The sequence below is a fragment of the Hibiscus syriacus genome, unplaced genomic scaffold (assembly GCF_006381635.1).
Source record: "Hibiscus syriacus cultivar Baekdansim isolate YM2019G1 unplaced genomic scaffold, ASM638163v2 tig00111095_pilon, whole genome shotgun sequence".
Lineage (NCBI taxonomy): Eukaryota > Viridiplantae > Streptophyta > Magnoliopsida > Malvales > Malvaceae > Hibiscus > Hibiscus syriacus.
In genome coordinates, this window is record NW_024062980.1 from 2,229,747 (window position 1) to 2,373,925 (window position 144,179).

The 144,179-nt window shown below is 34.9% G+C and overlaps 6 protein-coding genes, 1 long non-coding RNA gene and 2 pseudogenes across 10 annotated transcripts; 6 read left to right on the plus strand and 3 right to left on the minus strand.

The window, feature by feature from the left end:
- The first annotated feature begins 17,329 nt into the window (after window positions 1-17,329).
- On the plus strand, window positions 17,330-28,856 carry LOC120152775 (eukaryotic translation initiation factor 3 subunit A-like). Its single transcript, XM_039164913.1, has 13 exons — window positions 17,330-17,616; window positions 18,358-18,505; window positions 18,900-18,995; window positions 19,393-19,469; window positions 19,572-19,651; window positions 20,176-20,236; window positions 20,851-20,918; window positions 21,017-21,098; window positions 21,477-21,564; window positions 24,697-24,764; window positions 24,820-25,089; window positions 27,941-28,060; window positions 28,670-28,856. Exons 1-13 carry the CDS (start codon window positions 17,449-17,451, stop codon window positions 28,844-28,846), a joined length of 1,503 nt encoding a protein of 500 aa, XP_039020844.1. The 5' UTR covers window positions 17,330-17,448; the 3' UTR covers window positions 28,847-28,856.
- Window positions 28,857-33,532: 4,676 nt separating this feature from the next.
- LOC120152835 (protein TRM32-like) lies at window positions 33,533-38,302 on the plus strand. The gene is made up of 2 exons (XM_039164956.1): window positions 33,533-33,542; window positions 37,522-38,302. Exon 2 carries the CDS (start codon window positions 37,609-37,611, stop codon window positions 38,134-38,136), a length of 528 nt encoding a protein of 175 aa, XP_039020887.1. The 5' UTR covers window positions 33,533-33,542; window positions 37,522-37,608; the 3' UTR covers window positions 38,137-38,302.
- LOC120152834 lies at window positions 35,720-37,508 on the plus strand. The gene is made up of 4 exons (XM_039164955.1): window positions 35,720-35,946; window positions 36,189-36,253; window positions 36,368-37,329; window positions 37,415-37,508. Exons 1-3 carry the CDS (start codon window positions 35,796-35,798, stop codon window positions 36,941-36,943), a joined length of 792 nt encoding a protein of 263 aa, XP_039020886.1. The 5' UTR covers window positions 35,720-35,795; the 3' UTR covers window positions 36,944-37,329; window positions 37,415-37,508.
- A 1,307-nt stretch (window positions 38,303-39,609) lies between the features above and the next one.
- Window positions 39,610-42,317, plus strand: LOC120152833 (zinc finger CCCH domain-containing protein 1-like). Its single transcript, XM_039164954.1, has 4 exons — window positions 39,610-39,755; window positions 40,540-40,682; window positions 41,013-41,842; window positions 42,086-42,317. The coding sequence occupies exons 2-4, from the start codon at window positions 40,625-40,627 to the stop codon at window positions 42,200-42,202; spliced, it is 1,005 nt and encodes a 334-aa protein (XP_039020885.1). The 5' UTR covers window positions 39,610-39,755; window positions 40,540-40,624; the 3' UTR covers window positions 42,203-42,317.
- A 16,035-nt stretch (window positions 42,318-58,352) lies between these two features.
- Window positions 58,353-60,260, plus strand: LOC120152668. 4 transcript variants are annotated; one of them, XR_005518698.1, is made up of 5 exons: window positions 58,353-58,425; window positions 58,527-58,590; window positions 58,709-58,827; window positions 59,303-59,853; window positions 59,933-60,260. It is a non-coding gene; the product is annotated as an uncharacterized LOC120152668 (long non-coding RNA). The 4 variants fall into 4 exon arrangements; XR_005518699.1 differs by having other exon boundaries at window positions 58,714-58,827; XR_005518697.1 differs by having other exon boundaries at window positions 58,388-58,590.
- A 13,911-nt stretch (window positions 60,261-74,171) lies between these two features.
- Window positions 74,172-75,879, minus strand: LOC120152654 (annotated as a pseudogene).
- A 5,002-nt stretch (window positions 75,880-80,881) lies between these two features.
- LOC120152665 lies at window positions 80,882-88,984 on the plus strand (annotated as a pseudogene).
- A 379-nt stretch (window positions 88,985-89,363) lies between these two features.
- On the minus strand, window positions 89,364-94,412 carry LOC120152812 (uncharacterized WD repeat-containing protein C2A9.03-like). Its single transcript, XM_039164936.1, has 10 exons — window positions 94,385-94,412; window positions 93,718-93,840; window positions 93,436-93,606; window positions 93,256-93,342; window positions 92,670-92,804; window positions 92,422-92,532; window positions 90,997-91,088; window positions 90,807-90,912; window positions 90,436-90,522; window positions 89,364-90,034 (listed from the first exon to the last, which is right to left on the minus strand). Exons 2-10 carry the CDS (start codon window positions 93,832-93,834, stop codon window positions 89,621-89,623), a joined length of 1,320 nt encoding a protein of 439 aa, XP_039020867.1. The 5' UTR covers window positions 93,835-93,840; window positions 94,385-94,412; the 3' UTR covers window positions 89,364-89,620.
- Window positions 94,413-135,337: 40,925 nt separating this feature from the next.
- Window positions 135,338-141,428, minus strand: LOC120152693 (prolyl 4-hydroxylase 1-like). Its single transcript, XM_039164865.1, has 12 exons — window positions 141,254-141,428; window positions 140,742-140,789; window positions 140,018-140,086; window positions 139,475-139,527; window positions 139,002-139,067; window positions 138,081-138,155; window positions 137,534-137,608; window positions 137,259-137,329; window positions 137,129-137,180; window positions 136,554-136,640; window positions 135,896-135,988; window positions 135,338-135,499 (listed from the first exon to the last, which is right to left on the minus strand). Exons 1-12 carry the CDS (start codon window positions 141,303-141,305, stop codon window positions 135,392-135,394), a joined length of 849 nt encoding a protein of 282 aa, XP_039020796.1. The 5' UTR covers window positions 141,306-141,428; the 3' UTR covers window positions 135,338-135,391.
- Window positions 141,429-144,179: the final 2,751 nt, after the last annotated feature.

Here is a 144,179-nt window from a genome sequence, read left to right on the forward strand (position 1 = left end):
TAGTACTTAGGGTGCAAATCGGAATCCACTTCAACTTCAACCCATCAATAGGTCTCACAAAAACTTGTCTCTAAACTCATTTAAAAAAAATTAATCCCAATAAGAACGTTAGTTTAACACTTGAATTGCGCAAGCTTTGGCGACTCCTCAAGTCCTTCCAAGGACCTTTACTAATCGCATTCTATTGCATTCGAAATATATCATTACAAATCATTACACCTCTAAAGGATTAAAAGGTATCTGACCATAATGAACTCAGTATTGGCTATCCAACCAGATTCTCGTTCGAGACTCCCAGACAAAAAGATAAATCTTTCAGGGAATATACGTTTAAACGAAATAATTCTGAGTATTTAGCAGATCAACCAAGAAATACAATGACAGAGTTAACTTACTTTAACGAATTTTCTCTTACACCATGAATTTACGAACGTATGAAGTTTCAACATACTGACCGAATTTTATCGTTTTGAGACAACGAAATCTTTGGTTCACGAACATCCCTTTAACAAGTTTTACGATACTAAAGCTCCGATAAAGTCATCGTAAAGGTGATAAGGATGAAGCAATTGAATGCAATATCAATCATAGGCTGAACAAATCTCTAACAACAGGGTAGAGCCCAAAACGATCAGAGGTCTTATAATACTCGAATTATATAGAGTGTAACATGGAAATGACACGAACTTACAAATATTTATTTTTCTATTAAGGAATTCTTACGACATTTTAAAGAACTTGCTAAGAATGATCATTGAATGAAACATCAGAATATGATAGAATATTCGAGGCTTAATAAAAGAAAGTCGATGCAACACGTGGAGAATGAGAGGTAATTAAAAGAAAAATCTGGAGACTTGATACAACTATATTCTTCTTCTCTTCCCGTGACTCCATTGGTAAGGTGAGTTTGTCTCAAGTTGATTGTTCCTTTTATTTTTAAGTTGGTTATGATTATTGGAGTGTTAGGAAAGCTTGAGAAAGCTTAAAGAGAAGTAGAAACTAAAAGAATTTCAAGTTATGGGTGATTAAGTAAAAAGGGTGTTTGAGTGAATTATTGGGAAAAAGTTAGTAAATAAATTTTGAAGTGAAATTTGACTTGTCATAAGCTGAAAAAAGAAATCTAAAGTGTTAGAAAGGGTTAAGAACAATATTGATTAATTGGTATAATTTTTGGTTTCAAGTATGCTAGTGAGATATTGGATGTTTAGATGTGTTAAAGTGATATAAGTTGATTTGGATAAGTGTAGTTGAGTTTAAAGGCTTAAAAGGAGAGTAAAGTGATGAATTTAGCAAATTTTTGGAAAATTTTTGGGTTAAATGAGTAAGTTTTAGGCAAGGGGTATCGGTACTGGATGAACAATATCGATACTTCAAAGCAAAAATAGGTGACATCTGAGTTTGGGTATCGATACTGGAAGAACAATATTGATAACATATGGTGAAACTGTACGAATCAATAGTATAGTATCGATACCAAATGTGTAGCATTAATACCAAGGGTATTAATACTAATGGAAAAGTATCGATACCATTTTTAGAGATGTAATTCCATAATCTAGAAAGTGTATCGATACTGAAATAAAGTATTGATACCATAGTAAGGAAGTATCGGTATTGTACCTTGGATACCGATACTATTCATATTGACATTGTGAATTAAGTGTTTCATTTAACTTATGTTATTAAGGATTGATTATAGTGATATGAATTCCCATATTTAAACCAATCGTATTGTTGTGTAGATATCAAACGAAGGCAAGTTCAGGACGATTCTAAGACATAAGATCAATCAAGAGTGCTAAGTGTTTTGCTTGACTAAGTGAGGCTAAGGTGAGTGCATATTACTATAATATATGATTATATGGAAATAAGACTTGCGATGAGTGTATTTCCAATGTTTTGATTTCATGATTTCATGAATACTAGTATATTGTTGAAATGGTTTATATGTGTACATGAATACAAGCATATGTCTAAGTGTTATATGCATTGTTCTACATGATCTATGTGTTACATGTCAACCTACACGTTACATGAATTATGTGATTACATGAAAATATGATATAAGGTATATGACTATAATCTATGTGATTGTAAGTCTATGTGATATAAGCATATGTCTAAGTGTTATATGCATTGTTCTACATGATCTATGTGTTACATGTCAACCTACACGTTACATGAATTATGTGATTACATGAAAATGTGATATAAGGTATATGACTATAATCTATGTGATTGTAAGTCTATGTGATACAAGCTATGTGAAATGTGTAAATGGTAAAGCCCATAAGTATTTGATATGAGAGCTAAAGGTATAGTTGACATGCCAAGAGTCGAGGGCTCTACGTGGTCCTTCGGGATAATTCTACGTGGTCCTTCGGGACATTCTACGCGATCATTTGAGACAATATTATATGGTTCTCTGGGATAATTCTATATGGCACTTCGGTGTAATTCCTACGCTGTACTTCGGTGCAATTTATACGAGTTGTGCTGACAACATTAGTGCACAACCTCAATGCACTCACATTCCTTAAGTACTCAATGATGTACCATGTGCTATTAAAAGAAAAGATATAAATGAATAGTGCATGATAATTATGGTATATATATATGTATGTATGCATATGTTATATGATATGTTCTATGATTTATGTATTATATGATTGTATGAAATGCTCAAATTATGTTAAGTGTTTAAGGTTTTATTTTACACTTTATATACCTCACTAAGTCCATGACTTAGCATCTGAGTGTTTCATACGTAGGTGCAACGAAGCAGGAAGAGCAAAGCTAGGATCTGTTAAGACAACATATCTCTACCAAGGATCAGATCAAAAATGATTTAAACAATAGGTTCTTTTGTTATGTTGAATTGTGTTGGCATGTAATTAAATGTTTAAATCGTGTATGCTCTAAACAGATTTTGTAAACAAACTTGTTGGATTTGTGTAAATTATTAGTTTTTATTTTCAAATTGAGTTTGAATTTTCATATTTACTTTTGGATTCAGGGCTCCACCAATTTTATAAAAATGTATGTTTAAATTTCAACTATTCTTTAAAGTAAATGTTTTAAAAAGTCAATGTCACACATCAGATTTGTATCCGTGTCGGATACGGGTTGGGGTTGTTACACCACTTGTATTCATAGGATATCCAACTGCGAAATTATATTAGGAACGTCTGAGCATCTGGTTAGCAAGGCTGAAAAGGCATTCGAATTATCAAAGAAGGGAAAATACTTGTTTGTCTGTGTACATATTCTTCTCAAAGACCATAGGTAGGAAATCCTTAAAATTAAGGAGGCTTCCACTTAATTCATTAGCAAATAGTTTATTCGATGGCTCTTGACTTAGGTATAATACAAAAGAACACCATCAAGAGATTTAACCAACGAAATGATGCGATCATAATAAGGAGTATAATTTTGAAAGCTTGTTCAGACATATATCATATGGATCCTCTTTTAAGATAAAAATCAAGGATCTACAATCTATAGGAATCGAACAAAAGATTTCTTCCGAAGATATACAAATTTTGTAAAATTTGCTTCACACGGTTATTGACTTAGAGGAATAAATGTACATTGTCACATAGGGGTTCGATCAACCAAATAAGATTTTCATAAGAGTTTAACACAAATCCGTCAGAATAAGGTACAACCTTTCTTCACTAAATGATATTTGAACCAAAAATGGTATCTTATAAATAAAAAATATTCATTTAACAAGAATGAGAAGTCATTCAGTTAACAAGGTAGCGAAAAATATTTATCGAACCACATATGAGCCTTTAAGAATCAATGGTAAAGATAATTTATCAAATTGAGAAGATTTAATCTTATTTAGAAAGGTGATTTTATCTACCCAAACATTGTATATTAGAGTGACTACCCGACATCATCGATGGGATCAACCCTCAGAAAATGAGATTACATCAGAGTCTTAATATATACAAAAGTTCACAGACATGAATCATGATGATCGTCTTCGAGAGCACGATCAAGAACCTTCAATCGATCGAGGTCAAATAAGAAAACAAGTTCTTAATAAGAAGAATGTTCTAACAAATTTTTTTTACGAATCGACAACCCGAGGAAGTGATAACTCACTTCTTCCATATGATTATTTCGACCAACTGTGGATCATACATACAATTTATTATTATTACATATATTATATTTTCCATAATATGGCTAGCAAGAAAGTTTATTTTTCACTGTGTACTCTGGTATCAAAGAAACTCGAGGAAGGATATTAACTCTACTTACATCCATAGAATTACCCAATGGAAGATAGTCTAATCGACACTTGGCCTACTAAATCGCGCATCACTCTGATGAGATTACCCTACCCCACACATATAAGTATCGTTGAAGCACAACACTTTTCCTTTTAGTCTTACAAAAATGTTTTACACACTTTATTCGAGTACCTTTATACATAGATTCATAAATTACTTTCTTAGCTATATTCACCGTGAGAGACTAGGTTTCTTACTCGAACCCTTTTCTACCATATTTTAACACTTGATATGCCAATTCCACTAGGTTTCAGATTCTTAATTTAGTCATCTTAGTATATATTTTCTGTAATTTTATCTCAATTATCCATTTATTAGTGGGACTATCACATTAACTTACTGATCAACGATGAACAAATGCCATCGGAGTCTCAATCTGCGAGTACACTTTGCAACTTTTAAGGCATGTAAGACTTGATTAGGTTAACCTAGAACCGACTAAACTCTAGCTCTGATACCACTAAATGCAACTGTAACACCCCCAACTCGTACCCGACCCGGATATGAGTCAGAGATACTACATTGACTTTAAAATACAACTTTTAACAAATAATAGCAAAATATTTGAACTTATATTAAGAAAATACGATAATATACATATTGTAATATAAGTTTACCAAAATATTCAGAGCATACATAACTTAACCCTTTAATTACATGCCAACTACCATTTACATAACAAAATGACCTACTGATTAAGTTGCTTCTGATCTGGTGGTTGCAGGAGTAATGCTGTCAAGCTGCTTAACCTGTCTCGTCTACTTTCTCGGATCCTACGTGTGAAACACTCATACGCTAAGTCATCGACTTAGTGAGGCAATGTAATAATAATAACAAAGCAATGTAATGACCATGTCATAATGATATGAAATGAGATGCAAACATGTACTTAATCAATGTAGTCTACATCATCAATATCCATACCTGTAAGCATATTACTTTAGCATTCATGAATTTGTATGAATAAGTTTATTGGCCCATGATAGCATATTGAGAACCTAAGGTATCTGAGTAATGTGAGGTTGTGCACTATGCTGTCACCACAGCTCGTATAAATGCACCGAAGTGCCGCGTAGAATTGCACCGTAGTGCCATATAATGATGTCCATAAGGACCACGTAGAATTCCTTAAGAATCATATACATATACTAGGGATCAAGTATGTGTCTTTCCAAGACTTCACACATGTTCCATAGAATATATATATATATCCCGAAGGACCGCGTAGAATTGCACCGTAGTGCCATATAATGATGTCCATAAGGACCACATAAAATTCCTTAAGAATCATATACATATACTAGGGATCAAGTATGTGTCTTTCAAGACTTCACACATGTTCCAAAGAATATACATATGTCCCGAAGGACCGCGTAGACCCTTTACCCTTGGCATGCCAACTATACCTATAGTTCTCATCTACATAACATGGGCTTTTACATTTCACTTAGTCTATATCGCGTAGACATGTAAATTCTTACCTTTTCACATAGCTCATAACTTTTCCCACATAGTCATGTCATATAATGTATTTTATATGAACTCATGTCATGTCTCATAATACAGAATATGCTCATGTACCAAGATATAAAATCTAGACTTATCACAAGTCTAGAATGGAGTATATTTCTATAATTATGTTATGCATATGCACTCACCTATATTTCTTTACCTTTTCCTCGATCGATCCTACTTGTAGATTGTTCCCGAACTCGTGTAGGCTCAGTATCTACATAATAATTCAATGATACTTATCAGTATACTAATTAATATATTCTAAACTATCATTCCTTAGACTCATAGAAAAGCCAATGTCATCCTTTAATGAAGGTATGCATCGATGCACTACTGATGCATCGGTGCATAAAATGCATTCGATGTTGTATTATTACTGGGATGCATCGATGCATGACGTATGCATCGATGCACTAATTGCATTCGATGTTTCTATTTTAAAAGAGTGCATCGATGCATTACCAATGCATCGATACACCTTCAAATAATTTCTGGGTTTTAAACTTTATGCATCGATGCACTATGAATATGCATCGATGCACTCTGCCCAGAATCCTCTTTTATGCCCGAAAATCCACTCTTTTCAGCTTAATACTTCATATATCATCCTCTTTCTTATTTCCTAACTTGCATACTATTACTTAAGCTAATTATTATCCATTAAATATTTCTAAAACTTAGAAATCTAATTCTCCATGTAGAATTTAAAAATCTAACCCAAATTCCAACATGTTCTAATTTGAATTCTAACACCTCATACTTCTTAGTTAGCTTATTGACAAGTCAAAAATCTTATTCAAACTTCAAAACTCATCCATATCAAAATTTCATCTAAAAACTCATTTTCCAAATCTATCTCTAAAACATTTATCTTGTTGTCTTAATGTCATATAAGCTTTTCTTTAGCTTATATAACATCCAAACTTTAATTTCCAAGCTAAACATCAAAGAAACTACCAAGGTTCAAATTCTTACCTTAAACTTGGGTCTTCACGTTTGGAAGAAGAGAAGAGTGAAGATAAGAAAGAAGGAAGAAGAAATGAGAGGATTCTGGAAACATTTGTTTCCTCCACAAGCCCCACGTGGGTTATAATATAACCCCATAACATTTTTTTTAATTATATTTTTTCCTTACAAATGATCATTTTGTCCTTACATTCATTTCATATTTACTAACCATTATTTTTAAACTATATAATTATTCTACTTTAATCACCAAATGTTGAAACTTTGCAAATTAATCACTAACCCGGCATGGAGGATGTTACAAATCTCCCTCCCTTAAGAAAATTCGTTCTCGAATTTTTAATAAGAAAAGAGATGGGGATATTGATTCCTCATATCCTCCTCACGCTCCCATGTTGCTTCCTCTACTTTGTGATTCTTCCATAAAACTTTAACCAATGGAATAGTCTTATTCCTCAATTGCTTAACCTCATGAGCTAAAATTTGAATCGGTTCTTCCTCATAAGTCAAGTCAGGTCGAACCTCAATCTCTTTTGGTGTCACGATATGAGAGGGATCAGATCTATATCTTCGAAGCATTGAAACGTGAAAGACATCATGTATCTTTTCCATCTCAGGTGGTAAAGCTAGCTGATATGCTACAGGTCCTACTCTCTTTACAATCTCATATGGTCCAATAAACCGAGGACTCAATTTTCCTTTTCGACCAAATCTCAACACCTTCTTCCATGGGGACACTTTTAAAAACACTTTATCTCCAACTTGAAATTCAATTTCTTTCCTTTTAATATCGGAATAGGACTTTTGCCGATCAGAGGCCACTTTGAGGTTATGCTGAATTTCTCGAACTTTCTGTTCTACATCTTGAATTAAATCCGGACCAAGAACACTTCGGTCTTTGAGTTCATACCAATTTAATGGAGTACGACATTTTCTTCCATATAATGCTTCATATGGGGCCATCTTTATACTAGACTGATAACTATTGTTGTAAGCGAACTCTGCCAGCGATAAATACTTTTCCCATGATCCTTTAAATTCCATTACGCATGCTCTCAACATATCTTCCAATATCTGAATAGTTCTCTCTGATTGCCCATCAGTCTGAGGATGAAAAGCCGTACTAAAGTTTAAACGAGTCCCCAACGCTCCATGCAAAGATTTCCAGAATCTAGAAGTGAATCGAGGGTCTCGATCAGAGACTATGGAAACAGGTACTCCATACAATCTAATAACTTCTCTAATATACAGCTCTGCATACTTTTCCATAGAGAAATCCGTTCTAACCAGAAGAAAATGCGCTGACTTAGTTAATCGATCAACAATTACCCAGATTGATTCTCTTTTGTTCGGGGTCAAGGGTAACCCCGAAACAAAATCCATCGTAACATTTTCCCATTTCCATTGAGGAATGAAAAGCGGTTGCAATAATCCTGATGGAACTTGATGCTCAGCTTTGACTTGTTGACATATCAAACACTTAGACACAAATTCGGTGATGCTTCGTTTCATCCCTGACCACCAAAATCGATTCTTCAAATCCATATACATCTTGGTTCCACCCGGGTGCATCGTTAACGGACTGCAATGAGCCTCTGTTAATATTTCTTTCTTCAAGTCGTCATTGTCGGGTATTACAATTCTTCCTTTACAATATAGATTTACATCTGACTTAATCTCAAAGTCTTTAATCTCTTTGTTCTTTACTTGTTCAATTCTTTTCAAACACATTTCATCTTTACCTTGCAATTCTCCTATTCGTTCCAACCATGTTGGTTTAAGGGTTAATTTTGCACAAAGACCACCGTCTCCCGTTAAAGATAATCTTGCATCCATAGCTCGTAAAGCTGCAAACGTCTTTCTGCTCAGAGCATCTGCTACCACATTAGCCTTTCCGGGATGATAGTCAATTATCACATCATAATCCTTTAAGAACTATACCCATCTACGTTGCCTAAAATTCAATTCTTTTTGAGTCATCAGATACTTCAGGCTCTTATGATCCGTATATAAGTAACAACACTCCCCATAAAGATAATGACGCCAAATCCTGAGAGCGAATACTACAGCAGCCATTTCTAAATCATGAGTGGGGTAATTCCTTTCATGTGGTTTCAACTGTCTCGATGCATACGCTACCACATTTCCTTCTTGCATTAATACACACCCCAACCCGTTATGGGATGCGTCACTATATACTACAAAATTCTTGCCAGATTCAGGTTGAACCAATATCGGAGTTTCCGTCAGAATTCTCTTTAAAGCTTCGAAGCTTTCTTGACATTCAGAAGTCCAAACAAATGGTACGTTCTTTCTCATTAGCTTTGTTAGAGGCAGCACAATCATCGAAAAATTCTTAACGAATCTTCGATAGTAACCGGCAAGTCCAAGAAAACTCCGAACTTCAGACACATTCTTAGGAACTTCCCAATCCATTATAGCTTTAACCTTCTGAGGGTCTACTCTAATCCCAACTGCCGAGATCACATGCCCCAAGAAAATTACTTCCTTTAACCAAAATTCACATTTGGACAATTTCGCATAGAGATTTTTATCCCTGAGAATTTGCAATACTAGCCTCAGATGTGTGCTGTGCTCTTCAATGGACTTCGAGTAAACCAGTATGTCATCAATAAAGACAACAACAAACTGGTCCAGATAGGGCTGAAAAATCCTGTTCATGAGATCCATGAAAGCAGCAGGTGCATTCGTTACTCCGAATGGCATTACGATGAATTCATAATGACCATATCTCGTTCTGAAAGCCGTCTTCGGAATATCTTTCTCCTGGATCTTCAATTGATGATAACCCGAACGTAGATCGATCTTCGAAAATACCGAAGCTCCTTTTAGTTGATCAAACAAGTCATCAATGTGCGTAAGGGGATACTTGTTCTTGATGGTCACCTTATTAAGCTGTCGATAATCAATACAGAGACGCATTGATCCATCATTCTTCTTAACAAATAACACCAGAGCTCCCCAAGGTGACACACTTGGTCGAATAAATCCTTTTTCTAACAATTCTCGCAATTGATTCTTTAACTCTTGCAATTCCTTCGGAGCCATCCGATAAGGTGCCATTGCAATTGGAGCGGTTCCTGGCATTACTTCAATTTGAAATTCTACCTCTCTATCCGGAGGTAATCCTGGCAGTTCAGCAGGAAAAACATCAGGGAACTCTCGAACTATTGGAATCTCCTCTAACCTTTTCTCTTGAGCTCTTGAATCAATCACATTTACAAGAAAACCCTGACATCCTTGTAGCAATAATTTCTTGGCAGACATCACTGATATTACATTTGCTAAAGGATTACACATTTCACTGATCACATTAACTTCTATTCCTTCTGGACTCTTCAGGGTTACCTTTTTCAATCTACAGTCGATATTCCCATAATAATGAAACAACCAATCCATTCCCAGAATCACTTCAAACTCGTCAAAGGGTAATTCCATCAGATTAGCAGGGAATTCAATTCCCTTAACCTTTATGGGGCACCCCTTACAGACTTTGTCCACCTGAGTACTATGCCCTAACGGATTAGTTACTATCATCACATTACTCGTAGCTTCTATAGGAATCCTCAACTCCTTTACTAACTTACTTGTAATATAAGAATAATTAGAACCCGGATCAATCAGCACCAATACTAATTTATTATACAACTGAAAAGTACCTGCTATAATATCAGGGTCATCACGGTCTTCACTTGTCTTTAGATTGTATACCTGAGCAGTAGATCGAACTTCAGGTTGAGCAGAGAATTCAGACGGGTTCCTTCCTATGCCTCTTCCTCGTCCTCTTTATGAGGAAGAACCAACTCTTCCAGATAGTGTAGGCTCACCAACAATCAATGGACAATCTCGGATAAAATGTCCGGCATCTCCGCATCGAAAACAAGTCCCAGCAGCCATACGACAAGCCTCATAATGGTTTTTCCCACAGTGCTGACACTGTCTCCCTTGACTCGGAGTAGATCTCCCAGTACCAGATTCCACTGACTACGTCTGTCTAGGTCTTGCCTGACTTGCTCCCCTAGCAGACGATGCAACTGATTCTGATCTAGCTTGTGATCGAAATCCCGAGTCTCTTCCCCTTTTTGTTGGTACTGAGCTAGAGGAAGTAGTCGTCCTCTTTGATGTATGAACTCTTGAGTCCCCAAATCTTTCATTCTGAGCCCTTTCAAGAGCTTTTGCACGATTGATCACCTCCTGGAACGAGGAAAAGTTTAATACTATCAACATTTCTTTAAGTCTAGGGCGCAAGCCCTCCACGAACCATTCGCAAGCATCTTTTTCAGTAGGCACAAGCTCAGCTGCAAACCTGCTCAGCTTATTAAACTCACATTCGTACTCATATACAGAGCGGCTCATCTGCTTCAAATTCATAAACTCCTGCTTCATTTGTCGGATAAACTGATCTCCAATATATTTGTTTTTAAATTCTTCTAAAAACAAAGACCAAGTCAACTGGTCGGTTGACATCCTCATGGTGACGTTCGTCCACCATATCCTCGCCTGACCCCTCAATAAAGATACAACTCCATCTAATTTCTCCACTTTGGAACAGTGGAGGCCATCTAACATGATTTTCAAATCATTCAACCAAAGATCCGCTGACACTGGACCTTCTTCAGCTTCTCCCTTAAATTCGAGAGCTCCTAAACCTCTCAACTCTTTTGCTATATTTATTCTTTGAGTTAGTGGAGCAGAAGGTTGAAGACGCGTCAAAATAGCGTCTAACGTTCTGAAGAACGTATCTTGATCTTGCACAGGCACTCCTTGATATGCATGTTCTTCACCTTGCCTGGCCAGGGCAGGTGAATTACTGCTTTCAGCATGCCTATCTTCTCCCGCTTCACTTCGGGAGCTATTATATCCGGACATCTAATAAGAATAAACACATTGTTCTATTAGCAAAACAACATACTCATACTATACCAGATCAGAAGTTCTCACTATTTATTGGCATGTATTCCATTTAAAGACTCTATAAACTCTGGTTCATGCCTAGAATCGGCTAAACCATAGCTCTGATACCATTAAATGTAACACCCCCAACCCGTACCCGACCCGGATATGAGTCATAGATACTACATTGACTTTAAAACACAACTTTTAACAAATAATAGCAAAATATTTGAACTTATATTAAGAAAATACGATAATATACATATTGTAATATAAGTTTACCAAAATATTCAGAGCATACACAACTTAACCCTTTAATTACATACCAACTGCCATTTACATAACAAAATGGCCTACTGATTAAGTTGCTTCTGATCTGGTGGTTGCAGGAGTAATGCTGTCAAGCTGCTTAACCTGTCTCGTCTACTTTCTCAGATCCTACGTGTGAAACACTCACACGCTAAGTCATCGACTTAGTGAGGCAATGTAATAATAATAACAAAGCAATGTAATGACCATGTCATAATGATATGAAATGAGATGCAAACATGTACTTAATCAATGTAGTCTACATCATCAATATCCATACCTGTAAGCATATTACTTTAGCATTCATGAATTTGTATGAATAAGTTTATTGGCCCATGATAGCATATTGAGAACCTAAGGTATCTGAGTAATGTGAGGTTGTGCACTATGTCACCACTCGTATAAATGCACCGAAGTGCCGCGTAGAATTGCACCGTAGTGCCATATAATGATGTCCATAAGGACCACATAGAATTCCTTAAGAATCATATACATATACTAGGGATCAAGTATGTGTCTTTCCAAGACTTCACACATGTTCTACAGAATATATATGTATCCCGAAGGACCGCGTAGAATTGCACCGTAGTGCCATATAATGATGTCCATAAGGACCACATAGAATTCCTTAAGAATCATATACATATACTAGGGATCAAGTATTTGTCTTTCAAGACTTCACACATGTTCCAAAGAATATACATATGTCCCGAAGGACCGCGTAGACCCTCTACCCTTGGCATGCCAACTATACCTATAGTTCTCATCTACATAACATGGGCTTTTACATTTCACGTAGTCTATATCGCGTAGACATGTAAATTCTTACCTTTTCACATAGCTCATAACTTTTCCCACATAGTCATGTCATATAATGCATTTTATATGAACTCATGTCATGTCTCATAATAGAATATGCTCATGTACCAAGATAAAAATCTAGACTTATCACAAGTCTAGAATGGAGTATATTTCTATAATTATGCTATGCATATGCACTCACCTATATTTCTTTGCCTTTTCCTCGATCGATCCTACTTGTAGATTGTTCCCGAACTCGTGTAGGCTCAGTATCTACATAATAATTCAATGATACTTATCAGTATACTAATTAATATATTCTAAACTATCATTCCTTAGACTCATAGAAAAGTCAATTTCATCCTTTAATGAAGGTATGCATCGATGCACTACTGATGCATCGGTGCATAAAATGCATTCGATGTTGTATTATTACTGGGATGCATCGATGCATGACTTATGCATCGATGCACTAATTGCATTTGATGTTTCTATTTTAAAAGAGTGCATCGATGCATTATCAATGCATCGATACACCTTCAAATAATTTCTGGGTTTTAAACTTTATGCATCGATGCACTATGAATATGCATCGATGCACTCTGCCCAGAATCCTCTTTATGCCCGAAAATCCACTCTTTTAGCTTAATACTTCATATATCATCCTCTTTTATTTCCTAACTTGCATACTCTTACTTAAGCTAATTATTATCCATTAATATTTCTAAAACTTAGAAATCTAATTCTCCATGTAGAATTTAAGAATCTAACCCAAATTCCAACATGTTCTAATTTGAATTCTAACACCTCATACTTCTTAGTTAGCTTATTGACAAGTCAAAAATCTTATTCAAACTTCAAAAACTCATCCATATCAAAATTTCATCTAAAAACTCATTTTCCAAATCTATCTCTAAAACATTTATCTTGTTATCTTAATGTCATATAAGCTTTCCTTTAGCTTATATAACATCCAAACTTCAATTTCCAAGCTAAACATCAAAGAAACTACCAAGGTTCAAATTCTTACCTTAAACTTGGGTCTTCACGTTTGGAAGAAGAGAAGAGTGAAGATAAGAAAGAAGGAAGAAGAAATGAGAGGATTCTGGAAACATTTGTTTCCTCCACAAGCCCCACGTGGGTTATAATATAACCCCATAACATTTTTTTTAATTATAATTTTTCCTTACAAATGACCATTTTGTCCTTACATTCATTTCATATTTACTAACCATTATTTTTAAACTATATAATTATTCTACTTTAATCACCAAATGTTGAAACTTTGCAAATTAATCACTAACCCGGCATGGAGGATGTTACAGCAACACTCAAATCACACAGATTCGAATGTCACACAAAAATTTTAAAAGTGAAGACCCAAAGATTTTCCTCATAACTCATATTTGCTTCAAAGTATTTATATACAATATAAATCGTAACAACTTATAAAAACGGGGCCCTCAATTTAGAAACTCAAAAAATTAAATAAATAACCCATATGTATATATATACACACACACACAAAATGACTTCTTTCAAACCATGACCTCTACATGCTCATTAAGCATATATCATCATTCTCTGGTACTCTGCTGAGACTCCTTTGATGATCTCGTTATCCCATCGCGATCCACAAAACCTAAAATCTACGAACGAAAACACATTTCGAACGCTGAGTTCATAAGCCCTATGTCACACAATACGTCTACCATACTACATGCATTCATCAAATGATCATGTTGGCGAATGAAAATATATGCATGCAAATACACTTAAACATCTTGAGGTAAGTCTAGTGGTGTGGTCGGAGGAATTTACATGTATCTCAGGACGACACCCCTAGCTTACCTAACATCTCATGAATATGCAGAAAATATCAACAAATATAAAATAGGTCCAGAAATGTGGTCGGAGGAATTTGCATGTATCTCGAACAACATACTAGCTTATTTAAAATACAATAACTTTAGGGTAAGAACCAGAATTTACGTGCATCAGAACTTGTAGCCCTTAGTCTACCGAAGATACTCGACATGTCGGGGGAGATCTGAAATTTACGTGCATTGAAATCTCACATCCCGTACCTAATTCCATAATTTACGTGCATCAAAATTCGTATCGGTACGATCCAAATTTTACGTGCATCGGATGTGTACCAGAACAAAAGATATTAGGATATCAACATAACATAACATAACATAACATAACATAACATGATAAACATCATAATACTAGAGTAACTCAGGTATTCTAGTTGTTTCCCGAGTATCAAACAAAGACTAGTTTTATATCACTTTATTTCATAACGTTATTAGTCGAGTTGATCATTATCAATGATATCCAAATTAAGGGTTTAAGTATTTAAGTAAACCAATTAATAGACAAAAATAAACTCACTTAAACATGCTGAGGTCAAGATAACATTTCTCAATAATTCAGAACCCTAAAGAATGAAATTTCACCATTTTTCATCTAGCAAAATAACGACGGGATTGATCATTTCTTTCGAGGGATCGATCATTTTCCCCGAGGGATCGATCTTATGCACAACAGAAAGTTTGGGATCGATCTTTTTTGTCGAGGGATCGATTTTTTGTCCCAATAGATTGATCCTTTTGAAAAGGGATTGATCATTTACTGGATAGAAAATTTGAGATCAATATCTTTAGTCGAGGGATTGATCATTTTTTTTCTGAGTACGACTTGCTTAAGCTTGGAAAACACCCAAAAATCAACCCAACAATTCCCATAAGACTAGAAAACATGTTTAACATCTTATTTGATGTCTTAGAGGTCAAAATGTATTAATTTTCATGCTTGTAACACACAAATACGAATCTTGCCATGAAAATTACTCTAGCATGCTTCATGAACTAAACAAACCCCCACATCATTTTTATTCCCCATACATGCAAACATATTCATTTAAAGGACATTACAAGTGGTAAGGAAGAGTTATAGTGTGTTACCTCATCTCCTAGCAACTCAAAAATGTCTATTGCTTGCCTAAGGATTAATATTTTCTTGACTAAAGGGGGTGCTTGCTTCACTTTCCATCACTCAAGAGCCACCAACCGGGTCTAACATGAAAATGGAGGATACTAGTTTTTAAACGATAACTATATCACATGAAAATTGAATGGGAACATTGGAGGAAGCTCTTGGAGTTTAAATCCTCCTAAAACCCCATGAATGCTCAAGAACACCATTTGTGGAAATGGTGAGCTTTTCATGAAGCTCAAGAACTCTAGGTTATGAATCTTACCTCTAGATTTCAAATTAAGGAAGGGGGTGAAGAAAGGTGAAACCTTTTTCTTTGTTCTTGCTTGAGTAGAGAGAAAAAGAAGAAAGAAGGTGAAGGAAGAAGAGAAGATAAAATGGAAGAAGCTTTTGGGGAAGAGAAAGAGAAAAATCTTTCCCCAAGTCACGTGAAAATCAACTAAAAATCCTCCTAAATCAGCCATGTTTTTCTTCAATGGTATAATTACATTACTAGTCATTCCATCTTCTTCTTAAGCTTAAAAAAAAAATCCCATTTTAACTTCTACATGGCTAATTTCTCATTCGATTAAACTCAAATTGAAACAAGAGGACCTCGTAATATAATAAATTTATTAAATAAATTATCTATTGAAATGAAACTACTAGGTCAGTATTTGGGGCGTTAAAATAATATTAAACTAATTATCTTTTTATGTTTTTGATTTTACTCACAGAAATTAGTGATTAGTGATGTGATTTATAATGTTCTAAGAGGTCACCAAATAGTGAAATTGTAATGAAATTTTTGTGTAGTGAGTTAATGTTATGCAAAGATATATTTAAATTATGTTGGATTAAGTTCTAAACATCAGTAAAGTATAGGGATGATCCCCCCACAGTGAGATTGAACAAGCTTATGGACCTCAATTATAAAGGTAAAAAGTAAGATTAAAAAAATTAGGGACCTTAATTATAAAGGTAGAAAGTGAAGTTGAAAAAACTAAGGGGTCTCAATTATAAAGTTTAAAAATGAGATTAAAAAAATTAGGGGACTCAATTATTAAGGTAAAAAATGTGACTGGAATAATTAGAGACTTCAATTATAAAGTTAAAAATTGAGATTAAAAAAATTAGAACCTCAATTATAAAGGTAAAAAAATAAGATTTAAAAAATTAGGGGCCCTAGTTACAAATATGAAAAAAATGAGAGCCCTAATTATAAAAATAAGAAAATGGGGCCCTGAGCAATCACTCAGTGCACTCCCCTAATAGTCGGCTATAGGTTTAAAAAAGAAGACTAAACTAATAAAAACTGCAAATGTTGAGCGGCTAAATTTATGATTTTACACAGTTTTTAAACAAAGCAAACAAAAAAAGTCCCAAAGGACTGAAAATAATTTGAAAAGTTGATGACTAATTTTGCGCAAATAAAAGTACAGAGACTAAATCGACACAAATCGATAAATTGAGGAACTATCCGAAAAACTTGGGTAGATTTTCCTGACCTAGGGCACCCGTACCCCTGACCAACAAAGGCAATTCAACGATCCCAAACACTTTACGTTTTCGTTTTCTTTCCTATATTTTCATCTATAGATTTGGGGAAGAGTCAAGAATCTGAAGAGCTTTGATCCCTCAAAACCCATCAATGGCGGGTGTATCTTTGAAGTGCGGGGACTGTGGGGCACTGTTGAAATCGGTGGAGGAAGCCCAGGAACACGCCGAACTCACTTTCCATTCCAACTTCTCCGAGTCCACTGAAGCCGTTCTCAATCTTGTTTGCTCTGCTTGTGGCAAACCATGCCGATCCAAAACAGTATAGCATCCGCTTTTACTTCAATTCCATTAGGGTTTTTCAAAATTTCGATTGGGTTATAGGACTTCTGTGCTGATTTGAGTTGGAATTGCAAGTTTGCTTTGAATTGGGTTTAAATTGATTTTTTTATTAGAATCTAAGTTGAAAATTAAAGCTTTTGTACTGGCTTGATTTGATTTAAGGGCTTTCTTATCCGATACATACATGCGTGGGTTAACGATTATTTATTATGTTATTTTTACGGAATTTATGAAAAATAATATGTTAATTGCACTTTCCTTTCATTTATATCACCTCAGCCAATGCCATTAGACACTGGGTAACATCTCTCTTGATTTAATTTATAAGTTTTTGTGCTGGATTTGTTTTAGTTTGGAAAGTTGGGATTTCTTGGATTCGGGAAAAGTTGAAAGTTTGATATCAGAAAGTGGATGTTTATATAAAGGATTTGGTGAAAATTTGGGGCTTTGGTTGTGGAGAAGCTGACATCATTGTGAAGTATTTGTGTGTTTATTTGGTTTTAAACATGAAAGGTTGTTCTTGCTTCCATGAACATGATTGTGCGGGATTTTTGGTTAAATCAACATTTTATCTTTTAAAGTCAATTTTATGTTTTGAAAACGAAAATCTGAAATGGATTAGAACTCTGATGCCTTTCTTTTTCTTTCCTGGCAAATAAAGTAGTGCACTTGGTTTTACATATGATGATAATTGGAGCTTTACTCTTATTTCATCTTGAAGGAAAGCGATTTGCATACAAAAAGAACAGGGCATACCGAGTTTGTAGATAAGACTTTGGAGACAGCAAAACCAATTAGTTTGGAGGTCCCAAAGGTAGCTATGGACTCAGAGGAGACTGTTGATGCAGGTAGCACCAGCCAATCTGAAGGTACATTTGCAATGGTTATTTTAGTTAAAATTTTAATGAATGATCTCTTGTATAAAATACTTCTTTGAGTAGTGTTCTCTCCATTTCATGTTTGTACTGATTTGTTATTGCAATTTGATATGCCTTTCTCATATCTATGACAGCTAGAGCTTTGTTTGCCAAGCTTTGGTTTGATGACATAATTCCTTTTTCCTCTTTCCCAACCCTCTTCTGGTGGTTTGGAAGTAATTGTTGAAGATGTTATTCTAAATTATTTGGGGGTGATTTTTCTGTATGCCAAGTGTTGCTGGACAATAAGTGCTTTCTTAGCTGTTGTATATGTTATAAATGCGAGTATATTTAAATTTGTATGCATCATTATGAATAATTGTTTTGTTTTCCTTTGTTTTGATAGAGATGGTTGTGCCAGAGGTTGACAAAAAACTGCTTGAAGAACTGGAAGCGATGGGTTTCCCTACCGCACGAGCAACACGTGCTCTCCATTTTTCTGGTATGGTCATTTACATTCCGGAAGTGCTTTAGTTTACACTTTTTCCTTTATTCTCTTTTTCCTGCTAGGTTGTAGATATTATTACTTTGTCTTGGAAGTAAATGCCAGGTGGTGAAATTTGCCATTGCTTCATCTCAATTTTAAAAATTAACGCCATAATACATGTTTCTTTGCATAAAATTAGTTTTTAAAATTGACTCTCTTTTTCTCTCTCTGAGTTTCAAAAGATGAATACGAGCAACTTTACTTTTTGCTTTTTTTCTTTTCGGTGATTCACAGTCTTGATTTTGATGCTAAAAATACAAATATGTTCATAAAATGTTTCAGACAATACTGATAAAGGTGCAAGCTTATGAGATATTTGCTATTGTGTAAACGTCGGGTTTCCCTTCTGCAGGTAATACAAGTCTTGAGGCTGCCGTGAACTGGGTAGTTGAACATGAGGCTGATACAGACATCGATGAGATGCCCATGGTATATTATCTTTGAACCCTAAAACCTGCCTATAGTCATCCTGATATGTGCAAGAGATTCCCTAGTAATTATATGGATTTACAGGTGCATTTGTCTTTTCAGGTATCTGTCAATAAAAATGGTGAGGCGCCTAAACCTTCTCTTACACCGGAAGAGATGAAACTCAAAGCACAAGAGCTAAGGTATAGCTTATAAAGTTGCATTCTTCAGTACTAAAATCGAATGCATAGTGCAGTCATTGGCGATTGAAGCATTTGCCGTTGTCTTTTCCACCTATATTACTATCGGGACTTGGGTGTGAGTGTCCAACAAGGGTGTGTTTATGTGTTTTACTAAGTTTTTCCATGTATTTTGAGGATTCTTAGCGGGAAATATCCTTGTACCCATGTCTAGATGTGCGTCGGATGCAAATACTTAAATAAATATGAAGAGTTGGAGCTATATAGTTTCCACTTTTGGTAAAAACCTTAACCATTCTGCCCTAGCTCCTGATGTCTGTCTTATACGTGGTGAAAGGTTTATTTTTGGGTCTCTCTCTCTCTCTCTCTCTCTCTATCTCTCTTATATTGTGAAAAGTTTGAAAGTTCTAGCCAGTATTCTGGTGGACTGTGACACATTTCAGATATATTTCACGATGTTATGCTGACTTGCATGTTTGTGTGACATTGGTCTCCTGTTTTATATTCATCTTTTTTGTAAATAATAGGGAGCGAGCTCGGAAAAAGAAAGAAGAAGAGGAGAAGAGGATGGAAAGAGAAAGAGAAAAGGTGCTTATCATTTTGATGACCATGCATACATGCATGCCATATATTATTCTATAACTAGTTTCTTAAAGTTGTTTCCTGTAACCATCACACATGATGTTCTGCATTGTGAAAAATTGATTTAGTCCCATTTTATATGACTCATTGTGACGTGGACCAGCGATAATTTCATTGTAAGTGTAAAATGTAATTGAAGGCCATGGAAATACATAAATATTTCTTTTGACCTACTTTCTATTGAAAAATACATTAATGGAATCGGTCAGATATTGTTTCGTTGTGATTGTTGGCTAGGTAGAAATGTTCCACTCTGCTAAAATAGACGGCATTTATTCTTCTGAACTAGAACACAGACAACACCCAAACTATCCATAAGCCTTTCCCACCACGTCAGATTTTTCGGGGTCCAGGGGGGATTAGTTGACGATCATCGTAAAAGTGAGGTCCTTTTTGTAGTTATCCTTCTCTTCTTTGGCCTCCCTTTCACCCTGTTGATCACATTTGTTCATGGAGTATTTGTAGAATTTGTCACAATTTTTTACCTGAAGCTATCTGTAACATGATTTTGCTTCATAGGTCATTTTCCATTTGTGTGACAACATTAACCATTGTTTCAGGAGAGGATTCGAGTGGGCAAGGAGTTGTTGGAAGCAAAACGTATTGAAGAAGAAAATGAGAGAAAACGGTTGGTCTTCTAGCTTATATTATGTATTCTTTTCTCTCTTGTTTCAAGGATTTGACTAGATGATAACAGTCATTTTTCATTTATTTTTGCTTTCACAGTTTGATGGCCCTGCGGAAAGCTGAAAAAGAGGAAGAGAAACGAGCACTGGAAAAGATTCGCCAGAAATTGGAAGAAGACAAGGTTCTAATTTTTTCTTTCCACGTTTCCTTTTTGTCTAACTCTATTATTAATCATTTTATCCACTATGTTACTCTCGAAATGAGCATGTCCAGAATGGATATGGTCCCTTTTTTATAAGTTTTATGTATTTGAAAGGTCTTTTGATGGTCATATCCTCGTATCTATGTTTGGATATGTATTGGAGACAGTTGTTTGACATAGTTACTTCAAGAGAAATCAAGAGTTGAAGTAACATAAATTATCCAATGACGTTAACAACTACATCACATTAAGCAACTACCAGAAAAAATGTCTATGTTGCTATCTTAATTTTGTGGCATTATCATTACTTCCCTCCACCATCGTGGTGCGGTAAACAAAGTTAAATATGTCTCATAGGCAGAGAGAAGGCGGAGACTAGGGCTGCCACCAGAAGAGCCTTCAGCAGCACCAAAACCTTCTGCGTCTGTTTTTTTTTATAGGAATAGTAGGCCTCACTAAAAACCCCCTTCATGATTAACGGAACTTGAAAATAGTTCCTTAATCAGCGGAAGGAGGAAAAGAGTGCCCTAGGAGTTCATTAATCTTAAAACATTACAAAGTAATACAATGTCTAATCTCCCTCCAGAGATAAAAAGCCAAAAAGAACCAGCCCTTAATAGAACATAATACTCAACCAATACCAGACTTAGCTAGAACATCCGCCTCTATATTGGCTGTTCTACTAACCCATCTAATAAGACCTTCATAAACACTAAGCTTTTGAATAATTTCCTTAACAACTTGAACATAAACGACAGGACAAGAACCAACATCCTTGACCCAACCAATTGCCACCTTACTATCACTCTCGATAATCAATCTCTCTTTAAATTTGTGGCGAATAGATTCATAATAAAATAACCCCTTTAGGATAGCTTTCAATTCCATCAAAGTTGGAGGTCCCGGACCAGCAGGGTCTTGAAGGAGCCGAGAATCGAACCAGAACTATCTTTCAGAAACGCCACCTAAACCACTCCTCTTCCAATCACTAGAAGTAGCCGCATCCACATTAAGTTTAATAAAACCTTCTGGAGGAGGGGACCAAGGAACCTTAGATGAAATCCGATTAGTATAAGACGAGCAAGAATCCACTAAGGACGGGTCGGCAATAAGAGCATCCTTGGAAATAGAAATCTGAGTTTCCCTAGCTAGAAACCATGAAGCAAGCCTGCACCTAGCTAGATAGAATATTTCTGCTCGATCAAACTTCCCTCCTTCAAACACTATATAATTCCTAGTTTTCCATATTGTCCATAAGACCACTCCAGGGATAAATGACCACATCAGAGAGTTGGTCTTTAGGTTAGTCCATGCTACTAGGAATTTTTTTGCATCTTCATGAAAAACAGACTGAAAATTCCAATAACCCATGAATTAGTCCATATTGGCCAAACAACCGAACATGAAAAAAATAGATGAGATGAAGACTCTTCTTCTAGATTACAAAAGGACACATAGAATCATTTATGCCCTGAACACCTCTCTTAACCAGAGCTGTCTTCACTGCCAGCTTCTTTAAGATAACTTGCCAAAGAAAAGTCTCCACTCTTGGAGGCAGCATGCCCCTCCAAACAATAGATTTCCAAAAATTAGCTCCTCCAAATCAGAAATACCCGAATAATATAGATTGGCACATGATTTAACATTGAAAACCCCTTCTCCATTCCCCTTCCACAACAGTCCATCAACCGCATCAGTAGAAACAGAAAATTCTGAAATAACAGCCATCAAGTTTAACCATTGTTCAAATTCCCAGTCATTCAACTCCCTTCTCAACTGGACGTTCCAAAACCAGCCCCAGAACTGTAATCCCCAAACTGAAATAATCTTCCAGTTTTGTTCACTGCAATAGAGAATAGTCTAGGGAACATGACCCTCAAAGGATGATCCAATGCCCAATTGTCTTGCCAAAACCGAATATTCCTCCCATTGCCAATTTTGTAGCTATAATTGCTTCTGATACTACAGCCCATCGAATCAGCTTTAAAATGATTATTCACCAAAGATCTCCATATCCAAGAAGATTTAGGAGAAACCTTACTATCAAGCTGCATCAATGAAGAATCCAATTTGTATTTAGTGCAAATCATTTCCCTCCAAACTGCCTTCCTCTCCTAGCAAACCTCCAAGCCCACTTTTCCAATAAAGCCCTATTCATCGTATTTAAATTAGGAACTCCCAAGCCTCCTTCAATTTTTGGTTTACAAACGTTGGACCAGCTTACCCAATGGATTTTCTTTCTCCCACCTCCTCCACCCCATAAAAAATTTGACATAATAGAGTTTAGGGTCTTGTATACTGAAGCTGTACCTTAAATAATGACAAATAGTATATAGGAAGTGAACATAGGATTGATTTAATCAAAACCAGCCTGCCCGCCAGTGACAAAGAAGAGCCTTTCCAGCCTGCTAACCTCTTATTGAAGCTTTGAACCACTGGATCCCACAGAATGTTAGAGTTCCTGTGTGGACCAAGAGGGAGTCCCAAATATTCAGAGGGAAAATAACCCACTGAACATCCAATCGTAGCTGCCCAATCCTTAATTTCCTCTTCCCTTAAATTCACCCCAAACAATTTGCACTTCTTCAAGTTCAACTGAAGTCCAGAAATAATCTCAAACACTCGAAGCACCCTCTTCACATTCAAGATCTGTTTTTTCGACGCACCACAGAATATTATAAGGTCGTCAGCAAATTGTAGATGTGTTAAATTAAAATTCTTCTCCCCATTTGTAATCATCAAACTCGAAAAGAGACCCCCTGAAACAGCTTTAAGTATCAATAAATTCAATAGTTCCCCAACTATATTAAACAACAACGGAGACAACGAACAGCCTTGACGAAGACCCTTAGCCATTGGGATTTCCTCGGTTGGAACCCCATTCACCAAGACTGAAACAGTTGCTGAAGTGATGCACTTCGAAATCCACCCTATCCATCTAGAACCAAATCCCATTTCCTTCATAATTCTGAACAAAATAGGCCAGTCAAGAGTATCATATGCCTTCTTGAAATCAGCTTTAAAACACATCCTTTTAAACCATTCTTCTTCCAAAAGTCAATCCCTTCATTGGCTATAAGGGAACAATCCAAGATTTGTCGACCGGGAATAAAAGCGAATTGACATGGACTGATCAAATCTGAAATGCAGCTCCTAAGTCTCCTTGACAGACATTTAGAGAGGATCTTGTACAAACCACCCACTAAGCTAATAGGTCTAAAATCGTCCAAACCACCAATGTTTGAAATTTTCGGAATAAGAGTGATGAAAGTGTGATTTATTCCATGTTCCCAATCCTTTCCCAAGTAAAACTTCTTAAAGAAGGTCATAATATCTTCCTTAAGTACCTGCCAAAACCTCTTGAAAAAACCCATATTAAAGCCATCGGGACCCGGAGCTTTGTTACTTCCACAAGACTTCACAACATCCCAAACTTCCTCCTCTGAAAATTCCTGCTCTAAGAACTGATTCTGCTCCAAAGAAATTCTGGAAAAATCCAGATTTAATTCATCAATTTCTAGAGTAGATCGGTTATTGTAGATCTTAAAAAAATAATCCTTCACAATGTCCTTAATAGCAATTGGGTCTTCAACTATTTCTCCTCTAAAATTAAGTGCCACCAGTGCATTCCTCTTCTTCCTAACCGTAGCACAGGAATGGAAGTATTTAGTGTTGCGATCCCCGTCTTCAATCCATTTAGATCTCGAATACTGAAACCAAATCTGCTCTTGGATCTTGTGCAGCTTCCACAATTCTGCTCTACAATTATTCAACTCAGTTAATACCTCACTATCGACAGCACCCTGCTTTTGTTGAATATCAGACCCCCTTTCTGAATGGTAACTATTGTTGTAATCCTAGACTTCAGTACAACTCTGTTTCTGTATTGCAGAGTGCATTGCCAGTTAGGCCTGCCACAAAGGCAGAGCAAATGCGCGAATGTTTGCGATCTCTCAAGCAAAATCACAAGGTAAATAAAATTTTTATCTTGATCGCTACTTGTTATCATCTTACGTAGAAAGCATAGACATGAGTATAACACGAAACGCACGTGGAAACACCTTTTTTTTTTAAATTAGGAGATGATGGATATGGCAAAACAACAAAATTAAAAAGAAAATATACTCTTTAAAATTGATTCTTTCTAATTAAACATCAACATGCAAATAGTTTTTTATGTTTTTAAAATAATCGAATTTGAAAACTTGAACCTAAAATTCAATTAGAATCAAATTGCTGTTTGTTAACTCCATATTTGGGAATAATGCAAAAAAGAAAACCGAAACACCATCATGTGTCTGGGTGTGTTCAGCCATATTCAAATGTTTCTACTCGTGCCTTGCATGCATTCTGTCATCCATGTCAAAAACACTGCCCTGATATGATAGAAGTGTCTGTGCTTTAAAGCATCTTATGGTATCCCAAAAATCTTCAATATTATATTTTAGATTGATGATTTTCAAGCACTATGCACCTCCGTCATTCTGGTAGTAGAATAGCATGGTGTCTCCCTTACAAGGCAAAATTCCTAGTAGAAATGCATAGAGGTTTAGTTTTCAACCCCTAGATGGTCATATTCTCTTATCCATTAGGCAAGATATTCTCCAATACTAGTACTTTTCTATATTTTGCTCAAACTCAGGTGTGAGCTTTATATACAATTATGCATCTAATATGGGTATGTTTAACTCTCTTAAGTTTTTTCATGTATTTGGAAGATCTTATATGCATCAGATATGAGTTCTTTAAGAGAGAGAGAGAGAGAGAGAGAGAGAGAGAAATAAAAGAAAAAGGTGGAGCCATATAGCTTTTTTGTTCCACTAAACATAGCCTTTTTTTGCTTTTCTTGGTCTAGGTTTCAATCTTTGTATATCAACTTAAGATCAACTTATGTTGTCATCTTGTAATTACCTATGCTGTTCTTCAATTTTTCTTGAAGTACTTGTATCCGATATTCATGCGCGTCACATATTCAAACATGAGTACGGGTGAGCAAAACACGATTCAACTAAAAAAAATGTTTCTTGAAATTCAAGTTGTTCGAGTTATTTGTAAACTTGAATTTCGAGTTTGGATTTTCAAAGTTTAAATAACCGAGAAATAAAAAATTAAAGGCTTAAATCCAAACTATAGCTCTTTTCACGAATAACTGTTTAAAGTATTTTTTTTGACTCATCCCGGTACCTAAGGTTACAAATATTACCATGTTAGTTTTTAACTCTTTTCACGATTACCATTTTTATTTTTTTCTTTAAAATTGAAAAATTAAAATTATATAAAAATTTGAAATAATTCCAAAACTTTGAAAACATTTATTTCAACCCCTAAATTCACGTCGCTCGTCGCCTTTTGCCGTTGACGAAGCTCTACCTAGCCTCATCTCCACCCGTCGACCAAAATCTTATGAAATAGTGATTGATCGACGACGAATTGATGTTTTATACCCCATAAACCCTATAATGAAAATTTGTGATTCCAACGGCCAATAGGCAGCAACTACAATGGCGTATGACTACGAGGATTGAAGGGATTACGTCGTGGCCGGATAAGACGACGGTGGCAATTTAAGGTAAGAGTTTGGGGGTTTTATGGAGTTTGGGGCTTTTTATAATTTAAGAGAAATTAGTGTTTTTTATAATATAATAATATTTTTAATTTTTTTTAAAATAAATTTCAAAATCACTAGTTTGTAATACGCATCACTTAATGGAAGAAATTAACGTCGTTGACAGCCCGAGCACCTAAAATAGTAACGTCTATAAAGTTAGACATCGAGATGAGTCAAAACATACTTTAAGCACCTATTCATTAAAAGCGGTATAGTTTGGGCACTTATTTTATATTTAAGCCAAAATTAAAACGATGTCGTTTTGGTCTTTAGCCAAATAATTTGACTTTTGTGATTTGATCCCTGATTTTCTTGTCTCTTCAATTCCTCTTTCATTTTAATGTTTCAGTCCATTTTGACCAAATTTGAATCACAAGCTTCTAAACCAATGTAGAATACAAATGTAGGTTTAATTCATGTTTTTGACAATAAATATCATCTTTCTTAAATTCCTCCTCCATTTTCTATTTTGATCAAATTTGAATCACATGTTGCTCTACCACTATAGAATACATCTACAACTCCATTCCTTTTTCAACAAGTTTCATCTGTTTTCAATTTAGTCCTTCATCTTTGCATTTTATTCAACTTGATCCTTCGAGTACAAATTTTTGCAAATTCTTTCTTCCCATCAGTTCATTGATTGTTTTAGACTCCCATCAGCATTTTGTACTCAAAAGACTTTTCTTTAAAAAAAATAACAGTATAAATATATCTTAAATAACATTATAAATCTTATTTACACTTGTGGAAAAATATATATGTATATCATATTTGGTTAGAAAAAGTCGTTTAAATTGGAATCAATTTGTATCATCCAATTTGAATAGAAACTCCTTACCAATGTTTAAAACCCTGAACCTAAGATGGAACGGTTGGACCTCCAATTCTTGATCCAACTAGTTTCATTTTGGTTTGTCTTCAATATAAAACTAAAAGATTAAAGGTTTATATCTCTATAATTACAAATAAACTTGAAAACTAAAAATACCTAGGAACTTGATTTCTTTACTGGTTCAGTATATTTATTACTGGCTTTTCTGTTTACTGTTTGGACTGGTTCTCAACGGGTTCAATGTTCATATAGTTTCTTATCGGTCTGGATTTTTATTCTATGGTCCCATCCAATAAGATGATATCACATATATAGCACATTTGAGCCGCAGATCATTGTTTTGGTCTTACATTTTCTTTTCTTTCTTAATTTGTTAAGGATGATGATGCCAAAGTGAAGAAAGCATTCCAGACTCTTCTCACGTATATCGGAAACGTGGCCAGGAATCCTGACGAGGAGAAGTTCCGAAGAATTAGACTCAATAATCAAACTTTCCAGGTATTAAATTCGACCTTAATATTTCAGCATCGATGTTTAAGAGTATGCATATGATTATTCTTATATATAGTATTGATTTTACGGAAGTTTTTTTTATTAGCCAAAAATGAGCTAGGCTTTAACTCCTATATTCATGGTTTGTGGCTGGCTTAGCCAATTTTGTAATTATAATAAATATATTAAGTCACCCATGCTTAATAAATTTAGAAAAGAAAAAAATGTAAAGTTACTAAAGATAATATAAACAGGCTTGGATTATCAATTTATACATATGGATGGACTGACATAGGATTTGAGTTGAATATTGCTGAATTGGACTTGTACAAGTGTATATCAGTAGTGTATTATGTAGTTAGTGTTGATACTATGCCGAACACGACCCGGGAATACATTCAGACCCTGGTTAACATTTCCCTATATGATTAAAACTTCCCTGAAACTATACGAACATGATAGGAATACACAAATGCCTTAAAAGTTTATGTACTATTACGGATCATCAATGCATCTATATTATACGTTCTTAAACACGGCATGACACAATATAATACACAAACACGACACGGTATCTAGCCACATTTCATGATTCAAGTTTTATTTGTGTAACAGGATAGAGTTGGATCTCTGAAAGGAGGAGTGGAGTTCTTGGAGCTTTGTGGATTCGAGAAAGTCGAAGGAGATGAATTCTTGTTTCTCTCCAGAAACAAGGTTGGCATGCAAGTTCTCAACTCAGCTGGATCCGAGCTCAACTCTGCTATCAATAATCCCTTTTTCGGGATTCTTTAACTTTGAAAATTATATGATCTTGTTTTTATAATATATATATATATATATATATATATATATATAATTATCTTCTTTGGCTTGTTTGTCATTGGTTTTTGTCTTAAGAACATGGGATTTTATCTGTGTATTTAAGTATGTAGAAACCTTGTTTTGTCAACTCATAACTTTCACCGAACCTCTTTCAATTACCTAATGCACATGCTATCCTTAAACCTTATATGCTTTATTTCTTGGGGTAAATATACATTTTTACGAACCTTGAATTTATTGAATTTCATCACTGGAAGATATCTTATAAAATATTAATTCTAATAAACGATAAATTCATGCATAAAACACGTGGACGTAAAGGAAAAATCTTGCTAGGATAATATAATAACACAAAATACTAGTTAAGAAAAGTGCAACACATGTAACGTCCTACTCCGATATGACTTGATTGATGGATCCGATATGAATTGATTGACGGATCAAGACATCACATGTGACCACAGAGGTGGTTAACTCAAAAAAAAACTTAAACAATTAAATCATAAATTTAATAAGCATAATGTTTGAGTTTACAAATACGTGAACCCCTAAACATACATCCCAAATAAGTTTGACAGATATTTCAAAATACAGTTACTACTCGAATACAAAAAGTTCCATAAACAATATATGTACTCAAAAAAATATTTAATACGTACTCAAAAGCTTGTGTCGGTCTGCAATGCGGACAACGCGACAAGCTCCTTGAATGATGTGCTCACTTGCTCAGTGCCGCATTAATAATAAACTACACTACATGCGTCCACTACATGATTCGTGATAACAAACATAAAGGCTACCATATGAGGATGCTAAGCTAAACATACACATAGAGATAGGCATCATGGTGTGACCGGAGGGTTTTTCTACATCTCATAGACACATATATGTAGCCTACCTAGGTGGGATTCGAAATTTCTACATCGGAAATATCCACCCGTGAGAAATTTAGGGTTTGAGTGTAAACTTTAATATTTTTAAATTTATTGTTATTATAACCTTATATAATATTAAAATATTGATAAAAATATGACATGTCATATAAAAAATAATATAACAAACCATGTCATCATTGAGTGATTAAAAAATTTAATCTATAAAGTTTAGTGAGTAAATTGAAAAAATTGAAAGTACAGCGAGTGAAATAGGAGAGATAATAAAATGCAGTGATGAACATTGTAGTTTATTAAAACATTCACTATTTAATAATTCAAATTAATCTGCCTTAAATCGTTTATATTTTAACTAAAAAAATTAACCTAATCAAACCAACTTTAAAAAACCATTAGCATGGCCTTTAAACAAATCTAATCATTTTTCGTATTAAGTTAAAGTGATTACATAATAGTAAATTTTTTTTTATATTTGGTCTATAATATATGTTCAAGTTCGTGACTATCCCTATTATTAGTATTATTAAAATAAATTTTCCAACATTATTATGCCTTCTAGACATAATATAATGCAACAAGATACATTCTTTAGTAAAAGTTAAAGAATGAATTGTGGGCGTTAAATACGTTATAAGAAAAGTAAACCAAACCCTTGTTGGCAGATTAAATTGCTTCCTTTGGATTGTGTACGCACTGATAATCTCTAAAAGAATTATCATATATGAACTTAAACATTATTAGGAGCATATTAGCACTGATAACTCTATAAAAGATGACAAATGGCTTAAACGAAATGAATAGAAATTTCTTGAAACTTGTTCATCTTTTTATCCCATTGCCTTGAGTCTCCAAAGGTAAGAAGAAGGAAAAATTATTTTGATTTTTCAAGTCATTTGGTTAGGAATTTTGATGAAAACATGAAATACAAAGTTGATCTACATGAAATTCTCTGTCTTTTGATACAATTATTTCATTTTTTTTTCATTCTTAAAACCCTAAATTCTTGATTAGGGTGAATGAATGGGATGATAAGATTTGATGTTCTAAGGCTTGATTATGAGTATTGGATGTTGTTGAATCATTTTCATGTCTGAAAGATGATGAAAACCCATTAGAAATGGTATATGTATTGTTTGGCAAATTAAGGTTTTCATGAACTTGGAAGCTTGAATTGGTTGCTGATATTAGAATGATTTATAATTCTTAGATATGATTTTGAAAGAAGAATTCATGCTTGAATCAAGTTGGAAGTCATGCCTAAGGTACTACATAGTATTCAGTCATGGTGAGAAAAACTGGGAAAAAATATTCAATGTTGTTTTAAGACTTGACGTGACGAATGTATGATTATACAAGCTTTAGAATGTTGTTTGGATGAAATTGGAAGTGTGAAAATTTTAAGGGACTAATTCAGCATATATAGAAATAATAGGTTTAATGAGGAAATTGATTAGAAATCGATGTAGAATGCTTAAATGAATTATTGGAAGCTTCAACTCTAGGTTAAATGGCAAGGAACATATTGAAAATTATTGAAATATTGGTATGAATTTTGAAAGAATTCGTTTTGATGATTAAATTGTGAAATTTAGAATGGTTTTATGAATTATCTTTTGATTTTTATATTAAGGTTGAAATGGATCATATGAAATAGATTTAGTATCGAATAAGTAGAGAAAGAACTTTTAGAAAATTCTTTCTTATTATGTGCCTATTTATGGTGAGGTACTAATATGTACTTTCCATTGTATGTGTTTTGCAAATGATGTATGTGTAGATCCTGAATTAAACCGAGATCGAAGTAAGATTAAAGCTAAGGAAAAAGTTAAAGAGTAAAGCTTATATTTCTATTTAAAGTTTTCTAGTAAAGTATATCAGGTTAGTGCATTCTTATCTTATACTATTATATATGATATAAGGAAGGCTTGCGATAAGTCAACCTGAATGTTTTGGAAAGGAAAATGATTTGATTTGTATTATGATATTATCATAATATTTTATTAAATAGAATTTGAATGATTTCGGGTATGAACTGCCCAGTGCACTATTACATGATACTTTTGATATATCTATATTTATGGATATCTTCATAAATGAATGATATGTAATTTTTAATGGAAATGTCCATTGCATATACATTGAGAGTCCTTTGTATAGTTGGCATGCCATAGAGGTGGAGTATTAACAATTGCATTGAGTACATAGTAGAGTGTTTATGGTACTATTGTATGCAGTTACATTGAGTACATAGTAGAGTGTTTATGGTACTATTGTAATATCAAGAATACAAGACATAGTAGAGTGTTTATGATACTATGATATTCTTGATTATTGGTACACTGATACAATATTGATGATATCTGTACAAGTGACTGACACTAAAAGTGTAAATTGTGCATACTCAGTGACTCGCATACCTTGCATCCTTATTTATTTACTTCGGGCTATGATTGGAATGAAATTGAAAAGTGCAAGATTGATTAATTTATTTGAAAGTAAATGCTCAATACATGTGTGTTCATGCTAGTGTTCATGTTTTTTTTGAATTAATCATTGGTATCTGATCTGTTGACCGACTAATCCAGATCTGATACTGCAAAGGCGAGGGCGACTCTCCCAACCCAGTTTGCTCTATTCACAAACTCCAGGATTCGAACCCCTGACCTTGCTTAAGGGACCTAATGTCTCATCCTACTAGACCAACTGAATGTTGGCAGTGTTCATGTTTTTTTAAACATGTATTTTAAATAAATTTTCAGTATGATTTAACTTCAATATGTTTGTCAACACTTTAAGGAGAGCTTTCTAGTTCTCCTCTTCGTTTTATCTTTTCGGATATTATTGGACTGTAAGTTTTAGACTTGGTGTTTGGAGGATCAGCCATTTCTAGTTTTGAACTTCTATATCCCTCGTGTTTTTTAGGTGGCATGAAACTTTGCGACTAATTATGCATTTACGTATTATTTCATGTATATATGATATTTTATACACGTGATATTTTATATGATTTTTTGTATTGGTATATACATATATGTAATCATTTTACATACTTTATTCAGTAGCATCTGAGTATTATACTATATTATATAGTAGATAAATAAGTATTTATACTTGATTTATCTATAAAATTAATGTTAAAATCTCTGAAAATTTTCTTGGATAAAAATGAGATTGATAAAATATTGTTAGATCATTTATTTCTTTTAATAGTTTAGGGTAATTACAAGATATTATATGTTCAGCTATTGATAACGCACATATACCGGCAAGACGTAATTGTTTGAATCTGACTTTTAAAAAAAATAACACTCCTTTTAACTACTGAGATCACTTAATATGTTGTTAGATTATTTATTCATGAATGTGGTAATTTGAATGCTGGAGTATGGCATTGACAAATCCCACTTGAAGTGAGTATTGCATGTGTTTCCTATGGCCGCAGGATGAATTTATAGAATTTTAGAAAATAAAAAAAATATATTATCAACAAAAAAATATTAAGAATTATTTAATATATAAATATTTAAAATTTTCAGAAAGAATTATCCTCACCCACCGTCCCCAATCCATTTATAGTGGTTCCTTACTTATATCATCTCATAATAGCATGTAGCATGTCATGATTCTTGGTGTTTATATTAAAGTTAAAATTTAAATTTTAATGTTAAAATTAAAATAAATTAGAATTTAATTAGAAAATTGATATAGATTATAAATTTTGAAAGTATTTGAGGTAATTTATTTATTATTGTTCATTTACATTATCTTAATCCGTAAAAATAAATTAAATTTTTTATAAATATTTAGATTAATGTTGACTAATTATTAAATAACCCAAGGCTGTACACGTGTAATTGATAACAAAGTGGGGTCCAAATCCTTCAAAACACAAGCCCCAACTGTTGCGTATTGTTTCCCAACTGTAAGACTTATTCTTCTTCTATGCTCCTCTTCATGCTCTGTAAGCTTAAGCTTATATACTTTCCCATTTTTCTTCCATTTTCCACGCCTTTAATCCCCTTTTCTCCATTTTTTTTTGCAGTCTCTAATGCCTTCTCCTTTGAGTTTTCTTCATAAAGAATCATGGGTCGGTGCCAGATAAAGCATGATCTTTGCTCCTCATCTTCTTTTTGTCATTGTCAAAAGATACTATCCCCATTAAAATCCTTTATTTTTGAAGCTTTTCCCTTTGTTTTCTTCATGGCGAGAGCTTGAAAATAGGATCTCCCTTCTTCCCTTGTCTTGATTTATTTTTCATTTTTTTTGAAGAGAAAAACTGATTTCGGTGTGTTTTTTTTTATAGAAAAACTTGATTCTTTGTTGTGTCATCCATGGAAGAAAAGGGAATTTTTTTTGTTTCACGGAGTTTAAGATATGGCATTCATGGACTGCCTTTTACTGAAAATGGTTAAAGCAAAATGTTCTGTCATTTCAGGACTTTGAGTTCTGTACTTTTGTTATACTTATATATGTGTATATATATAATTTTATATTATATAATGTTTACTTTGTGTTTGTTGATATTCCGAGTCCAACTTTAGGCCATGCAAAGGTACATCTTCGAGGAGTTTCAAGGGAAAAAGCATGTTGTTTTCTGACTTGAGAGCTGGGAAGTGAGAATTATTGAGGGGTAATCAATCTGAAATCTTCAAATGCAATTGTTCTTTTAGTTGAAGTGAAGATCCAAATAAGAAAAAGCCATTCCTCTGAGTTTTTTGTTCAGGAATCTGAGCCGCTAGTTAAGGCTTGTGGGAGAAAAAAGAAAGGTTTGATTCCTTTGGCATCCCAAGAAAGCTTTTGACTATGGAACTTGTGGTTCACGTTGCTCGAGTAAACTTGAATTGTTGATATTGGAATGTTTTTATGCCTTCATTTGTAACATAATCCAGTTACATTTCGACTGCATCTAGTTTTTAAGAAACTCTTTGTTTCAGGTACATGCATTTCTGCTTCTTCTTCCTTCATCCAATCATCTTTCTAACTATAGATGGAGTTTTTAATCTATTGATGTTCTTTTTAAAAAATGATTGCCAGAAACCCTTGTTCAAATAAAACTTGCTTTAAGGTACATGGGATGTTCTTATGTAGGGATAAGAGAAGGATTATAGATGTAGGAATTATAACTTTAGAGATGTTGGATTGAGTTTCAGATTTCAGGTAAGAGGTTATATGACACTGCTGGACTAAGAGGCGATGAATAAGGGAGATGAGAGCCATATGTGTCTCAGAAAGGCTTAAGCAGTGTGTTATAGGAAAATTAAGAGTTGATGATATCTAGAAGCTGATCTGTCAAAGGAAAATGTATGGTCCTGCATCATCATCTTTAATGTCCATAGTCTCTCATGACTGTATCAAATTCGGACTAGGCTAAGCCTTTGTTCGTCATGGGGAAAGAACGGGATCAGTTGCAGATGCAGGACTTGAGTCTTAAATAAACCCTTAGTTGTTAGCCGGGAAAAAAGTGAACCAGTTGCAGATGCAGGACTTGAGTCTTAAATAAGCCCTTAGTTGTAAACCGGGAAATAAGTGAACCAGTTGCAGATGCTGGTATTTGAGTCTCGAACGCATTAGATGTTGATTCTTAATAATGATTGTATGGTTAAACACTAGTCCCTTCATGGGAAATAAGAAACAAGTGATTGTGGTCTTTGCGGATGCTGGTATTCAAGTGAATGCTAAATAAGGGAACGACTAAGTTTCTACCTATTTTCCTTATTCTTCATCTGTGTTTGAATCAGTGAATATCAAATGCTTGTGCAAATTCAGGATTTCTGACATAATCTATTAATATTCACTTCTGGTATCAACATATCAATGCCTTTTGTATTTTCTTCAAAACAGCTCTTAGCAATTCTATGATGAAGATGGCTTTTGTCTCTCCTGCTCGTATCTTTTGTTTTATAAAATAGGTGAAGATTTAACAACTTATGTGTCTCTTCTATGATTTTTATCAGATTCCAGGCCACCTTTCAACCGGAATTCGGATTATCGAAGAGTCATATTCTCAAACAAAAAGCACATTAATCATGGCCAAAAGATCAAATGGATGTCCTCTGAGGCATGGAAAGGATCAGTCAGGCTGTATGTGGGGCTTGATTAGTATGCTTGACTTCCGCCATAGTCGTTCAACTCAGAGACTGCTCTCCATTAGAAGGCGCGGGAACGGAAATGCCGTTGGTAAGTTCTTTAAGTTACTTTTTGAAGCATTTGTGTGGTGATGGATCAAACTCTATTTGAAGTTGTGAAGTGTTTATAAATGGTCTTTTGAATTGTCCTTTTAGCACTAAGAGACAAGTTCTCTTGTTTGTATCATTAAATCGGGATTCTTTTATGTCGTAATATCGGTTCTAAGCAATATACTTCATTTATACAAACGAGAGTATCCCTTAATGCTCTGCATTTTCTCTTCAAATTTTCAGGTGTGGGAAATGCAGGAGAAAAACTTATGTTGACTGTCTCTGTCGAAACTTGTCCCAGACTTCTAGTAAGCTTCGGAAACTCGAAAGTATCGTTGTTGTTGTTAATTAGATGGGAAGATGAGTATAAGATAATCATCAATGGATAAAAATGTTCATTTGTATATTACTTTTATTTTCAGGATGGTGAAGAGGAAACAGCAGCAATTGATGAATGTAAGCTGAGAGAGAAAAGACTCCTAGAAGAAGAAATGACTGGAGGGAAGGTGGAAAATAATACTGAAGTTGAAGCAAAACAGTTCGATTCTGAAGAAGGAGATGATGGAAGGAAGAATCGGAAAAGAAAAAACAGAACTTGCAAGAAAAGTTCTGGTAACAATCTTGATATGGATGCTGCCGAGAAAGTGGTTTCTGAAGGATCTCGTCAGCACAAATCAGAGCAACAAACAACAATCAATCTCGATATCGACAATCTAATGAAAGAGTGTTTTGGGAAAGTCCATCAGAAAAACATCAATTGTGGGAACCATGTCCAGCTTGAGGGACACTCGAAGAGCTATGGTTTAGAAGAAAGATTGAGCGAGGCAATCAAGTTCTTAGTGAGTCGCAAGCTTCTTAATGGGGTCCAACTTACAGAAGATGGGAAAGTCCAAGCCTCGAAAGAAGTCATGGATGCACTAATGATTTCGAGTTTAGATGAGGAACTGTTTTTGAAACTTTTACAAGATCTATATCGAGGGAATGAATCATCTTTCTGAGCTGCTAGCAAATGGGGATGAAAATGTGGATCTTTCAAGTACACAGGTTCCGAAAACCTTAGATGGGATTCATTCTCTTCCCGACTATAACTCATCCCCTGTTGGCGGCCCTGGCCAGTACTTGGAGCCTAGTTTTATGACTGCACAGACGATATTTGCAGGTTCGGAAAAATCTCAGAAGGCAAGTGAAAACAATCAAGTCAACCTTGTCAGCAATCCAAGTCCAATGGAAGAGAACACTAATAGCCGGCTTTGCCATTGTAACAACAAAACTTGTAATGAAGTCAAAGGTGATAATGCAATTCCAGAACACCTTGACACTAGTGAGAATAATGAGAAAGAGGATCCGGTTTTTTGTTCTATGAAAGATGAAATGAGTTCCGAAGGTACAATTTTTCATTTGTTTAATCTATGATGACAATCATGAATATCGAGCTTTATTCGTATCTAACCCTCATAAAATTTATGCAGATTCTGCGAGTGTTGAAGCAACTGAAATGATGGTTCACGAAGAAAGCAAGATCTTGGATGCTTCTTCTCCATTAGCGTCTCCATCGAACACATCGATCATGAAAAAGGTTGAAACATCCATACAACCTCCAAGAATTCGATTTGAAGGACATAACTCTTTGGCCACAAATCAGAGTAATCGTATTTAAGCTTGTATGGATGATAAGGAATCGATATTTGAGAACATAAAGGCTGTGCTGGTAGCCTCGAGTTTCAACTGGGACGAACTCTACATCCGTTCACTTTCTTCTGGCGTGCTTATCAACCCATTGTTGCTTGATGAGGTCGAATACTTGCCTAACCAGCTTTGTCAGGACCAAACTCTGCTCTTCGATTGCATTAACGAAGTTCTTGTTGAATTTTGTGAGCACTATTTCGGTTCCCCGGGGATTTCATTTGTTAAACCCAATATCCGTTCTCTCCCAAACATGAATAATACCATTCAAGAGGTCACGAAAGGAGTTTATGAGCATTTGCTCACGGTGCCGGTGCCTTGTACTTTGGATCTGATAATCAGAAAAGACTTGGCTAAGTCAGGAACATGGATGGATCTTCAACTTGACACTGGTTGTATTAGTGTTGAGATTGGTGAAGCCATCTTTGAAGATTTAGTGGGAGACACCATAACAAGCTGCTTAAATGGACGTCGGGATGCGAATGTAATGTGCTTCCGGCTTAGCTGAAGGAACTACGGCAGTTAGATTTACTCATGAAAGGCAACTGAGTTTTACAACTTGAGTTTGAGTTTGAGTTGGAGTTTGGATTGGATTGGATTGATTACTTACACCATAGATGGTGTCTATTAAACTATCCAGCAAGCATTGTTGTTGGTAACAAAAACATAAGTTGACATGAAATCACGGTTTCAAAGCACCATTTACCATTCAATTCTGAAGCTTAGTCGACAAGGCAATGGCGACCCAATCCGGCTGAGGCGACGACCATTGCAACTGCTCGATTTCAGCCCCAACGGTGTATGCAAGAATCGGGTAAGTCAACCTCCAGTAGGCTGACCCATGGACTACAAATCCCAGATCAACTCTCGAGAATCATCGCGGCAGTGCATCTATGGGAAGAGCTAGGGTGAGTAGGGATGGGCATGGTTCAGGTCGAGTCGGGTTTTCGGTCAATCCGATTCGACCCGAAAATATATATCCTTCACTAACCCGAGTTAAGTCGTTCATCCGACCCAATTTTTGAGATAAAAACATGAATCTGATCTGAAATAAATATATTTATGAAAAAAATATCATTTTTATTCAATAAAAGTAGATATTTAATTCAACATAGGGTTATTATTATAATATTCTTAAATATATAGTATAAACTTACATTATTTTTCGAGTCAAGTCGGATCAAATATTTTTCACTCTAAATCCGAACCTAATCCTACACCAATATATTTTCTAAAAAGACCCGACCCGACCTGTACTCCGATCAAATCGGGCCAGCTCGAGTCTTGTGACCATCCCTAAATTGGTGAGTCAATATAAATATAATTAAAATTTCATCTAATGTAATTTTTATATATTTTGATTTAAAAATATAATAAAATTATATATATATATATATATATATATATATATATATATATATATATTGATTAAATCTAGAAAAAATATATAAATCGGAGCAATCTACTTTTTTTAATATAATTCATACATATATTTATTTAGGGTAAGTTATCTATTTGGTCACTCACCTATATTTAATTATGTTTGTCATTTAACTATTATTTTTTTAAAATCATACTAACGTTACGTTTTAGTTCTTTCTTGGTCACCCATCATTAAAAAAATTAACAATGATACTAACGTGATATTTTTAATTATTTTAATCTTGATGTGGAATTATCTTATGATGACTAATCAATATCATCATTAATTTTTTAAAGACGGGTGACTAAAACAGAACTAAAATGTAACATTAGATATGATTTAAAATAAATAATAGTTGGATGACTAAAATAAAACTAAATAATGAGTAGATGACTAGCTAAGTAATTTACCCTTTTATGGATTGGGTGGGCCAGGATAAGACCTAGATACGCACCTGTATAAATCAAATTTTAAACGTACAAATATAATATAAATTTTTTCTTTCTCAAACTATATAAAATAATAGTTTTGATACGATCTCTAATCCACGATATAATAGACACCGCGAACTCCGCCCTCTGTCACCGCTGATAATACTTTTTCTCCCTTTTCACCTCCGCCGTGTCGTTCCAATCTCTTCTCACCAGGGCCGCTTATCAACGCCGGCATCTTAATTGGTTTCCTTGTCCTTTCCATTAAAAAAGGTGAGTATAAATTGAGCTCTTTCGGTGCGAACCCTTCGTCTCTTAATCTCAAATTTAGGTTTTCTAGTTTTTAATTATTGTTTGATATCACTTTAGGTTGGTGCACTTTCGTAGATTTTTTTTTTGCTTATTTTTTCGATTTCGATATTTAGGTTTAAAATTATACGTTTCATTTGTTTCTTTTCATAAGTTGTTTTTTGCTTTTGTTTTTTTTTTTTAGTTTATGCGTTGTAAGTTTTATGTTGATAAAGTTCACACTTGCAATCATTGTTCATGTTATTGATGTTATAATCTTGAATGGGTTCGTAACATTTTAAAAAGTGCTATGATCTTTTGAGTATCCAATGTATGTATTGATTTTAATATCTTTTTGAAGAATTGCTGAAATTTTCTTGAATAGGTTCAAGTTTTTGGTGTTAAAATAAATCAAAACCTTTTGATTAAAATTAATACTTGGAATGATATGTTTTGGCGTTCTGTAGGTTTAAGTTTGACAAAAACCAAATAAGAAAACAAAATTGAAAGCTTTGCAAAACGAGTTGGGATTTTTGGTTTTTCCTTAATTACATTGTTTAGATCCTTGCTTCTCAATTTATAACCCATTTCAATTCGTGTCCAATTGGATCCTAAATTGAGCATTTGGTATTTCCATGAAAGAAAACTTTATCATATATATAGAAATTTGGTTGCTGCATCAGTTCGTTTGTCGATCATCTGTGATTCTTTGGTTTTCATTAAGTGTGATAAACATTTTGACCGACTTTTTTTAAATCCTTCTTTCAAGTTATTGAAGCAGCATTCTGGGCGTGTTAAACTTCATCTTGGTTGAGACACGAAACCTATAAACCTTTGCTCTTTTTTCTGTTAAGATGGCAGATTCAAGTGAGCCCCAGCTTACCGGAAAAGAACCTCAACAATCTGAACAAGGTAAATTGTGTCCCTTCTTTTATCATGTCTAAAGCTGTAAATGGATAATTACTTATAATTGCAATACCTATCAAAGTTGTCGTTCCCCATCCAGGGGTTAGTTTACCATATTCTGAACACAATGGTTTCAAAAGATCCCTGAAGCAGTTCATCTTGAACCGGATCTTGAGCTATGCTCAAAGGTTTGCGTAGCCATAATTTTTTTTTTTTTGAAAAATTGTAGCCATAAATTTTATTTTGTATTCAATGTGATCTGTTCACTCTGTATATCATACCCCTTAAACAAACAATCTTACCATAGACCCATTAGCTAACTCGTTGATTTTTCAGTCTGCAATTTCTTTAGGAAGCCAACAAAGGGAAAAAACATAAGGAAAAGGACAATAAACGAGGATGAAGATGAAGACTCCAGAAATGGCTCATCTCTGTTGCAAAATCAAAGAAAGACCTCAAAGGCTGACAATAAGTTATACTTCTCAACTGCATCCTCCAGGACTTCTGCTGCTGAATCAAATACAGAACCTGACAAACCAATTTTTCAATTTGAATCCTCGAAGGATATACAAGTTCAAAATGATAGCAGAGCCACAGCAATATTAGAAACCGAGACGGAGTTCACAAAAGATGCTCGAGCTATACGTGAGAGAGTTCTTAAAAGAGCAGAGGAGGCTTTGAAGGGGAAAACCACAAGCTCCGGGGGAGAAAAATTGTACACTGGAATGCATGGCTATGTGGATCATAAAGCTGGGTTTCGAAGAGAACAAACTGTTGCTAGTGAGAAAGCTGGTGGCTCACATGGACCTCTTAGGGCTTCTGCCCACATCAGGGTTTCAGCAAGGTTTGATTATCAACCCGACATCTGTAAAGACTACAAAGAAACCGGTTACTGTGGTTATGGAGATTCATGTAAGTTCATGCATGACCGTGGAGATTACAAGTCCGGATGGCAGTTAGAGAAGGATTGGGAAGAAGCAGAGAAAGCAAGGAAAAGAAAACTCGCGTTGGGGGGAGATGATGATGATGATGAGGAGGGGGCAGCTCAGAGTGATGACAATGATGAGGATTCGTTGCCCTTCGCATGTTTTATTTGCCGGCAGCCATTTGTCGATCCTGTTGTTACTAAATGCAAGCACTACTTCTGCGAGCACTGTGCTTTAAAGGTACCACCATATTTCCTTCTATGTAGATCTTTTTTTTCCTTTTCTTAAATGTCTTATTCTTGTTATGTGGCTCAACTTTTTTGAGGTATAGAATATAGATTTTGGACAATCACTTTAAATCATTAATTTTTGGTACCTAATGTCATTATGGTTTGATTTCCTAATCTGGTTTGGTCTAACATTTTTTAGTTCTTTCAAAAGAAAACTAACCAAAATGAATCTTCTGTTGTCTGGTTTATTCAGCATCATGCGAAGAATAAGAAGTGCTTTGTATGCAACCAACCCACCCTTGGCATTTTCAATACTGCTCATGAGATACGTCGAAGGACGGCGGAAGAGGGTAAACAAAAAGCCCATTGATTCTTTGCTTCAAATCCTGCTCTCTTGAATGTTTTTACTTGATTTTTAGTATTGTAGTTGACTAGCTATTCGGACTCGATTGTGAGACTTGGACGTGGGTGTGTATTCAACGTAGGGGGGGTTTTTTGAGTTGAAGATTTTCATGTATTTGACTAGTCCTTGTAAGGATCATATTTAAGCTACTCAATTTCTTTTCAAATACGAGATAATCTACTCAATTCTTTCCTCCGTTGCATGCTTACATCGGATGTTGTCATGTTGATGAAGTTTTCCACCATCTTTACCAGGGCTATCTGGTTAAAAAGAAAACAGATAAATGATGTATTGAAGCCAGAAATAATTTGTGAAGAAAAAAATGCTATAGATCCATCTGCGGTGTCTTGATGTCCAATATCTATCAAAAGCATTGAAGGCTTGTATCATTCTTCGGATATCTGTAAATCTTTCGAGCAAGCACGATTTCGACGAGCAAACTTTGGTGGGTCAATCTGTTAACTGTGGTTATATGTCAGCAAACCTATTTTTCACTGATGTTTTCTGCTGTATTTGAAGCAAAATCGTTAGGGATCTGCATGTCTCGGACATGTTCAAGGAGTCTAATAAGTGGTCGAAAAGTTCTTGTGTAAACAGTGATTCAGTTAACAGAGTTGTAGCTAAAGAATGAAAGGCATCACTGTTACATTGGTCACTTCGATCTTCCACGGGGACCGATGAACTCTCCGGTTTCCTTCAGAACAGGACATATTTCTCTGGAATTTCAAAGTAGTTTTTCACTGTAAGTGGTCGAAGACAATGCCTGTACAAAATTCCAGAATGTTCGAATTCCTCACACGAGCAATGAATTTGCTCATCTTGTAAATCACAAGACAAGATATTGACTATCCATTTTCTTGTAGTGTGGCACAAGATACCATCCATTCGATTGTTGCATACTGCATGGACAGCTGAATTTCATGCTGTAATGCATTGAATGCATATATGGCGTAAGAATACTTGTTGGCATTTTCTTCAATCGGTCTTGATATGCATGTATCGCAACGATTCTCGGCTTTGGTTTCCTAAATCAGCGGCAATCCCAACCGGCCAAAAGAAAATGGTTAAAATGCAGTTGGGAACATACAAGATGTAATGAACAGGGACAACTTTTCTTACACTCCAAACCAACCTGCTCGACTACATAATTGTAAACATGTCTGTCCCCTCGGGATTCGTTTGAAAAATGCATCCAAAGCAACCTCGGATGTAAGATAGTGACCGCGAAGCTCGGTACGAAATAACAAATATGAGCTTATCAGAGGCAAGTCCAAACCAAATGATTCCACCGACGTTCAAACTCAGCTTTGAAGCAATCCATATGTGATAGAACGGTAAGTGGTGTCAAAGGCAACCACATCGCCAAAAGCTTTAAGAATTTTTGCTATCAAAGCAAACAGAGACATGCCAAGTAATCATTGTTTTGTTCTCACCGTAATTTGACCCCATCATGGATGGATGGGAACATTGTTTCCCTTCTGTTGGATATATGAACTGCAAAACTACATAGTTAGCACTGACTGGAAATATAAACAGTAATTAAAAGGAACAGATTCGTAAACCATGTCGTGGTAAAAACCACTGCCTTAGAAACGAATTCGCCTCGATGTGTGTAATCGCTGCAGTAGGCGGACCGTCCCCCGAGGTTAACACGGTCGCTCCGAATTTCGTACACCCGAAACCGGAGTGGACTGCTGGTAGTATTGCTTTTCTGATCGGAAAGCACACAGAGAGAATATTTAGAAAACACTTGGAGAGTGAGTTGAGAAGCTGAATATAGCTCTCTATTTATAGGCTAGAAATAGGGTTAAAATCGTCCATAAAATTTCAGGATTAAATCTCTTCTTTTGTAACAGCTGAAACGTCTAGATGAACCTAACTCAAAAATAGTTCAAGTTCATTGCATCATAATTCAGCTATTATAACTCTCGAAATTATATCATGTAACCCCTGAAATTAAAGCAAATAACTCATGTAACTCTTGATATTAACAGCTTGTCTCCTCTGTACAAAGCTGGAAATCAGTCCAGATACATCTTAACGTTCTTTGATTTAATTTAGGAAAAAACTGTTTAATTTCTGATAACTCATAAATCAGCTGTTATCATTTTGAAATTAAAACATCTTTCACATTTTCCATTTGTTTCTTTCAAAGAAAAATTCCTCAAGAATTTTCTCTAAAAAGACAGTATCCGCGCGGACGTGTCGAAGAAACTTATTACCACGACCACGACCACGAGCCGTGCCGAGACGAACAGCAGCGGCGGCGGTGCGCGAGAGTCCCCCTTGTTCTCTATCACTCAACAAGGAAGTGGGAAATCTAAACCTTAAATACCCATTCTCAATAGTGTTTCCAATACTTTGTGGGATTGAGCATTACCAACATTCCCCACTAATACGAAAGAATTCTTCTGAAACTCAAAAACAAACTTTCCAGAAGAGCAATAGCGAGATTAGTTGTTTAAGCACTAATGAACATATCTGGAACTAGTACATAGTGATGATAAGTAATCATTCTCTTAGATAAGTGAAACTAGTTTGGAACTTTATAAGATTGGGGTAAACTCATAACACACAACTAACCCTTTCATCCACCTGAGTCCTCGATGTGTAAGATATATATATATATATATATATATACACAAAAGTATATATTTGGCCATCTTACCTCAGGATTCTAGTAAGTGTGCTAGAAAAATGGCCCAACATTTTCATAGAAGGCGGCTAACCCTTCTCACTTACATAGGTTATTTCATCAAGTTTATCTCAACATAAACCACCCTTTAAAAAGGGATATGGAATAATTAAGAGCTTTTATAATAGCTCAACCTCACAAAGGGTATGGTGACTTTCTTCAAGTTCATTATTAATGAACCACCCAAACTCTGGGCTAAGAGGTCATTAAGAATAAATATTCAACCTCATTTATCGGTAAATTAAATAAGTACTTCTCACTAGAACCATCCAAATTCTTGGATTTGAATTTATTAACAGTTTAACAAACTCAACCTTTCTGTCGGTAAGTTCATCATTTCCTACCCACTCACTCTTGGTTATGAACTTATTAAGAATAGATATTCAGCCAAAATCGGTAAATTCATCAAGTCTTTCTCACTAAGACCACCCAAAGCCTGGGCTATGAATTTATTAAGAACAATTAAGCTCATCTTGGGAATGTACATTATTCATCATAGGGATAGGCAGTAGGAATGTGCACTATGAGTCTTTCCATGGTTTCGTTTGACCCCATGGAACTTAGATAACTAAGTTGGATATCCACCATGAATTCCTCAACCAATGGGCTTTAGACCCATCCCCCTCGACGAATCTAGGACCAGCTTCCGACTTAACCCTTTGGTAAGTGGATCTTCTAAATTCCTTTCCGACTTCACATACTCTAAAGAGAGCACTTTATTCTTTATTAAGTGTCTAACAGATTCATGTCTTATGCGAATGTATCTTTACTTACCATTGTAAACTTGGTTCTTAGCCACACATATCACAGCTTTTGAATCACATAATAATGAAACCAGATGAGTCGATCTTCCCCACAACGGAATATCTGCTAACAAGCTTCTGAGCCACTCGGCTTCTTGCCCAACTAGGTCAAGAGCTATAAACTCTGACTCCATAGTAGAACGAGCAATACAAGTCTGCTTTGATGATTTCCACGAGATTGTTGCTCCACCCAAAGTAAAAACATATCCGCTCGTAGAGCTTACCTCATCATTATCAGAAACCCAGTTGGCATCACAATATCCTTCTAGTAACGCAGGAAAGCCAACAAACTCAAGTTTCCAATCCAAAGTACCCTTAAGATACTTCAGTAAGCGTTTAAGAGAAATAAAGTGCTCACCACTCGGATTATGAGTATATCTACTTAGTCTACTCACAGCATAAGCAATATTAGACCGAGTATAGTTCATTAAGAACATTAAGCTCCCAATTAATTTAGCATATTCAGTTTGGGAAACACTACTTCCTTTATTCTTAACTAGATGTATACTATGGTCATAAGGAGTTCGAACAGGAGCGACATCAAAACTGTCAAATTTCTTTAGCACTTTCTCTATATAATGTGCTTGACATAAAGAAAATCCCTTCTCAGTTTTGGTAACTTTGACTCCTAAGATTACATCTACTTCTCCCAAATCTGTCATCTCAAACTTAGTGGACAAGAAATTTTTAACTTTGTTAATAGACTCAATGTTAGAACTGAAAATCAACATAAAGGCTTATGATAACACATTCAGTGTCAAACATATTCGAATACACACAAGCATCCGAACCATTCATAACAAAACCAAAACTAAGAATAGTTTTATGAAATTTATCATACCACTGTTTAGGAGCCTGCTTAAGTCCATAGAGTGACTTTTTGAGTCTACAGACTTTGCCTTCCATACCAGGTGCTTCAAAACCTAGTGGTTGCTCCATGTAAATCTCCATTCAAGAAAGCAGTCTTAACATCCATTTGATGTACCTGCAACTTATGAATAGAGGCTAGTGCAAATAATGCACGAATCGTTGAGATTTTTGTAACGAGAGAGTGTGTATCAAAGTAGTCTAAACCAAACCTTTGAGTGAACCCTTTGATGACTAACCTTGCCTTGTACCGCTGAATCGAACCATCTGGCCTTAGTTTCTTCTGGAAGACTCATTTGTTGGTGATTGGTTTGAATCCCTTAGGCAAGTCAACTAATTCTCAAGTATGATTAGACATTATCGATTCTAGTTCATCATGAACAGCGCTTTTCCAAAAACTAGCATCGATAAATCTTATAGCTTCTTCAAAAGTTTTAGGATCCTCATCTAACAGAAAAATTTGAGCTATATGATCTATAATGGAGTCTAAATCATTTATCTCAGAAATAAAGGAAGTAATAAAGTGTGGTCCAAAAGAGGTTTCAACTCTTTGCCTTTTACTTCTTCTAGGCTCAAAATCAATTTGTTCAGAAGACCTAGCAAGATTACTAGAAGAAGGTGATGGAATATATTCTATTTGTGTTTCAATATTTATTCTCGGTTCCTTTAAAGGAAAAGTATTTTCAAAGAAAATAGCATCCTTTGACTCACAACTAGAATAATCTTGTAAAAGCATGAATCTGTATGCAACACTATTCGTAGCATACCCTATAAACATTGCATCAACGGTTTTAGGTCTGATGGTGGACTTCTTAAAGTCTGGCAAACCCACTTTAGCCAGACACCCCCACACTTTCAGGTATTGTAAATTATGAGTGTATCCTTTCCACAATTCATATGGGGTAAAATCTAATTTCTTATGAGGAACTCAGTTCAAGATATGAGTTGACGATAGAATGGCTTCCCCCCACATGTTATCAGATAACCCTGAACTTATTAGTAAAGAATTCATCATCTCTTTTAAAGTTCTATTTTTCTTTTCGGCTATACCATTCTGTTGAGGAAAATAGGGGGCTAAAGTTTCATGAATTATGTCATTCTTTTCACAAATATCTTTTAAGAAATTAGATCCATATTCACCACCTCTATCAGATCTAACCCGTTTGATTCTCCTATCTAACTGATTTTCAACTTCTGCCTTATAAATAAGAAAGAAGTTTTCAGCTTCATCTTTAGTCCTTAAGAGATAAACTTTTGTATATATTGAATAATCATCTACAAAAGTTATGTAGTAGTGTTTTCCTTCTTTACTTTCAGTGTTTCTAAAATCTGCTAGATCAGTATGAATAAGTTCTAACAGCTCAGTCTTTCTATTAGAAACAATCTTAAAGTGAGGTCTAGTATGCTTAGCTTCTACACAAATTTCATATTTGTTAAAGCTAGTTGTGTCTAGTTTAGGCAGAACATTCATATTTATCAATTTCTTTAAAAAATGAATATTCACGTGTCCTAATCTAGCATGCCACATATCAATGGATTCAACAATATAAACAAAAGTAGTAGCTTTATTTTCATTAAATTGAGTTTCTATGACAAATAAACCATTGCTTAAAAACCCTTTCCTAATATAATCACCATTTCGGGAAAGTACAAGTTTATCTACCTCAAAAACTAACTTAATGCCTGCCTTATTCAGAAGCCCACCACTTATCAAATTTCTACGCAAGGCAGGTACATATAGAACATTATTTAAAGCCAGAGTTTTACCAGAGGTCAGCTTGAGTAAAACCTTGCCTTTGCCTAGCACTTCAGAGCTGCTAGAGTTCCCCATGTACATACGTTCACCTACGTTCCCATCCTCGAATTCGATGAAAACTCATTCCTTGTGTAGAAATGCTTTGAAGCGCCAGTGTCAACAACCCATTCCAAACTGTTTTCCACTAGATTGACTTCTGAGACCACCGCAACAATGATCTCATCATCTTCTTCTACAACGTGTATATGTGGCTTGTTGTCATTCTGGCGGTCTGAGTGATGTTGGCATTGGTAAGCTTTGTGGCCGGGTAAACCGCATATATAACACTTGAGCGTCTTTCCTTCAGGTTTGGCCTTTCCTGACTTCTTGAAGTTGGTAGCCTTCTGAGGTTTCGTCTTCTTGTCTTGATTGCTACGTTTCATGATCTTCTTAAATTTAGACTCAACCAAGTTAGCTCTAAAAGATAAATTACTCATAGAATTAGTAAGCTTATCTTTTAAACGGTTGGCTTCTTCAATCTTCATATGGCCCACGAGCTCTTCAAGCGAAATTTCTCTCTTCTTATGCTTAAGAGAGTTGCGGTAGTTGGACCAGAACTTGGGCAACTTCTCAATGAGAACATTAGCTTGTAACACCTCACACATTTGCATCCCTTCGGCGATGATGTCAGCGACTAGGTTCTCATAGCCATAGACTTGATCCATTATCGGCTTGTCATCAGTCATCTGGAATTTGAGCCATTCGCCGACAACGTACTTCTTGATGCCAGCATCGTCCGCACCATACTTTTTATCGAAAGTATCCCATATTGCCTTGGCACTCCTTTCTCTAAGGAACATATCAAATAATTTATTTGGCACCGTTTTGTTGTCTTTCTCGTACTTCTCGTAGGTAGCGAGTGCAACAGCGGCTGTTGCTAAGGCATCATCATTGAGAACCGCATCAACATCACTACCGGTAGCTGGGGTTGGCGGCATGGTAGGCGGTGGCTTGAGCAGCACGTAGTCAAGATCAAGTTGCTCGAAGAATATCAGGATTCTTTGGGACCACCTTCTATAATTCTTTTCATCAAGTGCATCAAGCTTGGAAAGATCGGGTATTAGTTTGCTCAAAGGTGTTGACATGATTGCAGTATATTGATTTCGTTTCTAAATTGTTGGATATATGAACTGCAAAACTACACTGTTAGCACTGACTGGAAATATAAACAGTAATTAAAATGAGCAGATTCGTGAATCGTGTCGTGGTAAAAACCACTGACTTAGAAACGAATTTGCCCCGATGTGAGTAATCGCTGCAGTAGGCGGATCGTCCCCCGAGGTTAACACGGTCGCTCCGAATTTTGTACATCCGAAACTGGAGTGGATTGTTGGTAGTATTGCTTTTCTGATCGGAAAGCACATAGAGAGAATATTTAGAAAACACTTGGAGACTGAATTCTTAATGTTGAGAGTGAGTTGAGAAGCTGAATATAGCTCTCTATTTATAGGCTAGAAATAGGGTTAAAATCGTCCATAAAATTTCATGATTAAATCTCTTCTTTTGTAACAGCTGAAACGTCTAGATGAACCTGACTCAAAACCTGACTAAAAAATAGTCCAGGTTCATTGCATCATAATTCAGCTATTATAACTCCCGAAATTATATCATGTAACCCCTGGAATTAAATCAAATAACTCCTGTAACTCCTGATATTAACAGTTTGTCTCCTCTGTCCATATACATCTTAACGTTCTTTGATTTAATTTAGGAAAAAACTGTTTAATTTCTGATAACTCATAAATCAGCTGTTATCATTTTGAAATTAAAACAGTCCTCAGCAGCCTATAAATATCAGTTGAAATCTTTCACATTTTCCATTTGTTTCTTTCAAAGAGCCGAGCCGAGCCGAGACGAGCCGAGACGGACGGCGGCGGCGGCGGTGCGCGAGAGTTTGTCTTGTTCTCTATCACTCAACAAGGAAGTGGGAAACCCAAACCTTAAATACTCATTCCCAATAGTATTTCCAATACTATGTGGGATTGAGCATTACCAACACCTTCCACTCAGCCAATTCAACACATGGATTATGAAAAATGCATGTATTACAAGGTAACACTTCCCAACCATATGTTTCATTTCTCTTTTCCTTCTACCCTTCCATTCTTCCCTATACTAACAAGACATGTGAAACCACAAAATAGATAAAATAACATCAAAAATACGCAAGACTCGCTTTATTACGTGCATTGCATAATGCAATGTGATGACAAACATAAGTATTTACACCTAAACAACATAAGTCCAACACAATTTCATAAGTAAAAAGACATAAAACAGTTTATCAATGTCATATTGAGTAGAATTTATCTTTGGATAATACTTATCAACATCATTGTGGGTAATGTGAAATGTGTCATGTCGTCCTCATTTTTGGTGACATGATATATTTCATGTCATTATTTTAATGATCTAATTTGTATCATATCATCAATTAAACGCATGTAGAAATATCATATTAATAATATGCTTAAACGTTAGTCAATTAACGATTTTCATTTAATATGAACTTTTTAATTAAATTTTAAACGTTAAACTGAATTTATCATTGTTGATTTTATTATTAATTGTAAATATGCTAACAATAAAAAAATAAAATGATATTTTTGGGTTTTTTTTACTTTTTTTTAATTTTCTTTTAAAAACTACAAGATTTAATTAAAAAATAAATATTCAAATCATACTCCTCTTTTACTTTAAGTTTCAAACTATAGTTAAAAATTCATTATCCAATCAAATACTTGACACATAGCATTTTTGTTAATCTCCTTTAATTTTATTTTTTTAAATCATAAAATAATTAATTTTCTAGAAAAAATCTCTAAATTACCTTAAACCCTAAATTTCTAATCCCAAATCTATAAACCTCATATGCCACCACTAAATTAGCCACAATTGATCACTCCTTCCATCATCGAACTCTTATTGATCAGTCGTCGTCTAAAGTAACACATCGTTTTTAAATCTCATCGCATAATATCATTTTTTATTTCATATATTCTTCACCATTAATGAAATTACACCATTACTCGAACCTCTTACCATCACTCGTAGCCTAATCTTAAACGTTTAAGGAAATTTGAAAATTTTAAGGATGTGAAGATTAAAGATTTTAAGGGTTTGAGAAATTAGAAAATTTAATATTTTTTAGAAAAAAAATAAATTTAATATTTAAAAAAAATAACATTTATGAAAAATGAAGATAGAAAATGAACATTAAACTAGGATAAGTCTCGTATATATGTAATAAAATATAAAGATATTAAAGCCATATTTATACTAAATAATGTTAAAATAAAATATATTAATTTTTCATTACAGTAAAAGTAAATTATTAGAAATAACTATCGATCAACTGGTGTAATAAGAGTGAACATTAAATCCCTCAAGCAATATCAGGCTGAAAATATCACCAAGTAATGATAAACCTCTACAATATTCCATCTAAATCAATCAACCAATAAACCAGATATTAATAAGTAAATAAAAATATGTAATTTACAGTGCGCTATAAAATGTAACGGTTACACCAGTTTACGGTTACGGTTTAATTTGAACACCCCTAATAAAATATATGAACATTTATTTTATTAAATAATAATCAAAATAAATGTCATCCATATAAAAAAACATTAATATCATTTGTAGTAAATAATGATTAAAATCATATTTACACCAGATAGTAAGATAATTCTCTTGAAAGATATGAGGGGTGAAAATGAAACTTACCAACTCATTTGGAGATTCAGTGGAAAAATGCAGTAAAGGAAAAATGCAGGTACATAATATCTATGCCCTTTACATGTACCTAAGATGGGTGATACTGGTAGTGAGGGAAAAGCATAGCTCAGCTCCAGACAGCGATAACATATAGTAATATATTTGCACAACACAATCCATATTCCAAGAAAATAAAATTAAAAACTTGGAGGATCATGGTAGAGATGAATAGAACAGTGATCACATCATAGCAGGGAGAAAAGTTATCAAAGCTGAACCCACAGAAGAATTTGGTGCGCACAGTTCACAGATGTACTTTAGAAAGTGTACCTGACTTTCTTAAAGATTGATATGCAGTAGTTCAGCATAATTCAGATATTCAAGAATTAGTGACACTTTATAGCAGCATCTATTTGCTCACCTGGGTATATTAAGGATACATTTACCTATACAAACTGTGACCGCCGTAGATTAAATATAAATTGAGGAAACAAAGAAAAGAAAGGGCTCAATGTGAAAGATGATGGATCGTCCTTCCGGTAGTTGTGGCGCAAAGACGAATGAGATTCCGATCTAACCACCTTGTTGCATAAAATCCCTCCTAAGCGAAACAAAATCCATAATAATCAATAAGAAAATAGTCACAAGCAACAATTAAAAGTGTTATTAAATTGAAAAGGAGCCAACAAACAACAGATAGAAAATATAACCAGGGGAGAGGTCAGGAGCTAGGAGAAAAGCAAGTAGAGACAACCACTAAACACTAGGCCAAATAATGAAACATACTGATATAATGCAGAACGGGGTATACTTGGTTGTTCTAGACAATTAGTTAAACAAGTGTTCAAATGGTGTGATTTACGGAGAAACAACAAACGAAACAAGGATATAGACTAAAATAATATATTAAAATATTACTAGTAGATCCTGCAACAACAAAAATGAGAGAATCTGCGGTAACCTCAGAACTAATAGCACTGTCTAGTGTCTACCCATCTTCTTGTCACAGTCGTGACTCGAAGCATTGTTTTACCTGCAGGATCTTGATAACTGCATTTAAATAAACATCACAATCAAACTCATTGTAGTCAAGCGAGCGGGGGAGAATAGGCGCATGAATATTGCCCGAGGAGCAACGCACGAAAAAACTCTCATGTCTCATCTAAGAGAAATATGCCATGATAAGTCTTCCTACATGTGTGTATTGTGTAAAACAAGCTTACGATATATAATTCTCATAATTAAACTCTAGAGGAAGTCCAATTTATATAACAAAACATGCAACGTTTCCCTTTATTTGGTAATAAGCATGATTTCCCTTTTATATATATATATATAAATCCTATGTTTGTTGTTGAATACTAAAACATTGGGATGTAGAAAGTTCAAAATTGACCCCTTTTTTTAACAATAAACGGTGAAGTTAATGAAAAAAATTAAAAATAGAGAGAACTTCAATCATGAAAGCTGTTTTACTTTTATTTGCACCTACCACCCTATAAAACGTATGCCTAGACAAACCAAGTGCATGTTTGATCAGATGTGTCTTGTCTAAACGGTCCTAAGTTGCTTCCATTGTCTAGCACTGATGAGACACCTAGGTGAACACCTTAAAAAGGCTCACCAAATTACAGAAGGAACAAATTAAAGAAATAAATCAAGCATATCAATGTTAATGTGAATAAAACACAGCCTTTTGAGGAGTTTATGCATAAGAAACTGCAAATACAGTTGTGGATTCACAGTTCCAGGAACATTTGGATTCATCGGTTGATAAAAGATCAAATATAACTATCAAGCAAGTACTCTTGTCAAGGCCACACATTTTCCATGTAAGGATGTGTTACCCTCCCCAATGACCGTGTCAGAGACATTAGTTCCTTTCTGCAACAACCATCTTAACCAGCTTAAATATCCATAAATATAAGTAGATTCAATTTACAAATGAGTAAGTGGAATTGCTAGACGGTTAAATGGCCCAACCTTCTGCAAAGATGAGCAAGGTCCAATGATCATCTGAACCTTGATGTCTTTCGAACAATTGATCTCAAGCATGCCACTAAAAAACAAACATTATAGCAAAACAGGATTTTAGTGGAGTTTTTTCTGTCATATAGCGGCGTTTTAAAGCGCTACTAAAAACTTTTGTGGTGCAAAAACAAACGCCGCAAAAAGCGCCGTTGAAACAAACGCCGCAAAATGTAGCGGTATTTGTTGTTCACAAACAACCCTAAAGGTTATGTTTTTTAGCGGTGTTTTTTACAAACACCGCTAAAGGTAATGATATATAGCGGCTTTTTTACAAACGCTGCTAAAGGTATGACATTTAGCGGTGTTTTTTCCAAACGTCGCTATTTATCTTTTCTTTTGTGGCGTTTTGTCCCAAAAACGCTGCTAAATGTTCTGACATATAGTGGCATTTGTTCCCAAAAACGCCGCAAAATGTAATGTCATATAGTGGCGTTTGTTAATGTAAAACGCTATTGACTACGTATATAGTTGTGTTTTCTGTATAAACGTCGCACAATATCTTTAACTTTAGTGGCGTTTTTCAAAAACGCCGGTATTGATTAGGTATTTAGTGTCATTTTTTTATACAAACGCCGTGAAATAAAATTAATTTTTAAAATGCTATTTTCTACTCTTTTGTTACCCAAATTTAACTTGTAACATTATCCAATAAACTTAACATCCATAACAACAAACTTGAAATCCATAATAATAAATCAAAGTTTACATTAACGTAAAATATAATGTAGTTCAACATTGTTAACTATAATAAACAATAATTTAGTTTACATTACGAAACCTGCCTTTCAAGTCCATCTAAAGTTTCTTCATTCAAATCATTACTAGCAGTAATGCTAGTTTTTCCAAAATCAGGAACCCCAAATTTCTTCTCAGTTGTATGAAAGATATTTCGTGCTTCACTGGACAAGTATGCTAGGTCACCAGAGTCCAATGTAGTGCCAACAGCTTTGTACCTGCATTTTTGCATATTCAACTTATCAATGGAATTAAAAATGACCCACTGCTTACTGGTATGGATGAAATCCACAACAACACTAGTCCTTCAAAAGTTATTTCAACAAAAGTATGACCTGCAGACTATATGATCCATCATGAATGAAGAAGATAAAAGCCTTTAATACAAGTATCATGCTACACATAAAATTAAAAACGAAAGCAGTAGAGGCAGTATTTGTTGACACGTGATGATACTACATCTTAATTACCTGTTTAAAATGCCCATGAACTAAAGTTATTGTCCAAATGGTGTTTCTACATCTTGAACGTATGGCTTGGGTTAAATAGGCATTCCAGACAAATATGTTATCATATGGCATCCTTTCTTCGCCCATGGATAAAACATTCTTTTGCGAACTTTGCATTATAGGATATGTATAGCTGTAGAAAAAATCTTTGGTCAAGTCCACTCTAGAAAGCAGCTTCTTGTACCTGAATCCGAAAAAGAAAAGAAAAAGAATAGTTAAAAGGCTACTAAACTTAGACCCTAAAATGCCAGTAGAAAGTGAGAGAAAAAACGACGAATAGCAAAATACAAACCAAAGGAATAAGCTGAAGACTACAACATAATATACATGCCCTATTGCTTAAAGGTATTAAATTGGTGACTATTATTGATAATAAAGTAACAAGGATAGATTTCCATGGCAGCATTTACAATTACTTAAAGGTATTAAATGAAAGCAAAATCTATTTAAAATATATAAAAAAATCCAAACAGGTCGGTGTTCAAAAGTTAAAAATTAAAGATCTTTAAACTTGGGAGACTGTAGTTCCCTTAACAAAATCACTCCACGTTCTTATAAAGCAAATAAAACAAGGCCTGGGGGATTCTTGCTTATTGGAGAAGACGATGTCACTCATCTGCCTTCAAATTAAAGTAGATTAGCAGAAACCAAAAATAGCAAGGGGAGACAATGCATTTCCCTGATTCTAATGTCTCACTGCTTACAAGTTACAACATAATAGCAACAAATTATTTAGTTTTCACATTTTTTACGTTGTAGTTACTGAGAGAAACCATACATCAAAATGGTGACTATCATTGCTGATATATAAAAAAGGATAAATTTCCATGAGCAATTATAATTACTAGAACGTGTTACAGAAAGCAAGATCTTATTAAAAGAGGGAACTGAAGCTAGAGTGGCTTTGATTTGATCTGGGATAGTGGCTCTGTATTATAGAATCTTCACCATTTTATTCACATCAGATTCCAGCTCCTCCAAGTCTTCTTCGGAGTCAAGCTCCGGTTCAGGTCGTCGATTGTCAATGGCAGTCTCGAGGGATTTCTGTTTGTTGTTTAGAGTCATGGAGTAAACGGGGAAGATTTTAAGATTTTTTTTTCACTTTTGGGAGGAGATTAAGGTTTTGAAATTTGAAAACTCGAGCTTAAACGGCAAATAATCTGCTGTCGAATATATTTCCTTGGTGTTTTGAAAAAAATGAAAAATGGTTAAAGGGGCGCGACACTTAAAAACTCTAAACATGCGGCGTTTGTAAACAAAAATGTCACTAGTATGAGTCTTTAGCGGCGTTTGTAAACAAAAACGTCACTAAAATACGAGTCTAGTGATGTATGTAAAAACGCCGCTAAAGTACTACTCTGTTGTGGCGTTTGTTGAGAAAATGTCAGTATAGATGAACCCTATTATGGCATTTGTATAAACGATGCTAAAGTACTACTTTGCGGCGTTTGTTAAAAAACGCCACTATAGATGACCCTATTGTGGCGTTTATATAAAAACACCGCTAAAGTACTACTATGTCGAGGCATTTGTTAAAAAACGCCACTATGGATAAATCTATTGTAACGTTTGTATAAAAATGCCGTTAAAGTACTACTCTATCGCGGTGTTTTGTATAAAAACAATGCTAAAATTACCATTTTATGGTGTTTAGAATGTAAACGAGTTATATATTTAAAATTAGTGACGTTTACTCTAAAAACGCCGCTGTAGAATAATTTTACTACGGTCGAAAAGCTTACAATGAGTTTAAAATTCATAACCAAACCAACATGCCTCAATCCCAATACTTTTGGGGTCGGTTGCGAAACCCAAGACAGAGAATCATTTGCATTGTATGCATGAATGTTCCTCCAATCAATCCTATCTACCAGGCACCATCTCCTCTTTAGGTTCTAATAGCTTCAAATAATTATTTATCAACTACAATCATGAGCTTTTTCAGGCCAATCAGCATTAAATTGAAAGTCAGGAATTTAACATAAAACAGCAAGGACGTTCCCATTGCCGCATCATAATACTTACACAGCTACACTGCTTTGAGCAATGTAAGCATTCACATTTGCAACAATTAGGAAAACCTATTAAGCCAAAAGAACAAAACCACCAAAGAACACCAGTTAAATAATTTGATAAATTAGTTCTGTTTCTAGCAGAACAACAAGGTCAGCAAGCTAGGTCAAAACTTTATATCCTCTAACAGTAGCAACACCCAGTGCAGAATTATGTGAAAAATAAGCTATGAGAAGTTGGCATGTGTAGAATTCAAAGAACATGACAATGACAACTTGAAATGGAATAAATTTGTAAATTCACCAATTAAGAACATAACTATATAGTTATTATCAGCACCATAGATATGAGAAGAGAAAAGTACACTTAAAAAGTTGAACATGAACAAGAAGCCTAGATGTGGTACAAGAAGTAACTTAAAACATAGGCCAAGAGACTGTTCCCCGCCCTCAAAGACAACCTTGAAAGAGTCTTTGAATACAGAATGACCAAAACTTTCGGATAGAACAACAAGGCCACCTGTCCTTTCGATTGCAACTTTCATTTCAGCAACCCCAACCTAAGAACAAAAAGAAAAAAAATACATCTTTAATAATATACATTTTGAAGAACGTCAATGCCTGAAATCATTGTCATTCACTTAAACTAAAAGGTCTGTATCAATGGTAAATGTACTGACTATTAGATTCCACAATTTTCTACAAAATAAAACTATACATCACAAGCCACCAATTATGGAAACATCACAAAATCAAGGTTTAGCATCTTCATGTTTTCACAGCATCTTAATGAATAAATTTCAAATGCAAGAAACAGAGAGTGATACAAATTCTAGGCAGAATGGACAGAAGCTGAAACTGGCCCATTACAAATATTACTTTAGTGTATTTAAGCCTATAAATAAAGTTCTTACCAGTCCATTAGAATAAGATTATTTGTATATTTTATCCGTAATTATCCTCCAAGTATGGCACATTGGCACTGGAGGTGCCCGCCGCCTAGCTTACGAGGAAGCTACCGAGGTAGGGTTTCAAATTAATGGTGAGCTTGCGAATGATGAGAGGTGTAGTTTATCTTAAACCACTCTGCTGCAAATACTAACTGGAAGAGAAAGTTTGTACAGATTGATGGGCAAACGCCGTTGTTTCTTTGTCAGCCTTCAATCTATTCTCTCTTCGCCAATCCAGGTAACTCTCCCCCCTCGCTTTTGTTGATTTCCTTGTTTATCTTTTGGAAAGTTAAAATTGAAGTTGATTTTACATTTCTCCATAGTTATTTGAATCTATTGTCTGATTGAAATGGAAGGGTAGGTGAAACTGAATGTTCCAAAGGCGAGGCTGAAATATGAAGCTCCGATCTGGTAGCCTTCCCTTTTTGTGGGAACAAAGTCCGTGGTGAAGTTTACACTATTAATTCTCATATGGGTATTTTTCTTTTCTCTTGTTTTTAATACTATTGATTTGTTATATATATTGCTATTGAGTCTCCTCCAACCCTTTTTCGGACATTTATTCTTTGATATGGGGATAGTGATGTAGCCTTCGTAATTTGTTATCAGAGTCCATTTGATATATTCAGATAATGATATAGAGTTATGGCCTTCATACTTTCATTTTTGCGCATGTATCCGCATCCGGCATACATGATGACATATATTTGAATATGGACAAGAGGATATCAGGATATGACCTTCCAATAATCATTCAAATACACCAGAGGACTTGAAAAAAATGACAATACTAGTTTTTGAAACTCAAATCCGAGTTCAAGTAACATAGTTAGTTATTTCTACTTCCTATTTGTTTTGTTTTGGGGGGTAAAAGTCGTTACTTTCTTGGTTCTTATTTGATTTTACATCTTTCAATGTGAACTAATGGAGTCAGATGGGTGTCTTTCTAGAAGAACCAAGCAGAAGTTGATGCAGCGGATGCTTCTTGGAGTAAACTTCGGTTGTTCTCAATCAGAACTTCAAATTTCTTCAGGTGAATCAGAACAGTTACTGAGTCGTGACCTTATTAAGATTCATTGCGACTATGAAGAGAATGTCACTGGTGGCTTCTCGGAAATCAGTCCAAGTGAAGAAAAAGGCCATGATCTATCTGTGTGGACAATTTCCGCAAACTGAGTGTTAAACAAATTGATGTGGCTAGATCAACGGGAAACCCTAGCAGTCATGGAAAGCAAACATCATGGTTGAGTTTCCTGAACTGTCCAATGATAATGAGGAGTCTAGACTTCGTATGGATGAAAATGTGGACAGCATATCTGGGAAGCCTTTTGATACAACTATGTGGTTAATCTACTAATTTAAATTCTCCAGAACTTATTTGTTTCCATGGACAATAAATTTTATTGTCATGCTATTTTTAATTCAGGAACTTGGTTTCGATTGTAAACAATTATGTATCCTGAAATATGTGATGCTCAACAAGCTGCCAAGGAGCTATCTGGTAATTTAAGTTTGCAAAAATATTTCTTATTTCTACACCAAATTATTTACTAATAGCAAAATTTTATGTGACACTGCAGCAACTGTTTATCTGTATCTCTTTGAAGAAACAACTAAGCTACATGATGATGACATGAAGGACCTTTTGAGTCTGCTCACGGTTTCTGAACTCCTTGACATTGTACACTTAAAAAGGTTTTTTTTTATGTCTACTTCCTTTTGTTCTATGGCACTATAGTATTCCTGTACCCTTTAAAAGCATTCCTTGTGATCCTTGGTGTAGTGTTTCAGGCTTCGGATGCAATTATTATAAAGCTAGTGTCATGTTCCGTTGGCCAAATTATTTGTCAATGTGATCATCTAACAATTCATTGGAATTTCTAGCTTAAGTTATTTTCTTTATCACTTTTAGCTGTTGTTGAGCAATGGCCACGGAATATTTGCTAGTTTTTTATTTAGAAAATAAGAAAATTGAGCTCTTCGTTGCCCCCTGAAAAAAGAACAAATGGATTAAAAAAGAGAGAGAACTGGTCTACAGTGACGAGGTATATTTGTTATTGAGCTAGTAGTGAATTATCTAGCTAACCTATATGATATCAAAATTGTTACATATTATTGTCTTCTCTTCATGTAAATCAATCAAATTGGTGATCTTATTCAAACAACTAGGCTTTTCTTAAATACACTTTCTGATTTCTGTTAAGCAACTCTTATGCAAGATTTCCATTTTATTGCACATATTTATCACTGTTTACGCACCCAAAAAAAATTCTTTTTTTTTTACTGTTCGCCATTATTTACAAGCATGGATTGAGGTCAACATGTGGCTAAAGCACATTTAAGTATAATTTATAATAGTAGTAAACGGAGCATTTTGGTTGGGTCTTCCTAATTTTGGTTGGTTCCATAGTTTTTGCTCCTAAACTAAGATTGGCCTCTGATGACTGCACATTAAGAGATCTATTGTGTGGACAGATACGGGTCAAACATTTTATATCTTTTTTAGTACAGTAACAAATTTGATTGGCCAATAGTGTGTAGATGGGGTTGTTAAGGACTGAATGCATTGCTTGTAAAGCTTAGTTTCCATTCGCACAGCTAACAGTTCCATGGCTTGGCCCTAGAATTGGTCCTTCCCTCAACAGAACTTTTTGACATGTGATTTGGAAGGAGTGAAGAAACGAATTTAGATCAAACAATGGTAGTAGCCTCATTTATTTAGTTAAATCACAAGTTTAAGGATTGCGAAAGATGTTGCCTTTTCAATCCAAAATTGGCTTTCTTTTTTTTTATAGGAATTGAAGGCCTCATTAAAAACCTCCTTGATTAGAGGGACTTATAGATAAGTTCCTTAATCAGCGGAAGGAGGAAAAGAGTGCCTTAGGATTTCATTAAACATAAAAAACCAGTATACATCCAGAGATCGACCCCCTACATAAAACATAACACTATAAAACAACCGAAAACACCCCCACAGCAGCAACAAAACTCAACCTAATCCAACATATCAACCGCAACAGCCTCAAAAGGACTGACCCGACTGAAAGCCTAACTCTTGGCTCGAAGGGCACCAGAAAACAAAACTCCTAAAATAAAGACCAAAAAGTATAGCTGACTCAAACCAAAGAAGCCAAAATAAAACACAACATCCAGGAGCTTCCACACGAAGAGGGCAGAAAACCCAGCTGTAGACCCTTTCTCCAAAGCTGGAAAAACCGGAAACATATTATGGCTCCAAGAACAGACAAAACACCCTCACATTGAACCTTCTTCTGTTTCCTGGTTCAGCAGTATCTAGCCTTTATTTGGGGACCCGAATCTCTCTCTTCAAAGGATTGGGAAGAGTTAAATTCCCCTCCAATACTCTAAGAATCTGTTCCAAATTCTTATCTACAAACCCCGATTTAGCTCTTCCATCCAAATTGCCAACCACATCCCCATCCTGTTGGGCCTCCACACCCTTGGAATTACTAATAGCACGCTTTTTGATAATGTTAATCACGTTCTTCATCACCTTTGCCTTTAACCGACCATCCAAGTTGGACGAATCAAAAAAATCCATTATTCCCTCTATATCACGTGCAGACTTACAACTTTCGCTTCTTTCAAAAACTGACTCTCTCGCCGCTTGTTCCAACACAATCTCGTGCTCCACCACATCCTCGAATTCCGAAGGAATCTTCCCCATACCAACAACATTATTCCTTAAACCCATAATATAATCCTCCCCTATGTTCCTCTCCACTACTTCCCCACCTGACAAGATGCAGCCATTAAATCTTTCCCCCATACAACATAATAGACTTTCTTCGTCCACAGAACATCGCTAAGAAATCTTCTCCACCGAACAGTCCACGTTTCTACCAGCTGAACAGTCCACGTTTCTACTAGCTCCCTCAAGACATACCTCCACCACGGGAGAAATAACTGGCGAGACACCGACGAGCTCCCCCACTAAAGAGAACGGGGAGGCAACTGCCTCATCCATCAGGAACGAGTCTGCCCAGACCGAAACAGGACTGAAACAAGGCTCAAACTCAGAAATAAAAACTGTAAAAAACAAATCCCCAGCTTTCAAAACAACGGATTCTTCCACACGTGTTTGGCAGTTTGTAATAATTTGAAACAAAGCCCTATCAAAAGAGCCTGGATTCACAGATCCTTCCTCAATGGAGATAAGTTCTCCCCATTTGTCTGCAATGCTTCTGAAGGTGGAAGGATTCCACAAAAACGGTGGGATCCCTTTGCACGAAAGCCACGCCCGGCGACTGCTGCAATGAAAGTTTTCCGACCACACTTCTACTTTGCCAAAACATTTATTCAATGCCCCCATCTGATTGTTCAGCGAGAAATCCCTACTCTCTTCATCCTCAAAATGATTAGAACTGCTAGCCCGCTTAACCTCAAAATTTTCAGGCCTAATATGCCTTCCTTGTGCATAATAGCAGCCAACTCTTTCATCTTAAAAAAATTTCTGCACCACCCTACCAAGCTGCCTCTGCAAGTTAAAAGCTTGACCTCGTCAACAGAACCCACAATGGGAACCTCTAAACGCCCAACATCCTCCCTTTTACTCTTGCTCACGGCTGGTTTTAAACCAGAAAACTTCTTTCTCCAAAAAGCTGCCCGAGGTTGAAATCTGGCCAAGAAAACTCTAACTTCATTACCACGAATCCTAGATCTGTCAACACAGCTGATAGCCTTCCTTGCGTCCTCCAAACTGGTGAAACGAACAAAGCCAAACCTACTTCCTCCCTTGCTTCTTTTGTTAGGGATGAAAGAATCGACCACCTCTCCATATTTATCGAATAACAGCCAAAGACCTTTATGATGAAAAAGCTCTGGAATGTTGAAAATGATCACCGTAAAACAATTCTTCCCAGCAGAACTAATCACCTTACTTGCCATCATAAGACAAAAAGAGAGATCAAAGAAAGAGCTGTAAAAAAAACGTCTTAAAATCTAGAGAGAAGCAGGAGCTTCTCTCACTTCATTAGGAGATATATGTGCTTTTTTCCATACAATCTCATATATTTGACAGGAAAAGTGATGTTATTTTTTACAAACAATTCCACAAGCAGCAAACCTGAAGAAAAAGATCAGTAATGGGCTTCTAATACAATAAAATTGTCTTAAAAGTTATTTAATCATTCAAATAATTCTGTATTATGTTCAGATTACTAAGAAAGCACAATCTTTATTTCCTGCTTATGAAGGTAATATAATTTCAGAACAAGAATCCGTAAATTCTATGTATTTTGCAAGTCCAATTGTATTTATTATTGTTGGTTTATAAATTTTAGTCCTAGGATTTTTGGAGATTTGTATTAGGATATCATTAGAAGCTGAGGTGCTCAATTGAATACTTTGCTTCTTCCTTCTAATTTGATGTTTAACAATTCAATATTTTGTACTGTTGCATGGTGTTGTGGTGTAGTTGTTATCACTTCAGTCTAACACACTGATGGTCTTTGGTTCATGTCGTCAGTCTAACACACTAAAGGTCTTTGGTTCATGTCGTCAGTCTAACACACTAAAGGTCTTTGGTTCATGTCCGGGTGACGCCATTGTTAATTCAGTTTTAGTTTTTACTGCCTTTTCTTTACACTGAAATTAGAAGTGGTCACCAGGGATCAAACCCAAGTTACCAATGTGATAAGCTGGAATACTCACCGCTATACTACAACGACTTTGTTGTTAATAGATTTATTATTCGCTCTCAGACATATTAGTATTTGAAGATAGTTGTTTAGTAATTATGATTTAAAGATGCCTATCACCTGGAATTCAATTCTTCAATTCATTCTCATGTAAAAGATTGATTTTATTGAACTTTTTATTCATGTGATGCTTGTATTACGTTGAGATTACTAAGAAAGAACAATCTCTTTTTTTCCTGCTTATAAAGGTAATATAATTTCAGAACAAGAATCCATCAATTCTATGTATTTTTCAAGCATGGGCGGACCTTTGTGGGAATCAAGAGGAGCCTTGGTCCCTGACAATTATTTTATAAGTATCAATTAATATTGAAAAATATATATTTTTGAAAAATAAATAAAGAAAACCTTACGAGGCTCCTCTCAATTAAAAAAAATTGTATTTCTTAAAAATAGAAAATTCTTCAACTTACAAGGCCCAATTCTATTTCTTATTGTTGGTTTTATAAATTATAGTCATGGGATTTTTAGAGATTTATATTAGGATATCATTAGAAACTGAGATGCTCAATTTTATCTATGTATTTTATTATATTTGTCCATCTGATTTCTTATTGCTGGTTTATAAATTGTAGTCTTATTCTACCACAGGATTTTTAAGAAAACTGAGATTTTTATTTGGATATTATGAAGTTGAGGTGCTCATATTCTGATTTCCCTTCAATACCTCAATGATATCTTATATGGTGTCTAGTAATTAAATATAATGTCTCGTTTTATACTACAACGATTGTTTCCTTGATACTTTATTTTTGGTCATTAGTAATTATGTATGTTCATGTGTATTCCTTTTGAAATTTTTATAGGAGAAGGAAAATATTAACATCTTGATTTATAAGAACATTTATTAGCTGACCCTATTCCCATATGTAATGGGGTAAGGGGGAGGTAGGGTAGTAAGCTGCCCCCAACGCTAGGTTGATAGCAACTTCCGTAGAAGAACTCCAGCAATTATGAATTGCCCACCGTGGGACTCGATCCCACGACCACAAGGTTAAGAGCCTTGCGCTCTTTGATTTATAAGAACATCACTATGCAATAAGGCAAGAAACTTATCTTTCTCAAGTACATTGCATTCTCTTAAAGATCTCCATGGTGATTGTGTTTTCAAACGGTTGATTGTTCCTCAATAACAAGTTTCACAAGTTGTTCAATAGTTGGTTCAATGACATGTGATTGATTTCGGATTTTTTCAAGTTCAATATTTCTATCACCTCCTTTTCTAGAGATAAATTCTATCTCGGAGAAGACTGTAGTTCGAACGACAAACATTTTACTTTCGGTAGGAATAATATCATTTAATTTCTTAGTATATGTCACAAAGATACACTTTTGAGATTCGAGTTTTTCAGTTATCCGATGTTAACCATTAGTTTTATAGCCCAAATCTTGATGAAAAAAAAAGATAGAAAGATCAATGTACTTATATGATGTATTTTAAATCAATTTAGATGGTACACGATTCAGTGTGAAAACAATTGTTTCAAGTACATGTCTCCAAAATAAGATAGAAAGATCAACATAATTCATCATCGATCGAACTATGTTCAACAGTATTCAATTTCTCCTCTCTAAAGTTATTCCATTGTGGAAATCCAGAAAATTGATCTTACTGGTATAACTTGCACAAAGAAGCAAAGACTTATCGAGGGAATGCATAAAAATATCGTCATCTTCATGTAAGAAGAAGCACACTGCCAAACTATAAGTTCTAGATTCAGTCATCAATGACACTCCAAACCTTGTAAATTCCAAGCATCGCCATTACAATTTATTTAACCTAAAAGTTGAGAGAAAAAACACAAGAGAAAAAACAAATTACAATAGCAAACAATACACAAGCAATGTGTCTTGTCAGTTTTCCTTTCCGGTTTTAACATATCCATTGGACATGAACAGAAATATCACAGGTTGCACAATGATAAAACCAACATTTTAGATCCCGTCGTCCTTCGCAAATATCACAATAATGACGTTTTGAATAAGATGTTTATCGCATTTGTGTCGAGCTGTAGTCAGTAGCCAAAAACATTTATGATCTAAAACAAAACAGGTTTTGCAAATCTTACAACGGAACACCCCCGGTCCAACCAAGACCACAAGCACTACATTGCCCTTTGTAGTCTTTGTAGAAAAAGAGAGGGTGTTTGTTGACGAAAACGGGTAAAGAAAACGAAAGAACACGAGAATTTTACGAGGTTCGGCAATGTGCTTACGTCCTCGGTGCCTAGGCGGCGCTAGAAGTTTTATTCAATGATGTTTTAGGTCTAGGTTACATCTCTATTTATAATAGAAAACCCTGGTACATAATTACAAAATTAACCCTGTACCGTACCGCGGGGGCTACGCCCCCGCACCCTCAACCCACATAATTTGTAACCCCACAACGAGACTTTCTTTGTAAAGACAGTTGATGTTCGCTTCGCTCCATCTCATGTCCTCTTTACTGGTATATTTATGAGCCATACCTAACAAATCTCCACCTTGGCGAATATCCTACCCCTTGGAAACTTCAATGTGGGTTGGGTTACCTTGTTTCTTTAACAACTCGAAACATTCAACAAGTCCAAGCAATGCTTGAACTTGTATGTCGTAACTGGCTTGGTGAACATATCAGCGGCATTCTCATCAGTATGTACCTTCTGAAACAAAACCTCTCCAGATGCAACCAACTCTCTGATCTTGTGGAACCTTACATCAATATGTTTAGTTCTAGCACGATACACCTGATTCTTAGCCAAGTGAATAGCACTTTGATTATCACAAAGCAACTGAACTCCACCTTGTTGAACACCCAACTCCTTCACTAAACCAATAAGCCATAAAGCTTCTTTTGCAGCTTCAGCCGCTGCCATGTATTCAGCTTCAGTTGTAGATAGTGCAACGACAGATTGAACAGTAGACTTCCAGCAAATAGGCCCTCCACCAAGAGTAAACACATACCCTGTCGTAGATCTTCTATTATCCAAGTCACCTGCATAATCTGAATCCACATATCCTACAACCAAAGGATTATCCCGCTGACTCCCAAAAACAATTCCATGTCCCACAGTACCCTTTAAGTACCGAAAGATCCACTTGACTGCATCCCAATGTTGCTTACCAGGTTTAGACATGTACTTACAAACTTGACTAACAGCATGAGCTAAATCAGGACGAGTACATACCATCGCATACATCAAGCAGCCAACAGCATTAGAATACGGAACCTTTGCCATATTTTCAGCTTCCTTATCTGTCTTAGGGCACTGTTCTGATGAGAGCTTAAAGTGATTCGCCAATGGAGTGCTAACTGGTTTCGCGCTGCTCATCGCAAACCTTTCTAGCATTTTCTCAACATAACCCCGTTGAGATAGCCGCAGTTTCCTTGAGTCTCTGTCCCTGCAAATTTCCATTCCAAGAATTTTCTTTGCAGCACCTAAATCTTTCATATCAAATTCCTGACTCAATAAAGTTTTCAAACCGATAACATCATCCATGTTCTTCGCAGCAATCAACATATCATCAACATACAGTAATAGAAAAATAAAAGAACCATCATCAAGGCTCTTAACATAGACACAACAATCATACTCACATCGGTTGTAGCCAATCTTGATCATATAGGAGTCAAACCGTTTATACCACTGTCTCGGAGACTGTTTTAACCCGTACAAAGATTTCTTCAATCTGCAAACTAAATGCTCGTTTCCAGGTTGAGTGAAACCTTCAGGTTGCCGCATGTAGATCTGCTCCTCTAAATCACCATGCAAAAAAGCTGTTTTAACATCCATCTGCTCTAAATGCAAATCCCAACTAGCCACCAATGCAAGTACTGCTCGGATTGAAGTGTGCCTGACCACAGGAGAAAAGATTTCATCATAATCAACTCCTTTCTGCTGTGAAAAACCCTTCGCTACCAAACGAGCCTTGAACTTCTCCCCCTCTTTTTCTGTTACTGCTGGTTTCTTCTTATACACCCATTTGCAACCAATCGGCTTCTTACCCTCAGGAAGGGGAACTAACTCCCATGTGCGATTGTGATTCAAAGACTCCATCTCCTCAACCATGGCTGCCATCCACTTGTCGTTTTCCTGACTAGTAACGGCATCATGAAAAGTAACTGGATCATCACTGCTAACAGTAAGTGCAAAAGATACTAAGTCTTCAAAACCCAATCTGTTCGGAGGCTTTATATTCGTCCGTCTCACCCTGTCTCTGGCGAGACTATAATCCTGCAAATCATCCGTAGTGGAACCACCAGAAGTCGGTTGAGAAGTTTCTGGTTTCTCAACTGGAAACTGCTCGAAATCTACCACTGTCGTGTCTTGCTTATGCTGCAACATAGACTGTTCATAAAAAACGACATCTCTACTAATCACAACTTTCTTCGCAACTGGATCCCAGAACTTGAATCCTTTGACACCTTTCTTGTAACCCAGAAAAATACACTCCTTCGATTTTGCATCAAGTTTGGATCTCTCATCAGCAGGTACATGCACATAAGCAGGACAACCAAAAATCCGTAAGTTATCAAAACTAACATCATGACCAGTCCATACCTCTTCTGCAACTTTCCCAGCCAGCGATGCCCTTGGCGATCTGTTGATAAGGTAACACGCCATGTTAGCAGCCTCAGCCCAGAAGTGTTTGGGAAGCCCCGCATTCAACCGCAAACATCTGGCTCTTTCATTCAACGACCTGTTCATTCCCGCAACACCATTCTGTTGTGGTGTCTTGCGCACTGTAAAATGCCTCTGAATCCCATGCTCCTTACAGAATTGTAGGAACTGTGAATCTGTGTACTCCGTACCATTGTCAGACCGCAAACACTTGATTTTTCGTCCTGTTTGGTTTTCTACCTCAGCTTTCCACAGCTTGAACTTCTCAAAAACTTCAGATTTCTGTTTCAAAAAATACACCCAAACTTTCCGTGAAAAATCATCAATAAAAGTAACATAGTACCTAGATCCACCCAAAGACGATGTCGTGGAAGGCCCCCATACATCAGAATGCACATAATCAAGAATCCCTTGAGTTGTGTGCTTCGCAGTCTTGAAACGGACTTTAGTCTGTTTACCAAGAACACAATACTTGCAAAAATCGAGCTTACAGCATTTGACACCATGCAACAAGTTTCTCTTGTGTAATTCTGCCATACCACGTTCACTAAGATGAGCAAGGCGCATATGCCACAATTTTGTCGTATCATCACAGGACTCAACAGAGTGAACTCCACCTGCAACGGTACTCCCTAACAATCTGTAGATATTCCCTGCAGTCATCTTGCCTTTCATCACAGTCAATGCTCCTTTAACAATCCGAATGGTTTCCCTATCCTCGTCAGCCTTAGGGATAAAACCATTCTTGTGCAAAGTGCCCAAGGAAATCAAATTCTTCTTCAAGTCTGGGATATGTCGAACACCACTCAACGTCCGAACGAAGCCATCGTGCATCTTAATTCTGACATCACCAATACCAACAATATTGCAACATCGATCATCACCCAAATAAACCGAACCAGAATTAACCGGCCTGTATGTCGAAAACCATTCCCTATTTGGCGTGATGTGATAAGAACATCCAGAATCAAGAATCCAAGCATCCGTCAATTGTGTCGTTGAAATAGAAAGCATATCACCCTCACTGCAATCAGAAGTATCATCCTCGACCACGTTCACAGACTTGGATGAGCCATCACGCTTCTCATCGGTCTGCTTTTTCAACTTCGGACAGTCTCGCTTCATATGTCCCGCCTCCTTGCACTTGTAACAGTGAATCGTCTTCTTATCCCTGGATTTGGATCTGGAATTTCGCTTCCCGGACCCTGTCTTCTCTGGCTTCCGTCCACGATCTCGATTACCCTTGACATATAAGCTATCGGCTTGAGAGTTTTCCCCTGCATTCTGCTTCCGCTGGTTGTGAGCCAACAAGGCTGCAGTAATCTCCTCAACGTTGATAGTCTCTTTCCCATATGTAAGAGTAGTCACCATGTGTTCGTAAGAGGAAGGCAATGAACACAACAGAATCATCGCTCTGTCTTCATCCTCAATTTTCACATCAAGCCGAGCCAGATCAGAAACGATTTGATTGAAGACATTCACGTGTTGCGCCAAATCGTGATCGTCCTGCATCTTCAGCCCATACAACCGCTGCTTCAGATACAGTTTTGTCGTTAAGGATTTGGACATAAACTGACTTTCCAACTTCCTCCAAATTTCGTCTGGAGACGATAGATGCATGACGTGATACATGACCTCGTCCGCCAAGCATAATCGTATGGTTCCTGCCGCTCGCTGCTGCAATTCTTCCCAATCTTCCTCATCCATCGACGCCGGCTTTGTAGGTCGCAAAGCCTTCAAGATCCCTTGCTGCGCCAATAGATCCTTCACCCTCGTTTGCCATAATCCGAAGTTACCCTGACCATCGAATTTCGCGACTTCGAATTTTGCTCCTGACATCTGATACCAATTGTTGACGAAAACGGGTAAAGAAAACGAAAGAACACGAGAATTTTACGAGGTTCGGCAATGTGCTTACGTCCTCGGTGCCTAGGCGGCGCTAGAAGTTTTATTCAATGATGTTTTAGGTCTAGGTTACATCTCTATTTATAATAGAAAACCCTGGTACATAATTACAAAATTAACCCTGTACCGTACCGCGGGGGCTACGCCCCCGCACCCTCAACTCACATAATTTGTAACCCCACAACGAGACTTTCTTTGTAAAGACAGTTGATGTTCGCTTCGCTCCATCTCATGTCCTCTTTACTGGTATATTTATGAGCCATACCTAACAGTGTTGGTGTATTGAACTTGTTACTTCACCTGGAGTCAGAGCAATCACACAACGAATGTGTTTCTTGCACTCATTACACTTGTAGGAGAAGGCATTAGACCAGAAACTACAACACTCACAAAGGATAAATGAGCCTGAAGTAAGCTTGAGAGGTTATGATGCCAAACATGCTTCACCCTAGGTAACATGGCACAAACTTTATGAAGAAAAAAATCGCACTAGAGACAACAGTAAAAATGAATCCGAAAAAGGTAACATGCACCCATCACAACTTTTATCATACTCCATAATCTTGTCACTTAACATTAGGTTATGCATATGCTTTACTTCTATAGCATTCCCAACATTGTTCCTCTGAAAAACACAAGTGATTGACTCAACAGATTTATCTAGCAACTTCAATCTTTCACTAGATTTCTGATCATCGTTTTCGAATGAAACCAAAAAATATGAACTTTCATACTTATCACACAATTCACATGGAATATAGTTTTGCAATCCAAACACAAGTAATTACCGAGCTCCTCATTGACCTTATCATGACAAATTATGCAATCCGAACTTTTAAAGTCTTCTTCTACTTCAAGGGGATAGTGGTGAAAAATGAGATGATCGTGCCACTTGCTTTTGATCACGCGTGGCAATGAAATGCATTTATTATGGACTACAATGTTGCATGTATAACATATATAGCCAACATAATTTCCTTCATCACCACATGCATCACAAAAAAAAAAGGGGCTTGTCTTTGAATCAGAGTGAACTGATGTCGAAAACTCCTATCTTCAACAACAGGAGGTAGTAATGAACTAAGCAACAAACACTCAATGTGAATAAAGAACTTACAAAGTGAACAACGATAAACAAATCTTCTTCTCGGGATTATTTGACTACAGCATATCTCGCAAGGACAATATTCACAATCAAATTGTAGAAAAAGAGGATGTCTGCGGCGAAACATATGATTGATTTTAAAGGTAGCTCGGCCCATTTTTATGTAAATTAAACCCACAATCTAGAGAAAAGTATGGATACTTTGCTAATGATTCCTAACACCCAAAGCACTTGTTAGCATCTTCAAGTTTTTTACCATCAATTTGAGTGGAAATCAATGGATCTTCAACATGTTGAAGCTCTTTCAAATTCTTTTCAGCAATACTAAATGTAAATAGAGCACATTTAATATGAAAGTCAAATTTGCAAGAGCAATGATAAAGGAACTTCGTACCAGCTTTAATGCAAAAATCGCAAACATAAGACCCCGATTGATAAGGTGGTGTTCGCAATGAAAAGGATGATCGCAATGAACAGGATGATCAATCTGGGGAGGTGCTTCGGCACATCACGTGTGGAGGTAAAAGCAGCGACATTCCTCTCAGCCGAAACATGGAGCCAATGCCTTCTCCCCGCACATCCAACACTCGGCTTTTTCACTTAGTTTGCTGATTTGCATTTCATTCAACAGAAGCAGTAGATGTTGATGCCCAGAATGTTTATACTCTTCCATTGCTCCTCCTTCTCTGTCTCTTCCAAAGGAACACAAAATTAATCAAAACCCCAAAGATTCAGAGCAAAGTGAATGCAAAAAAGGAACTAAAATAGAGCAGCTGAAATGGTGGTTTTACCTCATAAGGAATCAAATGTCAACGCTTTTCTAGTAAGGTGAGTAGGTAGATTTCACACTGTTTTGAAAAGTAACTTCATTTGTTTTGCGTGTTACCACAGGGAACTATGAATCAGATGGATCAAGTTTTTCTTGATTAAACAAAATTCAGCTTGAATGGTGCGTTGTACTATTAAAATTTTTAAATACATCAAGTGGATGATGAAGATGTTTAATCATACGTTAAACCAATATAGAAATCAATTGAAACAGGGAAACATAATAAAATTCAAAATATGAATCATGATTAAATTATTATAAGAGTACCAACTGTGTTTTGCAAAATGTCCTTTTAAGAAGAGAGGCTGGACTATGACTTAAAATAACATCCTTGTTCTCCTCCCTGGTTGTCTTATCTCTGACTAGCAACGGTTGCTGTTGTACAGATTTTGAATCCAACAGGCACCAATGTTTTCTGTTGCTTTCGCACATTGTGAGGTTCCAGTTAATTCAAGAAGGGTGATGAATAGGGCCAGTCCAATGAGTTTTAATGCCCTGGGTAAGATAATAATTTTATGCCCCTATACTTGATAATAGTCAAAACATAAGTAATTTTTTAAAACAAAAATGTAATATGTAGCCCATAAACAATCAAAATTCAAACAATCAATATAAAACTAATTTACAAAAAGGCACCTAAGTCTTGGGGACTATAAACTAATTTACCCTTCAGCTTCAGTGACTACAATTTAATTTACCCAAAAAAATTAATATAAAACCTAAATTTAACAGCAAAAAAAAAAAAAGAAGCATGTAAATATTAAAATATATACTAAATATAATGATTTTCATTTACACAAAAAGAGAAGAGATTGTAGCAGTCTACCTAAAAGCAACAAAATTGGTTTTGGATTAGACACTACTTGATAACATTTGCATAGATGATTGACGCACCTGTACACAGAACCATCGGCCAAATAAGCCCCATAGCGTCCTACAGACGCTGCAACTAAATATACTAGACCTAAACTAAACTCACGCAAAGAACCCTTAGCCGCTCGGCCCCTCTCCCTTCTCTCCAGTCCACTCACTTCGTCTTCTCCGATCGAAAGCCCTAAGGGCTTCAACTCACGCCAGCCTCTCGAAAGAAATCCAAAGCTTCGGTCTTGGACTCTGATGACTCAAATAACCTCGGTAAACATCTAACCTTATTTTACTTTTTTTATATTGATTCGAGAACAATAAAAAACAGAAAATGGTTGCATGGTATTATTTAAGGAAAATCCATACCTTTGTAAATGATCTTTTATTTTTATTGTTGAATTCTCGCAAATACAACTGAGTTTTTTGCTGTTACCAAACGTTTTTCATTCGAAAAACGCTCCTTTCAAAGAAAAAATAAACCCTCCCCTCTCTGTTACAAGTGTTTCGAATAGGATGAGGATTTTTAATCAAATAGTTTACTTTGCTCATTCCCTTTTCGTGTATTTTGCTTGCTAATGGTCCGAATGGTTTTTTCAAATCCTCTTTCTTCCCCCTTTTTTTTTGCTCGAAATGGTTCCCATTTTCTATTTTTTCCATCGAATCCTGCTTGTCCTATTGTTGATTTTTCTTCGTTATTTGGTGAATTGAAATCCCAAAAATTTAGGGATTTAGATTGCTTTTTCTTCTTTGACTTTGGGATGATTTGCCGTAGAATTTTGATGATTTGGGTTACTGCTTGCAGATTTGGTGATGACGAATGGCTTGCCTTGAGCTGGTGTGCGGCGCTGACAGCTTGCTTCACTTGGTTTTGGGCTAATTTTTTTTGGGTCAAACATGTTGCCCTGGACTAAGGTCTATCCGACACATGTATCGGGCCGGCCTTGGTGATGAATCGAGTCATCAGAATCATATTCAGAAAATAAATTATAATCTGACTCCAATTCAGAATCAAAACCGTCTCCAAAGCCTTTATGACCACGTACAATCTTTGATGGGTCCTTGCGACTGACATCAGCGGTTTTCTTGTATAAGCCCCTGCTTCGGTCCAAAAATCCATTTCGCACCATGCTTGCAAATCTTTCCCTAACATCAACAATGGGGTGTCTCTGAATAAGCTGTTGACATTCATAAGCTTCCCTAAGAACAACAGTTTGAGTATCTGACATCTTGGAAATATAAAAGATGCCAGGATGGCGCTCAAACACCTTAGTGAACTTCTGAGGTAGTGACAATGGTTTCCGTAGATTACTCACATTCTGACGCAGTGATTTCTTAAGGTGAAGAAGCTCGTGAAACACGCCCACAATTCTCTTCTCCGACACATCTGTACGTGGATCCAAGTGAGAGGCATCGGCATAAGGTGAAGTATATGTATATGGTAGTTTCTGCCATTCTCTTAGCCATTCCATGCACTTTCTCTTGAGTCCAAAACCCCTAGTGAACCATATGGGAAAGGCTAAACAGCTATTCTTCAAATTATCTTCTGTTTGCAGGTTCTCTAATTGGGAGACAACAAGTGTATCATTCCATGATAAAAGCTTCAAACCAAAGCGATCATCAGGAAGGCGAAACAAAGAAAAAATATCAGCATACTTCGGGATCAAGCTATTGCAGTAATCGTAAGGCAACCCCAAATCCCATTTCAGTTGGTCAATAGTCTGTAAAGGAAGGGCCCTATCCTTGGAGAGCATCAGCAGTTTGCGAAGCCTGTTAATCAAATCCATCACATTTTCCCTGATGATACCAAGTTCTTCGTGGTGAAGATTTAAGGCTTCGAGGGTCAACTCGAAGCAAGGAACACGAGTGCCAGCACTGTCAAACACATAAGATTCATGAAAAATGGTAGGATATCTCCTGATAAATGTGGATAGCTTAAGATCATGGGGCAAGCCCAATTGACCGCGATGTCGGGAAAGATGGTAAATGGGGAGACAACCATTTGGGGCAGAGGAAAGTATGGAGACAAGATTGCAGGCAGCTCTCAAGTCTCTTTCACAAGCAATAACAGCATCTAAGACTTTATCTTTAACCCATTTGAACTTAACATAACTAAACTGAAACTCTGCTGGTAATTAAATCCCTTCCTCAACCCACATGAAAAGCCAAACCCTTTACCTTTTTCACACAAAAACCAGAAACTCATTTCTTTATTAAAAAAAAAACTACAGGCTCCCAAGTTCATCAATCAGCAGCATCTAAAGAAACAAAGGGAAAGTCCCAGATTAAGATTTTTGTTAATTGCAACTAAATAGGGGGGGGGGGATGGAAAAGAAAGAAGGGTAATCCATTGAGGCAATATATCGAACACGTTAAGTGCAAAACTGCTGGAATCTGAGAACGCCTTACTCTAACATAGATGAGCTGAATTCGAACAAGGACTCCACCGCGACTCTGGCTAGATTAACTTGTGAAGCAAATCCATTTTCAAACATTACACCGAGTCTACAATTCTATGCAGATTACCCAACTATATAGACCGGTTGCGTTTTTACATTAACGAACTATATATATATAGTTAGGGTAAATTAACTTATTTAGCTATCCAATTATTATCCTATTTTCACTTTAGTCGTTGTATTTTTATAATAATATTTTTAAATTTTTAATTAAACTAAAAATTTATATATACTAATACTTTAACTTAGTTCTAAAAGGATTTAATAAATATAATCTTTATTTTAAATATTAATTATTCTTCATTGCTTCTCTTTTTCCCTTTGCGAGAAAGGTGGCATAGGTGATAAGAAAATATGAGATTAAAGAAAAATTATCATTGAAACTGTAGGTTTATATAACCCACACTACTAACTAAAATTAAAATTGGACATTCGTCCTTGTTTTTGCATTATTCGATTCGGATTAGTCGATTAATAGATCAAGTACTAATAGTAATACTAAAAAATGAAAATTGTCCAATAAACTAAAGCCCAACTAACTAACTAAAACAAACCAAGCCAACTTATTTTTAACATTCTTCATGTTTCTTCAACTTTCTTAATCTTCTTCAAGGTATTGATTATTGAGCAAGAAAACATAAACACTTGAGTTGTTTTTTAGAATACTTAAGTTGGTTATCAAATGAAAAATACTTCTTTCATGCTTTCCGGTGTGTATCATTTTTCTTGTCTTTCATCACCTATTCGAGCATTCTTTTTATTGGAAGCAAGATGATTAAACTACAAACTTTCGAGTGTAATCAAGGTTGTTACACTCTTAAACCTTTTCCAAAGAATTTTATGCCATAGATACTTGACTATTAAACATTCAAGTTCCATGCTACACACAGAGCCCTATCTAGGCTGGGCAGATTCTGCCCAGGGGTCCAGAATTTTTCATAATTTATTATACTTGCAAAAAAAATAGTTTTATATTAGTTATAGTATCAAATCATTTTTAATATTTGTTATTAGGGGTTCAATTTGTTCATAATATTTATTATTATGGGCTTAGTTTCTTCGAATATTTATTATTAGGGGCCTACTCTTTTTTTTATAGAAGCAGTTAGTTTTATTAAAAATAGAAACTATTCAGAATTAGAATGAAGATTTAAAATTATAATGTAAACGCAAACAAAATTATAATTAGGATATTTTCCTATAACATTTGACACAAAAACTGGCCACCTAGATCACACAGGGACCAAATAAGGAAAAGGTTAAAAAACTTAACCAAAAAGTTTGAAGAAAACAAAGATACGAACAAATTTGATTACATCGACAAATGAACCACAAAAGTGAATGAAGCTACTGAAGGGTGCCAACAAATCGTAAATTAGAGACAAACGACGTGAAAAAACTATTCACAAACGTAAAACACATATCCAAATCAATCCGAAAGTCCAAAGCAGGGAAGATCATCATGATAACAAAAAAACGTCATCTTGATCAGTCGTGACGATGCCAACTCTAACCCTGAGAAAAAAGATAAACGAAAACAAAGACAAAAACCGTAAACTACCAAAAGGCATAAAAAATCTACCACAAAGACAGAGATAAAAGAGTCATAAAGGTAGGAAAAAAGTCACAAAGACATAATATTTTGCCAGTATTTTTTTTCTAGCATTTGTTATCAAAGGCATAATTTTTCAATACTTGTTATCAAGGCTCTAATTTTTCAATATTTGTTATTAGAGATATGCTTTTTAAAATTCATTTTTTAATATTTTTGTTGTTGTTAGGATTCTAATTTTTCAATACTTTTTATTAGGGTCTAACTTTTTTAATACTTTTTATTAGGGGCATACTCTTAAAATTTAATTTTTTAATATTTGTTATTAGGGACTCATTTTTTAAATATTTGTTATTATGGAGCTATCCTTAAATACTATTTTTTTTCAGCACTTGTTATTATGAACAATTACTTAAATAACGATTTGTAAACGTAACAATGACTATTATGCAACGCGACATCATTCAAAACTGTGATATCCACAATCGTTATGTCCACAAAAACATACGTTATTAAAAATCCACAACCATGATATTTGTAGTGACTGCAATATCATATGTTATATCTACAATAGCGATAAATGCAATAAGACCAGAGACACAAATACAAATTGTAATTTGAAATCTCTAATTAAGAACATGATTTTGTTTCGCCCAGAGATACCAAAATCTCAAAAACAGGCCTGACTACACATTCATCATAAATATCTTTCTTATCACTTATTCAACATTCTTTTTTGTGAAAGTAAAGTGGTTAGTCTTTCTTGAATAAAAAGCACCATATTTTATATGGATAAAGAGAACAAGATTTTGAAACACTTGGCTTTAATTCCCTAGAAAATATGAATACTTATCTGTTGAGCATCAAATCCTATGTTACATTAGAGAAGAAACAATAGACAATGAACGAGTCAAATGTATACTAATTGAGCAACACACCATCCAACATTGAAGTGAAGAGCAACCTACCGACAAGTGCAGTTTCAATGTAACAAAATATCCTCAAAGCATCCAACACAGTAGTACGTAATCCTTGCACATTACTCAGATATGTACGAGTATCATTATAACGAGCTTGACTCGGGCTGAATCAACTCAAAATCTTAACGAGTTAAATTGAATAAAATTCAACTCAAGCGAGCAACTCGTTAATCTTTTATAACTTCTAATAGTTATCTTGAAAACTTAATTAATTTAAAAAAATTACTGATAAATAATAAAAAAGATGATAAATTACTAATCTATTAATTTTCTAATAAATAGTTAAAAATAATAAATAAATAATTAATAATTATTATATTACTACACCCAAAACTCAAACCCTAATTATTATTTTAATAAATTTATGGATTGTTATTTTGGTGTTTAGACTTTGAATTTGTTTCTTACATTTTTTTTGAATTTTTTTGGTTAAGTTTATTAATTTTTGTTTATATGAAGTTTTATATAGTATTAATAGATTTTACTTATAGTTAGAAAAATAAAATAAAAATTTTTGTGAACTTAAGGAGAAACTAGGTGGGAAATAAGCTTAAGAGCAACGAATCGAGCAACAATTTTTTTTAACGATCATGAGTCGAGTGAAAATTTAACAAGCTTAGCGAGTAACGAGGCGAGCAACAAATTTTCTTAACGAACATGAGTTGAGAAAAAGTTTTAACGAGCTTAACGAGCAACGAGTCGAGTACTGCCCAACTCGCGATCGACTCGCTCGCTAATTACTCCTACTTCTTAACAACATTAAATAATTTGATCGTGGGTAACATATTTTGGAGGTGTTCAATCAGTTAATTTGGTTAATCGATGAACAGAACTACTCAAAATTTATTAATCGAAATTTTGTTCTCCTAAACTGTTAATTGAATCAAAAATTTTCAAGAATTTGTAACCGGACCGAATAAAGACGAGTGCAGAATAGGCATCGTCGTGATGCATATGCGCATCAACAACCAGAACAAACAAGGCTTGGGTCTTTGATGAATTGACCGAATCACTCTCAAAAAGACGAATCAGAAATGACAATCCGATGGCAGAAGTAACGAAGACGGAACTGATTTGGACCGGCGACAGTAGATGCCTGCAACCGATTGAGAAGAAATGAGGCAACCAACCCACGTAGGTAGGAGATATTTTGACGGAACTAAGATCGCCGGTGAATTGATCACCGTCTCACCCTCGCTGTCGATCACGCTCAGCAGCAACAAGCTCATCCCCATTCTTCACCCACTTATCGTTATTAACATTTCTGAGCTGTTTATGTTTACACAAAATAATTAGTATTTTCACACTAGAAGTATTCATATTTCTTACAAGCTCTCCATAGTACAACGTTGTGGAAGTAAATATAATTTCACCAAAATTATTTTATATTTATAATCACTCATTTTTATCCACCTCTACCCTTATTATTAAATAAATATGAAAATCAAAATGTCGAAGCCCATTATTAAATAAAAGAACAAAATCAAATTGTTCGATTGATAAAACCATGTAACATTATAGCCTTATAGGTTGTAATTAGGATTATTACCAATTATGTAACTTTTAAGAGTGAACGTGGTAACATTTTTGTTTAAAACAGAAAATATTATATCGTCTGTACTAAATCATGCACGTCAAGTTAATTTTTTAGGTTAAAAGGTAAAAAGATACTATTAGTTGTAAGTTTTATTCAATTAATAAACTAATGTAACATTGTAGATTGTAACGGAATAATTATCAATTTTATAACTTTTTTTATAGTGGACATGGGAATATTGTTCAATTGAAATTGATAATACTACGTTGCCCATACTGAATCATGTAAGTCAAATAAATTTCAAGTTAAAACGTCAAAAGATACCTTTAGTTGTAGGTTTTATTCAATTGATAAGTTCATGTAACGTAACCGAAATTATTTTTGTAACTTTTGTAGTGAACATGATAATATTTTCGGTTGAAACCAAAAATACTAAGATGATCATACTAAATCATGTAAATCAAATAAATTTTAAGTTGAAACATTAAAAGATACCTTCAGTTGTAGCTTTTATTCAATTGATAAACTCTCGTAGCATTATATATTATAGATGAAACAATATCCAATTTTACAACTTTTTATTCAATTTATAACTTTTTATATGGATATAAAAACATTTTCACTTAAAAACCGAAATACTATATTTTTTTATACTAAATCATTTAAACCAAATATTTTCAGATATTAATTGTTTAGGATTTTCTTAAATTATCGATAAAATATACACATCATACAAAAATAATAATTATTGAACTCAAAATTTTTAAAAAAAATAATATTTTTTTTATTACGGACTTGATGAGGTTACCCTGTAAATTAACTTTATATTTCTTGTGTCACACCAAAACTATTCAGTATTCAATATTTACCCAAAATTAATTTATTATAATTTTGAATATGGTCCCACAGATTTGGGAGGTGGTATAAGATGATCCCTTGATGAATATTGTCAAGTGAAACAACTGTGCTGGCTGCGCCTCCCTTCTCCGCTCATCAATGGCTTCCTCTATCATTTCCTCCTCCAAGTTCTGCCCTTACCCTTCTCCCTCTCTCAAATCCTCTCTTCTCCGTCGATCCACTTCCCTCACTCTCCCTTCTTCCAGCCCACCCTTCACTCTCCCTTCATTACCTTCCAAACCATTCCCCAAAACCCTCATCGTTTCCTCCTCTCTAAACCCTAACCCTCCCGCCCCCACCGCCGCCCTCCTTACATCCCCAACCATATTCCCGATACCAACTACGTTCGTATCTTCGACACCACCCTCCGCGACGGCGAACAATCCCCCGGCGCCACCTTGATTTTCAAGGAAAAACTCGACATTGCCCGCCAGCACTCCAAGCTCGGCGTCGATATAATCGAAGCTGGGTTCCCGGCCGCCTCCAAAGACGATTTTGAAGCTGTTATGACTATTGCTAAAGAGGTTGGAAATGGGGTCTATGAGAGTGGGTACGTGCCTGTTATTTGTGGGCTTTCTAGGTGTAATGAGAAGGACATCAAGACAGTTTGGGAGGCGGTTAAGTATGCCAAAAGACCTAGGATTCATACGTTTATTGCGACGAGTGGGATTCATTTGGAGTATAAGTTGAGGAAGACTAAAGAGGAGGTGTTGGATATTGCTAGGAATATGGTTCGGTTTGCTCGGAGTTTGGGTTGCGATGATGTGGAGTTTGGGTTGCGATGATGTGGAGTTCAGCCCCGAAGACGCTGGCAGGTTTGAGTCCTTATCCAAATTTTCTCTTTTATTTTCTTGACTGGGGTTGTTCTAAGATAAGATCTTATTCAATGATTACTTGTTTTGAAGAATGCGATGTTGGTTTTGTTTGGATTGTTAGATTAGAGGAAGTGAGAAGATTAAATGTTAAAACCGAAGAAAGGGAATTAATTTATGGTTTGAAAATTTTTCCTTGATTAAATTTTAAAATCATTTTGGTGAAAGCTATAAGCTTGATTAGTGGTGTCCTCTCCTTGTAATCTGCTTGGATTCGACTCGGATGAAGAAAATACCTTGAATTTGGCTTTGTTATTTGTGAGTCAAGCTCGAGCGGCTAGAGTGAGCCAAATTCAAGTATCCTAATGTTTGATTCAAGTATTTTGTGAACCTAGTTGCATATATTTATATTATCTAGTATTAAAATTTTTCAAATCGAATTCAAGCTTGAGTTCTAGTACAAGTAATAGAGCTTGAAGTCGGGCATGGGAATTGAGCTTATTTTTCTTTTACTAATAGAGCCTACAAAGTTTAATTGAGAAATTTCTAGCAATTTGATATTTAAGTTGAATGGAGTTGAAGTGCTAGAAAGTGAAACTCAATCAAACTCTAGTTGAGCTTAGTGCCTCAAATTTCGAGTCGAGCTTGAGCTTTTGACAGGTTGAGCTCAGCTTGATTGCACCCCTAGGCTTGTTCAGATATTGCTGCAAAAGGTGCATGCTTCTTTATGTATGCGATGGAAAAATTATTTTCAGGGCTTTAAATAATTGCAAATTTGCAGTAGCATTAGTGTATGAATCTTCTGTATGCTGCTTTTGGGATAAATAAATATCAAAGGGTTTTTTTTCCTTCATTTCATTGATATGATAGTGTTGTTTCTTTGAGTTGGTACCAGATCTGAACGAGAGTTTCTGTATGAGATTTTGGGTGAAGTAATCAAGGCTGGAGCGACAACTCTCAACATACCTGATACTATTGGCATAACTATGCCTAGTGAGTTTGGACAATTGATTGCTGATATAAAAGCCAATACCCCAGGAATTGAAAATGTTATTATTTCAACACATTGCAAAAATGACCTTGGGCTGTCTACTGCCAACTCTATAGCGGTAGGCCACTGCTTTACTTTGCACAGTGAGACTCTGATGTACTTGGGTTGCATTTACATCTTTGCTCTTATGAATTTAGGGAGCTTGTGCCGGTGTAAGGCAAGTGGAAGTAACAATCAATGGCATTGGGGAAAGAGCTGGAAATGCTTCCATGGAAGAAGTGAGCTTTTGAGTTTTACCATATTGCAATGATTATGTAGTTGGATTGTTGGAATGTTTCAGGTAGTAATAGATGAAAAATTCATCACATGTCCAGGTGTGTCCAATGGTGTCCTGACCATGTTTTTATCTTGTCCGATTTCTTTTTTACTTCTTTTGATGTGTCATTGTCCTTGATATCCTTTCTGTCATGTAAAAGTTGTATCCATGTTAGGCATGTATCCAACACGTGTACACTCCCCTGCATTGAATTGACACACTTCACTGCATGTCAAAAGTTGTATTGTTGGTTAGATACATAGTTTTTGGTAATCTTGGTTAGCTAGTTCTACAAATATCAGTTGCATTTTCTAGTGTTAAATTTCATGGTAAGAACTATTATTTTGGTTGCAGTTGACGTTTTGCATCTCCACTAATGGTTCCTGTAATATTCTATGACCTGTAGTTTGTTCTACTGTTTTGACTCAGTTGAATTTTTTACTTTTTCTTATATAGGTTGTGATGGCCTTAGAATGTCGTGGTGAGCATGTGTTAGGAGGCCTTTATACAGGAATCAATACTCGACACATTGTGATGGCAAGCAAAATGGTATTCTTTTGTCAACTTCAGTTACAACTGAATTGCTTCTCTTGAATTAATTATTTCTGGAGTTTGTTATTGACTTGAAATGGTTGTTTAGTTAGAAGAATACACGGGTTTACATGTTCAGCCGCATAAGGCCATTGTCGGAGCCAATGCTTTTGCTCACGAAAGTGGTATTCACCAGGTTGGGTTTCTATTGTTTGATCACGTATATTTCTCAACCTCCAATCAAGTTTCTGGTTGTTTCTGATTTCTTGATTGATGATGGAAGTTTATTTCTCATCATATTTTAAAAACAACTGATTTTTGAACGTTGAATTCTATCTACTCAGTCTCACGTAGACCTTTAGTTTAAGCGAGATAATTTTAGAGAACTCTTCCAAAAACATGCTTATATGATGTCGTGCGGAGAGTGCTTAGGTTGCTATCGATAGATGATAATACAAAGTCATGCCTGTATTCAGCCAGACTATATTTTATCCATTATTTTGTCCCCTTGAGCAGCAATCTTTATTCTTTATTTGACCTGTCAATTTTCTTGTTTTACTTTTTCTCCAGTAATTGTTATATGCATTTATATATTCAAATTCTTTATTGTCGACTATGCACTAATATTCGATCTCATGTTAATTCTTTAATTGTTATATGTATTTATATATGCAAATTCTTTATTGTTGATTGTGCACCAATTTTCGGTTTCATGTTAATCTGATGAGTGAAACAATGATGACAGAGAACCTATATCACATAGTTCTTATTTATCATGTCAACTATAGGTTTAATAAATCAGAATCCGATGTAATAAAAATGTGATGCTGGTATAAATCAACCACAATTTTATTATTTTAGCCCCACTTATCATTATCATGTTGTGGTACAGTGCTTTTCATTTTTAATGTCGGACTTCCCAATTTGTTTGACCTACAATTTTTTTGTAAGAGTTTAACTACTTTTCCTTCTACACACACAAGCATGTATGTGTGTATGTACTTACAGGAGATATATATTTATCTGAAAGATGTTGGCTTGTTTAGATCTTCCACATGCGTACACAAAAACACATGCACACACACATCTATGTACTTACAGAAGTGTTAAAACCTATTAGATATATATTCTGAAATGCTTTTCATTTTGAAGGATGGAATGCTCAAGCACAAAGGTACATATGAAATTATATCTCCTGAAGATATTGGGCTTGAGCGTCCAATGAAGCTGGTATTGTCCTTGGGAAACTTAGGTGGTACTCAAGTTTTGAAAATATTTTCCTCTGTGTACTTTCTTTTTAATATGTTTTAACTAGAGTTTAAAGGGAAGTAGTTGAAAATTGTTTAGCGTAGCAAGAGTTATAAAAAGCACAAATACTTCTATTTTGTAGGGGGGGATGCAACATCACAATGTCTTACAGAAATAGTTGAAAATTTAACATAAAAAGCAGCACATTTTTTACCATTACAAAGAATTCTGTATTTAGCTTTGTGAATATATCTTATATCCAATGTTTATGAGTATTTTAAACTTTTTTGTATTGTTATTTGGGGATATTGGAATCACTGCAGTAGTGTTGTGGTGATATGTTCGTATCAAAGAGGCTGTTGGATGATGTCAAGGGAGGCAAAGGGAAACAAAAGTGGTAATGTCACCTGAGTTGCTAGGCACCAATGAAATTCTTGCAAAAGCAAAAATGAACTGCACTTTCTATTCTAGAACACCTGGACAACTCATCAGAAATCTTTGTGAAGCATAAAGATTCAGTCCATTTATTAGAATTTCTGGCAAGTTTCTTTGGGTGTAAATATATAGAATTTTAACTTTCTCCAATTTCATGAATCAATTTCCATGGTGCTGTTACTTAGAGTTGGATATGAATGTTGGACATGATTACATGTTGTGGCTTGGGATTTGTGGAATAGGTTCGCTAGGATTTGGGAGCTGTCTTTTGTTTTGCCTAATGATCCCAGGTCGTTATTAGCCTCTTGGTCCTCTCTACGGCCATTTTCTACTATTTGGAATTTTATCCCGGGAGTGGTGTTGTGGTCGGTTTGGAAGGCGAGGAATTCAGTGGTGTTTGATAACGGGACTGTGGATAGTTCTTTGTTGTTCTTCATTTGTAGGTTCAGGCTGGCCAAATGGTTCTTAGCCAAATTTCCGAAGGTAAATTTTCAGGTGGATCTTTTAATTGGGGATCCTGTGTTGGCAGATAGGGTTTCAGTTAAGCCTCTCAACAAGCAGATGGGTCAGTGTTGGGTTCCACCTCCTCCTGACTTTTTTAAATTCAATGTAGATGGGGCGGTTACAAGAGATGGTTTGCAGGGTGGAATTGGTGGATTGTTGAAAGATTCTCATGGCTCTACTCTAATTTCCTTTTCTAATGCTACTGGACCAGGCCCTCCTGTGTATGCTGAATTGAAAGCTATTAAACAAGGCATTGATTTATTCCTTTCTTCTAAATGGGTCCTGAAGGGAAGATTAATTTTAGAGACTGATTGCAAAAAAGCAGTGGACTGGATTTCGAGGATTGATGCTGCCCCGTCGTTCTTTTCGTCTCTAGTTGGGGAGATTGGTGCTTTAGTTTCTGTTAGAGATATTTTGGTTAGGCAGATTCCTAGGTCTTGTAATTGGGAGGCTGACAAATTAGCCAAGTAGGGGATTTGTTGATAGGTTTTAGTAGTCTTTTACTTTGGTGTTTTTTTTCTGGTGGTGTTTTGTTTTATGTAATCTTATGTTAGTTGGGTTATTAATATAATGGGGTACTCTTTTCCTCCTTCGTCAGCTGCTTCTGTTCAAGAGGCAACTATGAGGGAGGTTTTTAATGAGGCCTCCTATTCTTATAAAAAAAAAAATAAGTCCATAAAATTTTCATTATACTGGAAGGGTAGTATGTCTAAACCATTTCGAGATGCTCAACATATTAGGGCAGATAAAGAGTTGGACCAAGATTTTTAACACGTTTTTTCACACTAGGGATGATGCTGGTTCATTTTTTTTTTCTTTTTAATTTCTTTTTTGGGGATGTATTAATGGGGTCTATTTTGGGATATAAAAACTGAGCTGAAAGCTATGTATTAATCAGGGTCAATTTTTACAAATTCAGTTGTTACAGAATTTATGACTTCTCTGTATTTCTTTTTATTCTCTGGTGAAGTGGATGCCATGCTCTGAGAGACTGGTTGAAAGAGGTCTGGTGCTATTATGTAAGTTTAAAATTGATGAAATTAGCTCTCGTTGCTTTATCTGATTACTTAGTTCTTCCTGTTATCCTCAGCTTGGTTATGAGCTTGATGATGTTCAGCTTGGGAACATATTCTGGAGCTTCAAAGGAGTAGCTGAACAAAAGAAGGTGAACAAAATTCTTCAATTATCTCTTGGATCTCTTTCCCGTTACGTCTTCGTACAATAAAATGTTATAATATTTCGATCTGAATGAGTACAATTTGGAAAATATACTTTTAAGATCTTCGATGGTTATGAATGCCTGGCTTAGTAGTGTTTATAAGTTCTTTCTTGTTTTTGTTGAGTTGTTTTCTACGATATCCTGATTCTTAGAAGGGAAAAGTAACTGTTGTCTGAAAACTCAAAAGCATCTGATCTATGTTTATATTATTTACTGGTTTTCCAGAGAGTCACTGACGCTGATCTAATAGCATTGGTTTTGGATGAAGTTTTTCGACCAGAATTTGTGTGGAAGCTTCTTGATCTACAGGTAACTAGAAATTTTCAAATAATGCTTATTGGAATGTTGTATTGAGCGTGCTGCCTACACATTTTATAGTGCACCTTTGGGGCATACATCATTTTTTTATTCTTTTCGGTTGCAATACTCTAAAGCATTTTTGCTGTTGTGTTGTGTTTATATATATACACGCAAAACCAAGCTAATTTTTATTTCAAAGTTCTGTAATGTCCTCATACCCGGCCTACAGTTTCTTTTCTTTTTCACACTTTATTGCTTGACTCCTCATATCACAACGAGTACTTCAAACAAACATACATTAAGATACTATAAAGAAACTAAACCTGTATCTGACCATGCACCCGAGTCCAAGTAACATACAGTTCACAACCCAACTTCAAAGTCAGTAGATTATTTTTCTTTTTTTTCATTTTGATTGGTAATCTCCTTTACCCTATCAAATCCCCTCTTTCTCTCTCTTTTTTCTTCTTCATGACCATCTTTCTATTTTACACATCAATTTGGGTCCATGGTTTTGGCAATTCTATTTGCAAACCAAAGCTATAAAAAAAGAACCACAATCTGACTATGTTATTTGGATGCGAGTATTGAATACGAGTATGTGTGAGATATGGGTATGATCATATCCTTGTACCCATTTTTCAGACATGAGTGTCCGGGGACACTCCAAGAAAATGGAGGGCAAAAGCTAAATAGAATATGGGGTCTATGAGGTGGGATTGTAGTACTAGGGATAGTAGCAACCCTTGTAATTGTCTTTTAACTACGATCTTCATCCTGCCCGCCTTAAATTTCAATGGAAAACATAACATGCAGGTTACTTGTGGAACTCTTGGTCTTTCTACTGCTACAGTCAAACTCATTGATTCTGATGGGAAAGAGCATGTTGCCTGCTCGGTCGGAACTGGACCTGTAGATTCAGCTTATAAAGCTGTTGATCTCATTATAAAGGTTCGGTGTCAGAAATCAGTACACTTTTATTATTTTGTTATGGAGAGTACTCTGAATTTGTCCAAAGATTACTGATTTTATCATAATTAAGGCTATTTACCAACATATTTTTTTGCTGAGATTGTGGATCAAATCTTCATTATTTTCCCTTGAATTGAAGGAACCAGTTTCCCTTCTTGAGTATTCAATGAATGCCGCTACAGAAGATATTGATGCTATAGCCTCAACCCGTGTTCTAATCCGTGCTGAAAAAAGTCACGAATCTACACATGCATTGACTAGTCTTGTTCATTGAACATTGAGGTACGGAATCATCTTGCACTTGTTTCCATTTCTTTTTTAAGCTCTTCCACCTGCATTGAAATCTCTTCTGCTTTGGTGACAGTGGCACTGGGGCAGGAATGGATATAGTTGTTTCCAGTGTCAAAGCTTATATCAGTGCGATAAATAAGATGCTGGGATTCAAAGAACAAAATCCAACAAAGGCTTCCGTAGAAAGAACTCCAGCTTCTTCTTAAGCTATGCTCTCAGGTTCATACGAGTATCGAATACGATTATATATGTAACATGGGTGTGCTCATTTCGTTAGGTTTTCTAGGTCTATTGACATGTTTTGATATGCATTCACAAGTTACGTTAAGAAAAGCGAAGAGTTGGATAACCGATCTCCATGCATGCATACATCGACTGCAAATTCATGATGATATTGCGGTAGTAGCAGGGACTTCAATGGGTTTCAATACAAGTTAGTTTCGGAGACGGATCAAGTTTTTTTGGCGTAAAGAACAGTTATGTTGGTCTTTCATGACAGGAAAAAGAAAGCAATTGAGATGAAAAGTTTGGTAGGATGGCCTTTTCATCTTTTCTATTTATTTAGGGTGATTACAAAACAATCTGTTTGAAAAACTTTCCATTTGATAATGATATCCCTATAAATGTCCTCTTGATTGCAGAAAAACAAAGGGTAAACTACACATTTAGTACCTAAGCTGTTACTTTTGTTTTGTTTTAGTACTTTAATTTTCAATTTTTTAAAAAAAAATCATACCTAAAATTTACTTTTTATTTCATTTTAGTACCTGCCGTTAAAAATGAAATAAAAATTAAAACTTTAGGTATGATTTTTAAAAAAAATTGAAAGTTCAAGTACTAAAATGTATTAAAAGTGAAACTTTAAGTATTAAATGTGTAGTTTACCCAAAAAATAAAAGCTGCACTCGTCCATCTCAATGTTTTTAAGAAATAAACTAACAAATCATTTGGAAGTAAAATGTTGTGCTTTATTCAAATTTCATACAATAATAGAATATTACATTATTTTCAAACTCGCAACGGACCATAATCTCTACCACATTCTATACAGTAGAATGATCAAAATCTATACAGATCTAACGTATCTAAAAGCACTATTACAGTAACAAACACGACATAAATACAACAATTATCACAGAAATACAACCCCAAGCAGCACACTGGTTTCAACATTCATCATCGTACATTCATAACAGCACATTCTCACAGGTAAGAATCCAAGTACCCATAACTGTGTCTTTTGTTATACTGCAGCAGACTAGCGTATATTCTGTCCCATATTCCTATATACAGTGACTCACCATCTGGACTCACAGATACCCCTGATATCTCACCAAAGAAGTCTATCTCTTGTCGTTCCTGGAAACCGGATCTCGTATTATAGACATGGACGAAATCCGCTGGTTCAGCAACTATCATGAATTGGCCGTCTGTTGAAAAGCGGATTGATCGCACTGCACCCAAGTTCCCTTTGAGTGTCTCGACTGGCATAGACAGGTTTCTTATGTCCCATACTCGGCAGGTCTTGTCCTGATTTCCCGTGGCAAATATGCGTCCATCAGGGTGCCATGCGGATGCAAAGTAGTAATCCCGATGACCTGCCACCGTGGCTACTGTCTGAGACCACAGAAAACGTGATTCAGTTTCAATAAAACTAATAATTCTTAATAAAATAAACAACGTTGAATGGTATAATTTTGTATACAGAACCATATAAAAGCAGCTTGAAACCGATTCCACCCGTCCCTCACTATTCTAGTTCTTTTTTATCCATTTAACCAAAATTTTATCGGTTCTCTAAGCTCCTTCTATAACATATATCAGCCTGGACCAGGCACCGCTTCCGAATTCAATCAATTCGACTGGACAATGCAAAAGTAAACAACCTCAGTTCGGCTTTCACGGAGGCCATCTCCCAGATTTGAATCCAAAACTCAATATGACCGACATTAATATTGCACCGGGGCTCACACAGCCACCCATGCGGTACCAGTATCCTACTAAAAACTGATTATTACCTTTCCATTTTGAGAATCAACAAGCAAACCATCCAAGTGATCTCCAACAACAGTAATAAGCCTTTGATCGGGGCTGATGGATGTATGCTGCATTAGAATAAACAAAATCAGTCATGTTAAAGTAACATAATCTGTGAAAATCAGAATAAACATGAACTGAATATATTTTCAGAAATGAGTATGCATATATGATCCTCCAGCGACTCTCCAAATATGTGAAACGACTTTTACAAAATTGGATATACCCATACCACCCACATACCTATGTCCAACACTTGCATCCGAATCCAAGTAACATAAGATAGAACATTAAAGTTAAGAAAGAACTGAATAATGAATCAGGCATCATAATAGAAACTAAAGGGACTTACATTTACAGGCCAAGGAAACCGGAAATGATTCAAAAGTTGAAATCTCTCAGTATCGTATTCTCTCAAACTGCAGTCGTTATTCGAGGCCATTAAATTAATTCCACCCCTGCAAAACAGCTTCAAAATTCAATCTATATTTTATTCAATACATTTTCCAAGTCAAAGAGCAAATCAGCAATTATTATGCTACCTCAAGCTGTCGTATATCTCGGTAGCATTTGTAATTGCATTTTCATCATAGGACGTCCGGGTGCAAAAGGCTACTCCTTTTCTGTCCAAGCGCTGCAAAAACACGAAAACAAAATTGTACGATATTATATATAGAAGGGGTGGCTAAAAGCAAATCAAGAATAGCGGAACTCGGAACATGTTCATGCAAAACCAGAATACGCAGAAACAAATAAATAAATGATAGAAATTGAACCAACAAAACAATTTAGGAACTAAAGTGCGGCAATCAATCCATGCTCTTTCATGAAACATGTCAAACATTTTGATTTCTAGGTTCTCAAGAATTCAATTTCTTTTATTATATCAGGACTCATATCCATATGGAGAATAATCTATCTGTAAAAGAAACAATTGGATGGTTACTTGGAATGTGATAAATCCCAGGCTGAGGTATGGCCTTGCACACTCTCCGCATACTAAATGGTTCACACCATAACACCCACCACTATTCCAGTTATACATGACCTTCAAACAAACACACGCTGCCTTTCTACTCATTGCAACCATGAAAAGCTATGTTGCTCAAAGCCTCAAACTCTTCATTTTTCTTGTAGTACCCTAGTCCAACAATTGCGTTTGACACATGGGTATGGAGATAAAGACCTTTGAGGATCCTCCAAATACATCGAAGACTTAGAAAAATCTAACCATACCCATGTCATTGACATACCCGTATTTAAGACGTACACACGAGTCCAAGTAACATAAATTTGAAGTTACTGAAAAAAAGATCATTGGCTACGCACATCTTGTCCCAACACTACTTGATTCAGACCACAATTCTACATAAGAAACTGAAACAATAAATAAAAGTCTAATAATGAGTTGGCATCAACTCCTTAACTTGTCTCCTTCTTGTCCCCCCACCTCGCACCTCTCAACAAACGTGTCTTCCTACTTGTTAACACCACCTACACCCTAAACCCCACTTATATCCACCCTAATCCTCCATTTTCGGATTTCTAATGCTCAAGAACCCATCACTATGCAACAAAAGTACAAAACTCACTGAAACCTATCTTTTCCTCCCCCTGTTCTCAATTCGTGCATGCATGCCTCTCTCTCATATTGTCTGCTCAGTCGGTTGTTTTTTTTCACACCAAAAATGGTCTCTCATCATCCCCCTTTGTTTATCTCACTTTCAGACTTCAAGACAAACAGTAATTATATAAGGTAAAGCACCCCCCCTTTATCTGTATTTCACGCCAAATTTTCATAAATCTCCCATGAAACTCTCTTTTCCAATTACCCACACAATTTTTTACTCTTTTCTTCACTGGCATTTCAGTTTTACTTTTTGTTGTTGTTGATATATAAGTTAGTATGTAAAACATAATAAAAAAGACCAAAAAAATTTTTGAAAAAGCGGCAAATATTAATTTACCTTAAAAGTAAGCTCCCCTTGGAAGCCTCCAGCAACCATAAAATTGTCTCTGACTGCTAGAGTGCTTATTTGAGTTTGTGTAAAACCTTCTAATAAGCTTCCGGGATGTTTCTAGTTAAAAGGCAACGCAAAAGAAGTTAGTGGATAAAACAGACCAAAATTACTTCAATAACCAACTTTCATTAAAATCATTCATACTCGTAAGTAAATGATAAGAAGTGCTAAGACTAATAAGTATATTTGTATACCTCGGTAGGTGCCACATGCCCAGCAAAATTAATGATCTCAGACAGATTGCGCGACAATGATGACCAATGCATAACCGAATAATTGGACATAAGGTAGACATCATGCTTTGAAGTAGCCCAAACTAAGTTTCTGAGCTGTAAAATTCATTCAACGGCAGGTTATTTAAGTCAAGAACACTGGAGATATAGAGCTTTCAACCCAAATCTAGGACCTACTTTAAGCATTCTTAAGCTTAATATTACCATGGAGTATGACAAAAGTAAAAGGTACCAAGAGAAAAAAGGGGAAGTAGAAGATAAAGAAATGAACAGCCACATTCGAGCAAACGCAGATACACACAGAGTTGCAAGTTCAAAAGCATAAATATCACCAATTAAATCAATACATGAGAAATGACACTACTAGAAAACATGTTCAATACCAAAGAAGAAAATCAAGTTCCTTTACAATTGCATGACTAAAGCTAAATCATTTTTCTAAAAGGGAAAAAAGGAAATTAAAAAACAATATATATTGACACCAAAATAACATCTCCAAATATAAGCGACAATAACAAAATAAATAAACAATTTCTGACATACAAACCTGAAAATGGAGGATAGTAGGTTTAACCAATCTAGTATTATGGAAGAATTCATAGTAGTTCCCACCCTTTTCTACCAGTTTGCATTCCTGAAACAATAAATACAAATCACACAAACCTTAATATGTTATTCACTTTACAACAAACTAGTTCATTCACGGATTGAAGGAAAACAAATGGACCTTGTCGACAGCTTTACCGGAAGCCGGTATATTCTCGTAGTTCTTATACTGTTCAAGCCTTGTCAGCCTATATTTTTCTCTAGTTATGTTCAGTCTTTCCCATTGAATCCCCTGAATGTCTTTCCCCTTCCGCGCTTGCGCGGAAGATGTATCAGTCACCTTGGTCGGCTGCTAAAATTATAGCATGAAAGGGACGAATTCCATCACTAAAAAATGAAATTAACAATAACTAAGAACAAATACATATAGAATATATAAATATCATCGAAATGCAAAACAAACCACGTCATATTCATCAGAATCAACGTCTCCACCAGCTCGACCGTAGTCGTCTTCGTCCATGTCATCTACGAAATCTTCATCCATGTAATAGAAATCCTCCCCTTGCTGGTAGGACATGATATATGCTGCAAAACTATTCAGTCGTCACTACAATTTTCTCCTGTTTTGTTTTACAAATAAAATTAACAAAAATTAAACTAGAAAATGCTTAGGAAAACCTAAAGAGAAAATAGGCTCATGGAAACAAAAAGGGATACTAAAATTAATAGGGGAAAAAAACTTATTTTCAAACAAGCTGGCAAAAGACTAATAAACTTTCCTTTTGATTTTCTTAAAACAGGTTAAAGAAAAAAAGTTGAATTTCTCAAAGGAAATGGTAATTGGAGCAAAAGGGCAGTCCTAGAATTCATAAAGAAAGCTTATTTGCAGACAAATTGTCCTTGAAAAGAAACCCTAAATTATGATAAACCATAACTAACATAAAAGTTCGGCATGAACAAAAGAAACCCAAGAATCATTAAACCTCAACAAGAAAAGATTCACTATTTTTCAACCCCAAATATAAAAAACGCATAAAATTAAACAAAAAGAGGACAAGGAAAATAAAACATTAAATTCACTGAAAGAAGAAATTGAAATAGAAAAAGGAAACGGGAAAATGATATACTTATGAAATTTAGTATGGTTCTGGAAACTTAGGCCTCTGGATTTAATCCTGCATGTATATAGTATTATATCATAATAATATATAGGGTAAACTACTCCAATGGTCACTAATGTTTGGGTAATTTTTTGTTTTCACCATTGATGTTTCAAAAGTCACAAATTGATCACTAACATTATCGTTTGTTACAAATTGGTCACTTGACGTTAACAACCATTAACAGGCGACAGAAAACACATGTGGACCATTAGCTGCTTACTTGGATGGTTTGACCACCATAGTGGAGAACTTCACTTCTCCCTTCGACCGGTGTTTTACCAAATATTTAAAGAAAATTTAATTAAACAATAAAATGACGGGGAAAATATGATTACCTTTTATTCTTCCATTCTTCACTTCTTCCTTCACGAGAGAAGTATTTTTAAAGAATTTCAGAGAGGGTTTGAGAGAAATAAGGGAAAACGTGAGGAAACAAAGAGAAAACATAGAAAGTTAATGATTAAGAGAAAAAACTAGCAATACTTGGATTTAAGAGGGGTTTGAAGTGATTGGATTTGAGAAAAAATTTAGGGTTTGAAGAAAAGATGGTACTTATATGGAGGATACGACAAAAGAGGGACAACACAATGCTTTACGGTAAGCTTTCTTTTGAGTTTGAGAGAAAAAGTAAAAACCTAGGTTTTTTTTTATAGAAAATTGAATGGGTTTTCTTTGAAATAATGTTGATTCTTTGGTTATATTTTACAACTTTATTGATTTTCTTTTGACAAAAAATATATGTGGTCATTCAACATTTAACTGTTAGGTTTTCGCATGTATTTTGATATGATTTTTTGAAATGATTTTCTATGGTTTTCTTGCTAGAATATGTTGATGAAATATTGATATGAAATCATTTTCTAAAATAATGTTATTGATTCTTTTGTTATCAACTTTACAACTTTACTTGCAATGCTTTTTTTTTATATGTTATATGATTTCTATTGAAATGTATATATACTTTATATGATCACTTTATATCTACTGATGTATACTCATGCATGCTATTTTGAATGTTGGTGGTTGTGCTATGTTGTAAAGGTTTTGACATGTGGGATATGTTGAATGTTAACTTTTTTGAAATATGTGGGATATGTTGATTTTGTGGTTTTGACATGTTTGTATGTTGAATGTTATATTATTGTGGACCATGCAATTTAATAAAATATTCTGAATGTTGTAATGTTGTGATCCATACATGTTAGAAAAATAATGGTTAATATTATGTTCTTGTAGACCACAAGGATTTGATAAATTATGCTGACTTTATGAGTGTTTATAAGTGTGATATGCTTGTAACTATAAATATTATAAATGTTGTATTGATGTAGGCCCTATATGTTTGGATGCTGAATATTGTAATGTTATGGACTATATATTCACCTGATAAAACATTATGCACGTGCCCTACATGTTTGCATGTTGAATATTGTGATGTATTTGGACCATATGTTAATATGATAAAATATTATGTAATGGGTCCTACTATGTTGAATATTCAATTTAAACATACAATGTAAACATAAAATTTAAGCACTTTATTAAATTCAAAAATCTTGTTACAGGTCCTGAAGATGAAAAATTTATGTTTTGTGTCACTATAGTGGATCCTTTGTACATTCACCTAGACCGAAGTTCACTGGTAACAAGATTGCTTATTTTGACTGCTGTGATTGTGACATAATCTCTTTGCTTGACTTTTGTGAAATGATGGAGCAAATATTAGTCCCTACTCCTTTACAACTACACTGGTTAGTGCCAAATGCAAAATTAACTGAGTCTTCCATCATGCCTTTATCAAGTGATTCTGATGTAATGAAAATGGTACATCGTTTACCTAGTAATACATATATTCATATCTATGCACAAGTTAAGGGTATAACTGAAAGTGGTAGTTGTAAAAATGATGTTGTAGATATGGATAATGCTGAAAGTGGTGGTGTAGAAATGATAATGCTGAAATGGGTAGTGTTGAAAGGGACAGTGAGGAAGATAAGTCTTGTGATGAAGATGTTAGAGGGACAGAAGATAAGTCTGATTTTGAAGAAGTTGTACTAGAAGATGAAAACAATGGATATGATGAATCAGATTCTGATTTTATGGAAACTGATGGTAAAACTTCTTTTGATGAGGAGGAGACTTTACCTAGTATGGTAGAGGAGGATGATATAAATATTGATCGCTTGTAAATGTATATGTTAAGGCAAGCAAATCTGTGTAAGTATACACAATCGATTCAAGTAATATAGGGTAAGTGAGTATCGTCTACACAGGGATTGATCGAGAAATATATTTTCACCACAACTAGAACTAGTGTCACAAACTAAGTCCTACTAAATACTAACTTAAAAACTAAATGAAAAAGTGTTTTAACGATTGTAGGAAAGTTTGGTCGAGGTAAAATAAATATGCAGAATGCTAAGTGTTGATTAAAATCTAATGCAAACAACCTCACATATTCAGACATATCACATAGCACTGATGCTAAATCCTTGCATTGTCAACAATTATTTCTAAGTCTAGAATGAATTATTATGACTCGCTCAAGCTGCCCGACAAGATTACTAGGTATTCATAGACGGTTGTTATGGCAATACTCCTCAGCGTTAACTACAATATGTTGTTCTAGCAATACCTCTCAGCGTAAACTATAGGCATTGTCTATCATACTCTAGTGTCTATCCCTTTTAGTCGATTGAAACTCACTCCTTATCTCTAAGGTAACAAGTTAGAACTTCACCATCCCGGATTCATTCTATTTTTCACATGGATCTATCTTAATTCTCTCGAATCTAAGAATCACTATCTAGACAAAAGGTTATCTCTCGACGCTCTTATATTGCCAAGACATGTTTTACCCATACCCTAGGTGATCTCTCGATGCTCTTACAGTGTAAGGTAAAATTTTCAAACCGTGAACAAAACAGTCATAAGTAAACATAATTCATCATTCATAAAAAATAAAAACATTGTTCAGGCAAAACAAAGTTTAACACCAAGTAAGGCATTCATGGTGCTATCAAAGATCATCCAAAATTCAACGTTTAGTACAACCCAAAATAGATCAAGAGTAAAAACAAAGGAAAAAACGACTCTCAAAATCGGGGGCTCTGTCAACAATACGTTTGCCTTGGTGATCACCCTCTCTCGAGGTCTGATCACCACTCTGCTAAAGTCTGGCTATAGAGGACACCAAAGAAGGTCGGTGGGTAGACGGTGAAGAAGCACTGCAGTTGCTTGCTTATGCCTGGGATAAAGCTCTTCTCTCTTCCTCCTTGTCTTCTTCTTTGTCGGTTACAACTGGTTATTTATAAGGAACGATCTCCTAGGGATTTGCATGATTTTTTTGGAGTTTTCTTAAATAACCGTTATCAAATAAATGTCCAGTCCTAAACAGGAAAGGCGGCTGCCAAAATAATTAATGCGTGCTTGCACGTGAAGTAGGTCATCTAGCTGGCTTGTGACATAGGCGGTTTCGTCACTCATGCTTCAGACTTATTCAAATAAACCTTGCCTCGGTGTGATAAATATGCTCCTCACGTTCTCATCTATTTCATGGGTCTTTGCAAATTTACGTTATCACGACTGAAATGTTCTTCCTCTGTAGGTTTCTTTGACAAACACAATCCAAACAACCCTTTCTCCTCAGCAGCATCAATCAAACCAAATAAATCTTGCATAAGCAAAATTTATCCACCACAAGCTAATGTAACCTATATTCAACTAAATGCAACTAAAATGCTATGCATACTTTGTTAAGACGAGCAATAACTTAAGTGAAAAGACTATAAATTAAGTCCTTTTATGGAGTTATCACACCCCCAAACTTAAGCTATTGCTTGTCCTCAAGCAATGTACAATAGCTAGAAGAAAATCAAAATTGACATGGCAAAACAGTGTTAAGAAAATCATATGGTTTGAGATTTCAGCCCTCAGCAAAAATTTGTTTGGCCTCAACATGTTCGACAGTCATATTAGTCAAGTTCATTCCCTAGTCAAGATTCTTTGCTATAGTGTGTGCGTGATTGTAACCAGTCTTTGCATAAAGGTAAATTGAAAACTTAAGTAAGCACTTCTGGGTTGTCAAGACAACAAATTATTTCTCAGGCTTAGTTTATACTCCTAGTTATTTATCAACTTTTTTTAAGCAAACATAGAGGAGTCAGCTCATCACACCTATCGTTCCACACTCTAGGTGAAAGGGAGCACACCTTCCACCCCCAAGCTAGTCGGGAAGAGTCATCCTGTGCCTACTTTCATTCACTCATATGTCTTGGCTACTCTTAATTTCTTATGGAGTTTTTCTGTTTATGCCTTTGCACAGAGGAGTGTCCCTTCTTATTTCCTTCTTATTTTGTTTTCAAGTTTCTAAACACTAGAGAGTTTTCACTTTACCCTTAAAATATTTTTGAAGTCTTGATAAACAGAAAGTTCTTTTCTAAAAATTTTACAGATTACCTGAAACAAAGGCAGCCTACAATCTTGTTTATTAACTTCAAAGAATCAGGCCTAATGTTGGTTCTCTTCTTTAGATAGTCTTAACCATAATTCTGGCCTAGGCAATCAAATTATGCATTCATCATCGGGCATCCCTAATTCATTCCTAACAATGTTTTTAACCTGTTTATGTCATGACAACAAAGATTTTCAACAAATTATCATCAACTACTTTCTAACAAAGTATGGCAGAATATGGTACAGTACATCCCCCAAACTTGAGGGATGTATTGTCCTCAATGCATGAAAACTAAAACTATATGAATCTACATGCAAATGCGTAAAAGAAAAATGAAAACTAAAATGGAAACTCACCGTGGTGGGGTGGCTTGACTGGACGCCCTTGTTTGGCGTCGTTTGGGAGGAGAGGGACTCTCGGATCCCGAATCTACTGTTGTTGCTGCTGGAAGTGGTTGAAGTATACGTCATGCCGTTCTCTTGTAGCGCTTCTTGCTGGACGAGGCTCGTATTGGAGTGGACTGCTCAGCGGTAGGAGTTGGTTATGCTGGAACTGGTGCTGGACTAGGGTCTGCTGCTGGGACTGACATTGCTTGACTGAAAGGGGACAGAATGAGATCTTGCGCAGGTTGCGGTGGTGTTGGAGTAAAATCTTTATCGGAGAAGAAGTGGGGTGTAGTATCATCACTGCTCTTGGAGGTTGAAAAGGATGAGGAGCTGAGGAACTCTTCTATGTCACCTTGGCCTTCTTCTGGGACAGGTAGGACATGAGTTGCTAATGGTGGCACATCAGTGGGTACTCTTGGGGGAACTTCTGGAGGAACGTGCGATGTTGAGGCATAGAATGTGCTACTGCCCGTAGTGTATTTGAGGATAACACTGGGGAAGGTCGGTAATCTGGTGTTAGTGTTCGGGAGCAATTCCTTGAAGAAGGCATTGAGCTGCGTGTCCATAGCCTTGACATACTCGAAGTAGATTTCCATGTGGTCCTCCATGCGTCCTATTTTTTCACGAGTTTCTCGAGTGTGTGTGACCACAGCGGCCATTCTAGCCGCGGCAACCGATTTTGCTCTTCGCTCCAAACCTTCTTGTGGGTCATCGTCATTGAAACTCATCAACTCAGGGACCTTTTTCTTGGTAATACCCTCATTGGGTTTAATGAAATCCTCGAAGGGCTCCTCAAAAACCTTCTTCTTCTTGCACAATGCGGTGATCAAATTGGGAAACAGTAGGTTAGCCCGGTTCCTCTTGGCACATTCATGGATTTGCTCGAAAATGAGTTTTTCGACGTCGATCTTCCTTCTGTATACGATCGAGTGCAAGAGCATCAGTCTTTTTATGAGGACAGTGGTGTTGTGAGATGTTGGCATCAGCTTGCCTTTGAGAAAGCGATTCTACAACTTCACATGTAGTTTTAGTGCTCAACGGTTTACTCTTTTTCTTGTTGGGGCATTCCCTTCGAATTTGGCCCACCCGAAGCATAAATCTTTCAACACTCTGTTGTATATTTCTTGATCTGCCTCAGCCACGAATCGCTTGTGCTTCTCCTCCACTTTACCCAACTTGAAGTAGCGGTTGAGTGTTGATGGTGAAAATCGAAGGAGCTTTCCTCTGACGGTGTGGTTAGATGGGTCTTCGAGGTGGGCGTAGAACTCCCTCACCATCGCCGGTGCTACGACTTTGGGATTGCGAGCAAACTTCTCTCAGTTGTGTTTCCTTATCACATTCATCACCTCTGGTCCAAACGGTTCTTCTTCCTCGGCGGGAAAGACGAATCTGCCTTCCAAATAAACTTGACATTTTTGAAGTTTTTTTTGAAGCGTACTTCTGCTTCGGTTGTTTGGAAACATTCGAAACTCTGTGTTGGGGCTTGGTTTTTTCGTGATCTTACCATTGTTCTTGGCTGAAATCTGTGGTGGCAATGGGGAGAGAAAAAAATATTTCTTTCTCGATGAAGAAGAAGAAGCTGGGCAGTTTGTTTCTTTGGAAAGTAATGGGTGGTTTCGGGGTAGTTTTGTCATTTCTTGGAGGGAAAATATTTGTGCATTAATGAGAAATATATGATTGGACATAAAGTGGGGGAAAATATATCTTTCCCTCTTTATTCTACCGCCAAAACCATGCGTCATAGGGTTTCTTCTCTTCTCATGCATGCTCTAATTCCCCATGCAGTCACGTGTTCTTTGCTTGCCTATAATAAATAAAGAAAATAAAATAAAATGGATAATGAAAGCAGAAAATAACTTAATTTATTTATGTATAAAATTCAAATTTTCATTGCCTAGGCAACGAATTTTGTTTAAGTAATTAAAGCAAACTCTTGGGCATCATGTGCCAACGATGCCAGTTTGTCGTGCATGACTGGGGCTCCTTTGTACTCCTTGAGTCTCTTCCCGTTCACCTTGAATATGGAACCATTGTTTTGATTCTGGATTTCAATTGCTCCATTGTCATGGACTTGGTGTACGATGAATGCTCCTGACCATCGCGATTTTAGCTTGCCTGGAAATAACTTAAGACGTGAATTGTAGAGCAGTACTTGTTATCCAGAATAAAATTATCGTGGAAATATTTTTCTGTCATACCATCGTTTTTTTTTCTCTTTGTATAGGCGGGCATTCTCGTATGTATGTGCTCTGAATTCATCCATCTCGTTCAGTTCCAAGAGTCTTTTTTCTCTAGTAAGCTGAGCATCCATGTTTAGCTTCTTGATGTCCCAATAAGCTATATGTTCTAATTCAACCGGCATATGACATTCCTTTCCATATACCAGTTTGAATGGTGACATTCCCAACGGTGTCTTGTTTCGACGACCAGTCTTCTCCACTTGGGTTGACCACTTTCTCAAGGATCTGTTTAATTTCCCGGTTAGACACTTCGATTTGTCTATTTTTTTGAGGGTGATACGCCATAGCAATCATATGACGTACTCTATATCGCTTCAGTTCCTTGGCAATCAATTTGTTGTCAAAATGTGTGCCTTCATCGCTGATGATTGCTCGTGGTGTTCCAAATCGGGTGAATATATTTTTGTGCAAAATTTTAACACCGTGTTGGAATCATTTTTAGGTGTAGCAATGGCTTCAACCTATTTTGATACATAATCCACTGCCAAGAGAATGTACAAATCTCCAAAAGATGTAGGAAATGGTCCATGAAGTCTATTCCCCATACATCGAAGAGTTCAATTTCCAGAATATTTTGCCATGGTATCTCGTGCCTTTTTGATATATTTCCTGTTCGTTGGCATCTATCACATGACTTATAGAATTCATACGCATCCTTGAAGAAGGTTGGCCAATAGAATCCAGATTGAAGCACATTCGTTGTTGTTTTCATTCCACCGAAATGCCCTCCATACGAGTGGCACTGGTGTAGAACATCTTTCTGTTCTTCTTCTGGAATGCATCTTTGGATTATTTGGTCCCCGCATTGCTTGAAGACAAACGGTTCATCCCAGTAGTAATGTCGCACATTATGTTGAAACCTCTTTCTGCCCTGGCTAGATAATCAGGAGGAAAAATACCAAAGTTAATTATGTCAGTATACCACGGCACAACCGTGATAAATAATATTTTCTCATTAGGGAAATCCTCTTGAATTTCAGTTACGTCAGGACAATCAGGTTTGTTATCTAGCCTAGACAAATGGTCTGTCACTTGATTCTTTATACCTTTTCTATCCTTAATCTCTAAATCAAACTCTTGTAGTAATAATATCAATCGAATTAGTCTAGGCTTCAAATCTTTTTTATTAGTCAGATATTTAATGGTAGAGTGATCTGTATGCACTATTACCTTAGTGCCTATTAGGTATTGCCTAAACTTATCGAATGCAAATACTACTGCTAAGAGTTCTTTTTCAGTGGTGGTATAGTTTACTTGTGCATCATTAAGAGTACGACTTGCATAATATATGACATGAAAATTTTTACTTTTTTGTTGCCTTAGCACTGCTCCGACTGCATAGTCACTGGCATCGCACATGAGTTTAAGTGGTTCGTTCCAACCTGGCGATACAACGATTGGTGTTGTCGAAAGCTTTTTCTTTAAATCTATTAAGGCATTCAAACAATCAATAGTAAATTCAAATGGATGATTTTGTTGAAACAAAAGACATAAGGGTTTAGAGATTTGAGAAAAATCTTTTATGAACTGCATGTAGAAGCCTACATGTCCAAGGAAACTGTGTACACCTCTCACACTGGTGGGTGGGGGTAGGTTTGCAATTACGTCCACTTTGGCTTTATCGACTTCAATACCTCGACATGAAATTTTGTGACCAAGTAATATTCATTCGGTCACCATAAAATGACATTTTTCCTAATTTAGCACTAGGATGGCTTCTTCGCATCGTTTCAGTACCTTGGATAAATTACCGAGGCATCGTTCAAAATCATCTCCCGAGACGGAGAAGTCGTCCATAAATATTTCCATACATTATTCCACCATGTCTGAAAAGATTGCCTTCATGCATCTTTGGAATGTAGCTGGAGCATTACACAGTCTAAACGGCATTCGTCTAAATGCATAGGTACCATACGGGCAAGTGAAAGTGGTTTTCTCTTGATCCTCGGGTGCTATGGCTATTTGGTTATACCTTGAATATCCATTGAGAAAGCAGTAAAATACTTTTCCCACCAATGTGTCAAGCATTTGGTCGATGAAAGGGAGGATAAATGGTATTTCTTTGTGGCTTTGTTGAGCTTCTTATAATCTACGCATATGCGCCAGCCCGTGACTGTTCTTGTGGTGAGGTGTTCGTCGTGTTCGCTTTTAATCAGGGCCACACCACCCTTCTTTGGTACACACTACACCGGGCTACCCAATGAACTATCGGATATAGGATATATTACTCATGCGTCCAACCATTTTATGATTTCCTTTATGACTACCTTCTTCATGATTGGATTGAGTCTTCTTTGGGGTTCCACCGAAGTGATATGGCTATCTTCAAGATTTATTTTGTGCATGCATATGGTTGGACTGATTCCCTTCAAGTCTATCATTGTCCATCTGAGAGCTTTTTTGTGCTGTGATAAAACATTCAACAAATTATTCTCCTGTTCAGAGGTTAGGTTGGCAGAAATTATTACTGGTAGAGTTTCATCAACTCTCAGATAAGCATACTTCAAATGTGGTGGCAAAGTTTTAAGTTCTAGTTTCGGTGCATGTTCTTGAGACTTAACTTCATCATAATCTAAGGTTTCAAATTTCATACCTGATCTACTATGAAGAAGTCTCGATTGATCCTTTGTCTTGCCTTCGTATCGTGCTTTGGTGTCATTTTTAGGACTTTCACTATTCAGATTTTTGTTGTCAGGACCATGAATTTCTGAATCCTCTTTTGACCATAACTCGTTTGGGCTAAATGTTATCTTGCTCGTGCATCTCGGTTGTAGGGTCAAAATACAAAGCGCTGTATTCATCGAGTCTTAAGGATTCACCTCGTCCAAGGATTGTCTTCTCCTCTACTTCTTTAATGCATTGTCATTGAATCATCCACATATCTAATGGAATTGAATACATTAATGGTGACACTTTACTTTCCTACTCGTATTGTGAACTCTCTCTTTTCACAATCTATTAGGATTCTCCCAGTGGCTAAGAAGGGTCATCCTAGAATGATCGGGGTGTTTTCATCGGCTTCGCAATCCAGGATAAGTAAATCAACTGGGAATACAAATTTATCCATCTTCACTATGACGTCCTCTATTCTGCCCTATGGCCACACATATGACCGATCAGTTAGCTGTAGGATGACTGAGGTTGAACAAGCATGGTATCAGTCTAGTTTCATAAATATGGACTTTGGTATCAAGTTTACACTTGATCCCAAATCAACAAGAGTTCATCATATGAAATCATTTCCAATTGAGCATGGTATTATGAAGCTTCCAGGGTCTTTTTGCTTCAGTAGGAGTTTACTCACTGCTGAATAGATTTCTGTTGCCGTGGCAACACATTCTACTTTTCGTTTCTTTGTAACAATGTCCTTAAGAAACTTGGCATATGAATGCATTTGCTCGATGGCTTCCAGCAGGGGTCCATTGATACACAACTGATCCAAAATATCTATGAATTTCTTGAACTGGATGTCATCATCAAGATTCTTCAACCGTTGAGTAAATGGTGGTGGAGGCCTCATATTGTCTGCTGTTGTTGCTGAAGAATCTCTGGCCTTGGCAATGAATTTCTCTTTGTTTGATTGATGCTCTGAAGTTCTTTCCATCTCTTCAGGCGCTTCATCTCGTTTAACATTTTTAGCTCGATCCTCTTGTTGTATAAATTGTTTGAGTTTTCTCCCCTAAACTTATCATCTTGGTTGATCTGTTTTCCATTCCTTAATGTAAGTACATTGCATTATTCCTTCCCATGATGCTTGGTGATCTTCGTATCATTAGGAAGATTTCCTTGTGGGCGAGAATGTAGTGCAGTGGCAATTTGTTCCACTTGGTTCTCCAATGCTCTTAGGGATGAACTGTGGCTTTACAAAAGTGTTGCTTGGCTTTGTAACAAATTTCTTTGATTTTTAATTGTTGCAGAATGTTCGTGCATCAAGGTCTTTGTAGAGGCCATGAAATCTTTCGTCGAAGCCATAAATTCCTACAATGATAACTCAAAGGAATTAGTATTAGAGGAAAAAATTATACCTTTATTGTTTTGCTAAGGCTGCTGATGATGTCGATTCTGAAAATGTTGATGATCAGAATTATTTTGCTGTGGCCTATAATTTGCTGTTTGATTGTTGCTATTTCCTTGATTACTCCATGAAAAATTAGGGTGATGTCTCAAACCAGGGTTGTACGTGTTTGAATAGGGGTTATTGTTGCTCCTATTGTAGTTGCTCACGAAATTGGCTGACTCATGGTTTTCCGGGCATTCACTCTCATGATGGTTGCCGTGACAAAATAAGCATGTGTTATTGGTCACCTTGACTTCTCTCACCTCATTAGGACGTTGCAAAATTTTCAGCATATTAGTTATGGCAGAAAGTTGAGCTGCTACCGAATCTTTACCATCTAATTCATATGCTCCAGAGGTTTTTTTGCAGGTTCCTAATCTTGTGTTTGGAAATTGATAATCATTATTTGTTATCCTGTCGAGGATGTCAAAAGCTTCATCGGGTGATTTGTCCAGTAAGGTGCCATTTGCTGAGGCATCTAACATCATTCGAGTTGGTGCATTGACTCCATTGTAAAACATTACCACTTGCGTCCAATCATGAAAGCCATGGTTAACACACTTGTGAAGTAGGCTTTTGTACCTATCCCAACACTCATACAATGATTCATAATCTCCTTGGCGAAAGCTAGCAATATCATTGTGAAGTTGTGTATTCATATAGGGCGAATTGTATCGGAGTAGAAAACTCTTGCATAAATCTGCCCATGACTCCATTGAGCCAGAAGGAACTCCGTTGAACCAGGCTCTTGCTCTATCGCGTAGGGAGTAAGGAAAAAGTTTCAGTTTGAGTACATCTTCATGTACTCCTTATTGCCGGAACGAGTCACATACTTCAAGGAAAGCACGAAAATGTTGCCTAGCATCTTCATTGGGTGAGCCTCTGAATTGTCTGATAGAGTTTAGCATGTTAAACATCACCGATTTAAGTTCGAAGTGAGTGGCTTGTATTTTGGGTGCCACTATGCCTGAATTGAGATCATCAAGAATCGGGTTCAAATGATCTCGTATTTCTCTTGGCCTTGTAACTTGAAGATTGATAGTTGCATCAGGTCCTAAATCTCCCATGTTGTTTTCTATTTGGAGTTGATTTAAATTTTCTCTGGTTCTTTGGGCGCGCAACCTTTGTCTGAATGATTGCTCAACCTCAGGGTCGAATGGTTCCAAAGGCTTACAAGAAGATCTCAGGGTCATACAATAATAAAAAACTACAAAAGAAAATAATAAATATATTAGACTAAATATAAGGTGACAAAAAGAACTTGTTATGGCTAAATAAAATTTTGTCAGTTGCCAATCCCCGACAACGGCGCCAAAAACTTGATCACTTGTAAATGTATATGTTAAGGCAAGCAAATCTGTGCAAGTACACACAATTGATTCAAGTAATATAGGGTAAGTGAGTATCGTCTCCACAAGGATTGGTCGAGAAATATATTTTCACCACAACTAGAACTAGTGTCACAAACTAAGTCCTACTAAATATTAACTTAAAAACTAAATGAAAAAGTGTTTTAACGATTGCAGGAAAGTTTGGTCGTGGTAAAATAAATATGCAGAATGCTAAAGTAAAATAAGATAAGTGTTGATTAAAATCTAATAGAAACAACCTTACATATTCAGACATATCACAGAGCATTGATGCTAAATCCTTGCATTGTCAACAATTATTTCTAAGTCTAGAATGAATTATTATGACTCGCTCAAGCTGCCCGACAGGATTACTAGGTATTCTTAGATGGTTGCTATGGCAATACTCCTCAGCGTTAGCTACAATCTGTTGTTGTAGCAATACCTCTCAGCGTAAACTATAGGCATTGTCTATCCTACTCTAGCGTTTATCCCTTTTAGTCGATTGAAACTCACTCCTTATCTATAAGGTAACAAGTTAGAACTTTACCATCATGGATTCATTCTATTGATCACGTGGATCTATCTTAATTCTCTCGAATCTAAGAATCACTATCTAGACAAAAGGCTATCTCTCGACGCTCTTATATTGCCAAGACATGTTTTACCAATACCTCAGGAGATCTCTCGATCCTCTTACAGTGTAACGTAAAATTTTCAAACCGTGAAAAAAATAGTCATAAGCAAATATAATTCATCATTCATAAAACATAAAAACATTGTTCAGGAAAAACAAAGTTTAACACCAAGTAAGACATTCATGGTGCTATCAAAGATCATCCAAAATTTAATGTTTAGTATAACCCCAAATAGATAAAGAGTAAAAACAAAGGAAGAACGACTCCCAAAACCAGGGGCTCTGTCACGGCTATTCTGATCAGCACTACACCTGCCTTGGTGATCACCCTCTCTCGAGCTATGATCACCACTCTGCTAAAGTCTGGCAATGAAAGACACCAAGGAAGGTATGTGGGTAGATGGTGAAGAAGCACTACAATTGCTTGCTAACGCCTGGGATAAAGCTCTTCTCTCTTCTTCTGTGCCTTCTTCTTTGTAGGCTACGACTGGTTATTTATAAGGAATGATCTCCTAGGGCTTTGCATGTTTTTTTTTGGAGTTTTCTTAAATAACCGTTATCAAATAAATGTCCAGACTTAAAAAGGAAATGTGGTTATCAGAATAATTAAGGCTTGCTTGCATGTGAAGTAGGTCATCCAGCTAGCATGTGACATAGGCAGTTTTGTCACTCCTGCTTCAGACTTATTCAGATAAACCTTGCCTCGGCGAGATAAATCTACTCCTCCGTTCTCATATGTTCCATGGGCCTTTGCAAATTTACGTTGTCACGACTGAAATGTTCTTCCTCTATAGGTTTCCTGCACAAACACAATCCAAACAACCCTTTCTCCTCACCAGCATCAGTCAAACCAAATAAATCTTGCCTAAGCAAAATTTATCCACCACAAGCTAATGTAACCTATATGCAACTAAATGTAACTAAAATGCTATGCATACTTTGTTAAGACGAGCAATAACTTAAGTGAAAAGACTAGAAATTAAGTCTTTTTACGGAGTTATCCAATATTTTAGGGGACATGGGTAGGTATGAGTTTAACAATAAATCTGATGAAATGTTTGACTTTAGTTATGTTAATTTAGGGGAATTAAAAAATGACAGAGAATCTGACTTAGATGTTCCTTATACCTTTCTTGAGTTCAGCAAAGAGATTAATATAAAAACCCTAAATTTCAAAATGGTATGTTGTTTTCTAGTAAAGAGATTTTAAAGGAGACAGTTAGGCAATATGGGAGGGTGAATAGAACTGTTGTCTTGTTTAAGGTTAATGACAAAAAGAGATTACAAGCAATTTGTAGGGAGGGTTGTCCATGAAAATTATGAGTTTACCCATTACGCGATGATGATATTTATTTGAACACTTAGTAGATCAAGACTTACGAGTATGAACACACTTGTTTTAAGTTGTTGAAAAAAATGAATGTCACTTATAGGTTCACTGAGATCAGATATATTTAGAAATTCATATCTGGTATGAATTATTCTTTGACTTCCCTCAAACAAGATGTTCTGAGTGACTATGAGACATATTGTTCCTTGACTAAATGTGGAAGGGCTAGGGAGCATGCCTTAGAAATTATTCAAGGTAAATTGAAAGAACAATATGGAAAGATCTATGAATATTTACTTGAATTAAGGAATACAAATGTTGGAGCTAGAACTATTTGCAAATTAGATAATAGACTATTTCTAAGAATGTATGATTGTTTTCAAGCTTGTAAAGAGGGATTCAAATCATGTTATAGAAGGATTATCAGCCTTGATGACTGCTTCTTGAAGGATTATTATGTTGGTTAGTTGCTAGCAGCAGTTGGTATCGATGTTAATGGTGGAATCTATCCCATAGCATATGTTGTTGTGGAGAGTGAAAATCAGTATTCATGGTTATGGTTTCTGTAAATTCTCGGAAGAGACTTGGACATTGTAAACTCATATGGATGGTGTTTTATGTCTGATAGACAAAAGATTATGCTCTTAACTTTTGAATTTATTATAAAATATTAAGTCTATTTATCATAATTATTTATTAAGTTATCCTTGTAGGGACTTTTTGAAGCTCTGACAGAGTTATTCCCTAATACTGAAGCCAGAAATTGTGTAAGGCATATTTATGCAAACTTAAAAAAAGTTCACAAAGGAAAAACTCTTAAGGATGCACTATGGAAAGCTGCTAGAGCAACTTATGGTAGAGAATTCCAAGATTCCATAACAGAATTGAAGACTTTGTCTAATGATACATTTGAGTGGTTGAAGGATCTTAACCCTGAACACTGGTCCAAAGCACACTTATCCACCACTACTAAGTCTAACGTGCTCCTCAATAACCTTTGTGAATGTTTTAACAAGGTAATCTTATTATAATAGTGTTTATATATATATATATATATATATATATATATATTTTTCTATAACTACTAACAAATTATATATCGTGTAGATCATTTTGGAAGCTAGAGACAAACTCATCCTTACTATGATAGGCTGATTAGAACAAAAACTATGAGGATAATTGTTTGTAGATATGAAACAGCTGAAAAGATTAATGGGTCATTATGTCAAATATTTAGAAGAAGGTGAACATTATAATTGATCAAGCAATTAGGTAACTCTTTTAAACTTTAATATTTTTTTAGATATACTGAAATATGCTATGAAATATGTTAAGATATACTGTTAAAATATGTTGAGATATGCTAAAATATGTTAAGACCATTTGAGATGTGCAGACCTTTATGAATGCTGAAATATTCTTTTGAAATATGATGTTTTATTGATATATGCAGATGTTGGGCTACACATGTTGGAGGGTTGAAATATCAGGTTGAATGTGGGTCAGGATACCAACATGTGGTGGATATGGCCTCCCATTCTTGTTCTTTGTAACACCCCTTACCCATACCCTACCCGTATACGAATCCGAGGTGTCACATTAACCTTTCAAAACTTTTACTTTTTAAAAGTTCATAGAAAAATTCAAACTCTTAATTGTATTTAAGTGCTGAAACCCTTATAACAAAATTTCTATTGAAAATTCATAATAAAAATAAACATTCGATAATTTACATAAATATAAATGTGTATGATTACAAAACAGATTAGAGCATTACAATTTAAAACTTTGTCATACATGCCAACAATTTACAAAATAACAAGAAACCTACATTTTAAACTGTTCTGATATGATATTCTTCAACCGTATGTTGTCCCTTCCTAGCTTTAGTCTTCTGATCTCTTTGAACCTATGTGTTAAAAAATCACACGCTAAGTCGTTGACTTAGTGAGGCAAATACGGGTATAAATAAACGTTGTAAAATATTTGTTGATTTCATTTCATAGAAAATATTTCATAATGAATTCCATTTATATTTCATGAAAAGAAGGTATACTTATACACATTGTTCTGTTTATATCATTTTGTTTTAATAACCTAATGCATATTACAGAGAACTCTATGTATTTGAGTACATTGAGGTTGTGCACTAATGCAATCACCACTGCTCATATAATTTTCACCGAAGTGCCATGTAGAATTTGTCCCGAAGGACCACGTAGAATTTGTCCCAAAGGACCAAGTAGAATTGTCCCAAAGGACCGCGTAGAACCTTCGACTCTTGGCATGCCAACTATACCTCTAATTCTCATACATATACCTTGGGCTTTAACCATACAATTATTTCTCATTTCATTATTCAAAGTGTGTCTTATTCACATAGAGTATATTCTCATAAGCCACTTTCACGTTGAACATTTCACTTAGAACCTTTTAAAATAGAACATTTTCATATAAAACATAATCATATATATGTAAAATCAAAACAATACTTTGAAAACACACTTTATATAAAACATAATAAAATATTGTAGAAAATAAATAACAGTTTTCGATCGAAAACTTTGAGGTTGGCTTATCGCAAGCCGTTCTTAAATCTAATATAAAACAAATGAGTTGCACTCACAACTCCCTTAAATCTCTTACCCTTAACTCTAATCAAGTCCTTAAACTCAATAGAATTTATCCCACACAACTTCTATTTGTTAATTCCTCTTTTAACCTCATAAATTCTCCATAAAATACTTTAAGCTAAAGATTATACCCATCAATCAAACATGTTCTTAATCCTTTCTAACTCTTTAAACACCTTAGTTAGACCATTGACAAGTCAAACATGTCATTAGAAATTCAAATACTACTCAATCTCATCAAATCCATTAATAACCCATTTTACTAATTCACTTTTAACTCCTTAATCACTTAGTTATATTCATCTTTAAGCTTTCCTTAAACTTTTATATCACCCAATGACTAAAAGAAAACAAAAAAAATACAAGAAACCATCAACTTAAATTCACTTAGCTTTAAAATGGTTTTCACAGGCAAATAGGAAGAAGAAGATAACCAATGGTTCCAGATATTTATTTTTTCCTTCTCTTTCCTTTTTCCCACATGTTTTATATCCTTTAAAAAGGAACATCCTTTTAAAAGACCATAATTCCATTTCAAATCTTTAATCTTTGATATTAAGTCCTATACATAATTTCCTGAATCAGTCCTTGAACCTTTCAATTTATTCAAATTAAACCAACAAGTATTAAATTCTTACACTTTACTCACTGATCCAATGTTTGGGGTATTACAATTCTCCCTCTTAAGAAAATTCATCCTCGAATTTCCACTGTGCAAAAAGATAAGGAAACTTTATTTTCATATCCTCTTTACGTTCTCATATTGTCTCTTCTACTTTGTGATTTCTCCAGAGAACTTTAACTAATGGAATCGTCTTATTCCTTAGTTGTTTAATTTCATATGCCATAATATGCACCGGTTCTTCGTCATAGGTCAGGTCAGGTTGAACTTCGATTTCTTCCGGTGCTATGATGTGTGAAGGATCTGATTGATATCTTTTGAGCATTGACACATGAAAGACATTGTGGATCTTTTCCATTTCTGGTGGCAATACTAACTGATATGCCACTGGTCCAATTCTTTTTAATATCTCATAGGGTCCAATGAACCTAGGATTGAGCTTTCCTTTACGTCCAAATAGGATAATATTCTTCCAATGTGATGCTCTGAAAATACTTTGTCACATACTTGGAATTCAATTTTCGTTCTTTTCATATCCGCATAGGACTTTTGTTTGTCTGTTGGCACTTTAAGGTTATATTGGATCACCTGAACATTTTCGTCTACTTCTTTAATCAAATCATGACCATGAACGTCTCGATCTTTTAATTCATACCATTCCTTCCATATAACGCTTCATACGGTGCTATTTTAATGCTCAATTGATAACTATTATTATACTCAAATTCTGCAAGCGACAAATACTTCTCCCATGATCCATAGAAATCAATCACACATGCTCTTTAGATATATTCCAAAACCTGAATCGTCCACTTCGATTGACCATCGATTTGTGGGTGGAAAGTCATGCTAAAGTTCAATCGGGTACCCAATGCTCCATGTAAAGACTTCTAAAACCTCAAAATGAATCTTGGATCTCTGTCAGAAACTATAAAAACTGATACTCTATGTAATCGAACTATCTCCTTGATGTATAGATCTGCATACTTATCCATTGAATAATCATCTCGAACAGGAATGAAGTGGGTTGTCTTTGTCAACCTATCCACAATTACCCAAATAGAATCCTTTTTATTTGGTGTCAATGGTAATCACGTTACAAATCCATCGTAATTCTTTCCCATTTCCACTGAGGAATAGAAATCGGTTGTAAAAGTCCTGAAGGCACTTGATGTTCAGATTTCACTTGTTGACAAGTTAGACACTTTGAAACAAACTATGTAATAGCTTTTTTCATGCTTGGCCACCAATATCTTCCTTTTAAATCTTAATACATCTTGTTCCCTCTTGGATGCATAGTCAACGTACTACAATGTGCTTCAGAAAGTATATATCTTTTTAATCCTTTATCATTTGGAACATAAACTCAATCTCTATAGTATAAGCATCCATTTGAATTTACTTCAAAGTCCTGGATTTCATATTTTTCCTACTTGTTTTATCATTGCTAAACACTTATCATCCCTCCTTTATGACTCATTTATTCTCTCCAACAATAGCGGTTTTAACTTTAATTCAGCCATCAAAGCACTACTGTCATTTAATGTAAGTTAGGAATCCAACATGTGTAGAGCTGCAAAAGTCTTTCGGCTAAGAGCATCAGCTACCACATTAGCCTTCCGGGGATAATAGTCTATGATTGCATTGTAGTCTTTAAGTAGCTCGATCCATCTTCTTTGTCTTAGTTTTAGCTCTTTTTGAGTTAGCGAATACTTTAAACTTTTTTGGTCCGTAAAAATGTAACAACGTTCACCATATAAATAGTGGCATCATATCTTCAGTGCAAACACCACCACTGTTAACTCAAGATCATCCATCAGATAGTTCTTATTATGTAACTTAAGTTGTCTCAAAGCATAAGCTACTAATTTTTCATCTTGCATCAGGACACATCCCAGACCATTATGGGAAGTGTCACTATAAACTATATAACCTTTGCCCGATTCTGGTTGCACTAGAACTAGAGCTTCTGTTAGTACCTTATTTAAAGATTCAAAACTCTCTTGACATTTATATGTCCATATAAAAGGCATATCTTTCTTTAACAGTTTGGTCAATGGGAAGGAAATCATCGAAAAGTCCTTTTACGAACCTTTGATAATATCCTGTCGTCCCAATAAACTTCGTACTTCAGAAATATTTCTTGGAACTTACCAATCTAATATAGCTTTTATCTTCTGAGGATCTACCCAAATCCCTTCTGCAAAAACCATGTGTCCAAGAAATGTCACTTCGGTCAACCAAAACTCGCACTTAGTCAACTTAGCATACAACTTTTTATCTCGTAGTGCTTGAATAATCACCCGAAGATGGGCGTCATGCTCTTCATTTGTCTTTGAATAAACCAAAATAATGTCAATGAAGATGACCACAAACTGATCGAGATAGGGTTAAAATACTATTCATGAGATCCATAAACGCATGTGGTGCATTAGTTAATCCAAATGGCATTACTACGAATTCGAAATGGCCATACTAAGTCCTAAAACCCATTTTTGAAACATTCATTTCTTGAATCTTTAAATGGTGATAGCTAGAACGCAAATCAATCTTGGAAAATATCGAAGCTCCCTTAAGTTGATAAAACAAATCATCGATTCTTAGGAGATGATACTTGTTATTTATTGTCACATTGTTGAGCTATCGATAATCAATGCATAAACGAATTGAACCAGCTTTCTTCTTTACAAATAATATTGGTGCACCCCAAGGTGATATATTGGGTCTAATTAATCCTTTATCCAGAAGCTCTTGCAACCGAGCCTTTAACTCACTCAGTTCCTTAGGGGTCATTTGGTAAGGAGCCATCGAAATAGATGTTGTTCCTGACATAACATTAACTTGAAACTCCACCTCTTTATCTGGAGGTAATCTTGGTAATTTCTCAGGAAATAATTCTAGGAACTCTTGGATTGTCAAAATGTCTTCCAATCTTCTCTTATTGGCTCTAGTCTCGATCACATTGGCAATGAAAGCTTGACATCATTGTAGCATTAACTTCTTGGTCGAATTACATATATCACATTAGCTAAAGTATTGAATCTCTCAATGACTACAATTACTTCTAATCCATCAGAACTTCTCAAAACAACTCACTTCAATCGACAATCAACATTGGTATGATAACGATATAACCAATCCATTCCTAGAATAACTTCGAACTCATCAAAGGTTAGTTCCATCATATTAGCATGTAATTCAATTCCCTAAATCCTTATAGGATACCCTCGACAAATTTGATTTACCTGAGAACTATGCCCTAGTAGATTAGTCACAATTACCTCACTACAAATAGCTTCCAGTTGAATTCTCAAAAATTTCACCCATTTGCTACGAATATAAGAATAGGTTGATCATGGGTCAATCAAAACCAAAACATATTTACCAAACAAATAGAAAGTACATGCAATGATCTCCGGATCATCGCGATCTTCATTAGTCTTAAGGTTGTACACTCGAGCAGTTGAACACATTTCAGGTTGAGTGGTCGACTCAGATTGATTCATTCCTCAACCTCTTCCTCTACCTCTTTGAGGTATAACATCATATCTCTCTATTTTTGCAGGGTCTCCGTTCATCAATGGGCAATTCTGGATAAAATGTCTAGTGTCCCCACATCTGAAACATGCTCCGGAGACCATCCGACATGTGCTACTATGATTTTTGCCACAATACTGACATCGAGTCAACTTTCTCGCTCCTTATTCAACTAATTCAGTCTGCTTAGCTCTCACAAGATTGTATCATCTACCTGAGGATACAGCTGACTCATATCTAGGATGAGGTTGAAAACCCAAACCTCGGTTTTTCTTTTATTGTGATGCACTCGACGAGGAACCAGCTCTCTTGTTCCACTGGGTCTTTTTCTCCCCAAATTTTTCATTTTGAGCTCGCTCAAAGCTTTAGCTCAATTTACCACCTCTTGAAAGGTAGAAAGGTTCAATGCTAATAGTAGCTCCTTCAATCTAGGGCGCAAACCCTCCACGAACCAATCACATGAATCTTTTTCTGTCGGAACCAATTCAGCTGTAAATCTACTCAATTTGTTGAACTCGCACTCGTACTCATACACGGTGTGATTCCCTTGTTTCAAACTCATAAATTCTTGTTTCATTTGCTTAATGAACTGATCAACGATATACTTATTCTTGAACTCTTCCAGAAATAATGACCATGTCACATTGTCCCTAATAGCTCTCAATGTCACGTTAGTCCACTATATCCTTGCTTGCCCTCGTAGCAATAAGATTACTCCATCCAACTTCTCCATTTCAGACCAATGGAGACCATCTAGCATTATCTTTACATTTTTTACCCAAATATCCGCAGCAACGGGACCTTCCTCAGCTTTTCCTCTAAATTTTGGCGCTCCTAGACTCTTAAGCTCCTTTTCCATATTTATTCTAGGAGTTTAGGGAGCACACGGTCGGAAAAGCGTCAGAATCGCGTCAAACGTCCTGAAAAAGACTCCCTGATCTTGTACAGGCACTCCTTGACGCGATTGTTCTTTACCTTGCCTAACTGGGGCAGGTGAATTACTATTTCCCTATTGACTATTTCCCTATTGACCATCTCCCACTTCACTTCGGGAGCCCTCGTAGTCAGACATCTATTAAGATAAGATCACTATTCTATCATTAAGGACAAGATACTAATTACCTTATCAGATCAGAGATTTTAACTTTTAGTTGGCATGTAACACCCTAACATGTACCTGACCCGGATACGAATCCGAGGTGTCACATTAACCTTTCAAAAACTTTTACTTTTTAAAAGTTCGTAGAAAAATTCAAACTCTTAATTGTATTTAAGTGGTGAAACCCTTATAACTAAATTTCTATTGAAAATTCATAATAAAAATAAACATTCGATAATTTACATAAATATAAATGTGTATGATTACAAAACGGATCAGAGAATTAAATTTAAAACTTTGTAGTACATGCCAACAATTTAAAAAATAACAAGAAACCTACATTTTGAATTGTTCTGATATGATCTTCTTCAACCGTATGTTGTCACTTCCTAGCTTTAGTATTATGATATATTTGAACCTACGTGTAAAAAAATTACACGCTAAGTCATTGACTTAGAGAAGCAAATACGAGTATAAATAAACGTTGTTGATTTCATCTCATAGAAAACATTTTGTAATGAACTCCATTTACATTTCATGAAAAGAAGGTATACTTATACACATTGTTTTGTTTATATCATTTTGTTTTAATAACCCAATGCATATTACAGAGAACTCTAGGTATTTGAGTACATTGAGGTTATGCACTAATACAATCACCACTGCTCATATAATTTGCACCGAAGTGCCATGTAAAATTTGTCCCGAAGGACCGCGTATAATTTGCTTAAAGGACCACGTAGAATTGTCCCGAAGAACCACATAGATTTGTCCCAAAGGACCACGTAGAACCCTCAACTCTTGGCATGCCAACTATACCTCTAATTCTCATACATATACCTTAGGCTTTAACCATATAATTATTTCTCATTTCATTATTCAAGGTGTGTCTTATTCATATAGAGTACATTCTCATAGGCCACTTTCACGTAGAACATTTTGCTTAGCACCTTTTAACATAGAACATTTTCATATAAAACATAATCATATACATGTAAAATCAAAACAATACTTTGAAAACAAACTTTATATATAAAGTAATAAAATATTACAGAAAATAAATAACAATTTTCGAGGTTGGCTTATCACAAGCCATCCTCAAATCTAATATAAAATAAATGAGTTGCACTCACAACTCCATTAAATCTCTTACCTTAACTCTAATCAAGTCCTTAAACTTAATAGCATTTATCCCTCACAACTTATGTCCATTAATTCCTCTTTTAACCTAAACAATTCTCCATAAAATACTTTAAGCTAAAGATCATACCCATCAATCAAACAAGTTCTTAATCCTTTCTAACTCTTTAAACACCTTAATTAGACCATTGAAAAGTCAAATATGTCATTAGAAATTCAAATACTACTCAACCTCATCAAATCCATTAACAACCCATTTTACTAATTCACTTTTAATTCTTTAATCACTTAGTTCAATTCATTTTTAAGCTTTCCTTAAACTTTTATATCACCCAAGGACTAAAATCAAACCAAAAAAAATACAAGAAACCATTAACTTAAATTCACTTACCTTTGAAATAGTTTTCACGGGAAAAGAGGAAGAAGAAGTTAACCAATGGTTCCAGATATTTCTTTTTCCTTCTCTTCCGTTTTTCCCACATTTTTATATCCTTTAAAAATGAATATTAAATTCATTCCTTTTAAAAGACCATAATACCCTTTCAAATCTTTAATCTTTGATATTAAGTCTATACACAATTTCCAAAATCAGTCCTTGAACTTTTTAATTCATTCAAATTAAACCAACAAGTATTTACACTTTAGTCACTGATCCAATGTTTGGGGTATTACATTCTTGTAGGAAATGGGACCTAACAAGCATCCTATGTATACATGTAGTAGCAGTCATGCAACTGCATAATGATTGACCTGAACCTTATGTTTATACATACTACCACAAATCCACCCAGCTCGCAATATATTCTGATTTCATTTGTTCTATCAAAGGTGAACTACTCAATTATTTACATAAAAAAGAATAATTTATGTCATGTGAATTTTGTAAAGCTTTTTTATTCTTTGTTAATAGGTGTTAAGCAATGGACTTCTGTCATTGAAATTGAGCCTATTATGTATCCAGAATTGAGAAGACCACCTGGAAGGCCAACCAAAAAAGGAGAAATGAAGTTGAAGAAGGAAACAAGAATGGACCTAAATTAAGTAAGAAATGTTTGATGAGAAACTACTCTAAGTGTGGTAAACCTGCCACAATAAGAGAACATGTAGAGGAGAAGTTGGCAGTAACAAGAGACTAAACTAACATGAATCTCGATCCAGCTAACAACATGCACCTAACCAGTCATCCCAACAGACAACTCCAAGGCAACAACAAGCTCGAACCACCCAACCTACAAGGCAGCAACAAGTAAGATAAAATTACTTATAAAGAGGCCACTTAATCCACCTACAATAGTTCGTTAGATGATGTCACCATCTACAGCAGTCCATGCGATGCCTTCCAATCAAGAATCTTGTGTTTCTAACCCTTCCAGTCAAGATTTTCACACTACATCAAAAGAATGAAGTATATCCAAGTGATGATGAAACTTTTTGTGTAGTTTACCTAGGAACTTGACTTACTTTGTCATATACTTTCTTTTACTTTTTTGGCTTTCATATATAGTCATTCTTTTTGTGTAGTTTACTTAGGAACAATCCATATTTTGACTTGAATTAAGCTTAGGCTTAATGTCATATTGAATTAGAACAAGTTTGACAAATTATTGTTCTGAATTGTATTTTGACTTGTATCAGTTTACTGATAATGAAAAACATCATATTTTGGCATTTTTTGTGATATTGAAGTTGTGCAACAATTAGAAATCAGTTTTTGATTATTTTGATTATTCTTGCAGTTCAATGCACAATGAAAAAAATCAAATAAAACTGTTGTAAAATAACAACACTCTAAGAATTCATATGGAAACACATACAAACTTCCATTACAAAAAGCTTTTAATCCACCATTCAAATAACAACATTCTTCAACAAAAATGTTTAATTCATCTAGCCAAAGCATCATTCCTCTCGCAAAGAAAATACTCTCATTTTTTTCTTTTTCATTTTCATTTGCTAACCCAAAGCTTATAGAGACATAAAATCAAGATAACAAGCCAAAAAATCCACTTATTTCTCCTTTCCCTTTCCACTTTTCTTAATTTCTTCAGCAACCTAAAGCAAACAAATCTTGCCCGATGCACCATTGCAGGATCCATCCAAACAAAAAAAATGACATTTTGTACTCATTTTCTTTCCATAATTTCGGCAACCAAAAAATCTCCTCTCACAATTTTCATTCGTCCAAGCCGTCACCACCTTAGCTGGTTGTCCACAATTACAAAGAGGAACTTCAATGGAGTCTTTCATCTTCACCTTAACTAGCTTTTCTCTTAGGAAATTTTTGAGAAAATTTTCAACAAAAGAGAATATGAAGGAAAATAGGTAAACTAGGGTTAGGGATTGGGTTTTTATTTAAAGGGGAAAAGATGATGATCGTTGGAGACCCAACTCTCTTCCACCATGACATTTTAGGTAAGCAGCTAATGGTCCATGTGTGTTTTCCGTCACGCCTATTAACGGTTGTTAACGTCGAGTGACCAATTTGTAACGAACGATAATGTTAGTACCAATTTTTGACTTTTGAAACATCAGTGGGGAAAATGAAAACTTACCCAAACATTAGTGACCATTGGAGTAGTTTACCCTAATATATATACACATAAAAACGAAGATTTTTTTAAAATTTTAAATTTAACTTTACAAAGAGATGATTATGGAAGGAATTTTTTTTTTGGGTTAAGTAATTGTCGGAAAAAAACGTCATTTAGTTGATGGCTTTTGCACGCAAAATCGCAAATGCAAGCATGCTTTCCCTGCCTTCCTAAATATTTAATTTGATTTAATTGTTAAAAATGTGTTGAAAATTTTATTATTTTATTATTAATTTATTATAAAAAATATTAAATTAATAATGTTTATATAAATCGTTAAAGTGTTATCACTAATTTAATTTGATTTTAATTATCACTTTTAATAAAATATTTTGTTTTAATATAATTATATAAAATATTAATGTAAAAATATTTTGAACAATTGGCCAAGTTTGGTAAGATAAGGAAAAACAATTGGTCACGGGTCACGTTCACGAGCACATCTAAATTTTTTAATGCATTATTCATAATCGTAGAGAGTGGACGTAGATTGTGCTCGGAGGCGGCACATGCAACCGCTCAATATAGTTCGCCGGGGGTTGGACCACCGCTGTTGGTGATCGGCGTTCCCCTCCGAATGGTTGATGCAACCTAAACGTGGATGGAGTTCGGAATCCTACAACGAGTCTTATGACTCGCAATGGTGTTTTGACAGAGATGGTATGTGACTGATGGGGTTTTCTAAAATTTCAAAGGGTTGTTCGGTCTTGAATGCAGAATTGTGAGACATGTATAAAAGCTTAAATATGACGAGGTTTAGGGTTACATAATACCATAATCGAAACGAATTGTAAGGTCTTTGATTTACTTGGACATGGTGTGGAAATGGATGGTATTTTTCATATGCTCTGCATATGATTGTCATGCTTACCGGGGATCGACATCTTCAATTTATTCATGTGTCGCGTGAAGGAAATCGAGTTGCGGGTGCGGTGACCAAATTATCCTGATCTCTTCTTTTCGGTGTATTCAGCTTTCCACGACCACCTACTGTTATTCTAAATTTGCTGTGTTAGAACTTGTCTATTACTATCGGAGTTTAATTTTCGTTCAGGATAACGTGAGCGTAAGGATATAAGTGCGACGGATTTCGTAAGGATCCATCTCATTTACATCCAATTAAACGAGGATGAGTACATGATAAAATGGAGTAGAGATGAGGTTGAAAAATCAGATTCACTGACAAGATATGCATGTGCATGATCTGGTATCTGTTCCATCCCTATTCTTCTTGTTCAATCCCCACTTGTATTATCTTGTCCACCTACTATGCACAATAAACACTTGAAAATTTAATTTTTGATAACACTTATTGTATGTATCGGCTAATTTATGAAACTTTGTATGTGCGTTTTATTCGAAGATATTTATGACGTATGTGAATTGTCCCACGGTGGGCAATTCATAATTTCTGACTGTCGAAGGTCTTCTACGGAAGTTTCTCTCAACCTGACGTTGGGGGCAGCCTAGTACCGTACCTCCTCTCACCCCATTAAATATGAGAATATGGTCAGCTAATTTTTTGTATTCGGATATTATGTAAAAAAATTATTTTCTAAATTTTTTATACTTATGTTGGAGTTATATTTTAATTTACTAACTAAAAGTTTGAGATAACACTTTTAATGATGGGAGTTTAAAAGATAGGTAATTTATTTTTTTCCCTATAAAAATACACTTACAAATATATTATATGAAGTGGGTGGCGTGTAGGTATAATGAGAATTAAATGGGTACGTAGATGGTGAGGCGGGGATGACATTCCTACTTGAGTGTTTTGAGATTAGATGGATTTGTGGTTGTTGAAAGGAGAGAACTATTGAGAATTGAGAAAAAAAGGTTTCCTTTTTGTTGGGTAGAGAGAAAAAATAAACTTCTTAAAAATAAAGAAAAATAATAGAAAGAGAATATTCTTTTAATTTTTGATTTTTTGATCGGAAATAATTGAGGTATGTCGCTACATAATTTCTTTAAGATAAATTTTCGGTAACTCCTTTGGTGCTTGAGTTCATTGGTCGTCTACCTCCCAAGATACAACAACTAGATAATCAACTACAGTAGCACATCTATAAAGATCACGAACTATTTTTGCCTTCATATATCACCGGAAAACTAGTATAAAAAAACTTTTCTACTTTTGAACTTGTGAAAATTAAAACAAATAATAACATCTTTTAATTTAAAATATTTAAAAAACAATTATTTTAATATTCAAATTAAAGCAATTAATAACATCTTTTAATTTGAAATATTAAAAATATATAAGCATCTTTTATTATTAAAACTTAAGTAGATATTATTTTAATTTAAAATATTTAAAAGTGTATAATTATTTTTAAAATTCAAAGTTAAATAGATAATAAATACATTTTAATTTGACATATTCAAAGAGTAATTATCTTACTGATATTTAAATTAAAAATATTTTTTAGTTTATAATAATCAAAAGCGATATAAATTTAATATAAATATTAAATTCATCAATTAAATTTATCTTTTTCCCCAACAATCTTATCCACGAAGTTAATGAAATTCTAGTGAGTTTTATCGATACACTATTTTTCATATTGTTCTTCTTTGGTCAGAGAATGTCATACAATAATTTGAGTTGAAACTTGTAACTGATCAAATATACTTGCTCCAATCTAATAGACAACTTAAGAGCATTTGTTCCAAAACACTATGAAATGAATGATTTATAGGACAGATCTCTACGCTACGGTAAACAACACAAGCTTGTATTTTTAGGGGTGAAAACATATATCAATAAAAATTATAAAATATATGACAATTTAAAATTTTTAGAGGATGAACACCCAATCAGACAATATAAAATATTTACAATTAAGTGACTTAGGGGCTGTTTGATAAGATAAAATGATTAAGCGTTGAATGATTCAATGGCCTGAATGATTCAAATGCTATGTATGAATTGACTCTGAATGTGACATATTGTTTGATAATGGTTCTGAATGTACAATCTGAATTATTAATATTTTCATTTTTACCTTCATAATGATTTGTTATATTATAAGATATGGTTGTTTAATAAGACAACATGTGAAAAAATAGGTATTATGGTAAAATACCGGGTGCTTAATGATTTAAAATGTACTTTAATGTTGAATCATTCAGCAGTGTTTTGCTGTTTCATTCAACATAATCTTCATTCAGAGGTGAGAATTAAACATGTTGAATGCTGAAGGTTCAACAGTAAACACTGAATGATTCCATTCAACAGTAAACAAACGGCCCCTTACATTACAACACTAATGTCCAGACTCTGTATAAGTGAAATTTGTACTTAAATTTGGTGGATTTTTAGCAACATGAACAGATAATAGTTGTTAAAAAAGTTCTAAACAAAGCGTTTACGCAGGTTGGAAGGTTGGTTAACCAGAGAAAAATCAAAATAAAAGTAAATGTTGTAAATAAGTACGAGGTCAAGCATCTCGATTGATTCTTTTTGTCAGAAATATGTCCACATTTATTATATCAACGTTGATGGATAACGTGAGTGTGGATGACTTAAAACGATTCACTCGTTCTGATTTGAACGGAGAATCACAAATAATGATAATAAATATATTTATATAAATTTTAACATATTGGCAATTTATTTTATACAAATTTCAACTCATGTTATTATTTTGTATTGTGGATGTATTAATTTCTTTAAAACATGATTTTTTTTCTTATAATGAAATTTTAACAGGCGTTTTTCCCGAAAATTCACCGGTGACAGGTATATTTACCGATCTAACATCGGTCAGATTATATTTTCCAATCTAATACCCGTAGCAGTAAAGCGCGCTCCCTGCCCCGCGCTATATGCTGATTTGGCGCCACCTGGGGTATAGCGCGCCCCCTGTAGCGCGCTATATGCTGACATGGCTTACACGTGGGTATAGCGCGCCGCCATCCACGCTATACGCCACGTAGGGGTATAGCGCTACCCCTACTCAACGCTATACCTGGGTATGAATCATATTTAGCGCGGACCATTTATCTATATAATTACATATAGCGCGTATCGAAAATGAAGAGGAAAAACAACATATGGGAACTAACAGTATACAACGGTCCTCACACATGTTGTGCTAGAGGGGTCAACCAAGATCATCCCAATTTGGATTTTGAAATGATATGCCAAGCCATCATGCCCATGGTAAAAATAAGCTCTCTTATAGCTATTACAGTGTTGATTTCAGCTATACAATCGCAGTATGGGTACACTGTCTCCTATAAAAAAGCTTGGTTGGCAAAACAAAATGCCATTGTCAAACTTCATGGCAAATGGGATGCATCTTACAAGGAACTTCCAGGTTGGTTTAGGCTGGTGCGGACATTGAATCCTGGGATAATTGTGGACTTCGAAACCTCCTATACATACCATAATGATCGAGTTCTTCGCGATCGAAACCAATTTTACCGGGTTTTTTGGAGTTACCCACAGTTCGTTAATGCTGCCAAATACTGCAAGCATGTGGTCCAGATCGACGGGACTTTCTTGTATGGAAAATACAAGCAAGTTTTATTATTGGCAGTTGTCCAAGATGACAATCGCAACATTCTTCCAGTTGCTTTTGCTCTTGTCGAAGGAGAAGATACAGATTCTTGGGCTTTTTTCCTCCGAAATTTACGTGCACATGTTATCACGAGGGAAAACATCTGTATCATTTCAGATCGCGGAGCTGGGATCAAAGAAGCAATGGAGTCTTTGGGTCCAATGTGGCAACCACCCTTTGTCCAACATAGGTATTGTCTCCGACACATTGCTGCGAACTATCATGGAAGGTACAAGAAGAATGATGAGCGTCAATTAATTGTGCGCATGGGTAAGTGAAACTGATGTAGTTTGTTTTCTTTCAATCGTTTTAATTTTGCAAAGAAAGCAAGTTAGTAAGTTATACATTTTTTGATCAGGTTACGAACTACTTCCTCGAATGTTTGAATCAATGCTTCAAGATTTGCGGGTGAAGAACGAGGAATGATACGATTATATCAGCCTCATCGATAAAGAAATGTGGACGAACGTATATGATGGTGGATATCAATATGGACACATGACTACCAACTTGGCTGAGGCAATCAATTTAACCTTAAAGGGTGCACGTCACTTACCTATAGTGGCTTTGGTAAAAACTACATATTTTCGTTTGGGGGCACTTTTTGCAAAGCTCGGGGGAAAAGCTTAAACCTGGATGCAAGACGGTCATGTCTATCACCCTAGATTAGTTGCATATCTACAAAAAAAAATTACTGCATCAAATGGAATGTCTGTAACAAGCTTCTCTAGAAGGCATGAAATGTTTCGTGTCACAGAGTTGTCGCGACCTCTTCAAGGGATTGAAGCTGTGTTGTTAAGAGTAAATCTAAGGGACAAAACGTGCGACTGCGGGTTTTTTCAAGCTCTGAAGTATCCATGCTCTCATGTGATAGTAGCTTGCTCGCATACACGTCAAGACTATAACCATTTTGTGGATCCCGTATACCTACTATCTGAAGTTTTTAAGGTATACGAATTTGAGTTTCCCCCCATAGGTAATGATAAAAACCCTGATGAGGTTCAAGATTAGCTTCCAATTGTACAAAATTTGAGTTTATTGAGGGAGCGTGGTCGTCCAAAATCCAATCGAATTCATTGCGATATGGATATTCGAGAAAGATCTAGACAAGACAGAAGATGTGGGCATTGTAGAAACCCATGACACACTAGAAAAACATGTCCACTTCTGTTGTCATCAAGTAACAATTGATGAGGAAATGATGTATTTGTTTATCAAATAATAATTCTTGTACTTTAATTTGCATTTACTTAAAGTTAATGTCATTCGATAATCGCTGATGAAGATTAAAAAAACAAACACAATCATTAAATTTTATCAAACTAATAACAATTTGGTATTTGAATATAATTTTAAATACAAAAAACTTACAATAAGAATTAAATGGTAAATGATAACCAAATTACAATAACTGATATTAAATGGTAATAAGCAAAATTAGCTGAAATACATTAAAAAAAGTCCAACAAATTTAACAAAATAAAGTAAGTATTAAATGAGAAATAATAAAAAATTATAATTTAACAAAATAAAGTAAATACAAATATAATAAAAATATATATTGATGCCTGTGACGCGAATGTGTTCCGCAGGGCGGTGACTGTCGGTCTCGAGGAGGATTTCTTCGTATCACTGGTTCTGACTCCTCGCTGTCATCATCATCACCGTCGTCGTTGTCATCGTCGTTTTCGTCCTGAGCAGGTATATTAGGTTGATGAGGAACTGATGATGATAAAGCACCTCCATAGAATAAGGACCCTGGAGGTGTATAACTGCCTATCCCACTGGCCTGCGAAAATTGGGAAAACTCATAAAACCCAGACATCGCTGAGTGTGAAAACTGTACAAGAGGTGTTTGTGCTGCGACCATGGGTGATGAGGTTGAACCCGCCAGATATCTAACATATGAACCACAAGTAGGATCTGCAAACATAGACCCATAATAGCCTCCAGGAGGGGTCATCTGTGACGGTGGCGGCGACGGGGTCATAAAACCAGGTGAAGGCGGCGGCAACATCTGGTAATGGAAAGGCGGCGGCATCATATATGGCTGCGGCATCATAAATGGATGTGGTGGCTGCTGTGAAGATCCTGCTGGTGTAGCTGAGGATGAACCGGAAGCACCTGTTCTCCGTCCACGAGTCGGGGGATGATGGTACTGTGTCGGTGAACATCTCTGTTGACGTCGCGAAAAGATCTGCCCTCGTGCATCCTCGGGAAGCAGAAATGGTTTCCCATTACTGTTGAACCACTCATAATAACCGTCAGCAACCATCAAGAGGTCATAAAAAATGGGCTCTCTACGGGGAAGGCGCCGATGTCGATCCTTCCACAACATGACCCACTCATGATGCCTCACCAGCCAATCTGGATCCGTCTTGTCGCATCTATCTAAGCTATATAACTCGTCCATATTGCGAGGTGCTTCCGGAATTGGTTGAAAACAACCAAACTGCCAGAGCACGCGATCAGTAGAGTGCCACTCGACGGTCGCATAACAGATCAGAGGGACCATCGCCATCCAAACATCTGATGGGCCCCTCAACTCAGGTGGGATCACCACCCTCACATCATCAGTACAATATGGCACCCATTCAAACTAAAACAAATATTATATAATTTTTTATCAAAATAATAATCTAATTATATAACTATAATCTAAAATAGAATTTTAAACATTAAAATTCATACATGTATGCCAGCCTTCTAATCGATTAGCACCCTAATTTTTTCTAAATCATCATGTAGCTCCTGATGATTTTTCCTATCAGTATACCACCTATTCAAGGAAAAAAATTATTATACGCTGTATAAAATTATTAATATACAAAATCGGTTTTATAATTACCTCAGAAGTAGTGGAAATACGAATGGGTTCTTCACAACGGGACATAAAAAGGGCAATCGATACCATGCCCAAGACTGCAGCAGCAGGAGACATTCGCCGATAGCATTACGCCTGTAGTCAGTGGCTCCACACATCTCCCTGTACAGCAAAGCCAAAACTGTTGAGCCCCAACTAAATGATCCGGCCAGACGAAAGTCGCTAAGATGCCGCAACCACATGTAGTGAACTAGGTTGCGCGATTTGTCCGGCATCAGCAACCCTCCTATCAACTGCAGTATGCATGCCCGTGCATACATCTTAACTTCATCCTCAGAGGCGTCTGCGCTCAACTCCTGAAAATTGGCATCTAACCAATTTAACGGTATCCTACATCCGATAAAACTTTCCGGGACACGTCCTAGATTATCCCGACACAAAGTAGTCCAAGAACCCTGTGAGATCCCTGATATCACATCTCCATCCACAGAAAGCCCTAGGTGCATAGCAACATCCTTAAGTGTAATCGTGCACTCTTCGCACGGAAGATGGAATGTGTGGGTCCCCGGCCTCCACCACTCTACTAAGGCAGAAATAAGGTCTGGTTCTATCTTACAGTGACCCTGATATCTACCTATGTAACCAAATCCAGCCTCTACTAAATACAGCAAGACACAACTAGGTATCACTAACTTAATATTCCTAATAAAAGGATCTAATACACGATCATTCTCCTAAAATTAAATAATTACACAAATTAATTCTTAATCTAATAATCATGCATTAAATAAATCAACATTATTACAAATAATTTAAATTAAATTAAAACGTTAAAATGTTACCGTATCAGCAAAGTGTCGAGATATATGATTTCCATCCAAGCGAAGTAGATCGCCTTTCATTATATATCTGCAAAAAAAATATATTAGTGAAATATTAAATAAAGTAAAATGCTTAAATAAATTAAATACATAATATTAAATAAAGTAAAATGCTTAAATAAATTAAATATATAATATTAAAAATATTATAAAATATACCTTAAATAGAGAGAGTATTTGAGAGAATTTGAGAGAATTTGGTGTGATGAAAGTACTAGAGGAGGGGATATTTATAGGGAGGATTGGGGGTAATTAAAGGTATAGCGCGCCCCCTGTACCGCGCTATACCCCACGTGTCAGATAAACAAATATAGCGGGGATCAGGAGCCGCGCTATACCCACGTGTAAGTCATGTCAGCGTATAGCGCGGTACAGGGGGCGTTATACCCCACGTGACGCCAAATCAGTATATAGCACAGGACAGGGAGCGCGCTTTACTGCTACGGGTGTTAGATCGAGAAATATAATCTATCCGGTGTTAGATCGGTAAATATACCGGTCACCGATGATTTTTTGAAAAAACGCCATTTTAACATATTTTTTAAGAGAAAATTATATTTTAAGAAGAAAAAAAAAAGACAATGGGTGGGGAGTGAATGGTTGTAATGATGAGTAGAAGGTAGCCAAGAGTGATTACATTCCATTAGATGATGCTGATCTTTTAGCATATTCATGTGGCCCCTCTTTCTAACGAAGCCTAGCATCCGGTTCACCTGGGTTAGGTAAGTGGTCCAGTTTTCTTTAAAACAAACTTCTTTATTCACTACCATAAATCGAAATTCACCTAAATTTTATATTTATTTCACTATAAAAACTCACATACTGTTAAATTATTAAACAAACCCATAATTAAAATTTAAATAAAATAATATAATTAGATGGTTCAATAATAATAATCACAATTGGACTGGATTAAAGTTTGAAAACAATCATTTAAACACAATTGTTTCTTTTTTATAAAAGTAAATAAAAATCATTCAATATTTGAATAAATTCAATTACATTTAGCGTAAAATTAAAGGTTGTACACTTTTTTATGACCGTTAGATAAGAGAAATAAAAAGCTAAGATTAACAGTAAAAAAATGTAAATATATTCACTGAAAAAATAAAGAATTAATCTCAACCTTACCTCATCCAACGATCATAAAAAGATATAAGACAAAATTTTACACCAAGTATAATTGGATTATAACTCATATATATATATATATATATATATATATCATGATCCAATTACACTGTGTAACACTTTTAGTTTTGCATATTTTTAGGACCATTGGACGAGAAAAATTAAAGGCCAAGGTTAACAACAGAAAATGAGAAGATCTTCCCTGGAAAAAAAATAAGGAGTTAATCCTAGCCTTTAATTTCTCTCAGTCCAATGATCTTAAAAAGGTATAAAACTAAAAAAGTTTTACACCGTGTGTATGTGAACCATGATCTTTTATATATATAATTTAACACATATAATTCATCCCGGTATGTCCGTCCTGAACTCACCAAAATCCTTTAATGTATTAGACGAACGTGATAACCACCTTGCATCACAAAACCAATTGGGGAGCCTTTAGTCATCATGAGTTTGTGTAAAAAAATTGAGACGGAAAAATAATTAAGGCAGTCATATAAACACAAAATAAAATATGCATAAGAGACAATATTTAAAGTGATTCGATCTTGTTTATCGTTACATGTGAGATGAATAATAATCATTTATAAATGTAAAAAACATGAAGAGGAAAAATATATTATATCGCATGCATCTTAAAATCCGATGTAATTATCAAAACCTAATATATCTCAAAACACTATTCCTACATGTCTACAAAACTATCTCTACAACATAAATCTCAAAAGTTGAAGAGATCTTAAGAAAAATTACATCTCTCCAAAATAATATTCTCTTTCATAACCCTGAAAGCTAAGACATAATCTCTATTTATAGAGTCAAATACTTGATCACTTCGATAAGAATTTTTGCCTAAAATAATTATTTACTTTATTAAATAAAGTCAATTACTAAGAAATCTTTAACTACTAGAATTACAATAAAATCCAACTTAATTACAAATTATAATTTGGGGCAAAATATAACAAATCTTCCTCTTGACCCAAATTTTATCAAAAATGGTCTTCAACTCTTCAACAACTTCAATATTTACGTAAGCCGCATATTCGTTGAAGCACCGTTGTCAAGTATTCAACAACTTCAATTATCCATTGAAGTATCGTTAGATCAATCGAAAATTACTTTTTTGTACCTGAAAACTCATTACAATAAATTCATCTTACATGTCTTCAAAATCATTAATAAAATCTACAACAACAAATTCTTTCAAAACTCTACATCTCGAACCATAGCTCTGATATCACTTTGTTAGAAGATAATGACATGTATAATGATCACTCAATAAAATAGACACTAAGATTTTACGTTATTCGGCCTTGCCTACCTTCACAGGCGAGATAAACAATAACCCATTATAAGTGTAGAGAATACAAAGAGTTCAAATAAATGATATCACATATACTAAAACAATATAGATACTAAAATCCGGTTTATCTCAAAACACTCTTCCAACATCCTTATAAAACTATCTCTATAACATAAATCACAAAAGTTACAGATGTCCCAAAAAAGATTACATTTATCCAAAATAATTTTCTCTCAAATAACCCGAAAAGCTAAGACATATATCTATTTATAGAACCAAATATTTAGTCACTATAAGAATTCTTGTATAAATAAATATTTACTTTATTAAATAAAATCAATTACCAAAAAATTTTCAACAGTTAAAATTATAATAAAATCTAACTTAATTACCAATTATAATTTAGGTCAAAATATAATAATTTGGATTAAATAAAAAAGCTCACTCTAAAAGAGGAAGAGGGAGAAAGAAACTAGAAAAGGAGAGAGAGAGAGATTGTGTTTCCTCAATTTGTCTTACGAGAGCTATAATATATATTTTGAATATCTGATAATCACGTGACTATTTATACATGAGAGTAAATATATTATTTAGAGAGCTAAGTTTAAGTCATCACAAAACCACTATGTATTATTCGTGTGGTCCATCGAGCCGTTCAGGTTATTAGATATTAACCCAATATATTTTCGTCATCACAACAACTACTATTCATTTTTAGGTTTAGCCCTCTAAGTTTTTTAAATTTCATAATTTGACACTTTAAGTTAGCTTTAATTAACCCACTTAGTATAACTAGGTTTAATGAATTATTTAATTGTATTTTGATTTTAAAAAATAAGGCAATGTTTATTTATTAGGAGGTTAATAGTGTATCTCTCGCATAAATGCCCGGAGGTGACCACTGTTAATTTCCGAAGTAAATCAACATCATTTTCCAAAACTCTGCATCATGATTTCTAAATCCTCGAGGCAATGTTTGTTTATTGGGATCGATAACGAAGCTTCCGCTAGTGCTCGGAGTGGTCGTTATTGGTTTTGGTAAATCGACCTCCTCTTCAAATTTTACATACATATTGGATTTTAAATTAAATAAGACATCGAACTCAAATTTTCTAATTTTAAAATGTAGGATAATCGACTAGGTACTAATTTTTGGGCGTTGTGGGGTGTTAATCCTTCCCCATGTATAACTGATTCCCGAACCAGGTTTCTAATTTTCGCAGACCAAAACTTGATATTTTTTTTATAAAATGAAATGTTTTATTAAAATTACATGGTTTTAGGTGTTCCAATCGCACCTTAAAATGGTTGGTGGCAACTCCCATCTTTTCATCAAAAACCTTTTCAAAAAACCTCATCGTCGTAACTAGTCGGCTTTCCCCCCGAAGGACCGGTTGCGGCAGTTATGAACTATAATATTCACCATCCAATCAGTATGAAATCAATATATACAACTTGTTTCCTCCTTCTCAATCTCCCCACTGTTGGGATTTGAAAGAAGATGATTCATCATTGAGAAACCATTTGGAATTTGAAACTAAGAATTTTTTTGGGAAAAAATAATTTTTTGGGGTCATTTCATAATTTTTAAAAGAAAAATATTCATTCATAATTTCGTTAATTATTCAAACATGGAGTGACCAAAATAGAAGCGAATTAAAACTTCAATTTAAAATTTTTATACTATAGTGACTAAAATAGGATTGAAAAATAAAGTTGAGTATTGCATTTCTAATTTACTCCAAATAAAATAACAAATTTAAAAGGTGTTTGAATACTAAAATAAATTCCTTTTCCCCAACTTCTTGATTTTATTCATTATTTCTATTGGGCAGGGATGAACTTACGTTCTAGCTGTAGGGACGGAAGCATGATTTTATGTTAGGGGCAAATTCGAACTATTAAAATTTTAGGGTAGGGGGAGAAAATAAAATTTTAATAGAAAATATATAATAATTTTAAATTTTTAAGGGGACGACTACCTCTCGGTCCATCTCTGGTTCCAGGTGAAAAAGACAATTGCCCCCAAACTTTGAAATTTGATGGTTTAATTATTTTTTGGCCATCAATATATATTTTTTTTAAATCATTACAAATTAAGCCTTTGCCCATTGCAAAATTTAATTATTTGATAATGAATGCTCAAATATTCATACATACATAATGCTCTAACTCAAGACCCCTAAGAATAACAATCGTACCTTTAATCACTAAGGTCGTTTGATTCGTGCTATTTAATTAACTTATATAATAATAAAGGGAGTAAGTAATAGAATTTGTAACGTTTCTCAAGATGAGATTTCATATGGATCTTGGTTATCAATAGCTTTCTCTTTATTTATCAGCATCGTTGACTTATCAGACATCTCTCTTCTTGCTCAATTCTCTGTAGAGGTGTTGGGTGGTTCTCCTTCAATCTTTTATAGAGTACTTTTATTAATCCTTTTTCGAGTTCTAATACGAAATCGATCATCTGTGATTGATCTTTTTTGGTTGGAAAAAATCGATTGATATTCACCGCACCAAAGTAGAGATCACAATATTAAGGGAAGGTATTAATTATACTTCATCCATTTTTATTTAAATAGAGAGTTACGAGCTGTGGCTGATGCACTCATGGCTGAGGGTAGGCACTAAAATATGGATTTTCTTCGATTAATTCACCTTGAAATTTTATTGTACCCGTCCTGAAATCTGAATTTTCTTCTATTAGTGGCCCGTTTTATTAATGGTTTTCACCATGAAATTTTATTTATGCTTACATCATTAAAAAATTTTATACCGTTAATATATATGTGCCCGCCCTCATTCAAAAAATTTATATCTATTAACATATATGTGCCCACCCTAAAAAAAAATTTCTGGATCCGCCGTTGGTTACGAGATAAGGTGGTTATTGGAGTTTAAGATGGTCAAATTTAAGAAGAAGAGAAATCATGGAGAAGAGAAAGAAATAGAGAGTAAAGAAGTCCATGTATCTATCTTCTCTATTCCTTGAGAAGACCCTTATACACTTGGTGTTCTTGGTAACATACATCTTTAGTAAATTGATGGACTGTAGAAATTAACATTTACACATAAAAAGATAATTGAATCATGTGTCCCCAAACTATAACCTTTATTTTAAATCAGTATTTAAATTTTTTACATTTTAATTTCATCCCTAAACTATGATCTTCTTTTTAAATTAGTCTCTGAACTTTTGAATATTCAAATTTCAATCCCAAATATGTAACTAGTTTCAACCATAAGTTAACCTAAATTTTATTTTTTTCAAACATATAATAATATAACTTGACCTAATGGTTTAAATAACAATGGGTGTGATTAGTATATACATTATAATTTGGGATGAAATTAGAATGTTCAAAAAGTTTGGAGACCAATTCAAAATGAAGGTCGTGGTTTGGAGATGAAATTGAAATATTTAAAGGTTTGAGGACTAATTTAAAATCATAGTTTAGGGATGAAATTAAAATATTTAAAAGTTTATGTGCCAATTTAAAATGAGGGTCGTACTTTAAGAACATGGGATACATTTAACTAACAGATAAATTATACATTTCCACATTTGGATACCAAACTCAATTATGTAAATTTCTAGCTAAGTGCAAATAATGATGACAACAGGTCGGGTTTTTGGTCAACTCTACTTAATCCAAAAATTTTATATCCTTCACCCGAATCTAACTTGAAAAATATATACCCTCCACCAGAGTCTTCCCAACCCAAAATTTTATAATATAAAATCCAACCCGATCCGACCCTATATAAAATAAAGACTTAATTTTTAAAAAATAATAAAAATTTCAGAAAATTACATTATTATTCTCGGGTGGGTCGGAGTTTTTTTCACTATCCACATGAACCCAACCCGACTCCATCCCTTAAAAATTCCAACCAATCTGATTTTTTTTAAAAACCGACCTATCGAATCGAATCGGCTCAGAACCCGTCGGATTCGAGTTAAATTGATCTTTTAAGTGCAAACGCCAAACTCAATTATGTAACTTTCTAGTTAAGTTTGCTCTCCAATTCTTTATTTCTTTTAAAGTATTCGTATTCTACATTAATATCCGAATTTTTAAGGATACATTAAAAACATACCTGTATCCGTTACTTGTGTTCAAGTCCAATTAACAATTTCTATACATAGTGAAAGAAGGACCGATAAGGATTTAGAATTAGGATATAGGTTTTTGTCTCATCCATTTCGTTGCCGACCATTTCTCACCGGACAAAACAGCGCATCCTCCGTGTAGGCTACCCGGATCGGACTGCCCGTCGAGTCCCTAACCAAAGCAAGCAATGCAAACAACAAAGATCACCAAAGCAGAGAAATCTTGCTGAATCAATTCAAACTTAAGGTATCCTATAAGATGCCCTTTTTAGTAAGAGATATGGCATAGGTACGAAAAGTAAAACTGGCAAGAATGTCTTCCGTATTCCGGTTCGATTATCGAATGTATATGACCCCCAAGATATCAAGAATTGAAACCACATAACTAGTTAAGCTGTTTCAAGAGCTGAAATGTGAATTGCTGATGGTGATTAAAAACGTCAAGCAGTGATTAGAAATTGGACAGGAGTAGTTTGTTCAACCGGTTGAACCAAAAACAGGTAGGTCCAGCAGTACAGGCAGCCATGTAAGCTGGCAATTTAAATATATCGAAAAGAAGGAAACAAACCATGCTCCAGAAAAGTATTGCATCTCCTTTGATCGGTTTTATCGACAACCCTTTAACAATCTTCCCTCCACAGCTACAAACTCCCGTACCGGCCTGAGAACAGATAACACAGTAAAAAACCGTAGGAAAAAAAAATTGTGTGATACTCATGTGACATGAATATGGGATATGGATACAAGAAAAACAATGGAAAAATCTAACTATACCATGTCAAACAAATATACGTATTTGACACTCGAATCTGAATCACACCGATAATGTCTGATGTTTGTCAAAGAAAGACTAACCAGGAAGAAACATTCAATGAATTCAAACTAGAGGATTCAGGAGAAGATCATACTTAAATATTGACCGACTGGAAATCTAAAATATCAAAAACCAGCCTTGCTATGCAATGGAAAGTAGAAAGTTCATTGTATAAATGTCGAAAAATCAAGAAAGTAGCTTAGTACAACTCTTCATTTTTTAAATATCCGTGTTTAAAACACTTCTGTTAAATGGATATTGGATATGAGTATGGGGATATAAACCTTCAAGAGCACTCAAAGAAAAAGAAACTTGAAAAAATGAATATTCATTTTTACACCGAAATTTGAGCAAGCGATTAACAGAAGTTCACATCAAATTCATGGTCATGTTATTTTAGGAAAGGAATTACCTGAGGGAAATATGTTTCTCCTCCTTCAACATCATCACTAAGATACATGAGCATAGTTGCTATTCGTTGACCACGCTTCACATTAAACTACATTAGTGGCAAAGAAATGGATCAAGATTCCTCCATGTCATAAGAATAGATATAAAACCAACCTCAACCAATAGATAGACTACGTTTATAGATGTAATCAAGCCAGGTCAAGCGCAAGCTCAAGCTATAAGAAACTTTAATTCAAGTTTGACTTGAAATTAGAGGCTCGGAGTTGGACTTGAGCTCAATTTCAGATAAATGCTGAAATACTTGAGTTAACTCGATTAAACTCATTTAACTTAAAAGTTTTTTTTTGTCCAAGTTCGATTATTTGTGCTCAAACTCGACGAATTTCCAATACAGATTAAAAATAAAAAGGCTCGATTAGACTCACAAGCAGAGAGTTAAGCATTAGGATATCTGAACTTAACTCCACAATGGTCAAACCAAATTCAAGCATTTTCCAAGATGAACCAAAGTAACTTACAAGAAAAAATGTCTCTTATACCCCTAAATATGTCTTGAAAAAGAATCATATAACTTACAGGATCAGAAAAGTAATCATGATGGGGCTTGTAAAACTGATCTTTTTCATACCTGTGCTGCATTGGATATTATTCAGTGTTCTTGCTTTTCAGCAATATTTTTACAAGAAAATTAAGTTAGACAACCCACCTTAAAACTTGTATATGCTCCCCATTTTCAACTGGTATTTGAGAAAAGACTGAAATCCGTTTTTCAATTGCCTCGAGTTTAACAGAAACAAGAAAAAGGAGGAAAAGACTTAATCACAATTTATTAAGAAATTGGAAAAGATAGATATAAACTTTTATCAAAAAAAAAAAGGTAGATATAAACATCACTTTTAAATGTTAGGAAAGGAACTTATCATGCAAATCGAAATTATAGTACTTTGACTCTTCATTTTTCTAGAAGTACTAATTTCTAACCTGTACTATTGGATATGATTTCTCACTTGGCTTCAAGAACATTCCAGAGCTTGTCCTTACCTTACTCTTAACTCCCTGAAAAACAAGGGCTTAGATGTACGATCAATTCTTGCTTTTAAAGTTAAGTTATCAAAACTAAGAGTAGATCTAACAATTTATGTATATGCTTCTTGTTCGTGTATTTTATCATATCACAACTGAGTACTAAAATAAATTATTGCCTTCGTTGATATGCTCTCAACAGAAAATCTCTAGTCACTGAATTCCAAGTGAACTTCAAAAAAATAGAATACTTTACACAAAAAATAGGTACGTACATGTATTCAACACTTAGATGGGACTCTTTAATTATTTTTTTTAAGTATCTGCGTCCAGCACTCATATCCAACAGTTTTTGCATAAAAGGATATGACCCTCAAATATAATAAACTTAGAAGAAAAAAGTGCCCACATCAAACATATGCTTTTTATTCAACACTCAAATTCGAGTTCAAGTAATATAATGAGACACTGCAAATTTGAGGAAAGAAAAAGAAGTTAGATATACCTTCCCAGTTTTTGCATCCACCACAGTAGAAACTTGAAGCCGAGGGAGAGCAACAGCTCTAAGGTAGTCACATTCCTGCAGTTATCATAATAGGATAATTTAAACTCTATTTGTGCAGAGTTAGCAAAATAATTCAAGCCTACTGGGTTTCAATCTGATCCAACTCAACTCCATATACTGTTATTTTATGTTCTTCGAAAAACGAGTTTGAGACGGGCAATTTATCGATTAAGAATTCTAAGACTTGAGGTCAATTTTGATCAAATCTGACCTGTCTTGAAATATTTTGGTTAAGATTTCATAAAATTGTATTAGATTTTAATATATTTATTTGACTACTTTTTATATTTTAATTAGATTTTTTTTTATAAAATTAATGTAATATAGAGTATCATGTAAGTTAAAGGGATAAGGGAGGAGGAGTTGAGGAGTTTTTTCTTTTCCTAAATAAAATTAAATTCCTACAGGATACATAAAAGTGAAATTGACATCAATATGAGCAGAAAACCCGGCCACTTGCTATTTCCATCCCTACCCTAGAGGATTAGTGTCCAGCTTACAAATATATTTTTTTCATTATTTAATTCCACCCAATTTATTACAAACTTGAATCTTAAAACTTCCAAAAGCTCTAATCACATAACTGTCTTATATCACCTAGTTATTGAATGAATCAGAATTTACAATGTGATGATTTCTAGTAAATCACCATTATTTTTCAATCATTGATAACTCGGACTCAGAGATCTGTGTGTCAAATACAAGTATATGTCTAACACGAATATGATCAAATTTCTTTAAGTTTTCAATATAATGAAGGATCCTTGAAAATTATATTTCCATACTCATATGTCAGGCATGAACATCGAACACAAAAAACTTCAAAAAATTATAAAAATAAATAAAAATAAAAACATGTACCTCGTAGCTAAGGAAATTATGAAGTACAATAATACGAGGAGACCAGCTTATTATTTCAGGTTTGACCTACATAATCAGAAGAAGAAGTCAAACTTCTTGTTTTCCATAATAAAAACTAAATGGTCTAAGAAGAATCATTTTCTGGATTAATTTCACACAACATAAAACCATATAAACCAATCTCTCTCTTCACCAAGTAATCAAATTTAATTGAGCAACCTCAAATTTTAAATCATGCTCAGGCTTGATCTTTTCATAGCTTCAATTTGACCTGCCTTAATTATGCTCCTATTTATATTAGAGTTGTAAGACCAAAAAAAAAACATGAACACAACACAAATATACAAAATTTTCAAAATGTTGATAACACAAATTATTAGCATATCAAAAGTTATATAAATTAAAATACCTTAAACACGATTAATATCAAATATGACAAGAATACATCAATTGTTTAGGCCTAACAAACATACATATCCAAGACGCAAAATTTCTGCTTCTTTGTCACCACGCCAATGACTCATACCTGAAAATACAAAAATACATTAATACAAAATTTGGCTAAACTTAAAGATTCTTTATCAAAAGTTCGTTTATGCTGAAAAAATGTTTATTACTTTATTGTTTGAGAACAAGTAACAATTGATGTTACTCAAATTCGAATTCAAAAATAGGATACCGGTACGTGTTGAATATAGTTATGTCAATATATATATATAAAGAGAGTAACCACATATCCATGTCCTAATGTGTGTCCAAAAAAAAGTGCCAAATATATATATTTCAAGGAAAATGAAGAGTCGGGTCAGAATAACATAAGAACCTATGCTATGTATTCAACAAGAGTATAGTCAGATTTTTATAAAATTTTTCATGTATTTGAAGGATCTTTGGAGGTCATATACTTATCGGTCTCATCCCCATATTATTGTGTTGAAGAAAGGTGTTTGAATACAGATAGTTCAAAATAAATGAAAAGTAGGAACAACATAAGTTAGACGAAGAACCATACCTACCTATTGGCAACTTGAGATAACCATCATGCCGACTTGAATGCAATTTTGTATTAGGAAACTGATAATTACCTATTAAACATGTGAAACGAATATCAAAAGACAAAAATGAGTGAAATATTCAAGATGGTGCTAGCTAAAACATTAAAAAAAATTTACTCTCCTAATTTTCCGACTCAAATTTAGTGTGGGACTTTGATATATGACTAATATAGGTATGGTCAAATTTGTCTAACTTTTTTCATATATTTGGAGGACCTATGGAGATCATATCCCCATACCCATGTTTCGGACACAAGTGTTAGACATGGTGGAAGAGTTGAAGTAACATACTTTACAACCCTGTACTTATTCCCGAAATGCAACCTCTGTACCTATATATATGTATGGCAGAGATCCATTTATATCAAAGCTAAGTTTGACATACCTGCATACATTTTTATACAAGTTATATTTTAACAAAGCAAATATCATCTTTTGTAATATAACTGTACTCAGCGTGCATAAACTTTCAAATCAATTCTACTTCTACGTTATATCCATTGAGAACATTTTCTTCTAATATACATTTTAACGGTTGAAAGCTTTATATTGAACTAGTAGTGCTAGATATTTTTAGTTTACTCAAAACTTGGTCATAAATCATAACATAGGATTATTGTTGCACGACAAGTTAGGCTATATATATATATATATATATATATATATATAGAATGATGAAAAATACCATATGAATCTTCTAACGTTCGTATGAATGCTAGCTGAAACAAAGCTCCTGCAATTTTCCAATACCATAACAATTTCATATATAAGGAATAACAGCAAATCTAAGCAGAAAAACAATTGAAAATTCAAAAACATCGGTTCAATGCTAAAAAGAATCTCATTGTCAGAATTGAAATCTCACTCTTCAACCATGACATACAAGTGATAATTATGAGAAAATTTTCATAAATTCACTCATTCCGAAACAAAAATACGGCCAAATTATTTGAAGCTAATCGATTAAAATTCAAAAACCAGAGAAGAAAAACAAAACAAAAAACCCCATTTCTTATCTCAGCCTAATGCATCATCAATCTGTGGAGCTAAACCTCTGTTTTCTCATTGTTTTAAAATTATAGAAATGGTGGGGAAATCAGAATAACATTGATTCAAGAGAAAAGAAGAGCATTGGTTTTTGATGTTGAAAGATTGAGAGATAATGAAATTCTAAAAAAGACATACCGATAATCATTCCGATAGTGACAAATGTTAATAATCCGAGAAGGATCTTCATAGCAGGAGCCATCGCCTACGGAAGTTGGTATGTTCAAACAAAAACTTAGTCCGACTTTGAACTGCGTGTTTGCCTCTGCTTTCTTTTAAAGCGAAATGAAGAGAAACTGACAATCCGCCTTCAATGCCCACTAGATTTTCATGCTCGTTTTCTTCGGTTTCAATTGTACCTTGCAATATATATATATTATGGTGTTAAATATATATTTGGCTAAACTACGAGTCTAGTACCTAAACTATCACTTTTGATATATTTTAATACCTAAACTTTCAATTTTTCAAAATCATACCTAAAGTTTAGTTTTTGTTTCATTTTAATACCAACCGTTAAAAACTTAATGGTAAAGCTGTCGTGGCATGTTGTGATAATCTTTTCATATTTTTAAACTTCCACGTCAATAATCAAATAATAGTTTTTACTATTTTTATTCAACCAATAGGGTGATGACACTAGACTTGGCAAATTTGACACGAACCTGATTACCTGAACCGATTTACTCGAACTGAGACCCAAAATAGACCCGAACATGATGATTCAAATTTAACCTGAAACCCAAATCGAACCGAAATTGACCTGAATTTTAATCACACCAAAAGTAAACTGAACTGAAAGTAACCTAAATCTAATCGAAACCGACCCGAATTTTATCTAAACAAAAAGTAATCCGAACTGAAAGCAACCAAATAAAAAATAATCTAAACCAAAATTAACTCGAATTTAATTTACTCAAACCTGATTTGAACCGAATATTGACCTGATTTTAACCCAATAATTGAGTTAAAGTGTATAAAAATACTAAAATAACTCATTGAATTGATTTTTAATTTATTTAAATCAAATTATGAATTGTTAATGAGTTAATTGCAACATATGTCCCCCAATCTATGACCTTCATTTCAAATTAGTCCCTAAACTTTGAAATATTTTAATTTCATCCTTAAACTTTGACTATTATTCTAAATTAGTCCTTAAACTTTTGAACATGTAATTTTCATCCCCAAGCTATAATCTTAATCCTAAATTCATCCCCAAACTTTTTGAATATTTTATTCTTATCCTAAATTATCTGTATATACTAATCATATCTCTTGTTAATAAAATCATTAGGCAAGTTACATTATTATATGTTTGAAAAAAATAAATTTTAGGTTAAACTATGGTTGAAATGGATTACATAGTTGGATGAATTTAGGGATGAAATTGAAATATCTAAAGTTTAGAGACCAATTTAGAATGAGATTCATAGTAGTGGGATAAAATTTGAATATTTAAAAGTTTAAAGACTAATTTGAAATGAGAGTTATAGTTTAAGGACATATAATATAATTAACTCATTGTTAATTTAATATTTTACTTTGGTAACTACTAAAATAACTCTCTAGAACTATTAAATTAATTTACAAATTATTTTAATTCCTTTGTATATGAAAAAATACAGTTATTTAAATTTAATATGAAAATAACTTATTTTTATAATACATAAATAACTTATTTTTACAATATAAATATATCTCTTTTTATTTATAATTTAAAATTAAAATATTATTGATTATTAGAGGTGACAAACAGTTCATTCGGATCAGGTTTGGGTCCGGTTATTTCGGATCGTATTATTTCGTATCTAGATTATATTCAATTTAATTTCGTTCAGGTCAGATCAGTTTTGGTTCGGATTAAGTTTGGGTGTATAGTAAATTGGGTCGATTTGGGTATTGGATCGGATTCATTTTTGGGTCGGTTAGTTTTCAATTCGGGTCAATATTGGATCCCTTGATGTTTGGGTCGAGTTAATATCAGATTCGATTGATTTTTGGATCATGTCAATATCAGATCGATTGATTTTGGATTTGGTCAATGTCAGATCGATTCATTTTTGGTTAGGGTCAATTCGGGTTGAATCGGATATGAGTCTAATTAAGTATATATAAAATTATTAATATATTCTTGTAAAAATATCTATTTATTTGTCAATCTTATCATTTAGGCTTAATTTCAACTTTCAATCGTTCACTATTTTAATTAAACCATCATTTAGAGATGATAATTTAACCCAAACTCGATCCTATAACACGTGCTAGATTTTGTAACTTGAATTTTATATTTATTTGATTCGAAAAGTTTATAGTGAAAACTATTTGGTAAAAAATAAAATTTGCTATTATAAATTTCATTCTCAATCAAAATTTCCAATCATATGTTAAATTATAAATTTAATATTTTATGAAATTTTAAAAATAATACCTAAGTAAATTTTTAATATTTGTATTATAATTAAAATTTTAACTTTTTTTCATTAATTTATTATTAAAAATAATTTTGATCGTTTGAATTAAAGTGAATTCTCTTTATTTGAGATTTGTATTTCATGTTAATTTGTGTTCGTAAAAAAGTGAAATTTCTTTTCTTTTAAAGTTAATTATAATATATCATCTAAGTGATGATAATTAAATTTAATCATACAAAATAAAATTTTGAGTAGTAACTTGACTTTATAATACTTCATTTCAAATAATTTCTAATTTTTTTAGAAATTATCAAATCAATTATGGAGATATTTTTTTAAAAAGAGAATAATAATAATAAACTATTAAATTATTATCAAAGATGGCGGTTAACTAGTAATATAATTCAAAAAGAGAATAAAACGTGCATCATTTTACTATTCATCATATTGTTAATGAATAACAATAAATTATTCGGTCACGTTTACCCATTTATCGGGTTAAAAATAGGGTTAATGTTTGGTTCGAATTGGATTTGGTTAAACTAAATTCAGATTGCTTTCGGTTTAGGTTGCTTTCAATTTGGGTTATTTTTTGTTCGGATTGCTTTCGGTTCGATTTAAATTTAGTTCGGTTTACTTTAGGTTCAGATTGTTTTTGATTC

Bases quoted from the DNA above. Each gene is read 5' to 3' on its own strand.
- LOC120152775 (XM_039164913.1), top strand. From the start codon at position 17,449: ATGGCGGGTGTATCTTTGAAGTGCGGGGACTGTGGGGCACTGTTGAAA. The intron at 18,506-18,899 runs GTACATTTGCAA...TTGTTTTGATAG, and splicing joins TAGCACCAGCCAATCTGAAG to AGATGGTTGTGCCAGAGGTT. The intron at 28,061-28,669 runs GTATTAAATTCG...TTTGTGTAACAG, and splicing joins TCAATAATCAAACTTTCCAG to GATAGAGTTGGATCTCTGAA.
- LOC120152834 (XM_039164955.1), top strand. From the start codon at position 35,796: ATGGCCAAAAGATCAAATGGATGTCCTCTGAGGCATGGAAAGGATCAG. The intron at 35,947-36,188 runs GTAAGTTCTTTA...TCAAATTTTCAG, and splicing joins CGGGAACGGAAATGCCGTTG to GTGTGGGAAATGCAGGAGAA. The intron at 36,254-36,367 runs GTAAGCTTCGGA...TTTTATTTTCAG, and splicing joins AAACTTGTCCCAGACTTCTA to GATGGTGAAGAGGAAACAGC.
- LOC120152835 (XM_039164956.1), top strand. From the start codon at position 37,609: ATGGATGATAAGGAATCGATATTTGAGAACATAAAGGCTGTGCTGGTA.
- LOC120152833 (XM_039164954.1), top strand. From the start codon at position 40,625: ATGGCAGATTCAAGTGAGCCCCAGCTTACCGGAAAAGAACCTCAACAA. The intron at 40,683-41,012 runs GTAAATTGTGTC...TTGATTTTTCAG, and splicing joins ACCTCAACAATCTGAACAAG to TCTGCAATTTCTTTAGGAAG. The intron at 41,843-42,085 runs GTACCACCATAT...TGGTTTATTCAG, and splicing joins GCGAGCACTGTGCTTTAAAG to CATCATGCGAAGAATAAGAA.
- LOC120152812 (XM_039164936.1), bottom strand. From the start codon at position 93,834: ATGTCCTACCAGCAAGGGGAGGATTTCTATTACATGGATGAAGATTTC. The intron at 93,607-93,717 runs GTTTGTTTTGCA...CTATAATTTTAG, and splicing joins ATTCTGATGAATATGACGTG to CAGCCGACCAAGGTGACTGA. The intron at 90,523-90,806 runs GTAAGTCCCTTT...ATTCTAATGCAG, and splicing joins GGTTTCCTTGGCCTGTAAAT to CATACATCCATCAGCCCCGA.
- LOC120152693 (XM_039164865.1), bottom strand. From the start codon at position 141,305: ATGGCTCCTGCTATGAAGATCCTTCTCGGATTATTAACATTTGTCACT. The intron at 139,068-139,474 runs GTATGTTTGTTA...CTGATTATGTAG, and splicing joins AAATTTTGCGTCTTGGATAT to GTCAAACCTGAAATAATAAG. The intron at 135,500-135,895 runs GTTTGTTTCCTT...TGCTTTGGTTAG, and splicing joins CAATACTTTTCTGGAGCATG to GGACTCGACGGGCAGTCCGA.